Source organism: Pristiophorus japonicus, chromosome 11 (assembly GCF_044704955.1).
Source record: "Pristiophorus japonicus isolate sPriJap1 chromosome 11, sPriJap1.hap1, whole genome shotgun sequence".
NCBI lineage: Eukaryota > Metazoa > Chordata > Chondrichthyes > Pristiophoridae > Pristiophorus > Pristiophorus japonicus.
The window spans coordinates 179,923,705-180,045,600 of NC_091987.1; the positions used below are offsets into that span (position 1 = coordinate 179,923,705).

The window sequence follows — 121,896 nt, forward strand, 5'->3', positions numbered from 1 at the left end:
AAAAAGATTGCAAAGTGCCACAGTACAGCGGGACCTGGGGGTACTTGTGCATGAAACGCAAAAGGATAGTATGCAGGTACAGCAAGTGATCAGGAAGGCCAATGGTATCTTGGCCTTTATTGCAAAGGGGCTGGAGTTTAAAAGCAGGGATGTCTTGCTACAGCTATATAGGGTATTGGTGAGGCCACACCTGGAATACTGCGTGCAGTTTTGGTTTCCATATTTACGAAAGGATATACTTGCTTTGGAAGCAGTTCAGAGGGGCTAAGGTAGATTGGGAAACTACGTTAAAAGGTATGACGGTAGACAAGCAATGGATAGCATTTAAAGAATTAATACATAATTTACAACAAATATACATTCCTTAAGGCACAAAAACTCCACTAGATTCTAGAAATGTTCCCGTGGATTGGAAGGTAGCAAATGTAACCTCACTTTTTAAGAAAGGAGGGAGAGAGAAAACTACAGACCAGTTAGCTTGACATTAGTAGTAGGGAAAATGCTAGAATCTATTATTAAGGACGTGGTAACAGGGCATTAGAAAATAATGACAGGATTGGGCAGAGTCAACACGGATTTATGAAAGAGAAATCATGTTTGACAAATCTGTTAAAGTTTTTTGAAGTTGTAACTAGCAGAATAGATAAGGGGGAACAAGTGGATGTGGTGCATTTGGATTTTCAGAAGGCATTCGATAAGGTGCCGCACAAGAGGTTATTAAATAAAATTAGGGCTCAAGGAATTGTGGGTAATGTACTAGCATGGATTAAGGATTGGTTAACAGACAGTAAACACAGAGTAGGATTAAACGGGTCATTTTTGGGTTGACAGACAGACTGTAACTAGTGGGGTACTGCAAGGCCTCAGCTATTCACAATCTATATCAATGATTTGGATGAGGGGACCAAATGTAATATAATCCAAGTTTGTTGATGATACAAAGCTAGGTGGGAATGTAAGTTGTGAGGAGAATGCAAAGAGACATCAAGGTGGTATAGACATGTTAAGTGAGTGGGTAGGAATATGGTAAATGGATTATAATGTGAAGAAATGTGAAGTTATCCACTTTGGTAGAAAAAATAGAAAAACAGAGTCTTTTTTAAACAGTGAGTGATTGGGAAATGTTGGTTTTCAGAGGGACTTGGGTGTCCTTGTACACAAATCTGAAAGTTAACATGCAGGTACAGCAAGCAATTAAGAAAGCAAATGGTATGTTGGCCTTTATTACACAAGCATTTGAGTATAAGAGTCTTACTGTAATTATATAGGGCCCCGGTGAGACAAACAGCTCATGGCCCCTTTCCTTAAGGCCGATTAACACCGGAAAGCGGCGGCCAAGCTGTGGGGTGCAATGGCCGCCGACTTTTCGTGTAATGGCTGCCGTTATCAAAATTCCGCTCCTGCGATATCCCGGCGGTGACCCACTCCCCCCCATACCGCTCCGCTGCTGCCGATCCATCCTAATTGCGTCATCACAGTGCGCACGCCGATGTACCCCCACGGCAAAATTCTAACGTGAAAATCTCCGGCCCGCCGAGCGGTGCCAAAACCTGCTTTTTCGCAGTGGTGCAGTGAGGGTGAGGCTTTCTGCAATGGCTGTGTGGCTCCCTTTAAAAAGAACTACTGCTGTTTTTTTTTGTCGGCCGACCGCCATGTCGGCCCGACAATTATGCCCCCAGGTTCGGCCTGGACGCCAACAGACAGCCTGGCACCCCCTCTTGGGTGCCAGGCCACTGGCCCCGCCGAAACCCTCCCTGGTGGCCCAGTCGGCCGAAGTTAAAGGTCCTGCTCGCAGCCCACAGGATGCGCTGGGAGGGCAGGAGCATGCGCGCAGCCCTCACTGAGCATGCGCGCAGGTGCCAGCAGTGCTTTCTGCGCTGGCCTGTTGCTCCGACCCCCCCCCCCTTCAGTCTGCACGCCATGCCACGACTCCGGGGACTCCTAAGAGCGGCTAGGATGGGGCCCCTTTTTTCTGGCGCCCTTTCCAGCGCGCAAAATCGGCGCGCTTCAGGTCAGTACACCGAAAAAACGGCTTGGGCAATGTTGGGCCCTTAGTGTTGTGCATGCACAAACCAGGGTGTGGTCCGTTCTACTGGGACGTCACCCAGCAAAGGTATGAGTGCTTCAGTAAGTAATGTCTCACAATAACAAAAATAACAAAATTAAGAATAATAATTATGGGTGTAATTATTACTGTGCCTCATGTAATAAGGTTGATTTGCATGCATGCCATGCGGAGGCGACGGATAATACGACGCCAACATTGCAGAAACCAGATCGCTCGGGCATTAATGGGGAGGAGGCCATACCCTGATTGAATTTTCAGGGACAGGTGCTCATACCTACACCTGAGTGAGGCAGACTGCATTTGCAGGCCGCGATTTAGAAAGGAGGTCATCACTGAGATCTGCCAGCTAGTCAGGGCAGACATACAGCCAAGAAGTATCAGGAGGACTGCCCTACCTGTGGAAGTGAAGGTCACTGCAGCACTTGCCTTCTATGGGCCCAAGTTTGCCCAGGAGTTGCAAGTTTGCCCAAGGAGTTTTTTCGAACAACTAGATTTTTTGGGAGTATCTTAAAAATCGCAATTCTGCCCATTTAATTTGCTCCAGTGTAAGTGAGTTAGTTAGGTTATTTTTTCGTTTCTTTTTTTTCCAAAAGGGGGCGTTACCAACCACTTATGCCTGTTTTGGTCATTTAAACAAGTTTAGACAGCTAAAAGTTACTCCAAACTAACTTACGCTGCACAGAAAAACCTTGCGGTGAGCTAAGAAATCAGCGCAGGTAAGTACATTTAAAGCATCAAAAACAAATTAAAAATACAAGGAAGCTGAGAGGACTTGCACCTAGCACCATACTTATAAAGCACTAAACAACTAAATTAAAAATGGATTGGTAAACTAGCAAATACATTATAGCAAGTCCTGCAAATAAGAGTTTCAGCCAAACTATTTTACAGAATTCCTTTTGAAAGCAGATGAAGAGTAAACTTGAATGTAAATCAAACAAGAATTTAGGACCACGTAATCAATCAATAAATAAACAAATAAAAAATGGAAGTCCTATCTTCAGCAAAGCTTTACTGCAGAAAAACTGTAGCAGCTGGGTACTGTTGCACAGAGTCTATACCGTCTCCTGCCCAGCTGCCAGCCAAATGGACAGGCCGGCTGGTGGGTGGGAGGGACCACCAACGGCAGGAGACTGCAGCCTGGGACCTTGGTTTTGGTCCCCTTGGGTTTGGTCCCCTGTACTGGGAAGGGAGCATCAGCCCTAGTCGGAATTAGAAAGGCTGGGGGTATGCTGTCGATTGGGAGAGCTGGGGAGTGGTGGGGGCGGGGGGGGGAGGGGAGGAAGCTGCCGGTTGGATAGGGAGGAAGGGAGGCCTGTGAGCGGGCCGGGCCTCCACGTCCCTGGCCATGCCGGGTTCTTTGACCAATTTTGGCATCCGATGCACCTCCCCTGGCTGTCGGGTGGGTAGGGCTGCGGCTCCAGGCCACAGCTGCCGTCCGCTATCGGGAGGGGAGCTGACATCAGGAAGAGTGGGGGGAGGCATGTCCGATCATGGGGGGAGTCGGCTGATTACGGGGGTCTGATCACGGATGGTTTACAGGTAAGCTTTGTGGGTCGGGGGTAGCACTCCTGCTCCTCCTGACCCACAAGCAGTGCTGGAAAGACACTTAACCTGTTTCATCCAGCCGATCTCATCTCCCTTCAGCAGCCAGGTTTCCCAGGTCAACATGTGTGTGGCTGGATAAGGCAGCAGGCTGCCGATGAGGGAGCCCATTCGGCCAGGGCTAGGGGTGACATGTTTGGGCCCCTCCCACACAGCCTACAGAGATTGTGGGGGCGAGGAGCTACTGCACATGCGCGGACACGCTAGCACGCATGTGCAGAGGTCCTGGCACTGTTTTCAGCGTCGGGACCTGGCTCCGCCCCCCCACTGCTTGTGCTGCGCCACGCCAAGGCCTGCAACGTTCCAGCAGCGGGAAGGATATCGAGGTAAGTCGGCGCACGTTCTAAGCGGCAGGGGGGGGGGGGGGGCAAACTTGGGCCCATTGTTCTGGCTTATTTCAAGCAGCAACTGGGGACATATGCTGCATCTCGCAGCATGCCACCCATTGCTGCATTTGACAGGTGACTGCTGTACTGTAGGCCAAAAAGGACCAGTTCATCAATTTCCCTATGACAACACAGGCAGGGCTGTGGGTTTCTCCAGAATTTCTGGCTTCCCAAAGGTACAGGGTGTAATCAACTGTACCCAGATCGCCTTGACAGCACCTTTGGACGACTCCGAGGTTTATCGCAACAGGAAAGGGTTCCATTCCCTTAATGTTCAGCTCATCGGCGAAGTTATGCATCGAATCATGGCAGTGGATGCTAAGTACCTAGGTAGCATCCATGATGCTTTCACCCTACTTGAGAGTGTTATATCTGCGATGTTTCAGGAGCTGCCAGAAGGGCACAGCTAGTTGCTCGGGGACAAAGGGTACGGGCTCGCCACCTTGCTTATGACCCCCCCTAACAATCACCGCACTGAGCCAAAGCGTCGGTACAACACGTTGCTCATAACGACACAGGGCATCATACAGCGGACAATTGGCATACTGAAGCAGCGTTTCCGATGCCTGGACCACTCTGTAGGCTATCTGCAATACGCCCCTCACCACATCAGTCAGTTCACTGTTGTGTGCTGCATGCTGCACAACTTGGCATGAGGGGCCAGGTACTGGACACTGAAGATCCTCCTGAGGGGAGATAGAGGGGGGTAGGAGGAGGGGACGAGAAGGCTGACAACGAGGACGAGGAGGAGGAAGAGCAGCAGGAGGACGAGGAGGACCAGCAGCAGGAGGAGGGTGAACCTACGCCACTACCTCAACCCGCAGGACGGCGGCGGAGGAGGCGACCTCGTGCACCTATAGCCATAGCTAGAGACTTGCGTCAGCGGCTAATCAGTGATCGCTTTGCTGCCTGAAGGCTAAACAGCCTGACGGTGTTGACTCTTTGCACCTGATAGTGTGAAAAATAATGTAGCTAATAATGTACGTAATGTTGTGTTGGTTTATGTTGCTTTAATTCAAAAAATAATGTGCAGTATTCTGCTGAAATTTAAAAAATAATTCGGTTTAGCAAACATTTGTACAGTTTTATTTAACTTTAATAACACATTTTGTATCAAACTTTAAATTTTTCAATGAAGAAAACAAATAGCAGCAACAAACTCTAGCTGCAGCCATCTCTCCTCCCCCTTATTCAAAGACCTTAGCCCTGTGTACCCCTCTCACCCCTGTTGTTGCCTCTATCCCAACCCGTGCCTGTTGTCGCAGACTTCTGCTTCCTCCCTCCGACTCCAAGGTTTTTACTGTTTTCTGCGCAAAGGTGCATCTATTGTTGGTGGGGTTGGACAGGGACAGACCTAGCAGACAGCATTGTGGAGGCCCGGGTTTCTCTTCGGACTCTTCTCAGCCTGTGGATCAACCCGCGGCACACTACCTGAGGTTGGTCTGGGGATTGGAAAGTGAGTGTCAGCAGGTGATGCTGCAATTGCTGTTAGGCAATGACAACCTAGGTGTGTCCACTTATTGCAGCAACTATCTCCGACATTCCCTCCCTAATCTCCAACATCCTCTCCCTCATCTGTCCCGACAGTACTTCAATTCCTCCATGTTGCCACTTCTACTGACAGTCCCGCTAATTCTACCCTCACTCCACCCTATGGGCCCAAGTTTCCACAGGATAAAAAAACGGGCGCTCCTCCGAGCTGGGCGCCCGTTTTTCGTGCCTAAAACGGCGCCAGAAAAAAAACGTGCTATTCTCGAGCGCTCTGCAGCTCCTTGTCTGTTTGGCGCGGCGCCCAGGGGGGCGGAGCCTACACTCGTGCCGATTTTGTAAGTGGGAGGGGGCGGGTACTATTTAAATTAGTTTTTTTCCTGCCGGCAACGCTGCGCATGCGCGTTGGAGCGTTCGCGCATGCTCAGTATGAAAAAAAACATTGGCACTCGGCCATTTTTGTAGTTCTTTGTAGCTGTTTAATTTTTGAACATTTTTTAATAAAACCACATTGCCATCAGCACATCAGCACTGAGGCTTCCCTTCTCACTGTCTCCTTCCCCTCCCTCTCCTCCGCGGCAACAAGCCGCTGTCTCCTTCCCCTCCCTCCCCTCCGCGGCAACAAGCCGCTGTCTCCTTCCCCTCCCTCCCCTGCGCGGCAACAAGCCGCTGTCTCCTTCCCCCCCCTGTGCGGCAACAAGCCGCTGTCTCCTTCCCCTCCCTCCCCTGCGCGGCAACAAGCCGCTGTCTCCTTCCCCTCCCTCCCCTGCGCGGCAACAAGCCGCTGTCTCCTTCCCCTCCCTCCCCTGCGCGGCAACAAGCCGCTGTCTCCTTCCCCTCCCTCCCCTGCGCAGCAACAAGCCGCTGTCTCCTTCCCCTCCCTCCCCTGCGCGGCAACAAGCCGCTGTCTCCTTCCCCTCCCTCCCCTGCGCGGCAATAAACGGCGGTTTCCTTCGAACGATGGCTGAAGCACTTTCACATAGGTAGGAAGATGGTTTATTTAATCTTTTCTTTGCTTATAAATGTTTATTCAGGTTGGATTTATTTGTATAATATTTGTAGAAGTATAAATAAGGATTGATTGTAGAATTTAATGAGTTCCCTTCCCCCGCCCCTCCCCCCCCCCCACCTCGTTCTGGACGCCTAATTTGTAACCTGCGCCTGATTTTTTAATGTGTAGAACAGGTTTTTTCAGTTCTACAAAAATCTTCACTTGCTCCATTCTATTTTAGTTTGGAGTACGTTTTCAATGTGGAAACTTTCAAATCAGGCGTCAGTGGCCGGCCTGAAGAAAAAATTCTGTTCTAAAGTAGAACTGTTCTACCTGACTAGAACTGCAGAAAAAAAAATGTGGAGAATTGCGATTTCTAAGATAGTCCATTCTCCACCAGTTGCTCCTAAAAATCAGGCGCAAATCATGTGGAAACTTGGGCCCATGGTGTCCAGGAGCGATCTTGTTAGCTCAATGCTTTCCCCATTCATTCCCATTAGCCGTCCTATGTCCCCTGCATCCTGCATTTCAGGTTGAGCTCTGCTTCCCACCTTCCACATTGGTGGTTGATCTTCTCTTGCGAGATTTAATCATATCAGCGATCCTCTGTTCCACGGCTGTTAGTTGCAGCGTACTTGGCACACCTCCTCCAGTTTGTGACCTTTCTCAGTTGATCTGTGACACCCTCCTCTGCAAAGATGAAAATAGAACTTTTTGTGTGGTGGCCACACACACACACATATTAGTTACATTTACAAATGTAAGTGCATAAATAAAAATATTACATACAGTAACTGCTTGGCCAAGATCCTGCCACTTCTTTTTGACCTGCACTCCACTTCTCAGGGTCATAGCCACTACATTGAACTCTTCTGCAACTTGTTCCCAAAGTTTTGCGAGTAGAGAGAATTTCAGTTTCTTTTGTTCTATTCTTCCTTTGTTCTCAAGCACATTCCATCTCTTCTAAATTATGTCTATCAGGTACTCAATTTCTTCTGCTAGAAATCTCTTGGGCCTTCTCCCTTCCCCTTCCCTCGGATCCATCTTTTGCAGCTAAAATGTAAACGTCCAGATCCAACTCTGATCCCAATGTGTTCTCACAAGCTCTTGCCCCAGACCAGGCAGTTCACTGCGCACACATGGATCACGTTGAAAAAGTGCTTTTTTTTTTCGGCGCATGCTCAGAATTTTCATCGCACACTTGAAGCTCCACCCCCATACTTAACTTCGGGTACCACAGTATTTTTTTTCGCGCAATCGGGCACAAAAAAATCGGCTGTTCATCCTCCTGGTCGCCAAAAATCAGCCAAGAAAAAAATTGAGCCCACAATCCCCTCAATCAACATGACAAAAAAACAGATTATCTGGTCATTATCACATTGCTGTTTGTGGGAGCTTGCTGTGCGCAAATTGGCTGGCGCGTTTCCCACATTACAACAGTGACTCCGGTGGCCGTGAAAGGCGCTATAGAAATCCAAGTCTTTCTTTAACTTCAGTTCTGAAACGTTAAATCTGCTTTCTCTCTCCATCGATGCTGCCTGACCCGCTGAGTGTTTCCAGCATTTGCTGTTCTCCTTTATATGACTGGTCGCTCAGCAGGCTCTCCTTTATCAAGATGGCCGCCGCAGCCCTCGGAATCCTATTGGTCAGATCGGCGGGTCTCGGAGATTTTTTTCAGCATGTGCCGCGAGAGTTGGTGAGGGGGCGGGTCAGTCTCGCAACAAATAGCGCGCGGGTACGAACGACGGTTGGGCTTGAATTGGCGGCGGGAGCGGAGCGCGGGTTTAGTGAGCCAGTCTATCTCTCCCCCCCGTCTCCCCAATGCCGCTGAAGGCGCCGTGCAGGCCGGCCACAGCCCCGGCCCGCTATGGCGGCTACTCGCGGATTCGCGCGGCCCGGGTGCTGGCCGAGAGGAACCAGGCCGTGGTGCCGGTGGGAGCCTGGGTGGAGAGCGCCAGGGAGCAGTGCGGACAGCACGACCCGCCGTTTGTAAGTAACCCTGGCGGCGGGTGAAATAAAGCGCAAGGCTGCCGGCTGTGGCGAGCCTGGGGGGTGACGGGGTGAAGTGAGGACGTGGGCAATGCCCACCAGGGAAAAGGTGGCTGTACTCTGGGGTGTTTCCATGGAGGAACTGAGGGAAATCCTTATTAGTCAGGAAATTGTGTTGGGGAAATTGATGGGATTGAAGGCTGATAAATCCCCAGGGCCTGATGGACTGCGTCCCAGAGTACTTAAGGAGATGGCCTTGAAAATAGCGGATGCATTGACCGTCATTTTCCAACATTCCATTGACTCTGGATCAGTTCCTATCGAGTGGAGGGTAGCCAATGTAACCCCACTTTTTAAAAAAAGGAGGGAGAGAGAAAATGGAATTATAGTCGACATTGGTAGTGGGTAAAATGATGGAATCAATTATTAAGGATGTCATAGCAGCGCATTTGGAAAGAGGTGACATGATAGGTCCAAGTCAGCATGGATTTGTGAAAGGGAAATCATGCTTGACAAATCTTCTGGAATTTTTTGAAGATGTTTCCAGTAGAGTGGACAAGGGAGAATTAGTTGATGTGGTATATTTGGACTTTCAGAAGGCTTTTGACAAGGTCCCACACAAGAGATTAATGTGCAAAGTTAAAGCTCATGGGATTGGGGGTAGTGTGCCGACATGAATTGAGAACTGGTTGTCAGACAGGAAGCAAAGAGTAGGAGTAAATGGGTACTTTTCAGAATGGCAGGCAGTGACTAGTGGGGTACTGCAAGGTTCTGTGCTGGGGCCCCAGCTGTTTACACTGTACATTAATGATTTAGACGGGGGGGGATTAAATGTAGTATCTCCAAATTTGCGGATGACACTAAGTTGGGTGGCAGTGTGAGCTGCGAGGAGGATGCTATGAGGCTGCAGAGCGACTTGGATAGGTTAGGTGAGTGGGCAAATGCATGGTAGATGAAGTATAATGTGGATAAATGTGAGGTTATCCACTTTGGTGGTAAAAACAGAGAGACAGACTATTATCTGAATGGTAACAGATTAGGGAAAGGGGAAGTGCAATGAGACCTGGGTGTCATGGTACATCAGTCATTGAAGGTTGGCATGCAGGTACAGCAGGTGGTTAAGAAAGCAAATGGCATGTTGGCCTTCATAGCGAGGGGATTTGAGTACAGGGGCAGGGAGGTGTTGCTACAGTTGTACAGGGCCTTGGTGAGGCCACACCTGGAGTATTGTGTACAGTTTTGGTCTCTTAACTTGAGGAAGGACATTCTTGCTATTGAGGGAGTGCAGCGAAGGTTCACCAGACTGATTCCCGGGATGGTGGGACTGACCTATTAAGAAAGACTGGATCAACTGGGCTTGTATTCACTGGAGTTCAGAAGAATGAGAGGGGACCTCATAGAAATGTTTAAAATTCTGATGGGTTTAGACAGGTTAGATGCAGGAAGAATGTTCCCAATGTTGGGGAAGTCCAGAACTAGGGGACACAGTCTAAGGATAAGGGGTAAGCCATTTAGGACTGAGATGAGAAACTTCTTCACCCAGAGAGTGGTGAACCTGTGGAATTCTCTACCACAGAAAGTTGTTGAGGCCAATTCACTAAATATATTCAAAAAGGAGTTAGATGAAGTCCTTACTCCTAGGGGGATCAAGGGGTATGGTGAGAAAGCAGGAATGGGGTACTGAAGTTGCATGTTCAGCCATGAACTCATTGAATGGTGGTGCAGGCTAGAAGGGCTGAATGGCCTACTCCTGCACCTATTTTCTATGTTTCTATGAAATGCTAGTTGTCAATAATGAAAATAAACGGTTTCTGATCCTAATCACTTGCCATCCCTTTCTTTCGAACATAGAAACATAGAAAATAGGTGCAGGAGTAGGCCCTTCGAGCCTGCACCATCATTCAATATGATCATGGCTGATCATTCACCTCAGTACCCCTTTCCTGCTTTCTTTCCATACCCCTTGATCCCTTTAGCTGTAAGGGCCATATCTAACTCCCTCTTGAATATATCTAACTAATTGGCCTCAACAACTTTCTGCGGGAGAGAATTCCACAGGTTCACAATTCTCTGAGTGAAGAAGTTTCTCCTCATCTCTGTACTATATGGCTTACCCCTTATCCTTAGACTGTGACCCCTGGTTCTGGTAGTACCAAAGAAAAATCGGGAGCAAAGATGCCCTCCTATATGCCTCAGACATGGACCATGTACAGCAGGCACCACAAAGCACTGGAGAAGCACCACCAAAATAGGTGCCCCAACCTTGGTGTTCTCTCTCAGGCCAACATCCCCAGCAGCGAGGCATTGACCACGATCGATCAGCTCCGATGGATGGGCCACATTGACTGCATGCCTGATACTAAACTCTCGAAACAAGCACTCTACTCTGACCTATAACATGGCAAGGGAGCCCCAAGAGGGCAAAGTAAGCACTTGAAGAACACCCTCAAAGTGTCCTTGGAAAAAATTTAACATCCTCACCGTCTCTTGGGAATCCCATGGCCCAAGATCGCTCAAATTGGAGGAGAAGCATCCGAGGCGGTCCCAAACACTTCAAGTCTCTTCGCTGGGAGCATGCAGAAGCCAAGTACAAACAGCGAAAGAAGCGTATGACAAATCAAGCACCCCACCCACCCATTCCTCCAACCACCATCAGTGACCGGGACTAGATCCTGCATTGGTCTCATCAGTCACCTTTTATTTTAATGTGGAAGCAAGCCTAAGAAGGAGTAGCAAATAAAATGTCAATATCGAGATTGGATATCCAGGCCAAAACTTCGGGTGTAACATAATGTCCGTCCATCAGCACGACCAAACCCACAAAAGACCGTCTGCTTGACATTCCACCTCAGCACCTATCAAGCAAACCAAGCTTTGAAAGTCTCTTTCTGCAGCAGAGGTAAACCATGCCAAAAAACCTTCCTATTTAGGAATCGTGCTTGATCGTACCCTGTCATTTAGACAGCATCTCTAGAACCTTGGTAAGAAAATGAAGAGTAGGGTCAACTTGATCCAGAAATTTGTCGGATCCACATGGGTAGTAGACGCCCAAACCCTCCATACGGCAGCAGTCGCCCTGGTCTACTCTACAGCAGAGTACTGCTCTCTGGCATAGCTATTAAACCCGCATGTAAATCCGTTGATGTCAAGCTGAATTCTAATGAGAGAATTATCAATGGTATGCTTTTATCGATACCAACACAGGCTGCTCGTGCTTGCAAACATCGTACCTTCACCGTAATTATGCAGTCTCCAGAGAATACAACTGCGACATCAGCAAAAACATGCTGATCCTGGCTGACTTGAACAACCTACCACCAACCTGTCTCAAATCTAGAAGGGAATTTTGGACAATCGCCGAAGCCCTTCAGCGATCTAGCCTCAGCCTTGATGACCGATGGCGAAATGCTTGTAAGAACTGTGACATAAGGAATTGACTCCACAGTACAACCTGAAGGATCAAACCTTCCTCGCAAACAGTAAACATCAATCGCCTCCGAGCTAGTCATGGTAGATGCTGCCAACTTCTGCATCGACGGAAGATTAAAGCATCCCCATCATGTAATTGGAGCTCCTAATCAGGCCCTGTAGCACATTGAGCACTATCCTCAGGAAATTCGCAGGCAGCCTAAATGCTGTTACACTGGAAGTTTTGGCTTGGATATCTGACTTAGATATTGACATTTGATTTGCTTTGTTACTACCGTACTCAAGAAGAAGCAGCAGCAGCATTCTGAGCTCTGAGCCAGAAGGTTTTGGGTTCAAGCCCAACTCCAGAGACTTGAGCACATAATTCAGGCTCACACTGCTGAGGGAGTGCTGCACTGTCAGAGGTGCCATCTTTTGGATGAGACGTTAAACCGAGGCGCCGTCTACCCACTTGGGTGGATGTAAAAGATCCCATGGTGCTATTTTGAGGAAGAGTAGAGGAATTCTACCTGGTGTCCTGGCCAATATTTATCCTTCCGCCAACAATACTTTGATTTAAATAAATAAATTGGGCATTATCACATTGCTGTTTATGGGATCCTGCTGTGTGTAAATAAGCTGCTGCATTTCCCTACATTAGAACAGTGACTACACTTAAAGTACTAGATTGTCTGTAAAGTACTTTGGGATGTCCTGCAGTAGTAAAAGGTGCTCTTTAAATGCAAGTTCTTTCCTTTCCCTAAAACACTCTCCGCTAGCTCTCATGGTAAGAGCGTGGTGCAGGGCTGGCTGCGTCGTCAATGGTCATTGTAACGTTATTGACGATACAGGTCGTGTGTCCATTTCCTCATCCCAAGTTTTTGCAGCACTGCCTCAGCGTCAGGACTCTGAGTAATGGAGAAACTTGGGCTTTTCAGTCTGGAAAGGAGAGATGAACACTTAGAGGTGTACAAGATTGTTAAGGGAATGGTGACAGCAGGACAAGGAGATGTAGATTTTAACTAGTAAAAGGTAAATTTATGTCTCCTATCAGGAAGCAGTTTTTCAGTGATTAACACATGGAATGGACTCCCATATAACAGTAGTGGAGACAAAAACCCTGCAATTAAATATGAGCATCATTCTCAATGGAGGAATTAAGATGGGCTGAATGGCCTTCCCCATGTCCAATGATCCTGTGAAGCATTAATAATGTGCAAATACAGTCTACTCTGCTTAATTTGAAGCCTCTTCATTGAGAGAAAAGATTCAAATCAGCCAGTAATGTGGAGAATTTCAGTACACCACCATTGGGGTATGGCTTCAGCCCCCTTGGCCCTGGAATTCCCACCCTAAATTCTTCTGCTTCTCCACTGCTCACAAAGTGCACCTCCATTGGTCAGCCTTCCTATTCTCTTCATTGACTCCGCATCTTTAAAAAACATTTTGCCTTTGCAAAGTGCCTTGGGACATTAATCTATGTTAAAGGTACTAGTTGTTGAAATGACTAGTACTGCAGCACTGAAATGTGATACAAATTCCAGACATTTTGTGAAATGGTCTGCGATTGTGGTTTGCTTCCTGCTGACAACATATTCGTCTGCTAAACCGAGTTGATAATTTAGTTAAGAGAAAAGTTCCATCAGGACTATTAGCTTAGTTGTGTTTCCTGTCTAACTGGGAGTAGTTGACTTCAAACTAATATGCCCCTGAGAATATTTCCCTGTCCCAACTTTCAAAAGACTATGCTAATAACCCAAAGGACAACAGTGCTATTAGATTAGAAATTGTCCTTGAATATTATTATATACTCCTATAAAGTCAGAAATATTACAAAATGAAGGCTGCCAGTAGGCCATTCTAGCTCATCCTCCCATTGAAACGTTTCAAAATGAAGGCCCAGCACCTTCTCGAGGGTAACTCGGGATGGGCTGTAAATGTCGGCCTTGATAGTGATGCCTATATCTCAAGAATGAAGACCAAAAAAATTGCAGCAATGTTATCACAGATGGATAGAAATCTGATACCTCAGTATCCCTTGGATTTCTCTAGCTATCCGACTTTGAAAATCTGTGAGCTGGGGCTCCACCATCCCGATAAAATGACAGGACTAATATTTTACACAATGTTGGGAAAATGTTAGGAGTGAAGATTTGTGATTTTTTTTTTAAAGTGCAAATCTAATAAATATCTGCAGTTTATATTTTAAGAATGTGATAGTCATTTTAAGCTAAAATAAGGTTATTGGGGGATGTTTTACAAGTTACTTAGAACTGTCAATGTCCAGGTCAGTGATATTTTGAATGATTGAGAGTGACATCACCTAACATTAAGCTGTTCTATTTAGGTTAGTATGTAAAATAGGTCCCATTTTAAAATCAAACTGAGTGATTTTCACTGAGTAAACTGAATCACATGATTGGTGACATGATACAGAGTCACATTTAGTTCCTGTGCTAAAAGTATGTGTTTTTAAAAATAAACACTAAAGCTGGCTGAAAACTATATTGCAGTAGTTCAATATACAGATATTGCATCTATTGTAGTCCACACTTCCTGGTGATGAGTTTTTAGAGCAGGCCGTTTCTGGTTGTTGGGAATTCAACGTATGAAGATTTTAATAACTTGAAGCCTCAGCAGCTAATTTTTGTTTTGAATGAAGTGCTTTTCTTGTGGATAATTTTGAATCTGCTGCGCCGCAAAGGGAGGTTTCAGATGACTTTCCAGTAAATACTACACATCATGCAACATTTTGTCCGCAAAGGTTTGGCATGAGTTTATGCTTCTTGAGCAGAGACCGTGAGATTGGCTGTGTATTGGATATATATTTGATGATCTTCCTTCCATCCTTGAAACTCACCTGGCAATTGCAGTTTAGAGCAGTTCTCCGATGTGTATCCCTGATGAGCTGATCATGGGGTAGTTTCATTTGTGGATTTGAGTTGGTCAGTCCTCACTCGGCTAACCATAAGCATTGTTTTCTTCCTTTTACCCACTATAATACAGCCACTTGTATCACTCTCTTATTTGTATCTTTCTACTTCAGATCTGGCCTTCAAAATGTTTTTTTCTGAGCTAGGACCTTAAAGGATATTGACCTTTAGCCATGGAGGTGATTATGCCTTGCCCAGTTCAGTTTTCTTATTTCAACAGAATTGTTATTACTGCAGCCTGCTTCTTTACTTTACTCTTGATTCTGTCTCTGATACCAGAATTATTTTTGAATTGTATGTTGCAAAAGCATTGAGCATCTGCTTTTGTATTTTTAATGTCCAACTTTCAGAAGTATTGACTGAATATTTAATCTCGTACACTACAAACATATAAAAAAAAAACATTTTTATAATGGTTCTGTCATTACACCAAATATTAGCATTTGTGCATCAGCAACTGTCCAGCAAGTACCTTTATTTTATTTTGGAAGATGAAATTGTAGGATCATAGATATCACACTTTTTTTTCCAGATTTTGAAATTGAAATGATCTGATATAGTTTCAATAAATAATGATTAAATGAGCTTAGGAATCTTAATTTTAAAGTTCAGTCTCCTTTTGGGTGTGATATTTACACGTTGGACTATTTGGCTGTGTAATGTAAACATTTACTGTGCACAACTTTCTAATGTGACTTGAGACTCCCTCCCCACTGTCATCTTGGTATAAGATGCACTTTAAATCTCTACTTTAGCTTTATCAGACAAATAGAGAGCATGCATCTGTATGTGAGACTGACCAGCTAACTCGAGTGATGAAGTCATGGATGGAAATATTTACCACACCACATGGCTGACTGGTATGTTATTTATAATCCAGGATCTTGCTTGACGCTATCAGTTGTATAGCCTTCTGACTGTCTCGGCTTACACATGAAGAGCCAAAGGAGATGGTATTTTCTTATCGTTCACATTATCCATATTTTTCAGGAATCACTGGTAACAATGAGTTGAACCCTGGATGATTTTCCCTCCTCTCTCCTAGTTTTGATTGAGTCAAATTATAGCAGATCACACCTGAGATATATCTGGTCTGTGGATGTAATTTCACATTAGATGGTGCAATTACCCAATGAGCTGCCATAGGATCAAAATGTTTAAATCATTATTTGCAATATTACTGTTATACAGCTTAGTAGGGAAATAGCCCTGCTTTACCCGCCTGTTGCAGTGATTTCTTTGTAGGAATGATCTAGGGGACTCCTTTAGTGCTGAATATTCCAAAGTAAACATTGGCATCCTTGATTGTTTTTGGAAATTTGCTAAATCAGCAGCTTGCATTTATATATCTTGGAAAAAATGCTCTGTGTAGTGTTAATACGGATTCTTTTTCCCTCAATCTGTTTCAGCGAATACACTGAGGCGAACACCAAAGCAGCTTATAACAAAGCAGTCTTTATTAATTGTTTCACCGGCCGGGACTTATCAGAAGAAAGGAACGCTCTCCCTCAGAGTGCGCCCACTTCCCTCGGACAAGCCCCGTTACAATGTAGGGGCGCAACGGTTATACACTTTCAGTACGTAATACAATTGAGGGACATTCAGTGCACCCTATCCTTTGTGATCCCTCCTTCCCTTTGTCCACTCATGAGCCGATACCTGGCCTTCCTTGCCCAATTAGATACGGGCAAGTGGTTATAGCAACTTTTTCTCACAAAGAGCTTTCTCACCCATTGCTTGTAAATGTTACAATTTTATTGGCGTGACTAGTAACTAAGACCTTGAGCAAGTCTGTTATTTGTGCTGATGTTGTAACATTTGCAGTCTGACATTCTTATTTTTCCATGATTCCTTTGTTCACTTCACTGTCTCCATTGCTTATACATTTTCACACATTCACATTAGTTGCTTCAAAGGGTAAAACACTGACTATGTAGAAATGTGGTCATTTTAAAATAAGAAATGCAATGTCCCAGACTTCTGCTTGCATAGATTTCTAAAGCTTCTGTTCTGTGTGGAACTGTGGCAGCGATAGCTTTGGGGAACTGAATGGTTACCAACATCAATTCCTTACTCTTGCTGTGCTGTTTCTGCTTGTCAGAACAGGTTCTGGACTGTTTAATGTAATACATTTTTTTTAAATTCTGAAATCCCATTTTACCCTATATGAAGAATTGGTGCGTTTTCAGCATGGGCTTGAGGCATCTTGCTTAAAAGCCCGCATGTACTAGGCTAGCCCTTGTAAGGGGTTCTCGGAGTGTTGTTGTGCCTTGGGTGTCTCTCTCTGGACTTCTGCCCTCACAGCTTATGCCTGGCCTGTGAGGCACCTGTGAGTGTCAAACACTCCTAACACCTTCTTCCCTAGCCTGTGACACACAGTTGAGCGTTTTCGAGGCGCTCCTAGCTTCCCTTGCATTGTTCTGACATAAGACTCACGATCAGGAGATGTAATACAATAGAACTGAGACAAGGTGATTCCAAGAGGAACTTAGGCTTCCAATTTATTTGACAAGGTGTATCTCAACAAACAGCAATACACCAACAAAACAATCCCCCTAAATCCCACTAAACGGACACAACGAAAATCTTTACACAAGTTTAGCAGTACAATGCCCAACCTCCCACTTTTCCTGGCCTAACTGAGTTGGGAGTTCCGGGGACCAGAGGTTATACTCACTACTGTGCCTTCTGCAGTCTGGTGGTTTGTTTCTTCTATCTTCGGTGTCTTCAGACACTGGTTTTCCTTCAGTGTCGAGAGGCTTGCTGGTTGTTGGATCACGAGAGCAGGGAACCACACACAATGCGTCAGAAACCCCTTTTTATAGCCAGATTATCCAGTCTGCCTCCTGCTGAAATCGATCCTTCCCATTGGTGGGCTTTGTGATTATGAAAAATGCAGCAGTTTTAGATTATTGCGGGTTTTTTTACACTGATGTTAACCTACTCAAGGTTTGAGTGGGTGTTGATTGCGTTGGCCTCCTGTAGCCATTGTGTAGGCCCTTGGTTTGTTTTCGGTTCCCTAGTTTTCTGAAGGTCTGCATAATTTCCTTCCATAGTGTAAACATGGGGAAGACAATAGCCCGATAATGGCGATGAGTCAGTCCCACAGTTTTCGAGCAAGTGCTCTCCCATTGGCTTGAAAGCCCCATGCTTCGGGCTGACTCTGTCCCACCATTGGCCCTCCGGTGTCCTCCCCCGTCCAATCACTGCTCTGTCAAGGTCAAACTGTCTCGGTTTCAATTCACAGCACAGACCGATCCCACAGCCCTTTTCCTTCTGGGTAAAATGAGGGGGTTTTCGTCCTTCCCTACACCCTGCACAAGTGCCAAATAGGATTCCTTTTCATGTAAATAAGTCTAAAGGGGTACTTCAACCTCTCTTTGAATTCCAGCAATCAGGTATCTATCATTTAATTTTACAAGAGACATAAATTTGTATGTGCAGTTCTTGAGCAAAATGGACTACTGAAATCATTGATTTATTCCTGCATTATCTGGAGAAAAGCCTCCACCCAGTTGTTTGTGAGAATGTGTAAAAGGGTTGCGAAAGTGGTAGATGGCTAGAGAAGGTGGCAAAAGGATGGAGATAGGGAATCATGGGAAAATAGCTAAAGAAATGGTCAAGATGCAGACAACTGCAGAATCAACAGGAAAAAAAAGGGGTTACCAAGAGTTGAAGTTGAGGTTAGACACGGGTCATGAGAAAGCCCAAGGCAGCACAAAGAAAGAAAACAATCCTAGATAGGAAGGGAAAAGTAATAGCTTCTACTGATAAGGAGGAAGAGAAACTAATTGGCAGGGAAGACAGTGTAGCAAAGCTATAACTAACCTACCTGACACCAGCCCTAATTGGGAGACTTTCTTGCCTGCCATTGGACGTACTTGGGGCGGGGGAGGCAGAAAGGGATTGGATAGACCAAGTGCTAATCAAATGTGTTCTGTTTTGAAAATGTATATCTACTGTGCTTTTCGCGCTGAAAAGGGACTTGTCCAGGGGAAGGTAAACAGACTCTGATTGAGAGTGTCCCTTTGTCTTGACAAGTCCCGGCCGGAGACTATTCAATAAAGGTCTTTTACAGAAAAGGCAAGAGGTGTTCGTGTCAGTGTATTCGCTGAAAGAGATTGAGGGAAAAAGAATCCGTATTAACATTTGCTGCTTTGAAGAATGATATACTGGAAGTACTGAACTTTTGAGGCTTTGTTTTTGAAGAGCTTGAGAAAATTAGATTCAGCATGAAAAATGCTGTCCCAGTTTATCGCTGTTTTTCCTAACCATAATTTCAAGAATTTTTCACCAAAATATTACAGCTGTGAGCTGATCACCTTCTGTGTGCCTTTTTAAAGAAAAACATTTTTATGCAAGTTCCCATCTCACTTTCTCCATTACACCACTGTGTAATCTCTCATTTTAGTTTAAGTATTTAAAGTTTTACTACTAGCCACTGAAAGAGCTTGGGTCTATATGTGTAATAACAGCTGTGGAAATGACTTTCTTACAGTAGTATCCTGTTTAAGGTCTCTTTATCCTTAGATTTCAGCTATTGAAATGGATGAGCAACTAAAGGAAATCCATAGAGCAAAAGTGGAGAATTTGAAGCGTTTTCAAGATGAGGTGAAGCACCGTGTGAGCGAGCATGCCCGAATGCGCAGAAAGCAACAACAGCAGCGATCTTGTGAAGCAGTAAGAAATTGTTTAAGAACTTATTAAACAGCTACACATTCCTCCTCTTAATATTTCCTATACAGCTAGAAATAGAAGGAATTACCTTATGGTACTCTGCCTTTCGATATTTAGTGAGTTGAAAAGTATCTGCCTAAATTTGACACGATTTTTTTGCCATATTTAGCTTGTATTATTTCTCTCATTAGTCATTGGAGATATAATTTGGATGTAGCCATTATCTTGTATGTGTTTTCCTGCAGTTCTTTCCAGGGAGTAATAATCCCTCTTAATACAAGAATGTCTTATTGTAGCTCACTTTTATGGGGCTGTTCCTGTACAGCACTAACAGTTTCACTACATTTCTCCAGTGATGGAGAGGGTGATCTCTGATATGAAGCAGATTGTAAATCCATTGAATTGTTTTAGTGATAAACTAGCTTTACTTTTGTCTTTATACTCTACTATTACAATGCATGGTCTTTTGGATTCAAAGAAATAAAATGTTGTAAAGGCTGATCTGCAATTATGTCTTCAGCCTTTGTAAATGTGGTAAAGTATTGTACGAGTGTCATCTAGGGACAATATTGGTATTGCATTAACCTTTACTATTCTGACAGGCTGCCTATCTTGGATTCTTTTGTAGGTCTAATTATAATATCAACCTTTTACATGACAATTTAACACAGAATGTTGCAGGCCAGCAATATGTCAAGTCTGTGTCAATATTTATTTTCTTGTTTTTCAAGGAAGTGATACCTTTTTTTTTTAAATGGTGGACTCCACTCCAACAATGGTGTGTGGAGCACAATTCCACGTTCTAACACTCTGTGAAGATATTTTTTCCAATGTTTCCTATTTTTTGTGATCTTAAATTTGTGCTATCTTGTTATCGTCTCAAGCAAACATTGTTCAAGTAAATTATTGCAACAACAAAAAATTGATGCTGAAATTGCAGTTATACGTATTTTATAAGTCCACTTATACCATGGGCAAAGTATGTTCATGTATGAGTTCTTGTGGTCCAGCTTCTTGTATCTTAAATACCTGCTAGAGAATGAGAGGCTATGGTAGCATTTAGCATCTGCTCCAGTGCCATCCAGCTTATTTTCACTACCTTCACAGACCTTCCATTAATAGACTCAGCAGTGTTCTGTATCCTGGAAGTAATGCTGAGCTTATCATATAACTTAAAAAAAAATCTATAGACCCACACTAATGTATATAAAAATAGTTTGGGAGCAAAGTGCTAATTTGACTGAGAACTTTTCCTAGTTGAGATTACACCACGCTCAGTAGATCCAATTCTGTTTTTTTTTTCAGCTGCTGTCTTATTGGTATATTACATATTGCTGAGCTGTAGGAACATTTGCCATGGGAAAAAATGATGGGTGTATTACATAAATCCAGTATCTTGGCATAATTTCTGTCATACTAGTTTCACTGCTATGTTAAGTATTCTAGTGCATCAATGCCAGAGAAAAAATGCATGTTAACCACGCTGCAACTCATCGCATTGAGACATCAGATTCCATGTCACACAATGCTTTGCTGCAAATGTCCCATTGGTTGGGATTTCTTGAATATGTGGTGTAAGTCAGAATAGCCACAATACTCCATGTATTGAACATTAAGTGGTGTGCTGTACTATGAGTTTGGCACGAAGATCAGATTGTCGAAGAAAATAGAACATAAGAAATAGGATAGGACATATGGCCCCTTGAGCCTGCTCTGCCATTTAATACGATCATGGCTGATCCGATCATGGACTCCGGTCCACTTCCCTGCCCGCTCCCCATAAGCCCATATTCCCTTATCGGTTAAAAAACTGTCTATGTCTTAAATTTATTCAATGATCCAGCTTCCACAGCTCTCTGAGGCAGCGAATTCTACAGACTTGCAACCTGCTGAGAAGAAATTCCTCCTCATCTCAGTTTTAAAAGGATGGCCCCTTATTCTAAGATTATGCCCTCTAGTTCTAGTCTCCCCTATCAGTGGAAACATCCTCTCTGCATCCACCTTGTCAAGCCCCCTCATAATCTTATACATTTCAATAAGGTCACCTCCCATTCTTCTGAATTCCAATGAGTAGAGGCCCAACCTACTCAACCTTTCCTCCATAAGTCAACACCCTCATCTGCGGAATCAACCTAGTGAACCTTCTCTGAACTGCCTCCAAAACAAGTATACCCTTTCTTAAATATGGAAACCAAAACTGCACGCAGTATTCCAGGTGTGGCCTCACCAATACCCTATATAACTGTAGCAAGACTTCCCTGCTTTTATACTCCATCCCCTTTGCAATAAAGGCCAAGATTCCAATGGCCTTCCTGCACCTGCATACTATCCTTTTGTGTTTCATGCACCAGGACCCCCTGATCCTGCTGTACTGCAGCACTTTGCAATTTTTCTCCATTTAAATAATAACTTGCTCTTTGATTTTTTTTTCTGCCAAAGTGCATAACCACACTTTCCAATATTCTACTCCATCTGCCAAATTTTTGCCCACTCACTCAGCCTGTCTATGTCCTTTTGTAGGTTTTTTGTGTCCTCCTTACACATTGCTTTTCCTCCCATCTTTGTATCGTCAGAAAACTTGGCTATGTTACGTTGGTCCCTTCATCCAAGTTGTTAATATAGTTGTAAATAGTTGGAGTCCCAGCACTGATCCCTGTGCATCCCACTAGTTACTGATTGCCAACCCAAGAATGAACCATTTATCCTGACTCTGTTTTCTGTTAGTTATCCTCCATCCATACTAATATATTACCCCCAACCCCGTGAACTTTTATCTTGTGCAGTAAACTTTTATGTAGCACCTTGCCAAATGCCTTCTGGAAGTCCAAATACACCACATCCACTGGTTCCCCTTTATCCACCCTGTTCGTTACATCCTCAAAGAACTCCAGCAAATTTGTCAAACATGACTTTCCCTTCATAAATCTATGCTGACTCTGCCTGACTGAATTATGCTTTTCCAAATGTCCTGCTACTGCTTCTTTAATAATAGACTCCAACATTTTCCCAACCATAGATGTTAGGCTAACTGATCTATAGTTTCCTGCTTTTTGTCTGCCTCCTTTTTTAAATAAGGGCGTTACATTTGCAGTTTTCCAATAGTAAATATAAGATAAGCTGTTTTGCACTCTACTTTAAGTACACTGTAGAGGCATAATCTAGTTGTACATACTACTTTACCTATCTTATTGCTGTTTCTGTTTAGGTTGAAAGGGATGACCGTGTGATAAAACAATCCTCTGCTTCAGAACAGCTCACTCCAAATCGAAATACTTGCATGTTTCGTGCGAGCAATGAGGGGTTTGCTATTTTTAGCCCAAGCTCGAGGTGGGTGTATGCTCATGGGCTAGGTAGTAACGAGGAGGAAGACGAAGATGTATTCAGTGACCAAGCCCGGAAGGTGAGCATATCCGAGAAATACTTAAACAGCAGCTGGTATTTCTTCAAAGCTATTTCATCCTCAAATCAAAGCAACAGTACGAGACTAACACTTCTAGTGACAAGATAGAAAATTGCACATCATGAAATCCTACTATGTCAATGTGCCAGATTGGAACTAGAATGTCAAACAAGTGCAATGAGTATGCATCCTTCCATTACCCAGCACTAAATTTGATTACTTTTATGAGCATAAAATCTGTATTTATAAAAAAAAAAATTTTAATTTAATTTCCAAGTCTAGCACAATATTCCTTCAACAATCCTGACTGAGCCTACTACTAATTGCAGATGCTCCACAGAAATAGTCTGTCATTTTCTCCATGCAGTGCAATAGTGTGTGTAATGTATGTAAGGTTTGGATCCTTGGACAAAGAGACTGGAGGATATTTTGTTCCAATACGAGAGCTTTATTAAGAAGTTACAATGTAAGTAGTAAGGATGTTAAAATACAGAGTATAATTATAACATATTAAAGAACCTGGCAAAGCTTAACACTGACCAGGTTTGGAGGCGATCACCCTTGAAAGTCCTTGTGATAGCACTTGAGTGGTCCAGTCTCGCTCCGAGAAGGTTCTAACATATAGGGCCCAAGTTTCAGCCTCAGTTGCTCCTGATTTTTTTGGAGCAACTGGTGTAGAACGAAGTATCTTAGAAATTCAAATTCTCGGCATTTAGTTTGCTCCAGTTCTAGTCAGTTAGAACAGTTTCACTTTGGAACAGAATTTTTATTTCAAAAGGAGGCGTGTCCGGCCACTTACGCCTGTTTTCAAAGTTTCGGCAGTGAAAACTTACTCCATACTAACTTAGAATGGAGTATGTAAAGATTTTTGTTTGTTCGAAAAAACCTTGTCTACACTTTAGAAAATCAGGCGTAGGTTACAAATTAGGCGTAGGGATTGAAGGGGAGGGTTAAAGGAAAGTTTATAAATATTAAACACTTCAGTTTTACAAATAAAGAGCCATCATCAATAATAAATGATAAATACATCAATAATTTAACCAATAAATCAATCAAAACAAATTAATAAAATTTAAAAAATGTTTTAAAATCAATAAATAAAACATTTTCTACTTACCGACTGCAGCACTGGGAGTCTTTCAACAGCATGCTGGGACGGTCCCCCCAGTGTGTCTTTGTCAGTGTCTCTATCTGTGTGTGTGTGTGTGTGTGTCTCTCACTCTCTGTCAGTGTCTATGTTTCTGACAGCGAGAGGAGAGAGAGGAGAGAGAGGAGAGAGAGGTCGGGCTAGATTTACAGGTAGATGGCGTCGGTCTCGGGAGTGGGGGGGGAGAGAGAGTCGCGGAGGTCCTGGGGAGAGAGAGAGAGAGAGAGAGAGAGAGACGCGGAGGTCGGGCGCCGGGGGAGGCGCTACTGCACATGCGTGCCCACTGTAGTGCGCATGTGCAGAGGTCCCGGCACTGTTTCCGGTGCAGGGACCTGGCTCCGCCCCCTACAGCTCATGCTGCGCTGCGCACGGCTGCAGAAGACCTGCAGGGAGCCGGAGAATCTGGAAGTTTTTTTTAGGCGCACTTTCTGGCGTGAAAAACGGGCGTCCAGGTACGGGCTGCGCCGTTTTAGGCGCATCCCGAAACTTGTGCCCATATAATTTAAGTCTCGACTTGTATACGTTATATTCATCCATTAATTCCTGCAGGAGCATGAGCCCCCTTCTACCTCTTGGGTTCGCACATCAATCATTCTTTGTCACATTCCACAGGGAAGGCATAAACAGTCAACTAACGTTTCCCATGCCGCGATCCATAAACATATAGTAATGGAAATAGGGTGTATAATTACTTGGACTCATTGAGGATCCACGATTATAACCAGATTTAAGCAAAGCTTAGCTGAAGATTGACAATATTTAGTAGAAAGCTTGTAAACTGCTTTTCTTACACTAAGGGAGTGCATCACAACTGTTCTGAAATGCTTTTCACAAAATGCCACAGAAGTTGCATAAAAATGATGCTTTGTAAGTATGAAGGGAAATTTATGTTTGATCTGAGAAATGGGTGTGCTATAACTTGTCCCAATTCATTCTTTGAATTTTTAAATCAAGCTTCACTGAACCGATTTCCTCCATCTTGTACACTTGAGTCTGATTTCTGTGCTCAGTGCAATTTGTAGAAACCGTAGCTAAAGCCCATTCTAATATTTAAATGCTCAGTTCCACTGAATAATTCCTGAAATATATACTGTTATGTAATTGCTTGTCCACTTGCAGCAACAGTAGTAGGTAGTATCTTTGTGGAATGAGGACTAGAGCAAGAACAGCATAAAATCTTGCCTTTAGCAATGAAACAATGCTGTAGTTTAGATTTTCTTTAAGTGTGGTAGACCGGGGTCCCGAAATTCGTGGCCTTACCACCCACTGCCGCCGAGTTTTGCCGCAAGTCTCCCCTCTGTGCCAGTTTCCACTCGGGTGGCAGCCGGCGGGAGGGGAGTACCGCCGGGAACAGTCCGCTGATGGCCTCTGGCGGCCAAGTAGCGCAAGTGTCCTCCTGCTCACTGAGCTGCCAGTTTGGTGCGGGCGGGAGTCGGCGGCAGCAGGGGGAGGCAGGTCTAACCCTGATGACAAGTACGAAGACCTGCAAAAAAAAAAAGGTTAGTGAACATCTTAAATATTTTTTTTTACACAGCGTCTCATCTGTATGAGCTTCCCTGAAGGTCTTCCGGTGTGTTTTTATTTTGCTGATCTTTTTTTTAGGTCTTCCACCTTCCCTGGACCTGACTCCATTCTCGGCGGCACTTGTGCGGCAATCATATTTGCTGCCGAGATTGGGAGCTCCCACCCAGATTGACGGCGTAAGCTGTTATTTGACTGCTGGGCTGTACTGCCACCTCTTTTAGAGGGATCTTCCTGGCAAAGTACCGCCCAGTCTCTCGGTGGCCATCGGCGGTCCTTTGGGCGGGCCTTGGCCTTCACCAATTTTGGTGCCTTGGAGTTCCAAGTTACAGCAACTGAGTGAACATCAGAATCACTTTCACTAGTGATCCGTTCCTTTTGTTTAGTGATTCATCCACCAAATCTTTGCCTATTGACTAGATTTAGATTATCTACATTTACCTGCCAAATATTAACTATTATGTGTGCATATTAATCCATGTGACAATTGAGTTATTGACATGTGGTTTATCTGAAAATGTAATCTGAATAGGATTAACCTTTTTTATACTAAACAAATGGGCTCATTTTGTATTCCGTGAATTATAGCGACTTGCAGGCATCCCACATTTCCAAATGTTCCGTAGTTTCAAAAAAAAATTTAACAGGAAAAATTTGACCAATGCCTTGTAGGATTGTTTGATGACCTGACCTATAACTGTTATCTATTTGAGGAAACCAGTCTAACCCAAAAATACATAACTATTTGATCTATGTTGTAATATGTCAATAACGAGCTCATTTATATTGCTCTACTGAAATGAAAGACCCTTTTTGTCATTTTGGAGTGTGCAGTAATTTAGATTGTACTTCACTCTTTTTTTTAAAGAAAATAAGGCATATATATTTATCCCTTTTTAAAGCGTTTATCTCCACGCACCAAATGAAAACATATACAGGTGACTTTTTCCCTCCCAGGCATTTGCTTGCCAGTTGATCTGTGATGAGGAATAGTTAGTATTTTTTTTGCATCTCAATTTCCAGACAGTCATGTGATTCGCAATGGATCCCCTTGATGGATCAACTGAGATTGGAAATATACTCTACAGGTATATCTGTAGGCACATCTGTAGAATAGTAGCATAGTGGTTGTTACTAGACTAATAATCCAGGGACGTTTCCCCTGGCTGGGGAGTCTGGAACCAGGGGTCACAGTCTCAGAATAAGGTGTCTGCCATTTAGGACTGATATGAGGACAAATGTCTTCACTCAGAGGGTGGTGAATCTTGGAATTCCCTGCCCCATAGGGCTGTGGAAGCTCAGTCATTGAGTATATTTAAGTCAAGAGATCGATAGATTTTGGGATATTAAGGAAATCAAGCGATATGGGGATTTTGTAGGAAAGTGGAATTGAGGTAGAAGATCAGCCATGATCTTATTGAATGGCGGAGCAGGCTCGTGGGGCCGAATGGCCTACTCCTGCTCTTATTTCTTATGTTACGTTCTTGATTAAACTGGATGCATTTGGAGCATTTTAAAAATAGGATCATGGTATTATTAGAGGGTACAGTAGCATAGTGGACTAGTAATCCAGTGGCCTGGAGATGTGAGTTAAGATCTCACCATGGGAAAATTTAAAATTCAGTTAATTAACTAAATCTGGAGTTAAAAAGCTAGTATCAGTAATGGTGACCATGAAACTACCTGATTGTTGTAAAAACCCAACTGGTTCACTAATGTCCTTCAGGAAAGGAAACCTGGTCTGGCCTATATGTGACTCCAAACTCTCAATGTGGTTGACTCTTAACTGCCCTCTGAAATGGCCTAGCAAGCCACTCAGTGTACCAAATTCAGCACTATGGGAGTACTTCACCACAAGGACTGCAGCGGTTCAAGGCAACGGCTTACCAACACCTTCTCAAGGGCAATTAGGGATGGGCAATAAATGCCAGTCTTGCCAGCGACACCCACATCCAGTGAACAAAAAAAAATCCTATCAAGTGAGGATACCTCATAGAACTCAAGTGTTGCTTGTGCGCTATAGTCATATTCATGTGTGCTTCAGTGCAAAAATAATTCTTTGGAAACTAGTACTAACAATTCTGGTTTGTTTAGCTCAGCAAAGTTACAAAACAGGCTAGGCAAAGGCTTGCATCATGTCAAACAATACCAGAAGTGGACTTGTGCTCAGCACTTCCAGGAGGAATCTGGAGGGTATCTCCAACAAGAAATGTGAGTTATGTTTCTATTGGTAATGTAACTGGTCTTGAAGTCTGAGAAATCAAAAATCTACTGTTGGGGCAAGCAGAAACTGAACTGATTTGGTGGTTGTGATTTCCTTCGGCCATCTCCTAATCTGAGTTTTATGCTTCTTTGTTATGTATGTAAACCTGTAAATACCATGTCTAACCACCAGAGGGCTTATCCCGTGGAGTCCCAAGGGATCCCATAATCCTGTGGGAGCACATGTATATAAGGAGGCCTCACAGGCTGGAGAGGTACTCTGAGATCTGTAATAAAGGACTACGGTCACACCTTACTTTGAGCTCACAGTATCTAGTCTGACTCTTTATTCAAGAAAGACATACCACTCTTTATCCTTAAGAAAAATCCAGAAATATTCCCATCAGTTTTCCCAATCTCGGACTGCTAATGTAAAGATGGATAGGGTAATTATGTATTGTGACCTGTGCCCACAAGGAGCCAGTCTCTATCAATCTCATTTCACTTAAGACCTCCACAGTAGAAAAATTGACTTTCAATTCCATCAATCTTAGTAGAACACAGCCAGATTTCATATTTGAAAGAACAGTGTTCTTATTCTCTGTAATGTTTCGAGCTCAAGCATCCAAGAGCTGGATAGTGGGATTAGGCTGGATAGCTCTTGCAGTGCAGTGGATGGACCAAAATGGCCTCCTTCCATGCTGTAAATTTCTATAATTCTGTGATCCATTTTTGTGTGGGTAAAAACAAATCAAGTGGTCAAAAGTCTTATAGTACACACATTTGTTTCCCTCTCTAAGTTCTACAATGATGTACACTAATGAAAGTTTTTCCAAAAACATACTCAAGAAAGGAGCAGTTTGAATACATTTTATGCATTACTACTCTGGAATATTTATAGTGAGCATTTGCTCAAGCATCAGTTCACCTCCCAAAAGTTCTAGCAATTGAATGTTGGATGTTTCTATTATGCAGCAGCTTTAGTTGTACATTAAAAGCTACTTTTACATTTCTGTTGATATTTAGTAGAGGTCAAGCAGATGCTGCAAAATGTTCTTGGTTAATGTTGGTCTCCTATGCTTTAGGTTTCACAAGTGCTGAAAGCTTCACTACAGACACTGCAATTCTGTATAATTTGAGAGAAAATCACACAGTACTTGGTCAAAATTAGAATTGCAGGAATATATTGCTGAATATTTTTGACTGATTCAAAATATAGTATGAGTGAAGATTGAACTCCTTGATCCCTGATGGTAAAATGCTGTAATAATGGGAGACAATATGGTGTTGCAAGCAAGTTTTTTGAAGTCAGTGCGTCATAAAATTTTGTTCATTTATTTAGGAATCAAAGTATTGTGCCATTTAATTTTTAAATGTGAAATTATTTTAATTGGCCATTGAAATGAAAATAAATGTAGTATTTACTTTGATTTTGCTGTAACGCATTATATCAATTACTTATGACATCATGTGATTGAACTAACCACACTTTTAGGTTATGAAATTGCAGGATGTCTTAACTTTCAAACAGGGATTAGCTAAAAGTCTGAAATCAATGGTTGAAATTCTGTCTGCATTCAAATAGGAATATGTTCTGAAACTGGATCTTTTTTTAAATCAAATTTTCTCCCCATCTCCTGGCTCAAACTGTGTCCCAGTAGCACGTCCAAGTGGCTAGTCATGTGCGAGTTTAGACAGTGAATGTTAGCAGGCTATTTGATCACAGCACAACTCAACCTTCTACAATATCCACATGTGCACTTTTCAACAGGGCTGTCTGGATATAGCACTCAGGATGATATTTTCTCTGGTTACTAGGGAAATCATAAGAGTGCTATTCTAAAAAGTGCTTTTTATTTTTATTACAATACCATTTTTGCCCCTAGTGAGAAACTTGGCTGTTTTCCTCCTCATACCACCCACCTAACCTGATTTCAGAGATATTGAGATATTTCACACAAATGTGTGGTTGTGTGGGATTGAAGATTATATGGACCTAGGAATAGTCAAGTTGTGAATGGAACCCTTGTAGGTCCAGTCTAGCTGGAATCATGACAGCGTTATTTAAAAGTAACCAGTCAGGGTTGAATTAAATGAGTTATAGTACTTTAATGTTTTGGAGACTTGGTCAGATGTCTTAGCGGTTAGAGAAAAATTTCCGTTTTACTATCTATTAATTCTTGCATGTAGCTATTTATGTCCCGTAGTAAATTGCACAGGGACTTTTGAAGAAAGGTATCAATATATTTTCTTGTGTTCTATTATTGCTGGCTACTACTTATAATGATTTAGCTTTGTTAACTTCTGTGGCGTTCCTGGTTCATAACATAAACTGAACTGTGACCTTCCTCATATTCTTCCATTTTATAAACTGTTCTACAGGAGTGCACCACACAGTTTTCTCACATAATTAAAAGTCGTATTAAAATTCCGTCATCTAAAAAAATTCAGTGATTTGAGGCATTGCAGCCGTTGATGTTTTCTTATCACTGGGACACTTGTATCTATTGCACTGTTGCAGCTTGAGATACTGGGTTTCCCATACTGATTCATTAGCTTCTTGCAAGTTCTTCATAAATTATATGACAGTAAGAATCTTGAAAGGGGTGAACAAGACAACAGGTTGGCCTTTTAGCTATGTCTTTGATTCAGGGCACTTTCTCCTTTTCCAGAATCAACTATCCCGCAAAGAGGCACACCTAAACAGCGCAGAGGATTTCACATGTTTGGAAGGCCAGCACGACCTGCCTGCAGAGCTGCAGGAACAGCCGCAGAAATTGATGGATGGGAAACATGTTACTTTTCAGCCTGAGCTAGAACATGAAAAGGTTAGACTTCGGTTTCCACATTATTGTCCTAAACTGTGTTGTAGCAAGAAGCAAAGCAGAATATCTAAATACGTGATTTAAAATCAGTTTTATTCGATGAAAAGTACTGTTTCTTTAAAATCACTTGCAGATTTCACATTCTAGTATCAAACTGAATCTAAACCTAATTTTTCACCTCTGATAGTTTAAGCTTCTTCTCCCTCTTATTAAAAAATATTCTTGCAACATCCCAAGCTTAATATCTTGAATTCTGATAGGGTAGGTTGACTTTGTCTTATTCCAATGTCACTTAAAGGGATGTTAAAGTGTTGGAACGACTGTCCCCTGGCTTATACACCTCATGCATGAAATTAGTGCAACATCCCACCACTTGACTGATTTTTAACAACCTCACCAACATCAGTTCACCCATTTGATCTTGGCTAAGATGACTATGTAAAAACTGATTTAAGCCTCAAAGTATCCAGTAATAGATATGTATGTGTTAGCATACTGTTCAATTCTGGGACCTGGGATCTAATTCAACCCAGACTAATGGAAATGAAAGTCTGTCTTATGGCTGGATTGATTAAATGTGAATGGATTCTGGCAATGTTAGTCCTGATACTAATGCAAATTGGCCTACAGCATAAAACTGCAATTGATTCAGATAGAAACATACAAACATAGGAACAGTAATAGGCCATTCAGCCCCTCGAGCCTGTTCTGCCATTCAATGAGATCATGGCTGATCTGAGACCAAACTCCATAGACCTGACATTGGCCCATATCCTTTAATATCTTTGGTTAACAAAAAGCCGTCAATCTCTGACAGGATTCAGTACCTGTTGGTTCTGGGTTCACACTGTCACTCCTGAAGGCCACAGGATGGAAAATGGTATGTTGGAGATGCTTTTGGGCTGAGGTACATTTTTAAGATGGTGTACCTGCTGCTGCACTAAAGCTGATGCGGAAATCCTTAATGCATTCAATAGGTTCAGAAAGTGCTTGTATTTGAACTGGATTTCTTCTTTGACTTTCTATTCCTGTATAGTAGTTCCTTTAATTTTGCTACCTTACACCGCCATGCTCAAACTTCTCCAAATCAGTTCTCTGTAGATGGTGTCGTCGGCACTTTCCTACTCATAGAAAACTTTCAAAAAGGTATTTTGGTTTTTGAGCTTGTGGTACCTAAACCCTAAAAGCTATGATGCTAATGATCATAGTTTGCACTATTCAAACAATAAGCTGCAGATACATTTATGAAACCTTCACATGCAGGTAGGGATATTAATAAACCTATTAGCATTAGTTATAAAAATATTTGTTTTTTTTTTAATTGCTGGTGATCTAATTCTTTAAATTAACTGAAATGATTTCATGGAATCTTTTTGAAACTAATCCTGTCACAAACTGAAGCATAAAAATCTTGGCCTATCGTTGACAACTCAGTCATCTTTTGTACTAAAATATTTCAAATTAAGTAATTTAAATAACAGAAAAATAGGAATTTTGTGCTAAAAAATTCAATTTGATAACACAACTTTTAAATTAAAAAAATTAGAAAGTAAACAGAATTAAAGATGCATATTCCAGAAAAAGGTTTAAAATGTGTATACAAATGAATCAATTTTCTATGAATTACTAACCCCTTATGTTGTTGATTCTGAGTTTCTCAGTGTAAACTGTGATCTAATTCTGTGTGTATATAAATTATTTCAGCCCTGTAGTCGACTTTATCGCAAGCCCTACCCCACAGGTTCCTGCCTAGGGTTCAGTACTGACTATAAGGCAGCACTCATTCTGCGGCCTGGTGTGGACCAGGAAGAGAGTAAGAAACAGGTAAGTTCTCTCTGCTTAGAGAGGAGTTAAACAAAATCTCAGGGGTGATGATCCACAGATATTCTTGGTCCATCTCGTGCATCAATTTGACCTTTTTTTTAAATGGAGGGAGAAGGAGGAAGGTTGCATATACTGTTGGGAGCGTGGATGGAGGGGAAACAAGAATCTATTTGTTGCATCTACTTGTATGCCTTCTAATAACTTGCACCCTGTTGACTTGAATGTGGAAAGCATGACAAGTGCATTTCAACTGAAGGACCCAGTAAAACTGCAGAAAAATTTGGTGTGGTGTATTTGGATTTTTATTGCAATTGTGTAGGGGACAGCCTCCTGAAGTTTGATTCTTTTTGACTTGTATGATGTATACATGAAGTTTTTAGCAAATATTTAAGTGCTCACTTGATAACAGAGAATGGCCCTGCTTCAATCCTCACTCTGCACTGAGTTAGTTAATCTGAGCAAGGTGGTCGTAGGGCTACTACAATTGTTCTCGGCAATCTTGGAGCTAGACAATATCAGAGCCCCAGTTCCTGATTGTTTCCACTGACCCTAGCTGGAAGTGCACATGTAGGCAGCCAGTGAGGACTCAGCTCAGCTGAAATAGGCTTGGCTGTGATGTCCCCCTGTGGTTAAATAACCTGTTGGAATTGACTGGATTTTTTTTTCCTAGAAAAGGAAACCAGGTTACAAGCTGCCTAGAAGTTGATTTGTTCTGCACAGGCTGTCAGAACTCCAGCTGTCATTTGTTTAAATAAATAATGTTGAGCCATCTCTGCTGCAAATGCTTTCTATTCATGAAAATGGCCTAAGAATCTGTCTAAAGAAAGAAAGATTTACATTTATACTGCGCTTTTCACAACCACCGGACATCCCAAAGCACTTTACAGCCAATGAAGTACTTTTTGTAGCCATTGTTGTAATGTAGGAAAATGTGGTGGCACATTATACTTTGATAAGGGCAATCATTTGTGGCAGGCCTGGTTGTCTCTCATAACCAAGCTTCTGCAGATAATTGGAGTACTGGAAAATACTAAGTAATGCAGATATATTTCTCGATCTTTTTCTCTCCCAGCGTGGTAACCAATATTTGATGTACCGTCGCCTCTTCATGGACATTGAACGAGAACAGGTGAAAGAACAGCGGCGCCAGCGAGAGCATGAGAAGAGGATAGTGAAGTGAGTGATGCGTTTAGTTGAGACAGTGCTGAAACTCAAACATAATTGCTGCTTCACCTTGGAAAGCTAACTCCAGTGCTGGTCATGCTGTTATAGTCATTAGAATTTGCCACTGATCATGTGACTCCTGCTGAAAAAATATTTAATAGTACACTCTCAAAAATGAGTAAATTCTTTTACTATTTGAATTCTGGTAGAGGGCTGTTTATATTAATGAATTTGTCACAACCAGGTACTGCAGTCAATAGAAAGAAAGACTTGCATTTATGAAGCATTTTATTACGGTGCCAATGTTTCACCAACAAGTTCTTCACAGTGAATGACTTTGGAAAACAAAAAATGACGACGGATCTTAAACTGTACACATGACTGTAAATACCATGAGTTTCACATTGGCTCACCTTATTCATGCCCATGTTATACCCACCCCAACCTTTAGTCTTTGTCTTTATCTCAAATCCGTACCTATGTTTCTTAAAAAAAAATTATTCAGAATTAAGGAGGAGAAGGAAAAACTAAGGGAAGCAGAAGAGAAAAGGATGATTGACCTAACTCATCAAAGAGAGCTAGTGATGGAAAGTGGAAGGATCGCTCAGTTGAAGGAAGAGGAAAAACAGAAGAGAGTGGCTAAAGACAAAGCCCAACGAAACCGAGAGAGTACCAGGTATGCTGAATATTTTGGTTTGCAAAGAAGAGAAGGAAGTAAACCCTGTGATTAAATTAATCTGCACTTCACACCTCTCTACTAATGCATGATGTATACTTTGCACATAGTTTGAAAAAAATATTTCTGATGGTGACTTGCACGGTGTTCTTGTCAGAGAACTGATTTTGGTGATATCCAGGCCTGGATATCAGTTCAATGACAGTAACAGTTCAAGGAAAGGGCAAATCAGATTGTCCTGGTCTGCTAATGCACTCTTACTGATTTCCCTTATATTATGGTCATGGTAACCTTTAGCTTTTCCCTGTTGCAAGGAAGTACAAGTCAATTTAGATGCAGTGACCACTGAACTGTTGAATTAAGACTGACCATAAAGCAATGGTCAGTCTGGACAACAAACCTAATTAAAATACATTTCAGTGAATACTGCAGAGAATTTCATTTAGTTGATGAGTTATGCAGAAGGAAAACATCTACGACCAGAACATCCTTTTCAAAAGCAGGAAATTAGTATAGAATAGTACATATTTATAATTAGAAGTTTCACTTAGTAGAACAGCAACACTAGTGGAAACTATTGATAAGGTAACAATGTTAGGGAAGTTGTACTGGTCTACAGAAAAATAACTCCTCTAAACTAAAGTTATCAATGGGGGCCAAGGATAGAAGCTCATTAAAACTCACCTGCTATAGTTTTATCGCGTATGCAGCAACGTGTGGATTGTCACGTAGAAGGGGTAATGAAAGGGTATAAAAAGTGAGTGTTTCAACAGAGACTTGATTCAAAGGTCTGCAGCTTGCATACCAAACTTGGAACTGTAACACGTTTGAGTCCTCCGACTAAACGCGCAAGGTTTTTTTTAATCTAAGTACAGTACTGCTATTAAGTGCATGTTTAATTTCTGTATACTTAATAAATCTGTGACATCAGATATTCAATGTTGTGATTCCTATTGATGTGAGGAGTCAATTACAAGCAAGAACACAAATTTGCCCTTCTAACAGTGCTTCCGATATGCTCATGAAAGTTGGGACTAATGGGCTTTGCCTCAAAGTAGTATGAGACCTGTTGAATTCACTTTGGTCTAGTGTATCAGCTGTTGAGAATCGGCCTCACTTTTTATTTGTTCATCAAGAATTCACTGAACTAGTGGTGAAAATGTTCTCCTATGCACACCCGAGTACTTTTAATTGTATTGTGATGATTCATGCTGTTACTTTTAAGCTTGCTGCAGTTTTTAAGATTATGAAATACTAGGCCTGCAATACATAATACAGTGGGGGTGTGGGAGGTCTGCATATTTTAAGTATAAGTATGGTTGTGATGCTGGAGAGGGGCTTTAATTAATGAGTTGGTGGTTAAAATGATCTTCAAGTGAGAAATTAATATAGTGCTTTTAAAGAGGTTTTTGCAGTATCTTCTCACTTGTATAGCTGAAATAAAAACGGAAAACACAAACTCAACAACATGTCTGTCAACATCTGAAAATTGAAAGAATCAAATAGCGTCTCGGGTAGTGACCCTTCAGCCAAAACATTTATTACGTTTTTTATCGTTTTAAATGCTGACGGACCTGCAATATAGTTCCAGTGTTCCGTGTTATTTTATCTCTTTTGTGCATCAGCAAGGAGAGGCTGAGCAACTGATCAGTTATCTACTGATGAACTGTTTATAGCTCTGATCACTGCTGAGCAGCACTGCTCATCTGTTCAACACTGTTCACTGACCCTGAATTAATGAGATGGTGGCAGTGGAGATAGAAAACTCCGATTCCAGCCAGAACTGATTAGTACAATTGAGTTTTAGGCAAGTTTGAGTTATGCACTATATCCATATGATCACTAATAATGGATGACATTTTTTCTTTTGGCTATGTGAATCTAGCTGCTTCTATTCAGCTTTTGTGCCATCTTTAATTTGTGGCAGATATGTAGAAGCCTTAAAAGCACAGATGATGGAGAAGATTAAATTGCAAAACACGGATCTGCCGCCACTCTGCTGCTGTGGAACCGATTTCTGGGACTCCCATCCAGACAAGTGCGCAAACAACTGTGTCTTCTATAAAAACCCTAAAGGTACACGAACCGGATGATGATGCCTATTGGAACAATATTCTAAATGCTTAGTATAGAACAGTGGATACTTGCGAGTGATACTTAAAAGTTATCTGATCAAAGAGTTGTGAGACAGATGGATGCTGAACCCTGCACAATATGTACAAAATATTGGAATTTCTGGATGCACTATATAACTTATATTAGTTAAAAGTGTCGGATAAATTCCCCACTTCCATTTGAGATTGGGGTCTACCTTTTGAAGGTTGAGATGATATCTAAATTGCCTCTGGACCATCACATCTACCCTAGTCCAAATTATATTAAAAGTTAACAAACCAAATCAACAACAGGACCATAGTATGCACTGCGTGAACTGTAACCTAACTCCTTGGCAGAGTCATGAAAGATGAAGTTGCACAGACAGCTGTATTATGTAGCACTACTTTATTTAACAATATTTATGATGATGTATCACCAGCACAAACTAAGCATTAATGATTGCAGTAAAATAATTGGATATTTAAAAAATCAACCAGAAGAACTTATCAATTGCATTTTGCTTAATAATAGTGTTATTCGATAATCAAGATTACAGTTTTGTTTAGCAAGGTTAATTTTACAATCCTTGTTTAACCTTATTGGTAAACTTTCAGTATTGAGGCAATCTGTTTTACACCCTGAGAGGAAAGTACACAATTTCTCCTGCTGTAGTAGGTTGGCTGCTGTCGTGGTGAGCATAGAAACATAGAAAATAGGTGCGTGAGTAGGCCATTCGGCCCTTCGAGCCTGCACCACCATTCAAGAAGATCATGGCTGATCATTCCCTCAGTACCCTTTTCCTGCTTTCTCTCCATACCCCTTGATCCCCTTAGCCATAAGGGCCATATCTAACTCCCTCTTGAATATATTCAATGAACTGGCATCAATAACTCTCTGGGGCAGGGAATTCCACAGGTTAACAACTCTCCGGGTGAAGCGGTTTCTCCTCATCTCAGTCCTAAATGGCCCCTCTTATCCTAAGACTGTATCCCCTGGTTCTGGACTTCTCCAACATCGGGAACATTCTACCCGCATCTAACCTGACCTGTCCTGTCAATCTTATATGTTTCTATGAGATCCCCTCTCATTCTTCTAAACTCCAATGTATAAAGGCCCAGTTGATCCAGTTTCTCTCCATACGTCAGTCCTACCATCCCAGGAATCCGTCTGGTGCACCTTCGCTGCACTCCCCTCAATAGCAAGAATGTCCTTCCATAGATTAAGAGACCAAAACTGAACGCAATATTCCAGGTGAGGCCTCACCAAGGCCCTGTACAACTGCAGTAAGACCTCCATGCTCCTATACTCAAATCCCCTAGCTACGAAGGCCAACATACCATTTGCCGCCTTCACCACCTGCTGTACCTATATGCCAACTTTCAATGAACCATGATACCCAGGTCTCTTTGCACCTCCCTTTTCCTAATCTGCCGCCATTCAGATAATAATCTGTCTCTGTGTTTTTGCCCCCAAAGTGGATAACCTCACATTTATCCACATAATACTGCATCTGCCATGCATTTTCCCACTCACCTAACCTGTCTAAGTCACCCTGCAGCCTCTTAGCGTCCCCCTCACAGCTCTCACCGCCACCCAGTTTAGTGTCATCTGCAAACTTGGAGATATTACACTCAATTCCTTCATCTAAATCATTGATGTATATTGTAAAGAGCTGGGTTCCCAGCACTGAGCCCTGCGGCACTCCACTAATCACTGCCTGCCATTCTGAAAAGAACCCGTTTATCCCGTCTCTCTGCTTCCTGTCTGCCAACCAGTTCTTTATCCACGTCAGTATATTACCCACAATACCATGTGCTTTGATTTTGCACACCAATCTTTTGTGTGGGAGCTTGTCAAAAGCCTTTTGAAAGTCCAAATACATCACATCCACTGGTTCTCCCTTGTCCAATCTATTCGTTACATCCTCAAAAAATCCCAGAAGATTTGTCAAGCATGATTTCGCTTTCATAAATCCATGCTGACTTGGACCAATCCTGTCACTGCTTTCCAAATGCACAGCTATTTCATCTTTAATAATTGATTCCAACATTTCCCCACCACTGATGTCAGGCTAACCGGTCTATAATTACCTGTTTTCTCTCTCCCTCCTTTTTTAAAAAAAAAAAGTGGTGTTACATTAGCTACCCTCCAGTCCATAGGAACTGATCCAGAGTTGATCGACTATTTCTAGGGCCACTTCCTTAAGTACTCTGAGATGCAGACTATCCGGCCTGGGGATTTATTGGCCTTCAATCCCATCAATTTCCCTATCACAATTTCCCGCCTAATAAGGATATCCTTCAGTTCCTCCTTCTCACTAGACCCACTGTCCCCTAGTACTTCCAGAAGGTTATTTGTGTCTTCCTTCGATAAGACAGAACCAAAGTATTTCTTTATTTCCCATTATAAATTCACCTGAATCCGACTGCAAGGGACCTACGTCTGTCTTCCGGGATATTCCAGGTTCATCTCCAGAGACAGTAATAGTTGGCTGTTATTGTCGCCTTTGGTTGTCTTCTCTTCCTAGCTTCATCATGCTAATTTTCTAGTACTATATGGCACTTGTCTGAGTTCAGAAACATAAACAATTAACCTTCTGAAGCTTCCATCTTTCACTGTGAAACTGTTCTTCAGCTTTTGGAAATCTTAAAATTGCTGTAATTTCTGAATCCTTTTTGTTCAAGATTTCTCAGCAATCAAGGATTGATCCTCTTTTCTTTCAGTGTGGCCGGAGAGCTAGTTTTCCTAAGGGGTTGATGAGAAACTTCACTCTTTTATTGTGATGACTGACATTTGCACCCTAAAATTAGATTACAGCTTTTTAAAGTGCTTGTAAAATGTGCCATCTTGATTATCCTTGATGGGTGCTAGAAACGGCAGCCTGCAGAATCATTGGCTATTAATGTGATCCATACCCTCAGTCCATGATTAACAGCGTTGACCATTATTGCAGGCTAATGGAGCAAAAATATGTAGTTGATTACTGGGACATTGAGTCAAGTATGTATTCTACACAATTTGGGTCCAGTTTCAGAGATCTGAAACCAACAAGTGCCTACGAAAGGATAGCTGTATAATCAAACTGATCTAAAGGACAGGTTTCACTGTATATTTGTGCACATTTTGTCTCCCTCCACTCCCCAACCCCGCCTTCCTCACCCACAGTGTATGCCAGAGCACTGCAGTCTGTGTTATCATCATGCGATGCTTGGGACGGACACTATAACAATCGTACCTCAATGAAGAAAATCGCATCAGTGCATTTGCATTCAGCCAGGAAATAATTCACCTGCTTTGGGAAGCTGGATTCGCTCGGGCAATAAATCTTCACTGCAAAGACTCCGTCCTGTAGATGTGGCCAGCAAATGTGCAAGTGCCTTTCTAATAACAAGTGCTGTGTTTGATAAATTATTTTATTGTGCTTTTATTTAATTGTAGGAGAAATTGATTTTTTTAAATATTTAATCATTTTTCTGAATTCTCCAATTGAAGACAATAGGTTTGGTAAAATTGAATAATATCTCCAAAGGAGATAATTTTAAAGAAAAAAATGGTGAGTTATAAATTGGCTAAATTGGTTTTAATAAAGGACAGCGTAACTTTCAAAAGTAAGGGTCGTTATTTCAAGTCTTGCAGTTGGCTGTGACTTCAATTCACTCCTTTTTATTGTTTTCTATTCTCACTGGGTGCTATAAATGGAGCCTCATGGGGAGCTGTCTTGTTTGGAAGGAGGATGTGCTGATAATTAACTAAGACCAGGTATCCTCAGGTAAATTTAATCTACTCACAGGCTGTCCCAGAGTAAATATCAGCCAGGGGGATTACGTGGGTAAGAGAGAGGGAAGGTATTCTGTTTTTTATGTACACACCAGTTGTCGACCCCTTGCAGTTTGCCTCTCTGCAAGGTCCACAAAGACTCTTAACCTTATTGTGACACTTCTAAAAGAACCCTGTGCCCTTGAAAACGGCTCGGCTATTAATAAAGCATCCAAACTAATGGTGTGAAATCTTCCAGGTGACCAAATCTAACAACGGGTAAATTAAGCTGTCCACTGCTCTTTCATTTTTTTGTGTGATGCTGTTTTGTTTTATTTATTTATGTGATTAGATTTATTTAACGTGAAGTCTACCAGTTACATTACTAAGATGTCCTTTCCTGGAGTCCCTTAGTCTGACCAATAAATAAAATTAGAATAATTTGAGTAAAGCATAGATCTGTATTTTGATAGTGCTGGTGGTTTCATTTTATGTGCAATAATTTGCCTACGATGTGACAATTTATGATTTACATATATCGATGCAATTCAATAAAATAATTTTAAAAATATCTCTCCAATTATGGAGAATATTTACAGTGATATCTCTGCTAATTGAAAAAAAGTTTGTGTATTATTGGAACATTGCTGCTTCAATCTTATATTCACATACATTTCCTGTGTATCAAGTATTCCTGCATTTGTAATAAAACTTGCAGGAATGGAGTCCACTACAATTTCAAAAACTCCCTCGCTGCCCCCCCCCCACCCCCAAACCAGTGAGATTATAATCAAACTGCCAAGGAAAGAGTGAAATGCAAGTATGTAGTGCTAGAGACAGGTACATGTGTCATCCATATTAAGCACCTCCTTAATGTTTTTACTTCAATAAACACTACAAGAAATTCTGAGGGCTATTAAATGTTGCACGTCTCTTGGTGACTGTTTGAGTAACCTGGGTACCCTGGAAGTTTGTGGTCTGGCCCCTTTGTTAGGAATGGTATACAAGGGGAGACAGGACTTTTGAAGAGAGAAGGGAAGAAAGAAAAGATTGGCTGTTAGAACTGGGCCTAAAGGTCTGACAAGATTTAGGCAGCTTTAATCCCGCTTGCTGAACATTCACTTATTTCCAAATACATACAGTACTAAAGACAAGAAAAATTTATAATATATTTTGGATCTACATGAGCTAAGAGAAATAGTATATCTGCATTCTATGGCTGAACCAGATATGTTTATCCCCATCATCATAGGTGGTACCTCGAATGAGAATGACTTGCTTCAATGAGTGTTCACAGATGTTTCAATCAAGGACCTGATGTTCCAGTCCTGAACTCCAGTTGAGGGGCTAGAAGATGCCTGTGCGTGAATTCTTTTTAACGTGTGGTGACTGTTGCACACCAGCCACCACGGGCTTGACAGGGCTCGTCCTTTATCCAATGGCAAGGATTAACCAGGATGACTGGAGACCTGCTGTGCTGCACGCATATCGCAGTGTGGGCAGGTCTGTGCTGCCTCTGGGCCCTCGGCTCTTCTAGGCCTCGTACCCTCATTCGCCGCACCTCCGCCACGATATTCCAGGGTCCAGTGCTCCAGATCTATAGCCCCGATTTGCAGTGGTGTTCTCTCTCACAGGTCGGGACAGCCACGATGTTCCAGGGCCCGGCGCTCTACACTCCAGTTAAATGGTGCAAACCCATCCTGTGTATCTTATTACTCCACAATATACATTGTACTTGGAGCATATGCTGAAGATGATAAATTAGACTTCCAAAAGACTTCTGACTACAAATATTGGATAGCTCTTTTCCTCGGGCTGTGGGGGAGGGAGTAGAATAAGGAATAATGCCCACGGCATTGAGCAGAGCCACTATGAAAAGCTCCCTTGACCTTTCTCGATGTCCTTTAAACGGTGGCTACTGTACCAATGGTAATTTTGCACCATTCAGCATTATGGCCTGTCTGACAATTTGTGCTTGTCGTGGATCTACGGCCATGAAGGCTGGAGTTGAGACGGCCCAGATGCATTTGTTTCGGAATGACAGCCACCCCTCTTGTGCGCTATATAGATACTCTGAGGATATTGCTGGAGGATCAAGAAAGTTCAGCTGAGGTTCACTGCTGAATATTTGTGTCAGCCGTGGCTCAGTGGTTAGCACTCTCATCTCTGTGTCAGCAGGTTCTGGGTTCAAGTCTCACTTCAGCACTAAACTCTAGGCTGACACTTGAGTGCAATACTGAGGGAGTGCTGCACTGTCGGAGGTGCCGTCTTTCAGATGTAACGTTAAACTGAGGCCCCTTCTGCTCTCTCAGATGGACGTAAAAGATCCCATGGCACTATTTCTAGATCCCATGGCTAATATTTATCCCTCAATCAACATCACTAAAAACAGATTATCTGATCATTATCACTTTGCTGTTTGTGGGAGCTTGCTGTGCGCAAATTGGCAACCGCATTTCCTACATTACAACAGCGACTACACTTCAAAAAGTATTTAATTCGCTGTAAAGTGCTTTAGAGCATCTGGTGGATTTCTTTCTTAATCGGTTAGGTTTGAATCCAGAAATGACAGGACAGTGTTTCTAGCCCCCTGCATCCTAGTATCCCACATAGCATAGGATACATATCTACTCATTAATAATTGAATTGTAAGGGATGAAAATCACCGAATGCTTGTCTCTTTTCAAAAAGAAACTGGCCATTATTCTGTGAACTCTGCAGTGAGCATCCCATCCAATAATCCATCTTCAGTTTCTTTTCTACTCTTATCAGCGTAAGTTGTTTTTTTACTACTTTACTAGCAATGTTTATCAGTTAAGCATGTTTTCGACCAAAAAATAACTGGTTATTTGTTTCAACTTTCAAAATGTTTCAATGTGTGTTTCCTGGTAAAAGAGGAAAGTGTCCAACAAAATAAACCAGTGTCAAGATAGCCTCAGCATCTCCCAAATCCTGATGCCGAAGAACCAAATTCTCGCTGCCAGTCCACCGCTGCATCCCGTTGTAACCCTATTCAGCCGTTGAAAACTATTCCCCCTGGCCCTAACCAGAGGCACCAGCACACAACTGTCTCTTCCTTCTCCACCTTACATGGCTCTAGTCAATGCTTTCAGAGGCAAATATCCTTAGATCTCTTAGTGCACTAGTCAGTGTAGAGTATACCACAACACACTTTTGTGCCGGTTTGATGCACCTTGTGAGCTCGTGGTGTTTCAATGTCTTGGCAAAGGACAGCTACATAGAAGCATTATTTCGGCAGATTTCAGACTTTCTCCAAAACGATGCTAAAAATTACAGAATACCATGTAATAAAAATGGAATTTGACTTTTCAATCACAGTAAATTAGTGACCCCCCTGATATATAACATCTATAATATCCCTATTATAAAACTGCACATCCTCTGACTCACCTTGAAGCATGCCATGGGAAATTGGCTAGTATTAAATTAAACTGATTGGTTTTACTTAGAGTAACAGGAGACCTGTGACTGCTGAATGATTTATTTTCACAAGTGGAATAAACTGCTGAGACCAGTACTGAGATGGCAATTGTATTGCAGAGGTGGTTAGAATTTACTGTATTTGTTATATATAAAATAAATAATTTAATTGCAACTCATTGATCTATGTCATGGTTTATGGACAAAAATTAAAATTCTTCCTGTAACTTTGTCATAGTGTAATTCTTTGTGACCTTGTTTATCTTCCAGTCTCACTGACTCTTGCACACTTGTTGCTGTTCTTCTGTTGTCCTTAACTCTTTCTGCAAATCTGTTTTATCTGTCTGCCTCCTTGTTTAGTGGTGAGACCACACCTGGAGTACTGCGTGCAGTATTGGTGGTCTTATTTAAAGAGGGATATACTTGCATTGGAAGCAGTTCAGAGAAGGTTCACGAAGATGATTCCTGAGATGAAGGGGTTGTCATGAAGAAAGGATGAGCAGGTTGGGCATATTCTCATTGGAGTTTAGAAGATTGAGAGGTGATCTTATTGAAACGTATAAGATTCTGAGGGGGCTTGACAGGGTAGATGCAGAGAGGGTGACTCTTCTCGTGGGGGAATCTAGAACTAGGCATAGTCTCAGAATAAGGGGTCGCCCATTTCAAACGGAAATGAGGAATTTCTTCTCTGAGGGTCGTGAATCTTTGGAATTGTCTACTCCAGAGAGCTGTGGTGGCTGTGTCATTGAATATACTTAAGGTGGAGATAGATGGATTTTTGAGAGATAAGTGAGTTGAGGGTTATAGGGAAAGGGCAGGGAAGTGGAGTTGAGGCCAAGATCAGATCAGCCATGATTTTCTTGAATGGTGGAGCAGGCTTGAGGTGCCAGATGGCCTACTTCTGCTCTTATTTTTTTATGTTCCACTCTGTACATATCCTAGATTAATTAACTGAATGTGTATACATTTAATCTGTTTTTTTTTATTGTTATGGACATAAAGCTAGAGGGGAGCTAAAATGTCCCAGGCAGGACATGATGAGCCCATTTGGGAGACACTATTCGCTGCACCAGGAATATAAGCGAGACTGGGGCCTGAGCTTTGGGTCTGGATGAGGAGAGAATGATGGATCTAGTTCAATGGTACTGTACCCTACCTAGATAGGCTTCCTTTAACGTGGATCAAGAGCCACAGTTCTGACCTGTGCTGGTAAAAAGTAAACTGGGAGAGGGTGAGAAGGGTATAAGGTGTGAGAATAAGATGGGGAAGGAGCAGGGCTTGAGGTATGAGAATGGAGTGGGGAGGGAGTGCAGTGGATCCTGAAGCTACCTTGGGAAAGGAGAATAGTAGATCTCAAGGCCAGGAGCTGGAGCAGGGAGGGAACAGGTGAAAGGCAGGAAAAAATTTTTTTGTAATACTGACTCTTTGTGTATGGGACCCAGGGGAGAAATCCGAGCATTTGGCCAGATATCAGCAGAATGCTGCTGTGGAACGAAAGTGGTAGCTTTAAGAGCATGCACAATCAGTGTCGGGACCAGCAGATGAAATGATTTCCCGTGCACCGTTGGAGAACTTGCAGAACAAAAGCTGGAGCAGCCAAGGCAGGCCTTGGCAGAGCAGAAGCTGAGAAGAGTGAATAAGATGCACAGAGTGCTGTGGGGGAGTGTTGGCGACATGGAATTATAGCAGCATAAACCAGTTAGAAATGTTTGAAGCTCACAACATATACAGACACCAATATTTTTAATAATTCAAATTATTTGTGTTAGTGCTATATTCCATTGCCAATTTTTCATTGGTCCATTCCTGTGCAAGATTGAGGAATTAAACTCTAAACTTTTAAAATGCATTGATTTTGAATTTTAGATCATTTTAAAAATTGACTGCTGTGATGATGGCAGTTGTTTGATTCACGACCTGGAACAATACGGATCAGAAAGGTTCAGCTTTGAACTCTGGTCTTAGCTGAGTTATTTGAAATCAGTCAAAGCTGATATGGAAGCTACAATTGGCTTCAGTGCACCTGCAAGGAGTAAAATCAGCTTGGCTTCTCATTCCTAATTATTGTCCTGCAATTTAAAAAAATGTGTTCATGGGATGTGGGCGTCGCCTGCAAGACCAGCATTTATTGCCCATTCCTAATTGCCCTTAAGACAACTGAGTGCCTTGCTTGACCATTTCAGAGGGCAATTAAGAGTTGACCACATTGCTATGTCTCTGAGTCACATATAGGCCAGACCAGCCTAGGGCAGCAGTTTTCCTTCCGTAAAGGACATTAGTGAACCAGATGGGTTTTTTACGACAATCCGGTAGTTTTCATACTAGCTTTTTTTTTCCAGATTTATTTAATTAACTGAATTTAAATTCCCCAGCGGCCATGATGGGATTTGAACGCATGTCTCTGGATTAGGATAGGCTTCTGGATTACTAGTCAAGTTTAGCTCAGCACTCGCTGTTCCACACATGGAAAACGATGTGGTACTGGATGGCAGGTTACATCTGTGAAACTATCCTCAGATGAAGTGCCATCTTCAGGAGGGAAAGGTAAGGGAGACTATCGGAAATTAACATGGAGGAGCAAAAGTAAACCCCAATTTAATTTTCAAACATCAAAGGAAATAATACTAATATATCATGGTGAAATGTGTAAAAATCTGTACTGTGCTGTGGGGCTGCTTGTGATTGTGAATCTCCTTCTGACCACCAGGAGAGAACTCTGTTCTTACATGCATATGTAAAGCTCCACGCCCAGATGATAAATTTTAAATATTTTGAGAGCTCCTTTCTCAAAACATTAAAAAATCTACAATAAGTTTATTAAATGGCCTGGTTGCTTGAGCGCATAATGTTGAGACCAAGCAGTATAAGAGGGTCTCCCTGAGGAGTTTCTGTTCTCTTCAAACTAATATCTGAAATCCACCTCCTGCCTACTCAATGCCTTTCTGACATGATTCCTCACTATTCAACATTCCTTCCTGTTCCCCATGGAAAGGACAATGGTTCCCTCTCCCTTTAAAATTTCAATCACCCATCTTAAACTCACTATTGAAACATTCATCCTCTCTAACCTCCTTTCCCTCTTGCCCATGCCCAACTCTCCTGAAACGTTCTGTTAAAATCCCCTCGGTCTGCTTCTACCCTTTTCGCAGCATCAAAACAGCTCCAACCAAAGTCTTGAACAATAGACTGTGTCTGCAACCATACTGCAATAATCTTTTTTCCTCTCATTGACCTTTCCACAGTATTCAACATGACCATACAACTTCCTCCAGCTCCTCTCCACTCTTATCCTGATCCATGGGACTGTCAATCCTACCTATCTAATGCAGTCACAAATGTCCAACAATGGCTTCTCTTCCCTCTCTTACACTGTCACCTCTGGAGTCTCCATACTCTATCGAAATACTGACCATCATCTGCAGGCAGAGAATCAGCTTTCATGGGTACATTGATGATGCTCAGCTCTATCTCACCTCTCTCAACCCCTCCATTGTCTGTATAGTGTCAGACTACGTATTTGTCATTGTCTTGGTTGAATCATAACTTCAACCCGCTCAACTGAAGCCATTTCCTTTAGCCACTGCCACACTGCCTTTGACTCCATCCCCTTCCCCAGCTGCCTTTTCAGGCTCAAGCAGACCACTTGCTGCCTTGACAGGATTAATTCATGGCAGGAGAGCTCGGACACGTGTTATGCTCCTCCTGTACTATGTGGGAAGTCAGGGACGCTTCCGGTGTCCCTAACAACTACGTGTGTGGGAACTGTTCCACCTGCAGCTCCTGATGGACCGCATTGCAGCACTGGAGCTGCGGGTGAATGTACTCTGGAGCATCCACGATGCTGAGAATGACGTGAATAGCACGTTTAGTGAGTTGGTCTTATCGCAGGTAAAGGGTACACAGCCAGATAGGGAATGGGTGACCAACAGGAAGAGCAGTGCAATGAAGGTAGTGCAGGGGTCCCCTGCGGTCATCCCCCTGCAAAACAGACACACCGCCTTGGGTACTGTTGGGAGGGATGACTCATCAGGGGAGGGCAGCAGCAGCTAAGTTCATGGCACCGTGGGTGGCTCTGCTGCACAGGAGGGCAGGAAAAAGAGTGGGAGAGCGATAGTGATAGGGGATTCAATTGTAAGGGGAATAGATAGGCGTTTCTGCGGCCGCAACCGAGACGCCAGGATGGTATGTTGCCTTCCTGGTGCAAGGGTCAAGGATCTCTCAGAGCGGGTGCAGGGCATTCTGAAAAGGGAGGGTGAACAGCCAGTTGTCGTGGTGCATATAGGTACCAACGATAGGTAAAAAACGGGATGAGGTCCTACGAGAAGAATTTAAGGTGCGAGGAGCTAAATTAAAAAGTAGGACCTCAAAAATAGTAATCTCAGGATTGCTACCAGTGCCACGTGCTAGTCAGAGTAGGAATCGCAGGATAGCGCAGATGAATACGTGGCTTGAGCAGTGGTGCAGAAGGGAGGGATTCAAATTCCTGGGACATTGGAACTGGTTCTGGGGGAGGTGGGACCAGTACAAACCGGACGGTCTTCATCTGGGCAGGACCGGAACCGATGTCCTAGGGGGAGTGTTTGCTAGTGCTGTTGTGGAGGAGTTAAACTAATATGGCAGGGGGATGGGAACCTATGCAGGGAGACAGAGGGAAGTAGAATGGGGGCAGAAGCAAACGAAGGAAAGAAGAAAAGTAAAAGTGGAGGGCAGAGAAACCTAAGGCAAAAAGCAAAAAGGGCTACATTACAGCAAAATTCTAAAGGAGCAAAGTGTGTTAGAAAGACAAGCCTGAAGGCTCTGTGCCTCAATGTGAGGTGTATTCGGAATAAGGTGGATGAATTAACTGCGCAGATAGCAGTTAACGGGTATGATGTAATTGGCATCATGGAGACATGGCTCCAGGGTGACCAAGACTGGGAACTCAACATCCAGGGGTATTCAACATTTAGGAAGGATAGACACAAAGGAAAAGGAGGCGGGTGGCATTGCTGGTTAAAGAGGAAATTAATGCAATAGTAAGAAAGGACATTAGCTTGGATGATGTGGAATCAGTATGAGTGGAGCTACGGAATGCCAAGGGGCAGAAAACGCTAGTGGGAGTTGTGTACAGACCACCAAACAGTAATAGTAAGGTTGGGGACAGCATCAAACAAGAAATTAGGGATACATGAAATAAAGGTACAGCAGTTATCATAGGTGATTTTAATCTACATATTGACTGGGCTAACCAAACTGGTAGCAATGCGGTGTAGGAGGATTTCCTGGAGTGTATTAGGGATGGTTTTCTAGACCAATATGTCGAGGAACCAACTAGGGAGCTGGCCATCCTAGACTGGGTGATGTGTAATGAGAAAGGACTAATTAGCAATCTTTTGTGCGAGGCCCCTTGGGGAAGAGTGACCATAACATGGTACAATTCTTTATTAAGATGGAGAGTGACACAGTTAATTCGGAAACTAGTGTCCTGAACTTAAGGAACGGTAACTTCGGTGGTTTGAGGCGTGAATTGGCTAGAATAGACTGGCAAATGATACTTAAAGGGTTGACGGTGGATAGGCAATGGCAAACATCCCTGTCTGGAGTAAAAATAAAACAGGGATGGTGGCTCAACCGTGGCTAACAAGAGAAATTAAGGAAGTGTTAAATCCAAGGAAGAGGCATATAAATTGGCCAGAAAAAGCAACTAACCTGAGGACTGGGAGAAATTTAGAATTCAGCAGAGGAGGACAAAAGGTTTAATTAAGAGGGGAAAAGTAGAGTACAAGAAGCAGCTTGCTGGGAACATAAAAACTGACTGCAAAAGCTTCTATACCCTATGTGAAGAGAAAAAGATTAGTGAAGATAAACGTAGGTCCCTTGCAGTCAGATTCAGCTGAATTTATAATGGGGAACAAAGAAATGGCAGACCAATTGAATAAATACTTTGGTTCTGTCTTCACGAAGGTCTAGTGAGAAAGAGAAACTGAAGGATATCCTTATTAGGCGGGAAATTGTGTTCAGGAAATTGATCGGATTGAAGGCTGATAAATCCCCGGGGCCTGATCGACTGCATTCCCGAGTACTTAAGGAAGTAGCCCTAGAAATAGTGGATGCATTGGTGATCATTTTCCAACAGTCTATCGACTCTGGATCAGTTCCTATAGACTGGAGGATAGCTAATGGACCCCCACTTTTTAAAAATGGAGGAGATAGAAAGGGGGTAATTATAAACCGGTTAGCCTGACATCAGTATTGGGGAAAATGTTGGAATCAATTATTAAGGGTGAAATAGCAGCGCATTTGGAAAGCAGTAACAGGATTGGTCCAAGTCAGCATGGATTTATGAAGGGGAAATCATGCTTGACAAATCTTCTGGAATTTTTTGAGAATGTAACTAGTAGAGTGGGCAAGGGAGAACCAGTGGATGCGGTGTATTTGGACTTTCAAAAGGCTTTTGATAAGGTCTCACACAAGAGATTAGTGTTCAAAATCAAAGCACATGGTATTGGGGGTAATGTATTGATGTGGATAGAGAACTGGTTGGCAGACAGGAAGCAGAGAGTCGGGATAAACGGGTCCTTTTCAGAATGGCAGGCAATGACTAGTGGAGTGCCGCAGGGCTCAGTGCTGGGACCCCAGCTCTTTACAATATACATTAATGATTTAGATGAAGGAATTGATTGTAATATCTCCAAGTTTTCAGATGCCACTAAACTGGGTGGTGGTGTGAGGAGGACGCTAAGAGGCTGCAGGGTGACTTGGACAGGTTAGGTGAGTGGGCAAATGCATGGCAGATGCAGTATAATGTGGATAAATGTGAGGTTATCTACTTTGGAGTCAAAAACGCGAAGACAGAATATTATCTGAATGGCGGCAGATTAGGAAAAGGGGAGGTGCAACGAGACCTGGGTGTCATGGTTCATCAGTCATTGAAAGTTGGCATACAGGTACAGCAGGCGGTGAAGTTTTGGTCACCTTACTTAAGGAAGGATATACTAGCTTTGGAAGGGGTACAGAGACGATTCACTAGGCTGATTCCGGAGATGAGGGGGTTACCTTATGATGACAGATTGAGTAGACTGGGTCTTTACTTGTTGGAGTTCAGAAAGATGAGGGGTGATCTTATAGAAACATTTAAAATAATGAAAGGGATAGACAAGATAGAGGCAGAGAGGTTGTTTCCACTAGTCGGGGAGACTAGAACTAGAGGGCACAGCCTCAAAATACGGGGGAGCCAATTTAAAACCGAGTTGAGAGGAATTTCTTCTCCCAGAGGGTTGTGAATCTGTGGAATTCTCTGCCCAGGGAAGCAGTTGAGGCTAGCTCATTGAATGTATTCAAATCACAGATAGATAAATTTTTAACCAATAAGGGAATTAAGGGTTATGGGGAGCGGGCGGGAAAGTGGAGTCCACGGCCAGATCAGCCATGATCTTTTTGAATGGCGGAGCAGGCTCGAGGGGCTAGATGGCCTACTCCTGTTCCTAATTCTTATGTTCTTAAGAAGGCAAATGGTATGTTAGCCTTCATAGCTAGGGGATGTGAGTATAGGAGCAGGGAGGTCTTACTGCAGTTGTACAGGGCCTTGTTGAGGCCTCACCTGGAATATTGTGTTCAGTTTTGGTCTAATCTGAGGAAGAACGTTTTTGCTATTGAGGGAGTGCAGCGAAGGTTCACCAGACTGATTCCCGGGATGGCAGGACTGACATATAAGGAGAGACTGGATCAACTGGGCCTTTATACATTGGAGTTTAGAAGGATGAGAGGGGATCTCATAGAAACATATAAGATTCTGACCGGTGGGACAGGTTAGATGTGGGTAGAATGTTCCCGAAGTTGTGCAAGTCCAGAACCAGGAGACATAGTCTTAGGATAAGGGGTAGGCCATTTAGGACTGAGATAAGGAGAAACTTCTTCACTCAGAGAGTTGTTAACCTGTGCAATCCCCTGCCGCAGAGAGTTGTTGATGCCAGTTCATTGGATATATTCAAGAGGGAGTTAGATATGGCCCTTACGGCTAAAGTGATCAAGGGGTATGGAGAGAAAGTAGGAAAAGAGTACTGAGAGAATGATCAGTCATGATCTTATTGAATGGTGGTGCAGGCTCGAAGGGCCGAATGGGCTACTCCTGCACCTAGTTTGTATGTTTCTATGCATCCATTTGATATTTAAGCCCCATCTCCTATCCATCACCATTCTTATTTCTACTTCTGCAATGTTGCCAACCTCCGCCCTAGATCCCCTGCCCTCACTAAAACTAATTAAACACTCTCCTCACTGGCTTTCTATCATCCATTCTTCATAATAATGATACTTAAGGGGTTGACTGTGGATGGGCAATGGCAGACATTTAGAGACCGCATGGATGAATTACAACAATTGTACATTCCTGTCTGGCGTAAAAATAAAAAAGGGAAGGTGGCTCAACCATGGCTATCTAGGGAAATCAGCGATAGTATTAAAGCCAAGGAAATGGCATACAAATTGGCCAGAAATAGCAGCGAACCTGGGGACTGGGAGAAATTTAGAACTCAGCAGAGGAGTACAAAGGGTTTGATTAGGGCAGGGAAAATGGAGTACGAGAAGAAGCTTGCAGGGAACATTAAGGCGGATTGCAAAAGTTTCTATAGGTATGTAAAGAGAAAAAGGTTAGTAAAGACAAACATAGGTCCCCTGCAGTCAGAATCAGGGGAAGTCATAACGGGGAACAAAGAAATGGCAGACCAATTGAACAAGTACTTTGGTTCAGTATTCACTAAGGAGGACACAAACAACCTTCCGGATATAAAAGTGGTCAGAGGGTCTATTAAGGAGGAGGAACTGAGGGAAATCTTTATTAGTCGGGAAATTGTGTTGGGGAAATTGATGGGATTGAAGGCCGATAAATCCCCAGGGCCTGATGGACTGCATCCCAGAGTACTTAAGGAGGTGGCCTTGGAAATAGCGGATGCATTGACAGTCATTTTCCAACATTCCATTGACTCTGGATCAGTTCCTATCGAGTGGAGGGTAGCCAATGTAGCCCCACTTTTTAAAAAAGGAGGGAGAGAGAAAGCAGGGAATTATAGACCGGTCAGCCTGACCTCAGTAGTGGGTAAAATGATGGAATCAATTATTAAGGATGTCATAGCAGCGCATTTGGAAAATGGTGACATGATAGGTCCAAGTCAGCATGGATTTGTGAAAGGGAGATCATGCTTGACAAATCTTCTGGAATTTTTTGAGGATGTTTCCAATAAAGTGGACAAAGGAGTACCAGTTGATGTGGTATATTTGGACTTTCAGAAGGCTTTCGACAAGGTCCCACACAGGAGATTAATGTGCAAAGTTAAAGCACATGGGATTGAGGGTAGTGTGCTGACGTGGATTGAGAACTGGTTGTCAGACAGGAAGCAAAGAGTAAGAGTAAATGGGTACTTTTCGGAATGGCAGGCAGTGACTAGTGGGGTACCGCAGGGTTCTGTGCTGGGGCCCAGCTGTTTACATTGTACATTAATGATTTAGACGAGGGGATTAAATGTAGTATCTCCAAATTTGCGGATGACACTAATTGTGGGTGGCAGTGTGAGCTGCGAGGAGGATGCTATGAGGCTACAGAGTGACTTGGATAGGTTAGGTGAGTGGGCAAATGCGTGGCAGATGAAGTATAATGTGGATAAATGTGAGGTTATCCACTTTGGTGGTAAAAACAGAGAGACAGACTATTATCTGAATGGTGACAGATTAGGAAAAGGGAAGGTGCAACGAGACCTGGGTGTCATGGTACATCAGTCATTGAAGGTTGGCATGCAGGTACAGCAGGCGGTTAAGAAAGCAAATGGCATGTTGGCCTTCATAGCGAGGGGATTTGAGTACAGGGGCAGGGAGGTGTTGCTACAGTTGTACAGGGCCTTGGTGAGGCCACACCTGGAGTATTGTGTACAGTTTTGGTCTCCTAACTTGAGGAAGGACATTCTTGCTATTGAGGGAGTGCAGCGAAGATTCACCAGACTGATTCCCGGGATGGTGGGACTGACCTATCAAGAAAGACTGGATCAACTGGGCTTGTATTCACTTGAGTTCAGAAGAGTGAGAGGGGACCTCATAGAAACGTTTAAAATTCTGACGGGTTTGGACAGGTTGGATGCAGGAAGAATGTTCCCAATGTTGGGGAAGTCCAGAACCAGGGGTCACAGTCTAAGGATAAGGGGTAAGCCATTTAGGACTGAGATAAGGAGAAACTTCTTCACCCAGAGAGTGGTGAACCTGTGGAATTCTCTACCACAGAAAGTAGTTGAGGCCAATTCACTAAATATATTCAAAAGGGAGTTAGATGAAGTCCTTACTACTCGGGGGATCAAGGGGTATGGCGTGAAAGCAGGAAGGGGGTACTGAAGTTTCATGTTCAGCCATGAACTCATTGAATGGCGGTGCAGGCTAGAAGGGCTGAATGGCCTGCTCCTGCACCTATTTTCTATGTTTCTATGTTTCTATAAACTCTAACTTGCCCAAAATCTGCTGCACATATCCTATCCCAAACCAAGTCCTGCTCACCTATCCTCAGTGGCCTATATTGGCCCATTGGCTTTTTAAAATATCTTTCCATTCCTTCATGCCACGCACCTCTGCAATCTCCAGTGCTATATTCCCACTCTGACTTGTGTGTCTGTCCCCCAACTCCATCTTTTCCTACTATTAATAGCAAAGCCTTCAGCTGCCCAAGTCTTACTCTTTTTGGAAATTCCTCCCTTAACCTCTCTTCCTATCCACCTGTAAAAACTATCAAACCAATCTTTTTAAACAGGTTTGCAGGCACCTCAATCTTTGCTTTCTTGGCTCATCCAGGTCTTTATGCCCATTTGTGAATGCTGAATAAATGGAAATGACTGTTTACATCATATTGAAAATGTGGCGGTGCAAAAGCTGGAATATAACTGCACCCTTAGAGACCTGTCAGATTATGAAACACTCCATTAACCTTGTCTTTAACCCGTTACTCTTAGATTTACTTTTAGTATTTCCCCATGCATGGAGCCTTTCCCGTAGAAGTGAGACCAAATATTGGAAACAAAATTGAAACACTGCTGCTAAAAAAACACATGGGATCCTTGGCTTTATCGAGTACAAAAGCAAGGAAGTTATGCTAACCTTTTTTTTAAATCATTGATTAGGCCTCAGCTGGAGTATTGTGTTCAATTTTGGGCACCACTCTTTAGGAAGGATATCAAGTCCTTGGAGAGGTGCAGAGGAGATTTAATGGAATGATACCAGGGATGTGGAGAGATTGGAGAAGCTGGAACTATTCTACTTAAAGCAGAGAAGGTTAAGGGGAGATTTAGAAACATAGAAAATAGGTGCAGGAGTAGGCTGTTTGACCCTTCGAGCCTGCATCACCATTCAATGAATTCATGGCTGAACATGCAACTTCAGTACCCCATTCCTGCTTTCTCGCCATACCCCTTGATCCCCCTAGTAGTAAGGACATCTTTTTGAATATATTTAGTGAATTGGCCTCAACAACTTTCTGTGGTAGAGAATTCCACAGGTTCACCACTCTCTGGGTGAAGAAGTTTCTCGTCATCTTGGTCCTAAATGGCTTACCCCTTATCCTTAGACCCCTGGTTCTGGACTTCCCCAACATTGGGAACATTCTTCCTGCATCTAACCTGTCTAAACCCGTCAGAATTTTAAATGTTTCTATGAGATTCCCTCTCATTCTTCTGAACTCCAGTGAATACATAGAAACATAGAAAATAGGTGCAGGAGTAGGCCATTTGGCCTTTCGAGCCTGCACCGCCATTCAATAAGATCATGGCTGATCACCCACCCCAGCACCTTCCCCCCACGCCCCCTCCACACCCCCCGACCCCCCCACACCCCCGACCCCCCCAGCCTCAAGGACCATATCCAACTCCCTCCCGAACACATCCAATGAACTGGCATCAACAATTCTCCGCGGCAGGGAACCCCACAGGCCAACAACTCCCCGAGTGAAGAAGTCTCTCCCAATCCCAGCCCCAAACAGCCCACCCCATCCCAAGAGGGTGCCCCCCCCCCCCCCGACCCCGGCTCCGGACCCACCCAACACCGGGAACACTCCCCCCACACCCAACCCGCCCCATCACGTCAGAATTCTTCCCAAATGTTGAACACTCACGGATGTCGAGCCCCCAGCCCCGGCCACCCCGGAGCCACGCCCCCACGATGCCAACCACACCACACCCACTAACCGCCATCTACGCAGTCAACCCGTCCACCCCACTCTGAACACTCCCCGCACAGAGCCCCCAGGCCCGCCCCTCCAACACACTTCGCCAGCCCCCCCAGACCTCCGCTGCAATGTGGCCCCTCCTGTCCCCCGCCCTGGGTTTCTCCGCCCCCCCACCTCCAGCACTCTCCCCTCCATTCCCCGCCCCCGTCTCCCCTCAACTTCCCTCTGCCTCCCTGCACAGGCTTCCATCTTGGGGGCGGTAACCTTCTGGGGCCAGGAATTTTCGCCCCCAGCGTGGAAGTCCTGCTCCTGTCGCAGAATTGGCCTTACCACCCTTCAATGGAAGCCCAGTTGATCCAATCTTTCTTGATATGTCAGTCCCGTCATCCTGGGAATCAGTCTGGTGAACCTTCGCTGCACTCCCTCAATAGCAAGAATGTCCTTCCTCAAGTTAGGAGACCAAAACTGTACACAATACTCCAGGTGTGGCCTCACCAAGGCCCTGTAAAACTGTAGTAACACCTCCCTGCCCCTGTACTCAAATCCCCTCGCTATGAAGGCCAACATGCCAATTTGCTTTCTTAACCGCCTGCAGTATCTGCATGCCAACCTTCAATGACTGATGTACCATGACACCCAGGTCTCGTTGCACCTCCCCTTTTCCTAATCTGTCACCATTCAGATAATAGTCTGTCTCTCTGTTTTTACCACCAAAGTGGATAACCTCACATTTATCCACATTATACTTCATCTGCCATGCATTTTACCACTCACCTAACCTATCCAAGTCACTCTGCAGCCTCATAGCATCCTTCTCGCAGCTCACACTGCCACCCAACTTAGTGTCATCTGCAAATTTGGAGATACTACATTTAATCCCCTCGTCTAAATCATTAATGTACAATATAAACAGCTGGGGCCCCAGCACAGAACCTTGTGGTACCCCACTAGTCACTGTCTGCCATTCTGAAAAGTACCCATTTACTCCTACTCTTTGCTTCCTTTGCTTTAATAGAGGTATTCAAATAAGATAGAGTAAATAGGGAGAAACTGTTTCCACTGGTGGATGGGTTGGTAACAAGAAAGCACAGATTTAAGATCATTGACAAAAGAACCAAAGGGGAAAGGAGATTTTTTTTGTTTTATTCAGAGAGTTATGATGGAATGCACTGCCTGAAAGGACGGTGGAAGCAGATTCAATAGTAACTTTCAAAAGGGAACTGGATAAATACTTGAAGGGAAATAATATGCAGGGCTATAACAACAACTTGTATTTATATAGCGCCTTTAACATAGTACAACATCCCAAGATGCTTCTTAGAGGTGTTATAAGACACCAAAGAAATTTGACACCAAATTTACAATGGATGACCAAAAGCTTGGTCAAAGAGGTAGGTTTTAAGGAGCGTCTTAAAGGAGGAAAGAGAGGTAGAGAAGTGGAGAGTTTTATAGAGGGAGTTCCAGAGCCTGAGGCCCAGGCAGCTGAAGGCACGGTCACCGATGGTTGAGCAGGAATGATCAAAGGGGCATAATTTGAGGAGCGCAGATATCTTGGGGAGTTGTGAGGTTGAAAGGAGATTACAGATATATACAGAGGCGAGGACATGGAGGAATTTGAAAAACAAGGATGAGAATTTTGAAATCAAGGCATTGCTTAACCGGGAGCCAAGTTTATATAGCGTAGAATGTGTGAGGCCAGCCAGGAGTGTGTTGGAGTAGTCAAATCTAGAGGTAACAAAGGCATGGATGAGGGTTTCAGCAGCAGAGGAGCTGAGGCGGAGTGGAGACGGGCGATGTTACAGAGGTGGAAATAGGTGGATTTAGCTATGCAGTGGTTATATGGCCGAAATGTCATTTCAGGGTTAAATATGACACCTTGGTTACGAACAGTCTGGTTCAGCCTCAGACAGATGCTCAGGAGAGGAATAGAGTTGGTGGCTAGGGAACAGAGTTTGTGGCAGGGACCGAAGGCAATGGCTTTGGTCTTCCCAATATTTAATTATAGAAAATTCCTGCTCATCCAGTACTGGATGTCGGACTAGCAGTCTGACAATTTAGAGACCATGGAGGGGTCAAGAGAAGTGGTGGTGAGGTAGAGCTGGGTGTCGTCAGCGTACATGTGGAAACAGATGCCTTTTTTTGGATGGTATCGCCAAGGGTCAGCATATAGATGAGAAATAGGAGGGGGCCAAGGATAGATCCTTTTGGGGGGGGGGAACGCCAGCGGTAACGATGTGGGAGTGGGAAGGGAAGCTATTGCAGGGGATTTTCTGGCTACGATTAGATAAGAATGGAACCAGGCGAGTGCAGTCCCACCCAGTTGGACGATGGTGGAGAGGTGTTGGAGGAGGATGGAATGGTCAACCATGTCAAAGGCTGCAGACAGGTCGAGAAGGATGAAGAGGGATAGTTTACCTTTGTCAGTCACAAAGGATGTCATTTGTGACTTTGATGAGGTCCGTTTAGGTACTTTGCCAGTGGTGGAAACCATATTGAAGGGATTCAAACATGGAGGTCTGGGAAAGATGGACACGTTATGATGGGATGTACTGCCTGAAAGGGTGATAGACGCAGATTGAATAGTAACTTTCAAAATGGAATTGGATAAATACTTGAAGAGAAAAAATATGCGGGGCTATGGGAAAGAGCAGGGGAAGAGGAATGAGTGGCCTCCTTCTCTGCTGTATGATTCTATGAAACCATTCAAACATTTTTCATTTAATAAATATAGCGTTTAGTTCGTAAACTGCCTTGGAGATAAAGAAAATCGATTGCATTTCCTCAGGTGAATGATTTAAGATGAGACCAACAACGTTTTAAGCACAACTTTCACCGTCTCTATGGAAAAGTACTTTCAGGAACCAATCACTGATTTTAAGCACAGCGTGATCTTGATGAGATTTTCTTTTCTTTGGCAGCTGAACTCCACCCAGTCTGAGCTGCGGGTTTGCAGAGCTCCTCGCTCGTCAGTTTCATTGGCTTGTTTGTTTCTCGCTCGTCAGGTTCAGCCGGGTCACATGCTGCGGTGGGTGGAAAATCTCCAAACCCGGGCTGGCTGCTGCTGAGTCGTCCTATGGACAGGCTGCCTTGGGGTGTGCAGTGACAGCATTTGGGCATATGATTGAATCCCAGTGTTCAGCTGATTAGTGCCGGAAGCCTCTGCAGGGCGACATTTGTAACCTAGCCCCGCGGTTGGCTACATTATTATTCATTGTTTCCATGTAAAGTGTTACATCACACGGGGCCGTATGGATACAGCGGCAGTTTTAAGCCAGACCTCCCATTCCAGACTTCAATCACGGACACCGCTCTCCTCCCAACGCTGGGGCAATTGCTGAGCCTGAGAATCGTTGCGGAGTTTGTCCAGAAAGAAGCCCTCGGTGCTGCTTGCTTGTTGTCTTGTTCACTTCCGTTTCAGGCATTGTTACCGAGTGAATCATGTCCCGGTCTACGCTACCTCCAGGAATCCGCTGTATCCAGGCATTTTCCAGAGACAGCTGGTAAGGACCGTTTTTGTTGTGTGGCTGAATATCCATTGCCACCCGGTAACCTAGCCGGTGTTAGTCTTCGGTTAAAGGCGACCTTTTCCCCCACCCCCTCCTTGTTAGGATATCAACTAACGAGAGAAGGACAAAGAAAGCTTCCCCGCGGCACACAGTCTTGCGGGTCTTTCTTCTCTTGTCTGTCTGCTTAGCTCCTTCTTTATGTATCTCTGTCTCCCTCTGTGTGAATGCCTTCTATTTCTGTCTGTGTCCGGCCGTGTTGCCTCTGCTGCCCCTCGCCCTGCTATTCCTAGGACTTGTGGGGGTGGGGGGTTTGCCTCACCTCCTCGAAAGATGATAAAATGTGCTAACTTTCGAGTTAAAGATGGTGACCGAGAGAATGAGCTCGTTTCAGAGTCATAAATACACTTGTCTGCAAACAGCATAGTCCACTCGGACTGTGCCACTGAACCAGGCTACCCACAGTGCAACATGAGGGTGAAGAGTGGGATTATCTTTCCTCCATTGAGTAGTATATGTGTGGAATAAATCCCAGTAACAGCAGTTAATGCTGTGCCAGTCACATCTTCGAGCATCTGGATAACTGTCTGGTTTAGGGTGGGACTGAAGGTTGGAAGAGTGTTTACGGAGGTGATCTAACTAACTCTCCTTGGGATCCTGTGCTATTGGGTTGATGAAGATGGGACTTGGGGAAAACTGCCAGCCAGGCCTGAATAAAGGTGTAAGTGTAAATAGATACTGTAGAGTTTTACGGGGTTATCTTTGGAGGACAGGAAGAAACATTTTCTTCAAGAAACTAAAGTAGAACCCATGATAGAGCAGGTGAATTGTCTGAATATAATTTCATGCTTCTCTCTGTTGCTTGGCGTGCTGGTGAGAGAATCCTTCAGTTACAGGTACTTCACAAACTCTGCAACTTTAATTTGTTACCTTGCGAGGTGGCTTCTCCACTCCTCCTGGATCTGAGTCAGAAGGTTGTGGGTTCAAGTTCCACTCCAGGAACCTGTAGCACACAAAATTGAAGCTGACGCTCCAGTGCCGTGCAGAGGGAGTGCTGCACTGTTGAAGGTGTCGTCTTTCAGATGAGACCTTAAATCGAGGCCCTGTCTGTGCTCTCGTGGATGTAAAACATCCCACAGCATTATTTCGAAGAAGAGCGGCGTGAGTTATCCCTGGTGTCCTGGAAAATATTTATCCCTCAATCAACATAACAACAAAACAGATTCTCTGGGAACTTGCTTATGCACAAATTGGCTGCTGCGTTTCCCAAATTACAACAGTACCTACACTCCAAGTACTTCATTGGCTGTAAAGTGTTGGAGATGTCAGGTGGCTGTGAAAGGTGCTATAGAAATCTAATCCTTTCTCCTTGTTGTTCTTTCATGCTTTGTGCTTTGCTCTTTATTATTTTCTCTGCTTCTCCACCCTGCAGCTCTTCCTGGTTCTATCCTCCCTTCCCACCGGTGCTGTGAAAGGCCTTGAAATAATAGCCACAATGGTGTTCTCTTTCTCTCCCAAATTCCTTGCTGTTGAGCTTGACTCAACAGGCACCAGGGATTGAAGTTGGAACCTTCATAGTCTGTACCATGGTTCAGCCAGTTAACTAACTGAGCTGTTGGTATCAGCCAGCATCGTGCAACCAAAGATGTTTCATAGCACAGGAGGAGATCATTTGGCCCATGTCTATGCCAGCTCTTTGCTAGAGGAATCGGCTACTATCTCCACACAGCTGTGTATCATCTGCTTTAAATGTTTAATCACCTTTCCTTTAAAATTAAATAGTCTTTGCATCAATCACTCCCTTTTTGATGATGCATTTCATGCTCCAACAATCCTTTGTAGAGAAATTTCTCCTGACCGCCGTCTTCCTCTTGGTGACAATTTAAGATTGCTCATTGATAACTGGGATGTGAGTAATCAGAGGAAATAATATTTCCCTATTCATCACATTAAAACCCCTCAAGTTTAAAACCTAAAATCAAACTATTATATCTCATTCTAACTTCTGCAGAAGACGGTAGTGTAGTGGTTATGTTATTGGACTGGACTAATATTCCAGAGGCTTAGACTAATGATCTGGAGATACAAGTTCAAATCCCACTATAATAGCAAGAAAATTTAAATTCAGTTAATTAAATAAATCTGGAATAAAAAGCTAGTCTCATTATTGGTTACAATGTAATTACCAGATTGTTGTAAATACCCATTTGGTTCACTAATGTCCTTTCTTAAGGAAAGAAATCTGCCGTCCTTACCTAGTCTGGCCTATGTGTGACTCCAGACCCACAGCAATGTAGTTGACTTTTAACTGCCCTCTGAAATGGCCTAGCAAGCCATTCTATTGTATCAAACGGCTATGCCTTCACCACACTGACTGCAGTAGTTTAAGGCGGCGGCGGCTCACCACCATCTTCTCGAGCGTAATTAAGGATGGGCAATAAATGCTGGCCTTGCCAGTGACGCCACATCCCGTGAATGAATTAAAAAAAAAAAGACAAGTGATTTGATCATTTATTTCATTGCTATTTGTGGGAGCTTGCTGTGCAAAAATTGGCTGTCTCATTTCCTACATTGCAACAATGACTACACTTCAGATGCCCTGAGGTCATGAAAGGTGCTATATGAATGCAAGTCTTAGCTTCTTGCACTAACCAGTTAAAAGAAACAAAGTGTGAGGTCATTCATTTTGGACCAATTAAAAATAGATGAGTATTGTTTAAATGGTGAAAAGCTAGGAGCAGTGGACGTCCAACGTGATTTCATCATAGGCAGTCCCTCGAAATTGAAGACTTGCTTCCACTCTTGAGTTCTTGGGTGATGGAACAGTCCAAGAGATTTAGGTCCATGTGATTAGCAACAAAAAATAATCAAAAGGTCTAATGGAATATCGCCCTTTTATATCTCGAGGGCTAAAATATAAAGGGACGGAAATTTTTGCTACAGCTATACAAAGCCTTGGGTAAATCACATCTGGAGTATTGTGTACAGCTCTAGGCACCGCACTTCAGAAAGGAGTGCAGTGCAGGTTCACCAGAATGTAACTGGCTCCAAGGCTTCAATTGAGGAGAGATTACATAAACTAGGCTTATATTCTCTGGAATATAGAAGGTTAAGGGGGATTTGATTGAGGATTTTTAGGGTTTTGAAAGGAATTGATGGGGTAGATGGTGAGAAACATTTTCCACTGGTGAGGGTCTATGACAAGGGGACATAACTTTTTAAAAATCAGAAACAGGCCATTCAGGAGAGAAGTTAGGAAACACTTTGCACAGTGTGATAGAAGTGTAGAACACTCTTACAAAAAGCAATAGGTGTTAACTCAATTAATAATTTTTAAATCTGAGATTGATAGATTATTTCTAGCCAAAGGTATTGAGGGATTATGGAGTTAGAATACAGACTAGCTATGATCGCAATGAATGGCAGAACAGGCTTGACGATCTGAATGGCCTCCTCCTGTTGCTATAAGCTTTAGTTGAAAAAGGAAGCACACACACATTAGAATTTGGTCTGTGAAAGGGAAACTGAGATGACTTGGAATGTGGCTGAGGCTGAGCACGTGCAGTAAATACAATCCCAAAATCAGGAAACTCTGACTAAGCAAACATGACTCTAAATGGATTAACAAACTAAAAGTAAGAGAAGAAAAATGGCCAGTACAAATCCTTCAATGTCTGAAGCATTTTGGGACATTGTGAAAATGCTACATTAATGGAAGTCCTGTTTTCCTTACAAATCCTGCAGAGTGAATGGAGAAGGTGTTAACTGGGATGAATATAAGATATTATAGAAAAAGCCAATCCAGAATATATTAAATTGTGTTGGAGAACTAAAGGTAATTTTAGGACCGATATCAGAAAATTTGTCTGATGTGTAAAATAACATTCCAGATAGAGTAATGGAGGCTAAAGCCTTGGAATCTTAAAGAAATCATTGAATGCTGCAATGATTAGAACATTGGGATCCTCCTGAATAGATGAATTAAGATGGGCCGAACAGCTTTCCAAGTCTAGTTATCTTGTGACCTTGTAAAATGGTGCTTGGCAGATTTTAGGGGTTTAGCAGAAGAGCCTCATCATATCTTCACACTGATATCAGGGAGATGTGATAATTGGCATAGTTTGCATCATCGCATTGACTGAAGGGAGAAAAACTTGCTTAAACATGTTTTCATGGTTAGGTAATCCGAATTGGACATTTTTAAAGAAAACATACCCAGCCAGTACATCCTGGGTTGTGCAAACACTCATATTTTGAGTCAAGATTCAAAACCGTGTGGCAGTGTTTCATTTATACCTCCTGGATGTGAGCAGGTGTCCAATTATTTTCTAAAACAAGAACAGCTTCCAGTAGAACTGAAGGTTGGCTCTAGCTGTGATTCGATCAGGAGTTGCAGAGCCAGAACAGACCAACATGGAGTCCTGTTTATACATGCTTGCAGTTGACTGGTTCTTGATGATGTGGGGTGGTTTAATCGCTGCTTTACACCTTAATGTGAGCAAATCCACATTCTGAAAACCTTCTATTTATTGACCAATTTACTGGTATTTGCACAGTGTTATATTCCAGATACCATGATAGTGGCTCTCCCATGGGGTTAAGGTTGTCTGCTCCGGTTTGACTTATTCCTGGAGATTTGATCACATGGCATTCCATTCCATGACTGCTCAAGTGCTGTTTAATCACATGATATTTGATCACTTGCCACTTACCCATTGTTTGCAAATGTTATTGCCTTAGTTGAGTGCAATGAGAAACACCAAGTAAATACCACTGATTCAACAAAGCTTCATCAATGTACTTTCTAACTAAAGGTGGTACAATTTATGGCTTTTTACAATACCCAGCAAGTTCTAAAAAATAATAAATAAAACCCAACCTAATTCAATTCACTGACTTCCACACCCCACCACTGTAGCCTAGCTTTAGGAAGGTGCGGCTCACTCCATAGGGAGAAGCACCAATCTGCCTGACTCCTGGAACAAAATGCATTATACCACATCGCAGGCCGCCATCAACACTCCCTCGCTCCAATTTGCGTCGCGCGCGCTCTCGCCTTCCTCCAGTTGCTTTCTCAGGACTAGTGGAGATTTCAGGCAATTTTCATTGGCTCGATGACGACAATGAAATGGTGTTTCTAAATATCGGGGCGATGAACAGGCCCCAGACAACACTGCTTGGTGGCAAGCCATGACACCCGGGGTAATGCACATGCACAAACCGTGTAAGCAACAGTTTGTATTTATATAGCGCCTTTTAACGTAGTAAAACGCCTCAAGGCACTATACAGGAATGTTATAAGACAAAATATTTGACACTAAGCCACATGAGAAATTAGGGCAGATGACCCAAAGCTTGGTCAAAGAGGTCGGTTTCAAGGAGCGAGTTTAGAAGCATAGAAATTTACAGCGCAGAAGGAGGCCATTGTGTCCGCGCCGGCCAACAAAGAGCCGCACGGCCCTCACTCAGCAGTCCTGAAGGTTACATATAAACCTACGAACAATGGCGGACAAGTAAAGAGCATCTGGCCCAACTCGTCTACCCCGTGTATCGCAACATTTTGCATGACACCCCACCCGGAGCCATGCGATCTTCTGGGAGAGGCAAAAAAATAATTAAAAATCCAGACCAATTGGGGGGGGGGAAAAATCTGGGAAAATTCCCCTCTGATCCATTCTGGCAATCAAAACTAGTCCAGGAGATCACTCTGGCTGCATTAGATTCCCTGAAGTACTTGCCATCATATCTGCGCCAGCCAACAAGAGATTATCCAGTCTAATCCCACTTACCAGCTCTAGGTCTGTAACCCTGCAGGTTATGGCACTTCAAATGCCCCTCCAAGCACCTTATAAATGTGGTACTGTTTCTGCCTGTACCACCCTTCCAGGCAGCAAGTTCCAGATCCCCACAACCCTCTGTGTGAAGAAGCTTCCCCTTAAATCCCCCCTAAACCTTCCACCAACTATCTTAAACCTTTAGGGAGGGAATTCCAGAAATAGGGGCCTGGGCAACAGAATACAAGTACCGTTTCTCCTGAGTCACCAGGAGCGGAGCTCGGGAGACCAATCGCCTGTTCCGATAGACTCCATCCCAAGGCAGGAGGGTTGGCGCTACATGGGGTAGGTTCTAGTGAATTGGCCAATGTAATGTTAGACACATTGTAATGTATAATATATTGTTAGTCACTGACTTGTTGTGATTTAAATAAGTGCTTTTTTTTTTACAAAGCATTAATGCTGTTGCTGGTATTTACAGATTCATGTTCACATTTTTATAGCAGTTGTAAATCAGTGACCTTGGTGATTTATTATCTGATTAGCCATGTACTCCATTTTATGTTTTCAAAGTCTAAGTGCCACAGGAAGCTGATGTGAAGGATGTGCCAGGTTGCAGATGGGGAAGATGCAAATAGAAGCACTGCAGGGAGGGGTCTCTTATAGTTTGGTAGTCCAAGAATCTGAATGTAGAAGGGGAAATTTTGGGGAGAGGTTTCTAGAAGTCTGGGAGAGTTGGGATATAGCAATACTGACAGGGGGATTGGTAAGGTTGGAAGCAATGGATTGTGAAGTGGAGTATGGGAGTAGCTGCTGGGGTCTGGGGATATGAGAAACCGGATGTGAGTATGTGGGGGTGCTGTAGTTTTGGGCTATTGTAGAGAACACAAAATGGTGATGGTCTGTCAGCACTATGCTGTCAGTGTTGGTGAGGAGGTTTGAGGGTCCTTCAATAATTTAGGGAGAGGGGGCCCTGGCACCTGTGGATGGTGGGGTGTGGTCTAGAGCTATTGGTGAGAGGGCATAGGATATAGTGGTGGGTAGGGGGGAGAAATGAAAGAGAATGGAGGCAGTAAACCTTCAATTCCTTCAACACCCCCTCAAAATATTTGGAACTGCACTTTTCCAGCACTGAGTTGGAAAGTTTGTTTGTTTGTTTTAAATGTTTAATGTATCATTCCCCTCAGGCCAAAGCTATTCAGATTTTAAAAATGCAGCATGTCTATGTTCATGTTGGCTGTGGGATCCACCCACACCTATGTTTGCAAACTTTTGGTGTAGGGTATGGGCCCGAGATGTATTTTTATTCATACTTTCTGGCGGACTCTGTTTGTGGTCCTGCAGCAAGCATTCTTCTGTGATGCTTTCCTATTGAAGCTTTGCAGCAATTGCCTCAAGGGTTATCTTAGATTTCAGTTTTAATCATAAGAAAATAATTTGATCGGGTCAGATTAGTGATTTTTATTGTTTGTCACGCAGTAAAATAACTTTCCACCCTTGAAAGTGGCCCTGCTCCTTTAAATGTGCTCTTGTTTTCTTAATGCCTTTAAATTATCACAGGTATGATGGATGTGGCACATTATTTGCAATGTGGAAAAGTCTGAGGAGATGAGAAGAACATTTTGTTTTGCAAAGAATGGGTGGAACTGTCTGTTTGGAGGAGGAGTGCTATTGAGACATCCCAGGTTTTGGTTCCAAAGCCAGTGTAGCTGAGATATCAACTTGGATAGGGTGGGTTTTGCAGGAAAACTCCATCCTTCCACTTGGGTACCACAGGAAAAAGCTGGAGTAATCTGTATAATCTGGAAACCTTAGCTACAATCCATGTGATTACATTAGTAAAGTTCAAAGTGTAGAGCATGGAATCTTAATAGGAGGCCATTTGGCCTATCTTGCCTCTGAAAGAGCTCTTTGAAAGAGCTACTGAATTAGTCCCTCTTTCTCCATCGCCTTGCAATTTTTACCTCCAAGTATTTATCCAGTTCATTTTTGAAAGTTACTGTTTAATCTGCTTCCACCACCCTTTCAAGCAGTGCATTCCAGATTTTAACAACTCTTAAAGAAATATCCCCTCCTCTCCTGGATCTTTTGCCAATTATCTTTGCACTGGGCAGTGCAAACAGCTTCTACCTATTTACTTGATCAAAACCCCTCATCATTTTGAATGCCTCCATTAAATCTCCTCCCCTTCCCCCCCGCCGCCCCCCCCTTTAAATCTGTGCTCTAAGCCGAACAATCCCAGCTTCTCGTCTCGCCACATAACTGATGTCCCTCATCTCTTGGATAAATGAATCCTTGTCTGGACCAACAGAGCGACCCGAGAAGCCATGAAGACATGAACATTTGGCAAGGGCTAGTGACTGAAAACCTCTTCTGTAGAAAATGGTGACTGAGCAATTCGGAACTCTTCACATCCAACGTATAAGGAATTGCAAACTGATTGACGTTACCATGCCCATCATCACATTATCTTAGGAAATGTTATATTTATCACGTCCATCCGCTTGTGTTTCGCTCTCGCTCGCTCGCACCCCCGTCCCCTGTCCCCAAGCTCCTCTGATAGGTAAGTGGGTAAAGTTCACACTGACCAATCCCAGGTTTGATGCGGAGTCAGTTGATTTTGATGGGTGCAGCACTCAGGCTGTTACAATTGACGCAATTCCCCCTGGGCTAGACAGAAAAAGCTAGCTGAGGCTTCTATGTTTCTAGAGGAATGTGTGTGTGTTTCTGGGACATAGGAACAGGAGTTGGCCATTCAATCCCATCGAGCCTGCTCCGCCATTCAATTAGTTCTTGGCTGATCTGTATCTTAAATCCAGTTGCCTACCTTTGCTCCATATCATCCAGAAGAGGTGTGGACCCAGGGGCAGCATGGGCCAGCCCACTGTGATATGTGTGCGCACTAGGTCTGTGCAGCAGAGCTGGTCTCCAGTTGTCTTGGTTAATCCTTGCCACTGGACCAAGACCTGGCTCTGTCAAGCCCGTGTTTTGGCTGGTTTTTAAAAATCCACGCACCAGCGTCTTCCACCCTTCAATATGTAGTTCAGGACCTGGAATATTAGGTCCTTCATTGAAACACCTGTGAACTCATTGAACTCAACCTTTTTTGATGCGGCAGCAAGTCAGCCTTGATTTGAGGGACCGCCTAAGAAGAATAATAATATCACTGGATACCCTTGCTTAACAATCCTATTGATCTCCGTCTTGAAAGCTCCAATTGTTACAGTAACCATAGCTTCTTTTTGGGGTGGGGCGTGGGGGGAGAAAGCAATGTTTCTGGGTGGTGTGTGAGAATGGGCTTGAGCTTGGCTGTGATGCCCAACACGTGATCTAGGCTAAAACATTCCTAATGGTCGTTGATTTGCAAATACTTAAACTGTGCAGTGATGCTGCTTGGTGTCTGTTTCTGTAACGCGAGGAGTGGCCAACTTTATCCAGTATTTATCCACTTCTATGTTGAAAGTTTTAAGAAGTGAAGTTGCACAGCTGGCCTTTTATGTTTTGGCTTGTAAATCAGTCATGTTACATTCTGGCAGTGTACATTTACCCCAAATAGATTCCTTCAAAATGTAATCTTGCAAAGTACTGATAGCTTTGGATGTGTGAAATTTTGCTAATTTCCTGTTTTTAAAAAAAAATGTTGGCTTGATAGCATGTAACTAAACATAAACATGATGTTAAGGAGCCTGACGGACGACTGGGGTGTAGAAGTACTCCCCTTAGTCCTCTTGTCCCAAGTCGTGGAAAATACATGGAATAGAATGCCAGCCCAAACAGAGTGCTGTGACCGTTCAACTGTTCTTATTTCAAAACATACTAAAGGAAGATAATGTCTGACTGCAACTGGAGGTAAGAGTTGAGTTATAGATAGGTGATTGACCATGGAACATGATCAAGGGCATTGTATCATTGGTGCATCCTGTCCCTCCCCACCTCCACATTTTCATTGAATCCCAATTCTGTACATGAGCCAGTCTGCAGCTGAACGAGGTGGTTCCTTGCTGCCGAGGCACTGCAAAACAACAACCCAGGATTGAATAACACAGGTGGAATGACAGGCCGATATAGCGCAGGTTTGCTTAACTATTTTCAGTGATCAGGTGGGTGTTTTTAGAGCTTTACTATAGTGCTTTTTCACATCAAAAGGGTTTGGAAGTTCCTCACTCAGTGAATTACATTTTGAAATAATAGTATTGTTCCATGAATGAAATATTGCAGCACGCTCCCGCAAACATTGTGGTGGTAGTTTTTGTTTTGGTAAATTGGCAGAGGGAGAAATGTTGGTCAGGACACTGGGATACTCTGTCCTTCGAATAATGCCGTAGAATTCTGGATCCACCTGAGTCAGCAGAACAGACAAGACAGTGCCTCAATGTAAAATCTTATCCAAAGGATAGCATCTTCAACAGTGCTGCAATTACAAGCTCAAGCCCAACGTGGGCCTTTTGTACTGATTGAGTTGTGCCATTTGTCGATAGTTTGGTAGATCAAGTGTGCACGATGGGTTCTTGTGTTCTTAACTTGGGTTACAGCAGTGTCAGCTGACCAGATTGGGGTGATTGTAACATTATAGACTAGGGAGGGGTCAGTTTACTGGACGATAATGCACATGATTATCTCCTGCCAGCCAGTGTGGTTTTGCTGTAATACTATTCGAGTGGTAAAATGTCTTTTTTCGTTCAAGGGATGTGGGCGTAGCTGGCAAGGCCAGCATTTATTGCCCTGGAGAGGATGGTGGTGAGCTGCCGCCTTGAATCGCTGCAGTCTGTGGTGAGGGTACTCCCACAGTGCTGTTGGGGAGGGAATTCCAGGATTTTGACCCAGCGTCAATGAAGGAATGACTATATACTTCCAAGTCAGGATGGTGTGTAACATGGAGGAGAACGTGGAGGTGATGGTGTTCCCATGCGCCTGCTGCTCTTGTCCCTCTAGGTGGTAGAGGTCGTCGGTTTGGGAGGTGCTGCCGAAGAAGCCTTGGCGAGTTGCTGCAGTGCATCTTGTAGATGGCACAGCAGCCACGGTGCGCTGATGAAGGGAGTGAATGTTTAAGATGGTGGATGTGGTACCAATCAAGCGGGCTGCTTTGTCCTGAATGGTGTCGAGCTTCTTGGGTGTTATTGGAGCCGCACTCATTCAGGCAAGTGGAGAGTATTCCATCACACTTGTGACTTTCGCCCTGTAGATGGTGGAAAGGCTTTGGGGAGTCAGGAGGTGAGACACTCTCCACAGAATACCCAGTCTCTGACCTGCTCTTGATGCCACAGTATTTGTGGCTGGTCCAGTTAACTTTCTGGTCAATGGTGGGGGATTTGGCGATGGTAATGCCGTTGAGTGTCAAGGGACGGTGGTAATCATCGTGTGGCGTGAATGTTACTTGGCACTTATCAGCCCAAGCCTGAATGTTGCCCAGGTCTTGCTGCAACTGTCGCATTTCTGATCATCTTTTAAAATAAACAAAAACCAATCTAATAACAAAATGGAAGACCATGCTCTGTGAAATGCTGCATGTGCTTTGGTGCTGATCCAGCCTGTTGGTGCAGTGATTTAGTTTAATCTGTTTTCAGGGAAGGAGGGAGCCACGTCCCAGGGCAGAAAATAGTGTTCCCTGATCACAGAAACTTCCAAATCACATTAGAAGTGTTGTCTGGTTTGCAGCTTGACATGTTGCATCCATGAAATGGGTTCCCTTTATCAGAAAAAAAGTTCTGTAATGTGCACCTGTTAATGGGAATGCCTGGATAAAGAGAATATTTCCACATATTCATTCGCTAGAGTTCTTGAGGGTTGGGGAAACTGAGAGGGGCGAAGAAACAGTTTCATTAACTACAGTCCTGCAAATATTTCTTCAGCTGCCCCAAGCTTTTCTCCTTTCTCTTTCCTTCCCCCTATCCCATCCAGCAAAAAGTGACGCATTGGGCTCCTGGAAAAGTCCCCTAACAATTCAATCAATCTTTTATGTGAATGCTTTTTACTTGATACAAATTGATTCTTTGTTTAAGTTTAGTGATTTAAAAAAAAGAAAAACACTTATTATTCTTGTGTATCAAAAGGTTATGTTTTAAAAGGATGGAGTGTGTGGGGGAGGCATGAGTGTCAAACCTTCATGGCTGGAGAGCTAGGATATCATGTACCAGTAACGTGCTGATCTTATCTGACATTTTATTACAACTTTGTATTCGGTGAAGTCTAATGGGACTATAAGGATGAAGCCAGTTTTTCATGTGATGGGAGGTCTCTGTAAAGCTGTCTCTCTACACTAACCACCCAGTCTAGTCCTGCTCTCCTCATTTCCCAAACCCCCTCATTTACCTTGTTTTTCAACCAACTACCTAATTCCCTATTGAAAGATTTTATGGACTCTGCTTCAACAGTTTGTAGAATTCCACATTCCAACAGTCCTCTGTATAAAGTACTTTTTTCCCAACCTGCCCTTCAATTCTTTTGGTGTGACTATCGTTGCCTATCTTAAATTTGAGCCCTCATTACAATCTTGTGATCAGTGGAAACCATCTATTACTATTTACCCATTCATAATCTTGACTATCTCCATCAGTCTATATGTAAGGTCAGGTAGGGTTCAGAACAAAACTGGGTCTAAGATTTTTTTAATATGCCAGGATCATCATCATAGGCAGTCCCTTGAAATCGAGGGAAGACTTGCTTCCGCTCTAAGTGAGTTCTTGGTTGACTGAATAGTCCAATACGGGAATTACAGTCCCTGTCACAGGTGGGACAGACAGTTGTTGGAAAGAAGGGTGGGACAGGTTTGCCGCATGCTCCTTCCGCTGCCTGCGCTTGTTTTCTGCATCCTCTCGGCGACCAGACTCAAGGTGCTCAGTGCCCTCCCAGATGCTCTTCCTCCACTTAGGGCAGTTTTTGGCTAGGGACTTCCAGGTGTCGGTGGGGATGTTGCATTTTATCAAGGAGGCTTTGAGTGTCCTTGAAATGTTTCCTCTACCCACCTGGGCTCGCTTGTCATGTAGGAGTTCTGAGTAGAGTGTTTGCTTAGCGAGTCTTGTGTCAGGCATGTGAACAATGTGGCCCGCCCAACGGAGCTGGTCGAGTATGGTCAGTGCTTCGATGCTGGGGATGTTGGCCTGATCGAGGACACTAATGTTGCTGCATCTGTCCTCCCAGGGGATTTGCAGGATCTTGCGGAGACATCGTTGGTGGTATTTCTCCAGCGATTTGAGATGTCTACTGTATATAGTCCACATCTGAGCCATACAGGAGGGCGCGGGTATCACTACTGCCCTGTAGACCATAAGCTTGGTGCCTGATCTCGACTTAACCGAGACTGCCTTTGACGCGAGTGTCCTCGACTCCATCCCGCAGCATGCTACCTGCCACCATCTCTGCAAAACCCCAGCCCTACACAAGATAGAAAAGGCCATCCGTCAGCTCAAGAACAACAAGGCATCAGGAGCAGATGGAATCCCCGCTGAAACACTAAAGTATAGCGGGGAGGGAATATTAGTATGAATGCATGTCCTCATCTCTCTCATCTGGAAGGAGGAGAGCATGCTGGGAGATCTGAGTAATTGTGACCATCTTTAAAAAAGGGGACAAGTTTGACTGTGGCAACTACAGAGGAATCTCCCTTGAATCCTCCTCAATCGTCTTCTCCCTGTGGCTGAGGAACTCCTCCCGGAGTCACAGTGCGGACTCCGTCCACTACGGGGTGCAACAGATATGATGCCAGGGTAAAGGAACAGATTTAGCGATGTTAAAAGTGGGAAGCCAGCTCAGACACAGGACAGATTCTGAGAAACCAATCATTTTTTTAAAACTTTACACTGACTGCAGTCAGTGAGTGAAAAGAAATGGTCTCGTTCCCTTGGCTTCAGTCCATAATGTAAACAAGCCAGCCTATCTCCTCCCCTCAATGGCATTGCAGACTCATTAAAACGTGGGTCTATGGCTGGCTGAAGCAATGTAAATGTATGGATGTCAGTCTCATGTCTCACAGGAGGTGGGACTGATTTGCCGCACGCTCCTTCCACTGCCTACGCCTGACCTCTTCATGCCCACAACTCTTAACTGCCACTTGAGGGCAATTAGCGATGGGCAATAAATGCTGGTCTTGCCAGCGACACCCATATCTCGAACGAATAAATAAAATGTAAAAAAAAAAATGGGGTAAAGGACAAGGGTGGAATGGAAAGGAGGTTGGGGACCTGAGAACTCCAAGCATGGTGTCTTGAGGCTTTCTGCACACTTGTGATCCCAAAGTTCTGAGGTGGGTAGTCGGAGTTTGAAATCATGCAGTAGTTTAACTTCTTGTCTCAACTGGGAGCCTGGACCAGTACTTATGAGCCTGTCCTCCTCGGATACTGAGGGTATATTATGGCCAAAGGGCTTTCTTGTGGTGGCGTTTTATGGCTCTATCACCAGACTGTGGTTCTTTTGCTAGTTACAAATTCACATTCCCATGTATCTGAGAATTCCTGCAAACACCATGTCATTCAAAGTAGATTTGCAAACAAACACGTGTTGAGGTATTGGTGTCACGTGAAGGAATGAAATCCTGGCGAAGGGTACGTCTGGGTGTTGGTGAGTGGTTGCTCACAGGCTGTGTTTGTTCTTGTTGATGACTTGCTTGTCCGAACAAAGTGCGGAGTGCTTCTGTGCTAACTCAAATAGTCGCTCTTGTGTCCGTGTAACTCTTGGGCCAGCCGTCATTCTGACATAACTGTGAGGTTTAAGTTCTGTGTGGGCATGTCTTATACTGAGTATCTAATACAACATTAGCCATTTTAAAACTGGAAACTATATAATTTGTTAAACTGTCCTTCACTATATTTAAAAGAAAGACTTGCATTTATATAGCATCTTTTATGACCACCGGATGTCTCAGTGCTTTACAGACAAGGAAGTAGTTTTGAACTGTAGTCGCAGGAAACCCGGCAGCCAATTTGCACACAGCAAGCTCCCACAAACAGCTATGTGGTGATGATGACCAGATAATCTGTTTTTATGTTGATTTGAGTTATCAGTGTTGGCCAAGACACCTACAGCCCTCCTACAACCAATTAAGTACCTCTTTTGAAGAAGTCACTGTTATATCATGGGAAACGCAGCATCCAATTTGCGCACAGCAAGCTCCCACAAACAGCAATGAAATGAATGACCAGATAATCTGATTTAAGGGGATGAAATTCATTTCCAGGTTTAGTGGTTGAGGCAGATACCATCAACATCCAAAGATTAAATGGAATAGGGGATGAAGGGTTAAGGGAACCGGATGGGTAAATGTGACTTGATCGATTTGCTTGTGTGGAGGATAAATGCTGACCTGAACAGGTTGGGCAGAATGGCCTGTTTATTTCTATGTATTGGTTGAAGGATAAATATTGGCTAGGACACCAGGAGAGCTGCCCTGCTCTTCAAAAATAGTGTCGTGGGACATTTATTTTCTCATTCTCTGCAACCTTTCGGTCTGCTCCCTCCTCCAATGGTGCTGACTCTTGTGGAACTTTACCCAACAAGTGCTGCTCATCCTCTGGTATTTCTGCCAACTGTCCATTCTTCACATGTGAACCTTTGGAATGGCTTTCAGTGGACTCCAACTGAAGGAGAAATCATAGCTGAGCCCCCACTCATACAATGGCAAGAGAGGGATATATGCACTTTTCCCAGCAGGAGGCATTGGTACTAAAAACACTACAGTGAATTGTAGTACTGCACATGGAATTGGCTAACTCAATGAAGAGCTGAAATTGAATAGGGCTCAGCTACTTGGTGAATAACTTTGGCGGGCCAACTGAGGTTTTTGTATATTTTATCTTTCTGAACATAAATAGGAGCAGGAGTCAGCCATACGGCCCCTCGAGCCTGCTCCGCCATTCAATAAGATCATGGCTGATCTTTGACCTCAACTCCACTTTCCCTATGTCCAAAAATCTATCGCCGCCTTGAATATACTCCATTACTGAGCATCCACAACCTTTGGGGCAGAAAATTCCAAAGATTCACAACCTTCTGAAGAAATTCCTCCTCATCTCAGTCTTAAAAGGCTGAGGCTATGGCCCCTAGTTCTAGACTCTCCAGCCAGGTGAACAATCTCTCAGCATCTACTGTCAATCCCTCTCAGAATCTTGTATGTTTCAATACCAGCGATCAATCTAGTGAACCTTCATTGCACCCCCTCTAAGGCAAGTATATCCTTCCTTGGATAAGGAGAATCGAACTGTGCACAGTACTCCAGGTGTGGTCTCACCAAAGCCCTATATCTTGTACTCCCAACTCCTTTGCAATAAAGGCCAATGTGCCATTTGCCACTCTAATTACTTGCTGTACATGTATGCTAACTCTGCTTCTTGTACTAGGACAAATAATTTCCTCTGGACACTGACATTTAATAGTTTCTCACCATTTTAAAGTATTCTGTTTTCCTAATCTTCCTACCAAAGTGTATAACCTCATTTCCCAATATTTTACTCCATGTGCCACCTTTTCATACATTACAATAGTGACTACACTCCAAACGTACTTCATTGACTGTAAAGTGCTTTGAGACGTCTGGTGGTCGTGAAAGGCACTATATAAATCCAAGTCTTTCTTTCTTGTCCACTCACTTAACCTGTTTATATCCCTTTATTGAATGGAAATAAAATAACTTGTAGAATTGCTGTTGCCATCAATTTACATTCCGATGTAAAACATTTTTTGACAGACCCTGTTGTGGTGACCCTGCCCCTTTTTTTATAAAGTGCCACATTTACCCATCAAATTATCTTTTTTGTGTGTCCTCCCAGTGTGAGCTATGATGTGGTTAATGTTGCCATACTTTGGATTTGATTAACTGCTGGACTCCAGATACAATCTCAATAATTTCCTATTTACTCAGCAAGGCAATACTGTCTGGTTCCTCCTCTCGCGCTCTCTCTCTCTCTCTCTCTCTCTCTCTCTCTCTCTCTCTCTCTCCTTTTTTTTCTCTCTCTCTCTCTTATCCAGTACAATCTTGCTCAACTCCAGGGAGAAAGTTATTGACTTTAATTAAAAGTACAATTTGTGTTTCACTGGCTGTGTTTAAGGTGTGTCTGTCTGACCCATATTGTTTTCTTTAACTCCCTTGTAATGATTAACCTATAACTGGTGCAGTGTTCTCCACCAGCTTTTTGTTGAGGGTCAGATTCCCAAATAATGTCTTGTTTGAGGGCAGTGCTGCCACGGAGTCCACACCTGCCATGCCATTCCCCATGAGAGCTCCTGATACCATATCCTGTAGGTTGTTGTCATGTGGAGAACAGGCATTTTGACACCAGTATGAAAGGGATGGGTAACAAATGGTCTCAATAGTTCTATCAAACTGGACCATTGCATTACCCTCTTGGATGTGAGGGTAATGCTACCACCCCCACCACCCCCTTCCCCCCCCCCCCCCCCCCCCAAAACAACATTCACAAGCTGCCTTTTGCTGGACAAAAAAAAAAGCTGAGGAGGAAGCTTGGGCACCATCTTGCAGCTAGGCCAATGATTGAAAGGGACTCTGGGATTCATGGAGTAGCAACCTACTCGAAGGTGAGGGATGCTGTAGATAGTCTCTGCAGCCACATTATGATTGAGGGTATAAATTATCTGAGCTGTTTGGTCTTTGCCCACCATTTCAGGCCCTGATATCAAGCCTTTCTGTCTGAGCACAGTAATACCAGGGCTGGTGCTCTTAAATAAACTCTGTCGTATTAATGACGAGTCACCTTTTTGGCTCATATTTTGATAAAATCCTTAATTTTTTAAGAACTTAAATTGTTAAGGAAGTGTTGTGAGCAAGTGTAATGCTAGGCCTTTGAAGAAGCTGGTCCTTGGAGGGAGTGGGGGGTGGGGGGGGGGGGGGGGGGAAAAGAGTTTATTCTAATCAACTTGCATTCAATTAACGTTTATCCTTTCTTCTGTGGCGTGGCTTTTGGATGTTCATGAAACCTCTGCAGCATTATCCTGACACATACTAACTGCAGGGAGGTGGAAGATAATGAAACTCTCTGTAGTTGGTCCAAGTTAGGTTCCTGAAGGGGTCATGGGAATGATAATTGCCTGTACCCCACCAAATATCCGGATTTTCAATACCCTGTTTCCAGTACATGTGCCATTGCCGTTAGCCCAATCTACGAAATGCTTTACCCAAGTATGTAACCAATGCGTGTTTGTAAACTTGGGGCAGTGGTCGAGATGTGCTTTATAGGCCAAGGCTTCCTGTCTTACCTTGGGTGTTAAAATGTGATTTTTTAAAAAAAATGTAAAGTTGAAATGAAAATTATAATTTTTTAAACATTTGCACTTGAATGGCAGTTTGATGGTATTCCCACCAACTGAGTATTTAGTGGTAGCCTTAATGCTTGTTGACTTGGCAGTATGGGGTGTATGTGTACACTTATTCATTGTTGTTTGTGTCTAGCTTTGCTGCAGAAGTGATTGAGTACAGAAGGTTATTTTTGTTTTAAACTTTCTGTCCAGTCGTGTAGGAGTTGAATTTTGCTGGGCTAGGGGTCCACAGGTGTCGAACATCCTCCAGTACCTCAGGCCAATGGTCATTCTTCAGGTATCAGCCTGGGCAATGTCTGTTTTTTTTTAAGTGGGATGTTCACTAAAGTAGGAATTACAACCAAGCCCAAATCCTGTCTGCTTCCCAACACCAACATGTGCATGTTCCAGCAGGGATCACTACATAGTGATCAGAAGTGGCTTGTATTTTTTTTTTTGTGCCCCTGAGGGCTGTTGTAGACCCCTGGTTGAGATTAGTAGATGGGTATCATCAATACAAAGCTTAATTTGCAACCAACTATGTGTAGTCTTTCTAGAATATAATCTCAAACATTTTGTTTTCCTATTGCAGGTATCGTGGGTTTACTCTGGTCCTGACCTTCCTGTTATACACCAGCTATCACCTGTCTCGCAAACCCATCAGCATTGTCAAGGTATGTGACCAATCAGCTGAGAAGAGCGGGCTCCATCTCATTGAGGGGGAGAAACAGTTTTGATCACCTGCAGAAGCTTTTAGAAACCCAGTGGAGCCACATCCAGCCCACCTTCTCCCATCGGGCATATGCTTTCCACTCCGAATGATTCGCTCCATTTCTTCCCTCCTGTATTCTTCAAGTACTTGATTCCCTTTTTAAATGAATTAATCCCTTCATGTCCTGCTTGGTTGGTCTGTCTTTTCTGATTCTTGGTTTGGTATGTAGGAAGTAGCCATGCTCCCCAAGGTCAGGGGTCATCATAGGTGGAAGTCATGCATGTTTGAGCCAGCCTTTAATGAAAGGGTGAGCTACAACAGGCAACCCCCATCTCTCTTGTTGCCCCCTAGGCCAGGAGAATGCAGTTCCTGTGGACGAGTCATGTTCTTTTGCACCAGACTCTCCAACAATGTTCATCCATTTTGCTGCTAGACCAATGGGAACTCACTTAACACGGAGCTCAATTTCTCAAGAGACGTGAGCCAGGTTCAATATCCAGCACCTAACTACTGGACTACATGAGCCCTGATGGTGAATTCCAGTGGTGAGGGGACTTGTATTAGTGTCAACCTTGGCTCAGTTAGAAAGTTGTGGGTTCAAGCCTCATTCCAGCAACCGCTGTCTGAGGTCTGAGTTGCTGTCTTTCGATGAGACTTTAAACTGAGTCCTGTCCACCTTCTAGGGTGGCATTAATAGAAGAATAATGGGAGGGAGGGAGGGAGGGAAAGAAGTCTCCTGGTGTCCTGCCAACATTTATCACTCAACCATCAACAAAACAGATAATCTGGTAATTTATTTAATTGCGGTTTGTGGAATCTTGATGTGTAAAAATTGCTGCAGCATGTGCCGACACCACAATGGACTCAAGTAATTAATTGGGTGCAAAGCACTTTGGGACATCCTGAGGACACGATGGGTACTTTAAGTGCAAGATTTTGCATTCGTTCTAGTCTGCTTCATATCCATATGCTAAAAGCTGGAAATTCTTGGCGACAGAGTGCTTGACGTGGAAAAAATAGGAGCTGGGTTTCCTTGCCCTGTAATTATAATCCTCCTTCCCTTGCAATTATTCTCCCTCATGTTTCCACGTCGCTCCCCAGAGGCACCATTCAAAATATGCATGTTAGCACTTGGCAAATGTTAGATGGGAGCTGCCTTGTTATTGCTCAAAGGGTCAACCTCATTTCTAATTTGCAAGTTTAAAAACCATTTTGCACAAGGATCTACTTTCAATAATCTACTTTGCCTATTGAAATAACTAATGTCATTTGTCTAAAAGTTCTACTACAGCACAAAGTGCTGCAAAATTTATAGAATTAGTATGTGTGTGTGTGTGTATTCTCGCGCTCCTGCTCTCTCTCTCGCGCTCAACTCCTTTGTGACAACCTTGTTTATTCAGTATGGATAGCGGAGCAATGCCCTCGCAATTTATTGCTGCCTGCGGTGTGGTTTATTCGAACTTAAAATCTCGATCCATGCCAGCAAAGGTTAGAATAAAAATTGTTTTACATGCACATGCAGAGATTTACATTGAGATCTACTATGTATTGGTTGTTCAAGTACCCAACCTGACTGGGGCACTAAAATCATATTTTTTCTCCAAGTGCCCCCTATAAAAAGGGGAGGGGGACACTAAAAACACCGGCAATTAAAACAAATTAAACTTTAAAACATAAAATCAAATTAAAATTTGGTTGCCGGGCGTGATGATGCACTCCAGTCCCTCCAGTGCCCACCTCTCGCGGAAGGCCGCGAGTCTGGTGCAAAAGAACATGACTCGTTTGTTTTACATGCACATGCAGAGATTTACATTGAGATCTACTATGTATTGGTTGTTCAAGTACCCAACCTGACTGGCCCAGTGGCTTCTTTCTACTTTTGTTGTGACGGCCATGGTAGTGCACTCCTATGGGCCAGAAAGTTGTGGTTCAATCCCCACTCCAGAGACTTGAGCACATAATCTAGGCTGACACTCCAGTACAGTACTGAGGGGGTGCTGCACTTTCTGAAGTGCCGATTTTCAGATGCGACGTTAAATTGAGGCCCTGTCTGCCTCTCAAAGAAGGTTCTTCCCAGTGACCTGGCCAATAACCCTTTTCTTTTACCTCTGGTATGTTTTGTATATTGCCTTTGTCTATCTGTGTTTCCTTCACTGCCAACCTTTGAGGAATGCTGTGAGTGTGAAGTATTGTGGCTGCCAACTCACGCCATGGGTCTCTGGGTTGGGGGTCCTGCATACAGACAGCACGATGATATCTACATCTGTAAACAGTGAAGCAGAAGCTTTCCTAATGTTGAGGAAATAACTTCTCAAAAATGACCTTATTTTCACCTGCCCTCGCTCCCCTCTGCATTCTAGGTGAGGCTGGGCAGCGGGCGGTCGAGGGGGCTGTTCAACATGACTGCCTGCCTCTCTTCCGTGCGTACATCCGCGCCAGGGTGTCCTTGGAGATGGAGCACGCGGTGTCCACCGGTACGCTCGCGGCCTTCCGCGAGAGGTGGGCACTGGAGGGACTGGAGTGCATCATCACGCCCGGCAACCAAATTTTAATTTGATTTTATGTTTTAAAGTTTAATTTGTTTTAATTGCTGGTGTTTTTAGTGTCCCCCTCCCCTTTTTATAGGGGGCACTTGGAGAAAAAATATGATTTTAGTGCCCCAAAAAAAAACTTTTTAAAAAAAAACACAAAAAAAACCCAAAAAAGAGCCTCGTAAATGTTTGGTGCGTCCCCCAGATCGGGAGGCCACGATTTTATTTTTTTGTTTCCTCCCAAAAGAGTTCTAGGTGAGGCTGCTACTGGCACCTAGTGGCAGAAGGTTAGTAGTGCGCCTGAGTATCTAGAGGGGTGTGGCTGGCTGACGTCTGATTTCAGCATTTGTTATGTCCCAGAAGCTAGCAGGCGGAGCACGACTGACCATAAAAATGAGCAGAGATCTGCTCAAATGAGGAGGCCATTGTGCGTGCGCGCGTGTGTGAGAGATCTGCGGGGAAGAGGACCTCCTGCACTAATGTTCCCAAAGCAGCCACTAGGCTTGGCTCCAGGGCGACCATTTTCCTTGATCGTTCCCAAATCCTTTTTTTTTTAAACTGTTGCAGTAACGCGTAACTTCCTCCCACTAATGGGCGTGCTGCCATTCACTGGTTTGACTCACAGCTGAGGCTCACCAGCGATGTGTCTAATGAAGCCTGGGTGGGCAGTACTCGAGGTGTGCCCACCTCCCAGAGGGGCCACCCACTTCAAACAAAAAGTGGCCCCAGTTTTTGTGTACTTTATTAATACTAACAAAAGTATGAATTGTTTTCCCAGAGTGAACTTCACAAAAATTGTTCAGGAGCTGCCAGCCATGGAAACGCAAGCCACCTTGACAATGGCACATGGTGTGACTGGGCTCCATTTGGTGAGTACCTCTGTTGCTGAATATTATATGTGGATAAAGAAGTGTTTACTGTAAAAATGAATCATCTATCTCTTCTCCACATCTTGGGTTGTGTGGAAAAAGGCACTTTTTTTTTTTCTTTTTTTTTTTCTTTCTCTCCTGTTCCCATATCTTTTTATTCCCCTTTTTACTTCTATCATTAGTAAACTAGCGGACAATCCGGCAGTTTTGTGGTCACACTGGTGCCAGCCCAAAAACTACTGGGTTCATTGAATTCAGCTTCACAACTTGCCATGGTTGGATGTGAACTCTTGACCTCGAGTCAATCCAGTGCATAACCTTCACTAGCTATCCATTTTAATCATGCCCCAACTATCACCTTGACTGAGATGTGCGTCTGTTCCACAATGTGTAGGGTGTTTACTCAATGGGCTGTAAATCGCGGCCTCTTCGGGTGTGTACAATGTGCGCACTCACCCGAAGAGGTCCCGCAAGTTCTGGGTTTTGGCCCATGCGCTTCGCGCTCCTAAACCCAGCACTTGCGATCTGTCAATTTCTTTGATTGGGAGAAGGGCCTTACGGGTGGAGATTTGGGCTATTTGCCCAATAAGCCATCAGGCCCTTTTCCATCTTCTCTGTTGCATTAGCAAGTCAAACTCAACTAGGCCTCCTGGAAATGGATGAATTTGGGTTAACCTGCATCGTAGAATTGGATGGAGCAGAGCTTCGGAATGCATCATGGGTGTAACCGACTGTAATACAGACCAACCCATTGAGGAAGTCCCAATATTGATGCTGCTTTAACTGGTGAGGGAGAGTCCTGTCTTTTTTAGGGTCCGTGCTGGTGCAGGCCTGTCGATCATCGCTTGGTCATAACGCAACTGAGTCACTTCTGGGAACGGTGCCAGGAAAGTGTTGCTTCGCAAACTTTGTAATGTTTTTAAAAAAAAAAAAAAAAAATTGTAATCCAAGCCATGTATTTTTAATCCAAGGTCGGTTTGGAATCTAATCTTCGTCCAGCTCCGTCTCTCAGCTATCAAGCCCCCTGACTGACTTCTAACCTCTGATATATATCGCTCAATGTTCTTTTTGAAGCCATACTGAAACACAGCATTAGGCAAGGACATCTCTCATAATTACATTGGGTCAACAACCATTTATAGATTAGCAATGATGCACAATGTTAGTCCAATGTTAGTAAAGTTCAGCAACATCTCTTGGCCTGTCTATCTGGACCCAGCCAAAATGTCAAGTTGACTAGATCGAATCAAAGGACATCTACGTGTCTGAGCTTCTTTGGAGCAATGCCTCTGACCTGATCTGTTTGCATCCAGACTGTAACATATATTCCTGTACTTTGCAGAAAGCAATATTAAACCTGTGTTAATGAGAACAAAACTGAAAAATAACAGGTCAAAAATGCTCAATTTTTGTTGTATCTTGCACACATGTGACAGCAGTTGGACATTAGAACCATGGCTGTTCCTTACGCCAGGGCACGCTAAGACTTTTCTACCGCCATGCATTCTGAAATCAGCTAGCTCTGTGTTCTGCAATCAACCTGCCATCTTCAGGAATCTAGCCTGGCTGCATGCTGTTTGATCCTGTCCCTTTTTAATAAAAGCTGTAATGTATATTCCTGTATTTTCTCAAGTGGTCATTCTTTGTCTAGTCTTATGCATAATGAGTTTTTGCAATGAGATGTTGCAGCTGAACCTGATCCTGTCCTCCTCTGACATATGCACACGAATGTTCCAGCAGCAGCCACTGGCTAGCAATAGAGAACATGCGGGCTTTTTGTTTTACCCGGTTCAGGGTACTGAGGCTAATTGCTGCTTGCTAACCATCACTCCGGTTGTGATGAGCTAACCCAGTACAAATCTGAGATTGAGCCTGGGACCTGCCTGGTTTCATTCCACACTGACCAGTGCAGTTACCAACTGAATGTTCAGCAGAAGTCCAAGTCCATGTTGCTAGTTTCTAATTACAATGGAGTATCTAATTACAACATAGTAAAAATTTCACAAGACCCATACCTTCACCGTATGGAGACTAAAACAGGAGCCTTGCACCAGTACGAGGACAATCAAATGGATTTAATGTGTCCTGGACCCTTTCCCTGCTAATGGCATCCAGAGAATTTGTTTCTTAAGATATGGGTGTCACTGGCAAAGTTGGCATTTATTGCCCAAAATAGTTGTCCTTGACTAGATGGTGAGTTACGTCCTTGAACTGCTGCAGTCTGTGTGGTGAAGGTTCTCCCACAGTGCTATTCGGGAGGGAGTTCCAGGATTTTGACCCAGTGACCATGAAGGAATGGTGATTATATTTCCAAGTCAGGATGGTGAGAGACTTTGAGATGGTGGTGTTCCCATGCATCTGCTGCCCTTGTTCTTCTAGGTGGTCGAGGTCATGGGCTTGGGAGGCCAAAGAAGGTTTATGCCATGCATCCTGTAGGTAGAGCCACGGTACACTGGTGGTGGTAGAGGGAATGAATGTTCAATTACCTTATTCATATGTTTGTAACTATCCTGTCATTTTTTTTCAGATAAACCTAATTACAAGGTACTGTTTGGTGCACTGGATAACTGCTTCCTGATAACCTATGCCATAGGAATGTTTTTCAGGTGAGTGTTATGGACATTCAAGTCATTTGGAATTTTGAGGATGTCAATTTTGTGCTCCTTGAGGTGAGGGTGTTGCTTTCCATTTTGGGTGTCCAGTCTGCTTTCCCAAAGCATGGGGGCAGTCATGCTTCCTCTAACTCCATCTCAACCATGGACCACTGCCCCAAACTCCAGCTGCCCTTTACTGCACCAGTCTGATAGTTTTCCACTTCCTACCCCAGCTGTCCTCTGACGGAGACTGCCAAATGAGGAGCCACTTTGCTCTTTGGGCCCAGGTTGGATCAATCTATCAGTGTGTGCCACATGATATTGGCACAGCAGTACACTGGCACCAGACTCCAATGCAATGCACCAGGTTCAACTCTGGCTCCTTTTTCAATAAGTTCTGTCCCTTATTTAAAAAAAAAAAAAAAAAATTCATTCCTGGGATGTGGGTGTCACTGGCAAGGCCAGCATTTATTGCCCATCCCTAATTGCCCTTGAGAAGGTGATGGTGAGCCGCCTTCCTAAACCGCTGCAGTCCGTGTGGTATTCCCACAGTGCTGTTGGGGAGGGAGTTCCAGGACTTTGACCCAGCGATGATGAAGGAACAGCTGATATATTTCCAAGTCAGGATGGTGTGTGACTTGGAGGGGAACTTGGAGGTGGTGATGTTCCCATGCACCTGCTGCCCTTGTCCTTCTAGGTGGTAGAGGTCGTGGGTATTCCATCACTGAGTAATTCAGTTTTAAAATATTTAAAATTCTTTTTAAAATATAAAATTTCCAGAACCCAATGCTGAGTAATGGGAACAAATGTTTAAAAAGTCCAGGAGGAAAATGTTAGCAGTGGGTCTGCTCTCATAGAAAGTTCTGGAATTTCTGTGTCGAGTTGACGAGAACTCTGACTTTCTTGGTTGTCCCACTGAAGTTTGAATTCCTGGTTTCCTTCGGTGAAAGTTTCATGAGGGGATCAGCACTGTACAGATGTGGTGTTGGTGATAGAGAATGGAAGTGTGTGTGAGAAACGCTTCAAGTCCGAGCCTGATGCACCATTGTCATAGGTTGACTCTTGCCTCCATAACATCCCCTGCCTCAGCCCATCTGATGCTGAAACTCCATGCTAAGTCCTGTTCACCCCTGCGTCTAACCCACGCTGTTCCTGGTTGAAGAATGTTTAGCTGGGCTCTGCAGAGGGAGCTTTTTTCCAGTATCTGACCCATGCCTTTTGTGATTTTTAAGATTGCTTCATAGCAATAATTGGTGCAAAATAAACAGTGGAGAAGGAAACCGTTATCAGCTCTGATATTACTGAGCACAGATGTACCGAAGTGGGCAGGCAACAAGAGTTCAATGTGGCTGAGAGCTGTGTTTGTTACTGTAAATGAATAAAGCTAAGCCACAATGCATAATGTGCATGAATAAAGTAATGTCGTCTTGCTCGTGTCAGCTGTGGCTCAGTGGGTAGAGTCAGAAGGTTGTGGGTTCAACTCCAGGGACTTGAGCAAATAAATCTAGGCTGACACTCCAGTGGAGTGCTGCACTGTCGGAGGTGCAACTTTTTGGATTAGATGTTACCAAGGCCCTGTCTACCCTCTCGGGTGGGTGTAAAAGATCCCATGGCACTATTTCGAAGAAGAGCAGGGGAGTTATCCCTGGTGTCCTGGCCAATATTTATCCCTCAATCAACATAACATAAACAGAGTATCTGGTCATTATCACATTGCTGATTGTGGGAGCTTGCTGTGTGCAAATTGGCTATGTTTCCCACATTACAACAGTGACTACACTCCAAAAGTACTTCATTGGCTGTAAAGCGCTTTGGGTCGTGAAAGGGGTTAATAAATACAAGTCTTTGTTTTAGTGAAGGCAATCGACCAGGTCCTTGTACACTGAAAGGAGCGCCCGTGTTGCAATGATTGCTGACTTTCTATACTCAGGCTGGTTTCTCTCCTGTTTTTAGTGGTATGTTTGGGGAGCGGTTGCCTCTGCGATATTACCTGACTGTCGGCATGTTGCTCAGCGGATTGTTCACTGGACTCTTTGGATTGGGATTTTATTGGAAAATTCACAGTATCTGGTACTATGCGGTTATGCAGGTCAGTGTGACTGCGCAGTCCAAAGCCAGCCAACCAGCTATGGGTATCTAACACAAGTGTGGGCTGCAGAGTACTGTGCACTCTGTGCCTGGGGCAGTCTATGTTTATCCCTCTGCAATGAGGGTGGCAGGAAGAGATTTCCTCAGCCGTTTCTGATGCGGGTTAGAATTACGGAGGTATTTTTGTCTTGCAAATACAAGAACAGGAAATCGTTTTGAACTAGCTGGTATTTATAACCGTGCAAACGCAATCTTCCCCATCCCCAGTTATATCACTCCTCCTAAAGGCACCATCTTTTGCTGAGCTGCACAAGCATCATCCACACTTCAATACCTTGTCCCACTGGCTATTCATCATGTGTGAGTGAGCCTGCACAGCGAGTATCGGGCTATTCAACTGTGGAGATCATCGCTATTCAACTTGATCCAATGTTCCCATTGGTGTGCTTTCCAGCAGCATTTGCTGCATATTGATCAAGTGTGGAAGCCCTGTCCTTTTTTTTTTTTTTATTTCCTTTCTACCCTCCCTGGCCACAGAGGCACTGGGGTATGGCCAAGACCAGCTATCTCGGGACATGCGAGTTGGTGGGGATAAACCGAGATGCACAGTTGGATATGAACTGGTTGTCTAGAGAGGGGTGGGGGTGAAAGGTCAACTGTACTGATACCTGTGCCATGTTTTTAAAAAAAAAAAAAATTAATACTTCAACCATTTCAAGGTGAATCTGTGCCAGTAGTTCTAGAATGAACATATTGACTTGAGGTGAGGGACCATGGGGTAGGAGAGGGAAAGGTGACTTGCAGAAGGGCTCACACGCTATTAACACACAGTTACAGTAAGCAGTTGGAGCAGCTCGCTAGCCTCCCCTCCCTTTTGTAGGCCGGGAGTTCAGATATTGTCTCCGAAGGGGGAAACATCGCAAGGAAATAAGGTTATGAGAGAAAACTGGGATAAAAATAAACAGTAACATAAGGTTCCAGTTCTGCTGGTACTGGAGAGAGTGGTCTCTTTTTGACATGGTGTTTTTGTTGTCTGTCTATCTACAGTGTTCTTTCCATCTAGAGTTTTTGTTCCACCCTCCCCACCCCACAAATCTACATGTGAAACTTCTTCACACACAGGGCAGTAGCAATCTGGAGCTCTCCTTTCCCCCAAAAGGCTGTGGATGATGGGGGTCAGTTAAATCTGAGATGGATAGATTTTTGTTTGGCGAGGGTGTCGGAATGTGGAATGCAGGTGGGAAAGGGTTGAGGTACAGATCAGCTGTGACCTGGCTGAATGGCCTACTCCTGTTCCTGTGCTCTGCTAGGTGATCTGCATTGTTGGGATAGCAGCCCATGGGCTGCAACACTCTGAAGCCGTGCAGGCTGGAGCGGGCTAGGGGGATTGCTCGCAACCTCTCGACACCGCTGCGCAGCCCAGGCCAACTCCCAGTTAAGCAACACCTCGATTTCAAAATTCTCCTGTTTTACAAATCCCTCCCTGTCTCTGTAATCTCCTCCAGCACACGCACACGCGCGCGCACACACCTCCCAGATGTCTGCGTTCCTCTAATTCTGCCCTCTTGAGCATCCCTGGTTATAATCGCTCAACCATTGGTGGCCATGCCTTCTGATGCCTGGGCCCTAAGCTCTGGAACTCCCTCCCTAAACCTTGTCCGCCTCCCAACCTCTCCTCCTTCAAGACGCTTTAAAAACCTACCTCTTTGATCAAGCTTTAGGTCACCTGTGCTAATTTCTATGTCTGCGGCTCAGTGTCAAATTATTAATCTCATAATGCTCCTGTGAAGCTCCTTGGGATGTTTCAGTATGTTAAAGGTGCTATATAAATGCAAGCTGTTGCTGTCACTATCTCTACCAGAAGTTCAGATTCCTCTCTGCAGTGTCTATGCTGCAGCTCAGATCAGTAGCTCGCACTTGAAGATCCATTTAAGCCCCATCTGTGACCCCCATAGTCCCTGCGTTACTCATGTGCATCTTTCATGTAATTTTTTCCACAGATCGCAAATGGTTTGGTGCAGACAACAGGTTGGCCAGCTGTTGTTGCTTGCGTAGGGAACTGGTTTGGAAAAGGGAAGTAAGTATTGCGTTTTTGCTGATTCCACAAAAAAAATCACCCTTGTGATCGGGGTTGGGAGGCTGGGTAATGGTTTATGACATGGGACATGTTTTTTCTTTTCAAGTGAGCTGATTTTAAGGAAACAAGTGTTCTCCACTCGAGGGGAAGTAAAAATATCTCGTGATGAGCCATCCAACTACACATCCCTGGGTTAACTCCCGTGGTTGTTGTTACAACAGCCCCTAATTGTTAAAAAAAAAATTCAATCTCTAATGTGAACGTTGCTGGCAAGGCCGGCATTTATTGCCCTCTCCTACTTGTTCTGAGAAGGTGGCTGTTGTGTATGGAAAAAGAGTCAGACTGAGCTCAAAGTAAAGTGTGACCTTAGTCTTTTATTGCAGGTCTCCAGAGTGCCTCCCCAAACTGTGAAGCCTTCTTAAATACCTGTGCTCCCAAGGGATTATGGGATCCCTTGGGACTCTGGGAAATGAGCCCTCTGGTGGCTGTACAGAATAAATACAAGTTGACATATATAACAGTGGCGGTGAGCCGCCTTCTCATTGGCAGTTTGATACAACTGAGTGACTACGTCAGAGGGCAGTTACGACCCAACCGCATTGGTCTAGGGCAAGAGTCATGTACAGGCCTGACCAGGTGAGGACGGTAAAGTACGTCAGTGAACCAGTTGGGTTTCTCTGACAATCCTTTAGGGTCACGTTGCTGATGCCATGTTTATAGATTTTTAAAAAAAATCTGAATTGAAACCCTCTCACTGCCTTGGTGGGTTTTGATCTTGGGTTCTCTGGATTCCTAGTCCAGTAACACTACTGTACCCCTGTAGGGTTCCCAACATTCCTGCTTTGGACTAGAGTCTCCTGGGATGGGTGATTGATCTCCTGAGCCCTGCTGCTGGTGAATCGGGCCAAACAGTCCTTTGGACGGGTGGCTTGTGTATGCGCTGACTCCTGACTGTTGTGGCTTGCAACCAAACCGCTTTTACTGGTTCTGCAGCTCTTCCCACTATTTGCAACGCACTGCTTCATTGTCAGTTATGGGGATGAAACATAGAAACATAGAAAATAGGTGCAGGAGTAGGTCCTTCGAGCTTGCACCACCATTCAATAAGATCATGGCTGATCATTCACCTCAGTACCCCTTTCCTGCTTTCTCTTCATACCCCTTGATCCCTTTAGCCGTAAGAGCCATATCTAACTCCCTCTTTAATATATCCAACGAACTGGCATCAACAACTCTCTGCGGTAGAGAGTTCCACAGGTTAACAACTCTGAGTGAAGTTTCTCTTCACCTCAGTCCTAAATAGCTTACCCCTTATCCTTCGACTGTGTCCCCTGGTTCTGGACTTCCCCAACATCGGGAACATTCTTCCTGCATCTAACCTGTCCAGTCCCATCAGAATTTTATGTTTCTAATGAGATCCCCTCTCATCCATCTAAACTCCAGTGAATACAGGCCCAGTCGATCCAATCTCTCCTCATATGTCAGTCCTGCCATCCCAGGAATCAGTCTTGTGAACCTTTGCTGCACTCCCTCAATAGCAAGAATGTCCTTCCTCAGATTAGGAGACCAAAACTGAACACACTATTCCAGGTGAGGCCTCACCAAGGCCCTGTACAATTGCAGTAAGACTGCCCTGCTCCTATACTCAAAAACCCCTAGCTATGAAGGTCAACATACCATTTACCTTCAGTGCCTGCTGTACCTGCATGCCAGCTTTCAATGACTGATGTACCATGACACCCAGGTCTCGTTGCACCTCCCCTTTTCCTAATCTGCTGCCATTCATGTTTTTGCCTCAAGTGGATGACCTCATTTATCCACATTATACTGCATCTGCCATGCATTTGCCACTCACCTAACCTGTCCAAGTCACCCTGCAGCCTCTTGGCATCCTCCTCACAGCTCACACTGCCACCCAGTTTAGTGTCATCTGCAAACTTGGAGATATTACACTCAATTCCTTCATCCAAATCATTAATGTATATTGTAAATAGCTGGGGTCCCAGCCCTGTGGCATCCCACTAGTCACTGCCTGCCATTCTGAAAAGGACCTGTTTATCCCGACTCTCTGCTCCCTGTCTGCCAACCAGTTCTCTATCCACGTCAGTACATTACCCCGATACCATGTACTTTAATTTTACACACCAATCTCTTGTGTGGGACCTTGTCAAAAAGCCTTTTGTAAGTCCAAATACGCCACATCCACTGGTTCTCCCTTGATGAAGGCATCTAGTCCAATGAAAATTTGCCAGGGTATGGTCGAGTCCTGAGTGTGTGGCTCCCCCCTACCCCCCCCACCCCACCCAATTACAATTTAACAGGAGAGAGCGACACCACAACAAACTTGTATTTATATAGCCCCTTTTCAACATGGTGAAATGTCCCAAGGCGCTTCATAGGAGCATTATAAAACAAAATTTGACACCGAGCCACATAAGGAAATATTGGGGCAGATGACCAGAAGCTTGGTCAAAAATGCAGGTTTTAAGGAGTGTCTTGAAGGAAGGAAGAAAGAGGTGCTTAGGGAGAGAATTCCAGAGCGTAGGGCCTTGGCAGCTGAAGGCACGGCCACTGATGGTGGAGCGATTAAATTCAGGAGATGCTCAAGAGGCCAGAATTAGAGGAGCGCAGATATCTCGGGTCAGGGGATCACGTGATCAAATGATCAAATGTTGTGATTAAGAATGACGAGCGGTGTTGTGATCGATTGCCGTGTGCTAAAATGTCAATGATCAAATCTCCAGGAATACATCAAACTAGAGTTGGCAACTCTGTATCCCTGTGATTTTATATTGGGACATTGTCGGATGTTTGCCAGTCATTTGTTTTGTGCAGGGAGCAAGGTGAACAGCAGCTACTAGAGTTGTAACCCACGGGGCTAAGGACAGTGGATTTAAACATCCGAGTATTCACTTCGATCATTCTGTTGCAATTTTATTTGCCCAAAGAAAACTGTCAATTAATGACTGCGCTGGCACAGCCTCTGATAAAAGTGCAGCTCCCTCAGATACCCCCCCTCGAACATCTCTCTACTAGAAAAGAGAAGACTGAGTTATGAGCTGAATGAGATCGCTAAGATTAGGAAGGGGTTTAATAGGGTAAATGTAGAGATGTTTCCATTTGTGGGAGTCCAAAAACATGCGGCCATAAATATAAGATGGTCACGAATAAATCCAAAAGCGAATTTGGAAGAAACCTCTTTACCCAGAGAGTGGTAAGTATGCGGAACGTGCTACAGCATGGTGTGGTTGAGGCGAATAGCTTAAATGCATTTTAAGGGGAAGGTAGATAAATATGAGGGAGAAAGGAGTAGAAGGTTATGCTGATAGGAGGCTCGTGTGGAGCATTGACTAGTTGGGCTGAATGGCCTGTTCCTGTGCCGTGCATTCTATAATATTTGTCCATCTGGCAAAACCCTGCCGTGAGCCGCTTGACATAGTTTGGGGAGTGTGGAGATTAGCACTTCTGAAATGTGGACTTTGCTGTGAAATTAGATCTGCTTTTCAAAGGGAATTGTACTGCGTCAAACAGCCCAGGATAGTCCCAGGCTTGAGATCCAGTGTTGGCTGATTTCTGCAGGTGTGGAGAGTGTTGCAACTGGCTTCCACATCACTTGACGAGTAAGAGAAGAAATCGGGCAAATCTTTTGCTGCTGATGTGTGCTCTCTTCCCAAGATCATATGTCGTTCATCAGTAAAGATGGAGATCGACTCTGACCCCCTCCAAGAGAACATCCTACCTGCGTGACCCTAGGTAGTGACTGTCGGGAGGCAGGGATCGGGATAATTGGAGCCCTGGCTGATTTCTCCTGCCTCAAGGACTCTAGAGCTCGGGCCAATTGTACTACCCTCGCCAGGTAACTCAGCAGAGACCAAGAACTGAATCTGGCTCTGACCTAGTCTGTAGGACTGAGTAAAGAGTCATTCACTGGGCAAGAGGAGCCAAATTCTCCTTGTTCACTTATTTTATGTGATTCTATACATTTTATTTTGAGATTTTCTTCCACTTAGTTTAAATAGAGGACAGTGCTTCCTCCCACTTCCGCTCCCTGTTAATGCAGCCAGACGGCTTGCTCCAAAACCTCTGCCAATCTCCCTTGCGTTTAATCACTGGAATGTTGGGGACTGTGGTTCATGGAACAGGAGGCCATTCAGTCCCTCGAAGCTGTTCTGCCATTCAATTAGATCATGGATCATGGCTAAGTGAGTGGCCAAAAATTTGGCAGATGGAGTATAATGTTGGAAAGTGTGATGTCATGCACTTTGGCAGAAAAAATCAAAGAGCAAGTTATTATTTAAATGGAGAAAGATTGCAAAGTGCTGCAGTACAGCGGGACCTGGGGGTACTTGTACATGAAACACAAAAGGTGAGTATGCAGGTACAGCAAGTGATCAGGAAGGCCAATGGAATCTTGGCCTTTATTGCAAAGGAGATGGAGTATAAAAGCAGGGAAGTCTTACTACAGCTATATAAGGTATTGGTGAGGCCACACTGGAATACTGCATGCAATTTTGGTTTCCATATTTAAAAAAGGATATACTTGCTTTGGCGGCTGTCCAGAGAAGGTTGATTCTGGAGATGAGGGGGTTGACTTATGAGGAAAGGATGAGTAGGTTGGGCCTCTACTCATTGGAATTCAGAAGAATGAGAGGTGAACATATAAGATTATGACGGGGCTTGACAAGATGGATGCCAAGATGATGTTTCCACTGATTGGGGAGACTAGAACTAGGTGGCATAATCTTAAAATAAGTGGCTGCCCATTTAAAACTGAGATGAGGAGAAATTTCTTCTGAGGGTTGTGAAAGCTGGGACATTGAATAAATTTAAGACAGAAATATAGTTTCTTAAACGGTAAGGGGTTATAGGGAGCGGGCAGGGAAGTGGAGCTGAGTCCATGATCGGATCAGCCATGATCTTATTGAATGTCGGAGCAGGCTCGAGGGGCCGTATGGCCTACTCCTGTTCCTATTTCTTATGTTATGTTCTTATCTGTATCTTAAATCTTGTCAAGCAAAAATGTAGCAATTTCAATTTTGAGATATTCGATTCACCTCTGGCCTCAACCGCTTTTGGGGGAGCTCGTTCTAGACTCTGGGAACGTAGTGTCCTCTATTTAGTAGCTGGCCTTCAATGAACTGAGAAACTAACTTTATTTCATGCCTAGTCGAGTAGGTTCTGGGCAGATTCGTGCTGCAATCGGGGTCTTGAGATGACTTCAACTCGGCCTCTTTTCCCTTTTTTAATAAACCCATTTCATGGCCTTCGAAACGAGTTTAATACCACGTTTCTCTTTTTCCCCTGCCCCCACCCACCTTTTTAATTTGACAGGAGAGGTTTCATCATGGGAATCTGGAACTCTCACACGTCGGTCGGTAATATTCTGGGCTCCTTGATCGCTGGGAGCTTCGTGTCATCTGCTTGGGGTTTATCGTTCATCGTACCTGGTGCCATCATCGCTGTAATGGGAATAATCTGCTTCTTCTTTCTTGTGGAATGTAAGTGTTGTCTTGATTTTATGTGCCAGTATTTTACCAGGAACTGCCTGCTTTTTTTTCTAATTTGTTCATGGGCTGTGGGTGTCGCCGGCAAGACCAGTATTTATTGCTCTTGACGAGATGTTGGTAAACTGCCGCCTTGAACCGCTGCAGTCCATGTACTGAAGGTACTCGTACAGTGCTGTTAGGGAGGGAGTTCCAGGATTTTGACCCAGCGATGGTGACGGAATGACGATATACTTCCAAGTCAGGGTGGTGTGTAACTTGGAAATGAATTTGCAGTTGGTGATGTTCCCATGTACCTGCTGCCCTTGTCCTTCTTGGTGGCAGGGGTCATGGGTTTGTGTGGTGTACAGCATTAGCTGCAAATTATATAATCAAACAGGAAATTTGAACACATTTTGTCAAATTATTAAGTGTTGGGTGGTGCAGCCCTTTTGGAGGAGCCAGTGACTTGCTACAGGGTGATTCTGGGTTCATACCTCGAGCCTGCCTTCCCTACCCTCACATCAAGTTGCTGAGCTGTCCACGGCCACTTTGGTGGCCGCATGGGGGAAATACCAAGCGGCGTGATGAGGACAAGTAATCATCGTGCTCCTCTGACTGACTAGTTTTGGAATGGTCTTGATGGATACTTCATAGAATCAGACACTTACAGCGTGGAACGAGGCCATTTCAGCCCATCGTGTCCGTACCGGCCAACAAAGAGCTAATCCCACTTTCCGGCTCTTGGTCCATAACCCTCTGGATGAAAAAACTTCCCCTCAAATCCCTTCCTACCAATTGCTTTAAATCTATGCCCCCTGGTTGTTGACCCCTCTGCTAAGGGAAATAGGTCCTTCCTATCCACTCTAACTAGGTGCCTCATAATTTTCAATAAGGTCTTCCCTCAGCCTTCTCTGTTGCAAAGAAAACAACCCAGCCTATCCAATCTTTCCTCATAGCTAAAATTCTCCAGTACAGTTACATCCTCATAGTTCTCCTATGTATCCTCTCAAGTGCAATCACATCTTTCCTGAAATGTGGTGACCAGAACTGCACGCAGTACTCCAGCTGTGGCCTAACTAGTGTTGCATACAGTTTAAGCATAACCTCCCTGCTCTTGCCTTTATTAGCTGAGGCATAGAATACAAGTATTCCATATGCCTTCTTAACCACCTTATCTACCTGGCCTGCTACCTTCAGGGATCTGTGGACATGCACTCCAAGGTCCCTTTGTTCCTCCACACTTTAGTGTCCTACCATTTAATGTATATTCCCTTGTTTTGTCGGACCTTCCCAAATGCATTACCTTCAACTTCTCTGGATTGAATTCCATTTGCTACTGTTCTGCCCACCTGACCAGTTCATTGATATTGTCCTGTAGGCTTTCTTCATTATCAACCAATTTTTTTGTATCATCTGCAAATTTCTGAATCATACCCCCAACATTCAAGTCTAAATCATTGATGTATACCACAAAAAGCAAGGGACCTAGTATTGAGCCCTGCAGAACCCCACTGGAAACAGCCTTCCAGTCACAAAAACACCCATCAACCATTACCCTTTGCTTCCTGTCTCTGAGCCAATTTTGGATCCAACTTACTATCTTGTCCTGGATCCCATGGGCTTTTACTTTCATGACCAGTCTGCCATGTGGGACCTTATCAAAAGCCTTGCTAAAATCCATATACACTACATCAAACACACTACCCTCATTGACCCTCCTAGTTACCACCTCAATTTATCAAGTTAGTCAGACACTACCTTCCCCACCCCAACCACTGTCGTCGAGCTACAGTACGAGGACGCCGCCTGCGCACAGAGGCTGAACTCCAGGACATAGTCGGCGTATTTACTGAGGCGTACGAAAGCATAGGCCTTATGCTAAACATCCATAAGACCAAGGTCCTCCACCAGCCTGTCCTCGCCACACAGCCTGCTCCCCCCCCCCAAAAAGTCATCCATATCCACGACGTGGCCCTGGACACCATGGACCACTTTCCATATCTCGGGAGCCTCCTATCAACAAGAGCAAGCATCGATGACATGATCCAACACCACCTCCAGTGTGCCAGTGGTGTCTTCGGCCACCTGAGGAAGAAAGTGTTTTAAGACCAGGCCCTCAAAACTGCCACCAAGCTCATGGTCTACAGGGCTGTAGTAATACCCACCCTCCTATATGGGTCCAAGACATGGACCATGTACAGCAGACACCTCGTCGCTGGAGAAATATCACCAACGATATCTCCGCAAGATCCTACAAATCCCCTTGGAGGACAGGTGCACCAACATCAGCGTCCTCGTCCAGGCTAACATCCCCAGCATTGAAGCACTGACCACACTCTATCAGCTCTGCTGGGCAGGCCACATAGTCCGCATTCCAGACACAAGACTCCCAAAGCAAGTCCTCTACACGGAGCTCCTTCACAGCAAGCGAGCCAAAGGTGGGCAGTGAAAACGTTACAAGGGCACCCTCAAAGCCTCTCTGAAAGTGAGACATCCCCACTAAGTGGAGAAAGTGGATCCGGGAGGACACTGAGCACCTTGAGTCTCAACGCCGAGAGCGTGCAGAAATTAAACGAAGGCAGCGGAAAGAGCGTGCGGCAAACCAGTCCCACCCAACCCTTCCTTCAACGACTGTCCCACCTGTGACAGAGTCTGTGGCTCTCGTATTGGACTGTTCAACCACCAAAGAAGTCGCCTTCAGGAGTGGAAGCAAGTCTTCCTTATTTCCGAGGCACTGCCTATGACTGATGATTAACAAATCCATGCTGACTGTCCTTGATTGATCCGTGTCTTTCTAAATGAAGATTTATCTTGTCCCTCAGAATTTTTTCCAATAATTTTCCCACCAGAGGTTAGGCTGATTGGCCTTTAATTACTCAGTCTATCTTGAGGTGCAGGATTGCACATTTCCACCCCACCCCACTCCAGCGATCTCTACTTGCGATTGGTGACCCAGTTGTGTGCGGGAGCTTTGAATGATGGTCCTGTCACCTACCTGGATGAGCTGATGTGTCTTGAGTGCCGTGGCTGGAAAGAAAACTCCTCTATGAATTGGGCAATTGTTAAATTTTTACTTTTGAAGGGTTCAGGTCTGATAACTGGGGCTTAAAGTTCTGAATTTAACAAATACAAAACTTTTTTTGCTGTTTTCTTTTCTCCACAGACCCTGAAGATGTGGGTTGCAGCCCCCCCAAACACCACGTAAGCAGATCGACCACTTTGTTAACCGTCGAGACCCAATAATGTGCCAATGAAATAGACATGGGACCAGTGCTCCCATCCCAACCTATTCTTCCACTGCTGCCTGCACCTGTCGTGCAGAGCTGTTGCACACTGGTTCTTTGTCTCCCTGTGCCAGAGAGGACATGTGTCCCAGCAGAAATGAGAACCCACTATCCGATTGGGGGAGGGAAGAAGTTGTGCTGCTTTCATATCCTCAAGATTTCTGCAGAATCCAACTGGTCTAAATCTATTTGGGTGGTTTGTATTTATCAGGGTTGTGCTGCCACCAAATATGTTCATCTCACAGACCCCTTCCCTATTTTTGCAGCGTTATCTAGCTTGGGATTGGAGGGTCTGAGAAATGTGTTCATAAGAACATAACACAAATAGGAGCAGGCATTGGCCATTTGGCCCCTCGAGCCTGTTCCTCCATTCAATGTCATGGTTGATCTGATCTTGGCCTCAAATCTACTTCCCTGCCAGCTCCAAATAACCCTCGACTCTCTCATTGTGTTTCATTAATTCCCTTCATCCACACTTTTTTTTACGGTGCAATAGTTGAGTGATGCTCTGGGAAGAGAAGGGGTGAAGATTGGAGATGCACAGCGATGACTGAAGCTTGGGAATCTGAATGAGGAATTTAGTGTTGGTGCACTTTTTCCATCAAGGGGCTGATTGCCCACCTCCACCTATCTTGGCAGCCCGTTACTACGGAGCCTCAGCACTGACTCTGGTTCGGGGGACCAAAAGGGACTGGAGAATCGTAATTTATTTTTGGCTGGGTGCTCAAATACTGATGGGTAAAACTAGGTGCTTTTGCCGATTTACTGCAGGACCAGCTGGATCAAGAGTCACGACACGAGAGCACGGAGGAGATTTTCACCCCCATCAGCGACACTGCAGAGAATGGGGGCAACAGCAGTCCCATTGCCCACACCGAGCAGCCCTCTGCAATTAGCTTCTTGGGAGCCCTCAAAATCCCCGTGAGTACCAAGGACCCTGGGCAGTCCCCACATGTAACCACTTCTGTTTATAAGCGATGGTGCTCATGGCCTCTGATTGAAAGGCAATATTAATTTGAAAAGTTGGTGTACAATCTATTCTTCTTTTTTTTTTATGGTAAAATAAATTTGAATGATTCAATAATGTGACTTCAGCAATATGACCAACGCAAGTGGAAATGTAGTGCTAAAAACATTTGAATTATCAGATAACTTGAATTAAACAACTCTGTTTAGATGTAGACTGTAATATAGTGTAACTTTAGGCTTTTGCATCTGTCTAGGCCGGTGTCTATTTAAAATGCTGCTCTCTGAATGGGATGATGTTCATAAAGGGGTTAGAAACTGGAACTGGTTAGATGCACTTTTATATCTAAAATCCTAAAGTGGTGATTGGTATTGTATTTAAATGGATGGTGGGAGAGCAGGCAAAGGGAGGCCGAAGGCTTCTTCAAATGGAGTCTCTGTATCTTGTGCAGTAATGGAGCCTGCTTTTCCTCTTTGTGCAGGGTGTGGTCGAGTTTTCGCTCTGTTTGCTCTTTGCCAAGCTTGTCAGCTATACATTCCTGTTCTGGTTGCCTCTCTACATTTCATCAGTTGGTGAGTAGCAAAATCATTCCAATTACACACACTTCTTTCCATTTGAATTCTATTCCAAAGTGCTTACCCACAGCATAGATGCATGGCAATGATGGTCAAGAAAAACTTGTGTTTTATATAGCGCCTTTCATGACCTCAATATCCCAAAGTGCTTTACAGCCAATTAAGTACTTTTGGAATGTAGTCACTGTTGTAATGTAGGAAACGTGGTAGCCAATTGCGCACAGCAAGCTCCCACATACAGCAATGTGATAATGACCAGATACTCCGCTTTTGTTGTGTTGATTGAGGAATAAATATTGACCAGGACACTGGGGATGACTCCCTTTTGAAATAGTGCCATGCGATCTTTTATGTCCATCGGAGAGCAGACGAGGCCTCAGTTTTAACGTCTCATCTGAAAGACGGCACCTCCAACTGTGCAGCACTCCCTCAGCGTTGCACTGGAGTGTCAGCTTACAACTTTGTGCTCAAGTCTCTGAAGTAGGATTTGAACTCTCAACCTTCTGACTCGGAGGCAAGAGTGCGACCCATTGAACCACGGCTGACTCTTTATAATCTAGCAATATCACCATAGATCATTAGGTGGAGCACGGCAGAGCAGGTAAATTATGGGGGGGTGGGGTTGAGAGGAATTTCCCACTGAAGGAGTTTCCCATCCAGAGTTTTACTGAATTCAAGTGCTGACAAGCCGACTCCAGGCGTCGTCCTGAACTTTACTAAAACTACAATAATCCCTTGCTGTGAGCAGAATTTGATTTTAATCAAACTCTCTACGTACATACCTCACCTGAATGTTATCCTACTTCAATAATGTGATTGGACAGTTCAATTCGACCGTTGGGATGTCATTGTCGTTAAAGTAGAATGTTGACATTTGGTGCGCTGACATTTTATTAGCCAATCGTGCCTTCTGGGATTGGCTTAACCAAGCAGCACATGATCAGGGTCATGGACCAGGTCAATCCATGTGGGCAGCTGCTTCAGTGGGAATAGGAACTACAAACTAGCTTTAGGACTTCTCAATAACATGTCATTACAATGGGAAGGTGCCAAACTATTGCATATCTGTGAAATCTCTTTCCGTATTGTCCTCTCCGTAGTGTGTTTGCTGATGGTGTCTAGCCTTTGCCCCGCCCATTACCTAGAAATGCCACCACTGACGAGGCCGTGGGGCTGAATCAGTCAGTGTTTACCTGAACCACAGGCACCTATCCTATAGCTCCTGTGCCTCAATGTATCTAACCAATTCATAAATGGTGCCACGGTCCCTGCCTCATTCACAAACTCCAGTATTGCATTCAATAGCCTCACAACCCTGTCTAAATAATACACATTTCTCCTGTGCTCTGCCCTAAATCTCTTGGCCTGGCGTTTCCGCTCGATTGCACTGGGATTCTCTGCACAAGTCACTTGACATCGGCCAAACCAGGCAAACCGATTGTGGGATTTTCAGCCCAAGTCAAATTTCCACGTCCTTTGCTCTAGTGTTTAAAAACTTCATGCTAGAAGGCCCCGTCCACAACTGGTCATTGCCCCAGATCGAATTAATCACAATTGTGGGTTTCTGCTAATTGTGTCGTTTGCAGGCATTTGAGGAGATTCCATAAATTAAGCTGGATCTTGTGGGTGCAAGGGCACCCAATTGGAATATTTTGAGGTTTTGAATGAAGGACTACTGTACCCCAATCTAACTCTCAAATATTCTGTATTTAAATCATTTTTTGGCAATTTAAAATCCGGTTACTTGCAGGTGATGGATTGACTGTTTTTAAAAAGCTTATTTTTTTGATGAACCAATTTTCAGTTATATTTTTTTTAAATTGCATTTTAAAGCGCTGCCCAATTGCGCTGGTTCGTGGCAGATTTTGCCTTTGGTGGTGTGCAGTTTATAGTCTGAGCGGAAACTGTGGGGGATGAGAGGAGAGGGACACTGGTGCAATTTGTGCCGGAATTACCAATTGTGCCCAAAGTGTAAACTCTGCTTCCTTCTGTTTAGTCTTGGACCTATTTTTCCTTCTTCTAAACCCTTCAGCCGCTGTATGTTTGTGTACTCTCCCATCGCGCCACACTTTGAAACGCCTCGATCAAATTGCCCCATAACTGTCCCTGATCTAATGAAAACAGCCCCCAGTATTGTGGCTGAGATGGGAAGCTCTCGAGAGGATCACAGGGCTGGGAGCAGCTCAGTTCCTACCTCTCGTGCTTCAACGTGTTGCCAGTACAATACATCAGTAAGCCCAGCAGTAAGAAAGAAAGACTTGCATTTATATAGCACCTTTCACAACCTCTGGACATCCCATAGCACTTTGCAGCCAATGAAATACCATTTTGATGTCTAGTCATTGTTATAATGTTGGAAACATAGCAATCAATTGCCAAACAGCAAGCTTCCATGAACAGCAATAAGATAATGAATGGACCATCTATTTTAGTGATGTTGGATAAATATCAGTCATGACACCAGGAGAACACCGCTGAATAGTCCAATGGACCAAAGGAGCAGGCCAGGCCTGGAGTTTAATGCCTCATCAGAAAGATGGCACCTCTGACAGTGCAGCACTCCCTCAGTACTGCAGTGTAATGACAGCCTAGATTTATGTGCTGAAGTTCCTAGAGTGGGACTTGAACCCACAACCGTCTGACTGAGGCGAGAGTGCTACCCACAAAGCCTTGCCTGACACTTTGAAGATTCTGAGATCGGTATGACTGCTTAAATACAGGAGTTCTATTAATCCCTTGCTGTACAAAATGCAAATACATTGGTATTATTTGATGCAGTATATTACTGCAGTGCTTTAAATCCTGAGGAAGTTCTATAGAAGAGGAGTTAGTGCCAGAAGACCGCAGACAGCTAATGTTCCTATATACAAAAAGAGGCTTAATGTCAGTGATCGGAAAGATACTGAAATCTATATTAAAGGAAGTGATAGAGCATCTAGAGATAGAAATATAACAAAGAATAGTTAGCAGGGATTCCAAAAGGCTAAGTTATGCTTAACTAACCTGATAGAATTCTTTGAATAGTTGACGGAAAGAATAGACAAGGGTACTGTGATAGATGTCATATACTTGGATTTTCAAAAGGCCTTCAGCAAGTCACCACATGGGAGGCTCATAACAAAAGTTAGCGCATGTGGAGTCAGGGTACAAATAGCTGAATGGATAGCAAATTGGCTAAAAAATAGAAAGCAAGTTGGGGTAAAGGGTATTTATTCAGGGTGGAGGAAGGTAGAAAGTGATGTTGCACAAGGATCAGTGCTGGGACCACTTTTATTCATTGTTTACATTGATGATGTGGACTTGGGACTAAGTAACTCAATAGCAAAATTTGCAGCTGATGCCAAACTGGGTGGAATAGTTAACACTGAGGAAGAATGCAGCATAATACAAGAAGGCATTACAAAACTTGCAGACTGGGCAGTGACAAATTAACTTTAACATCGATTTAAATGTGAGAAATAGAAACATCGCCTACACCTTAAAAAATGTGAAAGTGAATGGGGTACAAGAGCAAAGGGCTCTCTGGATACACAACAAATCATTAAAAGCAGCATTGCAGGTCAGTGAAGCAATTAAAAATGCTAACAAAGTACTGGGATTTATTGCATGGGGTACACATGAGCTAATGTCAGGCTCATTGCAGCTTTTTACAAACTGTTTTATTTCTTTCTCTTTCTTTCCATTTCAGCTCATTTGAATCCCAAAGCTGCTGGTGATACCTCGACACTCTTCGATGTTGGTGGCATTCTTGGTATGTTTCTGTTGAGTAGACTTGTGTAGATTTTAAGAACGTTCTGGCACTTGATGCAATATGAGTTGATTAATGATGTGGACTAAAGGTGTATTTCAGGATACACAGAAACATAGAAAATAGGTGCAGGAGTAGGCCATTTGGTCCTTCGAGCCTGCACCACCATTCAATATGATCATGCAACTTCAGTATCCCATTCCTGCTTTCTCTCCATACCTCTTGATCCCTTTAGCTGCAAGGGCCATATCTAAATCCCTCTTGAATATATCTAATGAACTGGAATCAACAACTCTCTGTGGTAGGGAATTCCATAGGTTAACAACTCTGAGTGAAGAAGTTTCTCCTCTTCTCAGTCCTAAATGGCTTACCCCTTATCCTTAGACTGCGACCCCTGGTTCTGGACTTGCCCCAACATCGGGAGCATTCTTCCTGCCTCAGCTGGGCAGTGGTAGGGGTGCTACATTTGGCTTCAGTGCACCTGTTCTGGGTAACGGAATTGAGTGGTTCTCACCTGCCATCAATCCGGCTCCGTTGAAGTGTCACCCGCCCCATAGTCAAAAGGCCTGCTAACCGCATAGAATGGATTGCCTTGAGTTGGCTGTTGGAGGGATAATGACACCAGTGGAACTGTACCTGGCAATGTTACCTATGACCCTTGACCCCCTCCTGCTCTCTGTTCTAAATCTCTTGCATTTAATCTTTTATCTATGACTCGTTTCAGACCCCTCAACCAATGGAAACAATCTGCTTCTACTTACGCTGTCCCATCCTTTCATCGATTTAAACATTTCTACCATATCGCCCAGAAATCTGCGTTCTTGAAAAATTAGGGATTGTTTTTTTTAAGTCTTATTTTATATTGCCTCATACCAGGCAGCATCCTAGTAAATCTATATTGTACTCTCTCGCAAGCCTCGTTATACTCCCATTAGCGTACGCAGTGCTGCAACAGAGGTCTGATTCAGGTTTTAAACAAACTCATCCATATTTCTTGGATTTTATATTTCATACCTCTTGCAATAAAACCTGGAACTCTTCTATCTTTGTATAACTGTCTTTATCAACCCGAGGAGCTGCCTTTAATAACCTGACCCTCCCAATCTCTCTCCTCTTCCACTCGCCGAGCCGACTCCAATTCAGAGTATAATTATTGCTGGGTCTTTAAAAAAAAATTAAAATGTATCACTTCATAGAAACATAGAAAATAGGTGCAGGAGAAGGCCATTCGGCCCTTCGAGCCTGCACCACCATTCAATAAGATCATGGCTGATCATTCACCTCAGTAACCCTTTCCTGCTTTCTCTCCATACCCCTTGATTCCCATTAGCCATAAGGGCCATATCTAACTCCCTCTTGAATATATCTAACGAATTGGCCTCAACAACTCTGCGGTAGGGAATTCCACAGGTTAACAACTCCTGAGTAAAGAAGTTTCTCCTCATCTCGGTCCTAAATGGCTTACCCCTTATCCTTAGACTGTGTCCCCTGGTTCTGGGCTTCCCCCAACATTGGGAACATTCTTCCTGCATCTAACCTGTCCAGAATTTTATGTTTCTATAAGATCCCCCTCTCATTCTTCTAAACTCCAGTGAATACAGGCCCAGTTGATCCAGTCTCTCCTCATATCAGTCCTGCCATCCCGGGAATCAGTCTGGTGAGTCTTTGCAGCACTCCCTCAATAGCAAGAACGTCCTTCCTCAGGTTAGGTGACCAAAACTGAACATAATATTCCAGGTGAGGCCTCACCAAGGCCCTGTCCAACTGCAGTAAGACCTCCCTGCTCCTATACTCACATCCTCTCGCTATGAAGGCCAACATGCCATTTGCTGCCTTCACCGCCTGCTGTACTTGCATGCCAACTTTATGACTGATGAACCATGACACGCAGGTCTCGTTGCACCTCCCCTTTTCCTAATCTGCCACCATTCAGATAATAATCTGCCTTGTTTTTGCCACCAAAGTGGATAACCTCACATTTATCCACATTATACTGCATCTGCCATGCCTATGCCCACTCACCTAACCTGTCCAAGTCACCCTGCAGCCTCTTAGCATCCTCCTCACAGCTCACACCACCACCCAGCTTAGTGTCATCTGCAGACTTGGAGATATTACACAATTCCTCCATCTAAATCATTGATGTATATTGTAAATAGCAGGGGTGCCCAGATTGAATTCCATCTGCCCATTCTGCTATCTTCCTTTGCAGCTTCCTTTGGTCTGCTAAACAATTCATTTCATCCTTGGAAACACACCTTTTCCCTAGAACTGACGTTTAACTAACTGGCCTTCAGTTTACTTGGATTAGCTCTGTCTCCCTTTTTAAACATGTATGTGGGTTTTACATTGGCCACTCTCCAGTCCTGGCACACCCACACTAGGTAGAGCCCTAAATAATGTCCTCTGATCTCTCTCTCAGGATCCCAAGATGTATCCAGTAAGATCCCTGGAGTTTTGTCTTCCTTTAGCCTAACTAACTTATCTAAAAAATATATCTTTTTTTTTTTTAATCCATCGTAATATCGCTCATTTCAATTTCAACCACTTCAGGAATTACCTCTCATTATTCTCTCTTTGTTTACTTATTAAATACCTTCACTTTTTTGAACATCTACAAGATACCAATCCTATTCCCTTGGGCTCCTACCTCATTTTTTTTTTTTTAAAAAGAAAAAATCTTTTCATTGACTACTTGTACAAATACCTTTTTATGTCCCTCGTGCTGGTTTTGACATTTTCCCTCGTACTCCTGATCAATTAGATGCTTCCTTTTAGTCAGCAGGTGGTAAGGTATGGTGAGGGGAGTGCTGGGCGTGTCATGTTGGGTTGTTGTACACTAACTTTCCCAAAGTTGCACTGTGCAGCTTGTTCATGGTTTCTTTTTGTCCGTGAAGGTGGGATTCTGGCTGGAATCGTCTCTGATTACACTGGCAGGAGAGCCACAACATGCTGGATTATGCTGATCTTGGCAGCTCCTATGGTAAGCAGCGAATGAGGGTCGGAGATAACATTGTCAATAGTAATTGTTCTATTGTAACTACAACAATGTGGACCACAAGAACTTATTGGTCTGAGGGGCCTCTGTCCTGTATCCAAGTGTTTGCCAGTGATTATATAACACAATTGTTATGGGTTCAAGCCCCACTCCAGGACCGTAGCACATAAATTGAAGCTGACACTCCAGTGCAGTGCTGAGGGAGCGACCTTCTGACCTGCCAACCTCGACTGTGCTAATCTGGAGGACAGTGCAAAATCTCAGATATTCTGGACTTGACCCTGAAATATGGACAGACTGGCCTTCATTTATTTTTTTTAAATGGACTGGCTGAAAATTTCTCAAATGTAAACCAGCCTCCAAAAAAAAAAAGCAATTGTTTTTTTCTTATTGTGTCATGATGTTGAGATGAGTTATTAAAAATTTTCATCAGTAAATAAAATCTTGGGTCTCAAGCTTACGGTACCATTTTTTACCCTGGCCCTACTGTCTCCAGGTTGGTCTTGGGCTGAGCAAATAGTAGGAAATCTAGACCCTTTCCAATGGAAAGTGAATCAATCTTGAGTTACCTCCCACCACCCCCAAACCACCCTGACTCACCCCTCAGCAACTGGAGGGCACCTTCTGACATTCATGCTTGGTGAAGCATTGAGATGCCTGGGAGAAGGTTGCTTGCCTACTCTTTTGCCAAGAATGATTGGTGTCACAGGGACACCTGAGGAAGAAAATGCCTTAAAATGGAAGCTTGTATACTTTTCTTTAATCTGCCCAAGAGGTAGCCTGGAAAGGCATTTTGTGTTGAACAATTGTACATCCCTGTCTGGAGTAAAAATAAAATGGGGAAGGTGGCTCAACTGTGGCTAACAAGGGAAATTGGGGATAGTGTTAAATCCAAGGAAGAGACCTATAAATTGGCCAGAAAAAGCAGCAAACCTGCAGACTGGGAGAAATTTAGAATTCAGTAGAGGATGACAAAGGGTTTAATTTAAGAGGGGGAAAATAGAGTATGAGAAAAAGCTTGCCGGGAATATAAAAACTGACTGCAAAAGCTTCTATAGATATGCGAAGAGAAAAAGATTAGTGAAGACAAATGTAGGTACCTTGCAGTCGGATTCAGGTGAATTTATAATTGGGAACAAAGAAATGGCAGACCAGTTGAACAAATACTTTGGTTCTGTCTTCACAAAGGAAGACACAAATAACCTTCCATAAGTACTAGGGGACTGAGGGTCCAGTGAGAAGGAGGAACTGAAGGATATCCTTATTAGACAGGAAATTGTGTTAGGGGAAATTGATGGGATTGAAGGCTGATAAATCCCTGGGGCCTGATAGTCTGCATCCCAGAGTACTTAAGGAAGTGACCCTAGAAATAGTGGGTGCATTGGTGATCATTTTCCAACAGTCTATCGACTCGATCAGTTCCTATGGACTGGAAGGTAGCTAATGTAACACTACTTTTTTTAAAAGGTGGGAGAGAGAAAACGGATAATTATAGACCGGTTAACCTGACATCAGTAGTAGGGAAAATGTTGGAGTCAATCATTAAGGATGAAATAGCAGCGCATTTAGAAAGCAGCGACAGGATCGGTCCAAGTCAGCATGGATTTATGAAAGGGAAATCATGCTTGACGAATCTTGAATTTTTTGAGGATGTAACTAGTAGAGTGGCCAAGAGAAAACCAGTGAATGTGGTGTATTTGGACTTTCTAAAGGCTTTTGACAAGGTCCCACTCGAGATTGGTGCACATGGTATTGGGGGTAATGTAATGACGTGGATAGAGAACTGGTTGGCAGACAGGAAGCAGAGTCCTTTTCAGAATGGCGAGCAGTGACTAGTGGGCTGCCGCAGGGCTCAGTGCTGGGACCCCAGCTATTTACAATATACATTAACGATTTAGATGAAGGAATTAAGTGTAATATCTCCAACTTGGCGAGTGACACTAAACTGGGTGGCGGTGTGAGCTGTGAGGAGGACGCGAAGAGGCTGCAGGGTGACTTGGACAGGTTAGATGAGTGGGAAAATGCATGGCAGATGCAGTATAATGTGAGGTTATCCACTTTGGGGACAAAAACACAAAGGCAAAATATTATCTGAATGGTGACAGATTAGGAAAAGGGGAGGTGCAACGAGACCTGGGTGTCATGGTACATTAGTCATTGAAAGCTGGCATGCAGGTACACCAGGCAGTGAAGAAGGCAAATGATATGTTGGCCTTCATAGCTAGGGGATTTGAGTATAGGAGCAGGGAGGTCTTACTGCAGTTGTACAGACCTTAGTGAGTGAATATTGTGTTCCGTTTTGGTCTCTTAATCTGAGGAAGGATGCTCTTGCTATTGAGAGTGCAGCGAAGGTTCACCAGACTGATTCCTGGGATGGCAGGACTGATATATGAGGAGAGACTGGATCGACTGAGCCTTTATTCACTGGAGTTTACAAGGATGAGTGGATCTCATAGAAACATATAAAATCCTGATGGGACTGGATAGGTTAGATGCAGGAAGAATGTTCCCGATGTTTTGGGAAATCCAGAACCAGGGGACACAGTCTAAGGATAAGGGGTAAGGACTGAGATGAGAAACTTCTTCACTGAGTTGTTAACCTGTGGAATTCACTACTGCAGAGAGTTGTTGATGCCAGTTCATTGGATATATTCAAGAGGGAGTTAGATATGGCCCTTGCGGCTCAAGGGATCAAGGGGTATGGAGAGAAAGCAGGAAAGGGGTACTGAGGTGAATGATCAGCCATGATCTTATTGAATGGTGGTGCAGGTTCGAAGGGCTGAATTACCAACTCCTGCACCTACTTTCTATGTTTCCCAACTGTATTCCGTCTACTCCAGCCATATCAGAAATGAGTGGCAGGGTTAAATGCTCAGCAAATGGAAGCAAGGATACAACTAGAAGTTTGCTGGAGGTATAGGAAGGGAAGGATTTGCTGAATGTTGTGATCTTCTGAGATTGAGGTGGGTGGGGTCAACATTCTGCTCCCGGAACATACTCGAAACATGCATCACCAAATTACTGAACCGGCAGCCTGTTATTTTCCAGGTATCAATTCTAATGGGTGGGAAGTGATGGGCTCGGACTGTGCAGTGTCATGATACGGATCTATGACCTGCTTCAGGAGCACTGACTTTGTATTTGTAGCTCGTGATTTTCAGTAGCATCCCACCAGCTCCAGCCCTGTGATGGGAAAAGAACGTTTAGGGTTGTATGAACCTTTTTACAACAGTGATGTTAATGTCTTCACTCTCTCTCCTTTCAGCTGTTCCTTTATAACTACATTGGGGGAAATGGACTTGCAACAATTATAGGTGAGTCACTTGGGGTGTGATGGTCACACTTTGGGTCGTGTGAAGTCATTTTGCTTCTTCTTAAAGTCAGGTTTACCCCCTCCCCCTCATAATTTGGGCTGGTAGTTTTAGAGAAGTAGAATGTTTTATCCTATTATTCATTTCCAGTGAACTCCCCATCTTTCCTGAAGATGCTAACTCGTGGGGCCATGGGGGCAGGCCATCCTCCAGTGCCTTCATTGGACAGCCATTCTCTAAGTGTGAGCCAAGGAACAGCAGGACCAGAAAAGTGCTCCTTTGTGGCCCACATGGAAACTGAAGGCCTCGACTGCAATCATCTACCCCTGTCCCAAGCTCCCCTCCCCCAATCCACTTACTTGACTGTTGGGGCCTGTTCCCACGGACCCCAGGCTGCAGCGTCCTGCCGCACTTGCCTGACTCCCGTCCGATGGACTCTTGCCATTGACGTTGGGTTTGGGCGGGAGAGAGATCAGGGAATTAAAAGTCCCCCGGCTTCGCATCTGTGAGCGGGGACGAGCTTGACCTCCGACCCCCGGCCTCGCGCTAGCTGAGTTACAATCAGGGCTCAAAGGTTAAAGAATTATAGGCTATCTGTTTACACTACGTGACCCAGATGTCCATTCCATATGTTAATTACTGACACACAACATCCTAACATCTGTCCTAATTTGTGTTTCTGCAGTTTGACCTTGTGCCCCCTTGTCTTGCTGTCTCTGTTGAACTTGAATATTTGAAGTGTTCTGCACTTGGCTTTTATGTGCAGTTCAATATTTTTTATTTACTTTTGAGGTATCTTTGCCCCCTTTTCAGGGCTAAAGAATGCATGTTCCTACAATCTCTCCTGACAAGAACATAAGAAATAGGAGCAGGAATAGGCCATACTGCCCCTCGAGCCTGCTCCGCCATTCAATAGGATCATGGCTGATCTGATCATGAACTCTGCTACACATCCCTGTCTGCTCTCCATAACCCCTTATCCCCTTATGGTTTAGGAAACTGTATTTCTGTCTTAAATGTATTCAATGTCCCAGCTTCCACAGCTCTCTGAGGCAGTGAATTCCATAGATTTACAACTCTGAGAAGAAATTTCTCCCCATCTCAGTTTTAAATGGACGGCCCCTTATTTTAAGATTATGCCCTAGTTCTAGTCTCCCCCATCAGTGCAAACATCCTCTCTGCATCCACCTTGTCAAGCCCCCTCATAATCTTATACGTTTGATAAAATAAAAGGAAAAGGAGGTGGGGTAGCATTGCTGGTTAAAGAGGAGATTAATGCAATAGTTAGGAAAGACATTAGCTTGGATGATGTGGAATCTATATGGGTAGAGTTGCAGAACACCAAAGGGCAAAAAACGTTAGTGGGAGTTGTGTACAGACCTCCAAACAGCAGTAGTGATGTTGGGGAGGGCAGGAAATTAGGGGTGCATGCAATAAAGGTGCAGTAGTTATAATGGGTGACTTTAATATGCACATAGATTGGGCTAGCCAAACTGGAAGCAATACGGTGGAGGAGGATTTCCTGGAGAGCATAAGGGATGGTTTTCTAGACCAATATGTCGAGGAACCAACTAGGGGGGAGGCCATCTTAGACTAGGTGTTGTGTAATGAGAGAGGACTAATTAGCAATCTCATTGTGCGAGGCCCCTTAGGGAAGAGTGACCATAATATGGTGGAATTCTGCATTAGGATGGAGAATGATAGTTAATTCAGAGACCATGGTCCAGAACTTGAAGGGTAACTTTGAAGGTATGAGGCGTGAATTGGCTAGGATTGATTGGCGAATGATACTTAAGGGGTTGACTGTGGATGGGCAATGGCAGACATTTAGAGACCGCATGGATGAATTACAACAATTGTACATTCCTGTTTGGCGTAAAAATAAAATATTAGTCGGGAAATTGTGTTGGGGAAATTGATGGGATTGAAGGCCGATAAATCCCCAGGGCCTGATGGACTGCATCCCAGAGTACTTAAGGAGGTGGCCTTGGAAATAGCGGATGCATTGACAGTCATTTTCCAACATTCCATTGACTCTGGATCAGTTCCTATCGAGTGGAGGGTAGCCAATGTAACCCCACTTTTTAAAAAAGGAGGGAGAGAGAAAACAGGGAATTATAGACCGGTCAGCCTGACCTCAGTAGTGGGTAAAATGATGGAATCAATTATTAAGGATGTCATAGCAGCGCATTTGGAAAATGGTGACATGATAGGTCCAAGTCAGCATGGATTTGTGAAAGGGAAATCATGCTTGACAAATCTTCTGGAATTTTTTGAGGATGTTTCCAGTAAAGTGGACAAAGGAGAACCAGTTGATGTGGTATATTTGGACTTTCAGAAGGCTTTTGACAAGGTCCCACACAAGAGATTAATGTGCAAAGTTAAAGCACATGGGATTGGGGGTAGTGTGCTGACGTGGATTGAGAACTGGTTGTCAGACAGGAAGCAAAGAATAGGAGGAAATGGGTACTTTTCAGAATGGCAGGCAGTGACTAGTGGGGTACCGCAAGGTTCTGTGCTGGGGCCCCAGCTGTTTACATTGTACATTAATGATTTAGACGAGGGGATTAAATGTAGTATCTCCAAATTTGCGGATGACACTAAGTTGGGTGGCAGTGTGAGCTGCAGAGGCTGAGAGTGACTTGGATAGGTTAGGTGAGTGGGCAAATGCATGGCAGATGAAGTATAATGTGGATAAATGTGAGGTTATCCACTTTGGTGGTAAAAACAGAGACAGACTATTATCTGAATGGTGACAGATTAGGAAAAGGGAAGGTGCAATGAGACCTGGGTGTCATGGTACATCAGTCATTGAAGGTTGGCATGCAGGTACAGCAGGTGGTTAAGAAAGCAAATGGCATGTTGGCCTTCATAGCGAGGGGATTTGAGTACAGGGGCAGGGAGGTGTTGCTACAGTTGTACAGGGTCTTGGTGAGGCCACACCTGGAGTATTGTGTACAGTTTTGGTCTCCTAACTTGAGGAAGGACATTCTTGCTATTGAGGGAGTGCAGCGAAGATTCACCAGGCTGATTCCCGGGATGGTGGGACTGACCTATCAAGAAAGACTGGATCAACTGGGCATGTATTCACTGGAGTTCAGAAGAATGAGAGGGGACCTCATAGAAATGTTTAAAATTCTGACGGGTTTAGACAGGTTAGATGCAGGAAGAATGTTCCCAATGTTGGAAGTCTAGAACCAGGGGTCACAGTCTAAGGATAAGAGGTAAGCTATTTAGGACCGAGATAAGGAGAAACTTCTTCACCCAGAGAGTGGTGAACCTGTGGAATTCTCTACCACAGAAAGTAGTTGAGGCCAATTCACTAAATATATTCAAAAGGAAGTTCGATGAAGTCCTTACTACTGGGGGATCAAGGGGTATGGCGAGAAAGCAGGAAGGGGGTACTGAAGTTTCATGTTCAGCCATGAACTCATTGAATGGCGGTGCAGGCTAGAAGGGCTGAATGGCCTGCTCCTGCACCTAGTTTCTATGTTTCTATGATAAGATCACCTCATTCATCTGAACTCCAATGAGTAGAAGCCCAATCTTTCCTCATAAGTCAACCCCCTCATCTCCGGAATCAACCTAGTGAACCTTCTCTGAATTGCCTCCAAAACCAGTCTCTCCTTTCGTAAATATGGAAACGAAAACTACACACAGTATTCCAGGTGTTGGGCATCAGCCTCCAATCACCCACTGTTTGTTCTCTATCTTGCATTGAATTACTTGTGCCCCTTCAGCACCCATTCTCCCGACTGGTATTGAACTGGGCTTTTCTGAATTAAAGTTGGAATAACCTTTTTATCGGGCAAATGAGAAGTTCAGGAAAGTAGTTTAAAATGAGTGTGTTGTTGAATGTGTGTAGCCGGAGAAATACGAGAAGCTGCATTTTCTTTACTTCCAGAGCTCGATTTTAAAATATGGTGGAAAAATAGTGTTAGATTACACTGAAAATATTCATTTAAAATAGACCCTTGAATGACTATATTCCTGAAAAAGTAATGGAAGCAGATTCAATAATAGCTTTCAAAAGGGAATTGGAGATAGACTTGGAAAGGAAAGAAATTGCAGGTCTTTGGGGAAAGAACAAAGGAGTGGGGCTAATTGGATCGCTCTCTCAAAGAGCAGGCACGATGGGCCGAATGGTCTCCTGTGCTGTGATTCTATGGTGACATGCTCTGTACTGTGTGTTCATATAGTTCACTGAGCAGGGGGAGTAATTAAATATGTATATCTTCCTGAAATCAATACTGTCTCACTGTGCAACTAAGCTTATTCCCTTTTCTGGTGATGTCACAGGAAATTTGTCAATTTCTAACATCATGCTGTGAGAAACTGTTGTGTTTTGGCAAAAATAAAGCCAGCTTATTTGACAGTGATGGATGTCAACCGTGGCTCAGTGGGCAGCACTCTCCGAGTCAGAAGGCTGTGGGTTCAAGTCCCACTCGGTTTGAGTTCATAATCTATGCTGACACTGCAGTGCAGTGCTGAGAGTGCAAAAAACCCCTCGCTATGACCCAACCCGAATTACTAGCTCTCTCTCTCTCTCTCTCTCTCTCTCTCTCTCTCTCTCTCTCTCTCTCTCTCTCTCATATTTTAAAACCTAATTTGATATTTCTCTGACAGGAATGCTGATCTTGTGTGGCGCTCTAGTGAACGGACCGTATGCATTGATCACAACAGCAGTCGCAGCTGATCTGGTGAGGAGCTGCTGTTCCCTCTGGGGGAGAGCCAGTGTGGTGGGGGGGGGGAATTGAGTGCTTCTCTTAAAGACTGAATTCTCTTGGTTACTTAAGGATTTGAACTTTTCCACAAAATCTTGTAAAAGGGCGATGTGTGTAGAGCAGACCCAGGGACTGTCCCAGGATGCCTAATGTTGTGACTTTATCTCCAGGGAACGCACGAGAGCCTTAAAGGGAACGCTAAAGCACTATCCACTGTCACAGCAATTATCGATGGAACAGGCTCGATTGGTGAGTCTGTCACATGACGTGTCGGCCTGGCGAACAAGTGAATGATATAAATAGGCTACATTGTGGCCTTGTTGATTACTCAGTTACGCTGACTGTCGACTCTCATCCCAGTTATTGTTTGGTTAATCAAATCAATTCTTCTTCATCATAGGCAGTCCCTCGAAATGAGGATGACTTGCTTCCACGCTGAAAAAGGATGAGTTCACAGGTATTTCAATGAAGGACCTAATATTCCATATCCCGAACTACATCCTGAAGGGTGGAAGATGCCTGTGCGTGGACTTTTTTAACATGCGGTGGCTGTTGCACACCAGCCACCACACGGGCTTGACAGAGCTCGGTTTTGGTCCAGTGGCAAGGGTTATCCAAGATGACTGGAGACCAGCTCTGCTGCACGGACCTAGTGCGCGCACATATCGCAGTGTGGGCTGGCCTGTGCTGCCTCTGGGCCCCCTCCTCTCCTGGGCCCCATCACATCCCTCTACAATCTCTCGCTGCTCCTTCGCCCCGATCTTGCCACTCCTGCTGTATCTGTCCACGCTCCAATCACCGACCTGGACCTTGATGCCTCTTTGCTGCCGTCGTCCTCCTGCACCAGCTCGCGCTGTACCTTGCAGTGGTATGCCGCCACTCCTTCTATGGCCCTGACCACCAGTGGCAAATCCATGAATCATTAAATGGCAGGCGTTTGAGCCTTTGTTTTTCAGGAGCTTTGCTATTGCAGTATATTGTGCATTTTCTCATTGATCGAATCCAAACTAGCAGATCTCCCGTGACATTGCGCATGTTTTGGGCCTGTGTTGTTTTATAATTGGACCTTTGTATTTTGCTGCTGTTAAGGTAATTATATTTGTGTTGGCCAAGGCCTTTTAATATCCACAAAGATTAATTGACTGCAATTTATGTTTACTTAACAATCCGAGTTTAATTGTTTGGTGGTAAATTTGTATATTGTGAAGGTTATTGGTTGGGGAAACTTTGAAGTATAATAGAAATGCAAAATGTTTACATAGATGGATAAAGTAACTTGGTTAGGCCTAATTGCCTGTAATGTCAGTATATATGGGACTTGTCACTAGCAAACGGGTCTCCTGTCGGTGTGGCCTGCTGGTCTGTGGAAAGATTGGGAAAGTAGCTGGGGCAGGGTGAGGACTGCTGGGACCGAAAAAAAAAAAAACTCCAGCCAGGAAATGGGAATAAAGTCACCCTCCTTTGTCTGTTGCAACGTTCCAAAGAGAGTTTGGAACAGAAGACCCAATTCCTAGTGAACATAAGAAATAGAAGCAGGAGAAGGCCATTTGGCCCCTCGAGCCTGCTCCACCATTCAATAAGATCATGGTTGACCCGATCTTGCGCTCAGCTCCACTTCCCTGCCTGCTCCCCATAACCCTTTATTCCCTTATCACACACAAATCTGTCTATCTCCACCTTAAATATATTCAATGACCCGGCCCCCACAGCTCTTTGGGGCAGAGAATTCCATAGATTTACAACCCTCAAGAAATTCCTCCTCATCTCAGTTTTAAATGGGCAGCCCCTTATTCTGAGACTATGTCCCCTAGTTTCCGTTTCCCCTGAGTGGAAATATCATCCCTGCATCCACCTTGTCGAGCCCCCTCACTATCTTGTATGTTTTGATGCAAGGTGGTAATCAGACAGGATGGGTAGTATGGACAAAGATGCCACAATGCTATAGCAGGAGGTGTCCTGCTGTGACTGGATTAAGACACTAGAATTAAGGTGAGGGAACTGCACATTCCATCTGTAGCTTTGTATATTGTCACCCCAGCCTCAAGCACTCCAATGCTTTCCTGGCCAGTCTATCCTTTACCCTCCATTTCAGCTCATTCAAAATTATATTGCCCATATTCCATGCTGCACAAACTCCACCATTACCGCAATCCTCGCTAACCTACATTAGTATCTGATACCCCACCCTGAGACAGCAAATTTAAAATTATTAAATCCCTTTTATGGCTTAGCCTCTCCTTATCTCTGTTATCTCCCCAGCCCCCCAACCTCCAACCTGAAACTTGCCATTCTTCTGTCTCCAGCCCCTTGTGCATTTTTCCCCTCCCCCACCCGCTCTTTGCCCACCATTAGCAGCAATGTCTATAGCTGGCATAGTCCCACTCTCTGGAATTCTGTCCCCTCCCTCTCTCTTCTTTTTAATATCCTCTTTAAAAACCCTCTGTTTGACCAAACTTTTGCAGATTATGATGGCGCCAGGTCGGGTGTGGGGGAACCACATAAAATGGCTACCTTTTACTTTAAACTGTTGCTTGGCCCCTCCTTATCTTCCCATAGTCTTTGCTCCTTATGCCATGGCATCTGTTTTCTTTGTGTTTCTTTGAAACATATATTGGGGCATTTTCTACCTTTACATCCAAGTTGCGGTAATCTATAGAACATTAGCCTTTGCATGACCTTGGTGTGCTTGACAAGGTAGAGAGAGCTTTACATTGTAGTTAGTCAACCCACATCTGACTTTAGACAAAAGCTGATCAGGTTCCATTCTCTGAGCCTTGATGATTCAATCCATTCCAGTATAACGGGCCGTTCGATTGAAAATTGGGCCGTGAGTCTGGTAAAATAGTTTGGTTAAGTAAGGAAGTTAATGAATGAGATTATTCCATAATCAATAGCAAACACAATGGAGGTTTAATGTTACAAAAGTAGGGCTGTCAATGAAATTCATTTTTAGAAAATTGGTTTTGGCCGCCTTGCCACTGACCTGAATGACTTAATAAGCACTGGATTTTCTTGAGTGCTGGGTTGATTATAAAAAACCTGCATATTTTGGCAGCACCTCCCAAACTTGCGACCTCTGCCCCCTAGAAGGACAAGGGCACCAGGTGCTTGGCAACACCACCACCTCCATGTTTCCCTCTAGGTCACGCACCATCCTCACTTGGAAATATATAGTTGCTGGGTCAAAATCCTGGAACTCACTCCCAAACAGCACTGTTGGGGAACATTCACCACAAGGACTGCAACTGTTCAAGAAGGTGGCTCACCACCACCTTAAGAACAATTGGGGTGCATGTGCATGTTCAAAGGACGTCACATCCAACAAATGAGCTGCAGACAAGGTTGTAGGACGATTGCATTGATCTGTTCCGTTGTGTGTTCTGTTCTAGGTGCCGCATTGGGCCCACTGCTGGCTGGACTCCTCAAAGACTGGAACAAAGTCTTTTACATGTTGATTACGTCTGATATCTTGGCCTGTCTGGTATGTCAATGTTCTATAGCCTCTTCCTCAATCGCGCTTGCTTTGGGTCTTGTTTCCCTCTTGTTGCACTGCCTTGATGAGGGAGTACTTTCCGATTCCATTGACCATGGCAGCCCCTTGTCTGAGTGCTCATTCTTCAAGTGTGGACTTGGACAGTGAGTGACACTGGCCTATTGAACCTTGGGGGCATCACAACAGAGCCTGATTCTGCCCTTGCCTGATGCCCATATTTTCTCGCTCTCTCTAATGGATAGAGGTCTGGAGTGGAAACCCTGGCTGCCTTTCCACTCACTAGTTCATGGCTCAGAGACTATTTATACCATAACCTGTCACACCAAGCGAGGTCATCTAACTCCGCACAGATGGAATCGAACCTTTCTGCTCTGTGGCTCTATTTTCCCCTCCTTCTGATGCAGTTGTTCTTGGTTATAAGATGTCACTGTTATATTGCATTTAATGTGCAACATATAAAGGGCATGTTAGAATTGACACTTTAATGAGTGGTTTGGGTTGAGGTTGATCATGAAGTGCCATTCGATTTCCTGCTGGTATTGTGTTGAAACGAGGTGAGTGCCAGTTCACCAACAGACTGGTGGGTGATATATTCTTTACAACATCACTAAGCACACTACACAAGATGGCTCTGCAGGAACTTGTCATGTGACCTTGTGCTTTTATCAGCAGTTGCATTACCACAGTAGTCCACGAGAGGAGCTCTGTATTCCAATGGGGTATGGGTTGCATTAACTATTCCCTCTCGTACACCCATCTCTGAGCTCCTGGCATTGCCTCACTTTGGAGAATTGCCACATAAAAGCCAGCCTTGTACCTAAAGGCAGTAATGAGGTGAGTGCGGTTTGAAGGATCACCCTCAAACAAGCGGGGCAAAATACTAGTCGATGCCTGACCGAGGAGACTGAACAAGGGAGAAAAAAAACTCGGTCTCTTTGAAAACATTCTTGCCCCACCCTCTGTGTTCTCCTGGTTCTACCCCACACACCCTGTTTTGGGGGAAGGGGTGAATATGGCTGGTACTGATGTGTGGGGGTAAAGGGAGCAAAAGTGTCCTATTCTTCTACATGGTTTTAACTCTTGCCTTACCAGATCACCCTGTTCTCATTGCTTTACTTGCTGCTACATGCACAAATTTAAATCTCACATTTTAATGTGACCCAAAAGTGAAGCAATTTGAAGTAAAACTGATGAGTAGGAAGTTGCAACCATGTACAAGAGGTAGTAGCCAGTTATGACAGTGGCTGCCTCATTTGTTTTGCCCATTGGGTTATGCTGTCCTAAGTGGGATTGCCCCACTAAATGTGTGGGTTCACCAGCAGGTGGCGGTATCTCTGGATGCCCAAACCTGTAAGCGCTTTGGCATAAAATACAGTTTGGGTTTTGGGCTTCATTCACCAGGGTTAAGTTTTGGGTTGAATGTTTTTATATTAATCTCTCTCTTCCTCTTTGCACTTTTCCTTTCACAGTTATTGAGCAGATTGGTGTACAAGGAGATCCGGGGCATTTGTGGGTACCCGATGAGACACCGAGGGTAAGAGAATAAAGACCCTGCCGGAGGGCATATTGACACACTGCATTGGGGCTGAGAAGTGATGTGTGTTGAATTGCATCTTGTCTTGAGTGCTTAAATTGAATGGTTTATCGTACAGTCTCTACGATTCTAGATATTTTCTCTTCCCCTTTTGTACTAAGTAAGGAAAGATCCCAGAAGGATGTGTTGAGGGTCTGATGATTGCAAATTCCAATTCCTCCTCCTCCCACTTCTTACTGAGTTTCAGATCATGGTACTTTGGGGAGGCTTTGGGCAGAGCCAGGCCTAATGCAAAGGTGGGAAATTGAGGGAGACTCACCCAGGCTCCTTTCTCTTTCCTCCCGCCCCCCCCCCCCCCCCCCCCCACCAAACCGGGTCAGAGCCGCATTGGCAGAGAATGTGCAGACATCTACAGCTAACTGGGCATGTTCATCCCGCCCGAAAAATGACAATCAGTGGCCTTAGTGAGGTTCTGAGTTTTGTGAAGGAGGTCTGGTTAGAACTGTAGATGATTCTGACTAGTGTTTCTGGGCTCTGAAATACTGTGTGCCCTCTGTACTGTTGTAATTTATAAAACCTTTCAATGTTTGGTCATAAATGCAGACGACACATCCTCCATGGTTTTGATATTGGTGTTTAACCAGCACAGACTGGGGATGTCCTCTTGTTTATAAATTGAGGGGTAACCTGTGGATCAGTAACGTCAGTCTGGTTAGTTCCTGCTTTTGCCAGCGCACATTGTTTTTTAAGCTTAAAATGAAATCATTGGCTCACAGGCTCCCTCTGCTGTGCAGGGGAATATTGCACTTTATTGGTGTCATGTAACAAAACTCGGGTTACATCAGACTAGGAGGAGGCTTATTCAGCCCCTCGAGTCTGTTTCACCATTCAATTAGATCTGCATCTTGACTTTGTTTACCCACCTTAGTTCCATAATCCCCTAATACACTTACCTAACAAAAATTTACCTCCGTTTTGAAATGTTCAGTTGACCACTAGACTCAAACATTTTTGGGGGGGGGTTACAGAATTGCAGATTTTAGTTCCCCTTCTGTGAAGTGTTTCTTGACATCACTCCTGAATGGCCGAGCTCTAATTTTAAGCTTGCGTCCTTGTTCTGGACTCTTTTTTTTTTCTCTTTTTTTTTTCTCTTTTTTTTTTCCCCCTTTCCCCCCCCCCCCCCCCCCCCAAAACCAGAGGAAATAGTTTCTCTCTATCCTATCAACTCTTGTAATCATAATCAATGCCTCAATTAGATCACCCCTTAATTTTCCAGGGAATACAAGCCTAGTGTATGCAACCTATACACATAATTGAACCCTTTTAGCCCTGGTACTCAAAGAACCAAAACTTTTCAAAGAATTTTTTATAATTTTGCTGCATGAGAAATATTTGAACTCTTTTATGATCCAAAGTGTATTCAGTGTTGAAGGAATCCTCAGTCACTCCAGAGGTCGCACTAATGGAGTATGATTCCACCTCCTTGCACCTGTACAGGATTTCGCTTGGGAACCGTGACCTCCAGGGTTAAGCTCGGCACAGCTGGGAGGGTGCTACAAAGCAATGTAACAATGAGGGGTTCCGGCAATATGAACAAGTAACCAGAGAGCTGTGGATGCTGGGTCATTGGCTATCGCCACCTTGAATCTATTCACAGATATTTGGACGATAAGGGAGTGAAGGGTTAAGAGAAGCGGGCAGGGAAGTGGAGGTGAGGCCAAGATCAGATCAACCATGATCTTATTAAATGGCGGAGCAGGCTTGAGGGGCCAAATGGCCAGCTCCTGCTCCTATTGCTTATGTTCTTGGAGTTTTGTCTCGAAGCCTCTGGACATCCAGATGGGATGGTGCCTGGAAACGCGCTCTCATCTGCACAGTTCTTTAAGAAGTGCTGTTTATAAAAATCTGAATGGTAGCTGCCCCTTGGCGAAATGCACCGTGTAATGTGGTGCTGAGTCACGCACAAAAGGAGCCTCTGATTAACTCTCTGGTATATGCTGAGATGGCTGAACTCTGCTCGGGGAGCTGCGGGTGGGGGTACAGCACCCATGCCCTTGGGCTGGGGTGTGGTGGGGACAGCAGTGATTCCTGCTGGAAATTGCTTGTGTGCAGTTGCTGGGGTGAGGACAGAATCCGAATGTGTTCCTCCCCAGTCTCTTTCCCCAGATTGAGTAGACCTTCCAGAGTTAGAAGAATGAGTGGTGAGCTCATATGAAACTTACAAAATTTTTACAGCGTAGATGCAGGGAGGATGTTTCCTCTGGCCAGAGAGTCTAGAACCAGGGGTCACAGTTGCAGGATAAGGGGTCAGCCATTTAGGACTAAGGAAGAGAAACTTCTCTCTCAGGGTGGTGAATCTTTGGAATTTTCTACCCCACAGGGCAGTGAAGGCTCAGTCTTTGAGTATAGAATTTTGGATATCAAGGGATATGGGACTAGTGCAAGAAATTAGAGTTGAGGTAGAAGATCAGCCATGATCTCATTGAATGGCAGAGCAGGCTCGAGGGGCCGAATGGCTGACTCCTGCTCCTAATTCTTATGTTTTTGTGCTCCCTCGGGCAGATAATCTGTCGGTGTTCACCTAAGCAAGGTGTCAGAGGGCTAATGGCACCTTGATGTGGTATCCCAGTAAAGGTCAGCACTTTCAGGAGGGGAGAGGAGAAATATTTTTAAAAAGGTGGAGCAAAGGATGAGGGGTGAAGGGAGATCTTGTACCCTTTCTCCTTCCCCCCCCCCCCCCCTGAAAAATGCTGTACATTTGGAAGTGCGACAAGCTGCATCAGATCCTGGGCTTCTCAAATTCTTTCCCCCTTTTGTGCTGCAGGTTTAAGGAGATCTGACCGGGAACACACTTCACTCTGAAACATTCTTCACTGAGACCAGGAGATTCGATTTGTGGGTTAATTCTGTGTTTGCTTCAAAGCCCGGTATCTGGCTCCATTGTTGTGTGGAAGTAAAGTAACACTTCCCTGTACAGGGAGCAGAATAAAACACCTTATTAATCTGCTACATCACTCCCAGAGACTGACAACACCGAGATTAAAGCCAGCCCTGCCTTTTTATGAGACTGATGGCGAAATTTTAGCCCCGCATTTTGAGTGAAGTTTGCCGCCAATTTATGGAGGAATTGGATTTCATTAAGGAAGCATTGACAGCAGAGGCAGTGTTTGATGTATTGTCTGATGTAATGTCTTTTATTGTTCAAATAAACATAACATATTTGTATAATAGTGTTTGGTTTCCCAGTTCAGTGTTTCTCACAATCGGGCTTTTGATTTGTTTTCCTTTTTATTTATTTTTTCCATATTTAATTATTTATCGCCTTTTATTTCTCGTGGGTAGCCTTTGTTCTGCGGCCTGAGACAGGTAAATTGGATCTTGGCAGTTGCTGAGAGAAGAGGACCTCTCTTCCCCCTTTCCCCCTCTCTCCCTCTCTCTCACCCCCTCTCTCTGTATACCGGGCTTAATTTTGACAGGTGTGTGGGGGGCGGGGGGGTGGTCCCGGCAGTGCGCGCACTAATGGTGCACTTACGGCCACTCGGCAGCGGCGGGGCGGAAGTGAAAACTGCCAGAAAAAAACCCTTGCTGAATTTGGCTGGCGCCGGCCATTGGGTTCCAGTG

The 121,896-nt window shown here is 44.0% G+C and overlaps 2 protein-coding genes across 4 annotated transcripts; both read left to right on the forward strand.

Moving 5' to 3' along the window:
* Positions 1-8,275: 8,275 nt before the first annotated feature.
* Positions 8,276-43,773, forward strand: ccdc15 (coiled-coil domain containing 15). 3 transcript variants are annotated; one of them, XR_011595928.1, is made up of 11 exons: positions 8,276-8,527; positions 19,399-19,548; positions 22,751-22,945; positions 27,708-27,824; positions 30,488-30,643; positions 32,345-32,464; positions 33,537-33,640; positions 34,134-34,304; positions 36,232-36,380; positions 39,567-40,170; positions 41,410-43,773. XR_011595928.1 is itself a non-coding variant. In XM_070894328.1 (10 exons), the coding sequence occupies exons 1-10, from the start codon at positions 8,360-8,362 to the stop codon at positions 39,683-39,685; spliced, it is 1,449 nt and encodes a 482-aa protein (XP_070750429.1). In that variant the 5' UTR covers positions 8,276-8,359; the 3' UTR covers positions 39,686-41,403. The 3 variants fall into 3 exon arrangements, 1 of the variants encoding a protein (XP_070750429.1); XR_011595929.1 differs by having other exon boundaries at positions 39,567-39,770; XM_070894328.1 differs by lacking the exon at positions 41,410-43,773 and having other exon boundaries at positions 39,567-41,403.
* A 15,029-nt stretch (positions 43,774-58,802) lies between these two features.
* On the forward strand, positions 58,803-121,505 carry slc37a2 (solute carrier family 37 member 2). Its single transcript, XM_070893106.1, has 18 exons — positions 58,803-59,267; positions 77,877-77,958; positions 81,306-81,396; positions 83,924-84,002; positions 85,944-86,079; positions 88,079-88,155; positions 93,487-93,653; positions 96,805-96,842; positions 97,697-97,846; positions 98,374-98,464; positions 102,156-102,218; positions 105,113-105,198; positions 108,479-108,527; positions 113,151-113,224; positions 113,419-113,497; positions 116,638-116,729; positions 118,211-118,275; positions 121,100-121,505. Exons 1-18 carry the CDS (start codon positions 59,206-59,208, stop codon positions 121,113-121,115), a joined length of 1,497 nt encoding a protein of 498 aa, XP_070749207.1. The 5' UTR covers positions 58,803-59,205; the 3' UTR covers positions 121,116-121,505.
* The last annotated feature ends 391 nt before the right edge of the window (positions 121,506-121,896 follow it).

What these genes read in the sequence shown, in the direction of transcription:
- ccdc15 (XM_070894328.1), top strand. Translation starts at nt 8,360, where the DNA reads ATGCCGCTGAAGGCGCCGTGCAGGCCGGCCACAGCCCCGGCCCGCTAT. An exon ending in CTGAGCTAGAACATGAAAAG is followed by an intron (nt 30,644 to 32,344) that starts GTTAGACTTCGG and finishes AAATTATTTCAG; the next exon opens with CCCTGTAGTCGACTTTATCG. An exon ending in CATGAGAAGAGGATAGTGAA is followed by an intron (nt 33,641 to 34,133) that starts GTGAGTGATGCG and finishes AAAATTATTCAG; the next exon opens with AATTAAGGAGGAGAAGGAAA.
- slc37a2 (XM_070893106.1), top strand. Translation starts at nt 59,206, where the DNA reads ATGTCCCGGTCTACGCTACCTCCAGGAATCCGCTGTATCCAGGCATTT. An exon ending in TGATCTTGGCAGCTCCTATG is followed by an intron (nt 105,199 to 108,478) that starts GTAAGCAGCGAA and finishes CTCTCCTTTCAG; the next exon opens with CTGTTCCTTTATAACTACAT. An exon ending in TGGACTTGCAACAATTATAG is followed by an intron (nt 108,528 to 113,150) that starts GTGAGTCACTTG and finishes TTTCTCTGACAG; the next exon opens with GAATGCTGATCTTGTGTGGC.